The sequence below is a fragment of the Oncorhynchus keta genome, unplaced genomic scaffold (genome assembly GCF_023373465.1).
Source record: "Oncorhynchus keta strain PuntledgeMale-10-30-2019 unplaced genomic scaffold, Oket_V2 Un_contig_4171_pilon_pilon, whole genome shotgun sequence".
In the NCBI taxonomy this organism is placed as follows: Eukaryota; Metazoa; Chordata; class Actinopteri; order Salmoniformes; family Salmonidae; genus Oncorhynchus; species Oncorhynchus keta.
The window spans coordinates 283052-427230 of record NW_026287627.1 but is presented as its reverse complement, the minus strand read 5'-3'; the positions used below and the strand labels follow the sequence as shown (position 1 = coordinate 427230).

The window sequence follows — 144179 nt, the reverse complement described above, 5'->3', positions numbered from 1 at the left end:
GAACACGAAAGTGAAGAGTAAAATCTGTTGAATAGTGGTTCACAAATCTGAGGAACACGAAAGTGAAGAGTAGAATCTGTTGAATAGGGGTTCACAAAGCTGAGGAACACGAAAGTGAAGAGTAAAATCTGTTGAATAGGGGTTCACAAAGCTGAGGAACACGAAAGTGAAGAGTAAAATCTGTTGAATAGGGGTTCACAAAGCTGAGGAACACGAAAGTGAAGAGTAAAATCTGTTGAATAGGGGTTCACAAAGCTGAGGAACACGAAAGTGAAGAGTAGAATCTGTTGAATAGGGGTTCACAAAGCTGAGGAACACGAAAGTGAAGAGTAAAATCTGTGAATAGGGGTTCACAAAGCTGAGGAACACGAAAGTGAAGAGTAGAATCTGTTGAATAGGGGTTCACAAACTTTTGGGAGAAACTTGAAGCATCTGAGCTACGCAAAGATATTCCTCTGAACCATCAAATCAACAAAACACTGTTGCTTCAAAATCATTCTCTTTAACAGGAAACAAATGTTTTTCCTCAATTGCAATTGTAGTCTACAATACAGCAGTGTGTTACATCTACCGAGAGGGATTACAGCCTCATCTGGGGTGTCATCATTCATCCAAAACGTTTTGCAACGGAAAAGCATTTACTCTAAACGGGAAACATTTTGCAATGGAAAATTTACAAAATCAGGTAGATTCCTCCGTTTGGTTCTATTTGGTTCTGTTTGGTTCCTTGTGAAAACACCCCTGATGTTGCTTCTATGCTATGTTAAGCAATGTCATCGTCGTGCTGCTTATTAATAGACAAACACACAGTGAAAGGTACACAATTTGCCCACACACACTCACTCACGCATAAACACACCAGAGCTCTGCCCCTGACATGATAAGCAATTTGCCACACGTCTCTGTCCTCCCCCATGCCCACGGCTAATAGAGATTTATTCACAGCTCCTGGGGGCCAGCGGCACAGTACGCCATCTTGTCTTGTCAGGATCAATGCGCTAAGTGAGTGATGTAATGCTGCGCGACGTCGGCTGACTTTCATGGATCACTACATTGTTATTAAGGGTAACATTAACGTTTGCTCTCTCTCTCTCTCTCTCTCTCTCTCTCTCTCTCTCTCTCTCTCTCTCTCTCTCTCTCTCTCTCTCTCTCTCTCTCTCTCTCTCTCTCTCTCTCTCTCTCTCTCTCTCTCTCTCTCTCTATCTATCTATCTATCTATCATCTTCTGAACCTGTCAAGAGGCCACGGCTGGCGACACCCGACGGACCGACACATAAAAGCCCCTAAAGATCACACTACAATAGACTCTATGCTCAATGAGCCTATACAGTACGTTGACAGTGACATTCCTAGCTTCTAGCTCAGGTAGGTGTTGGTAAGGTAACGCATTGCGCGAGAGAACTACACTCCGCTACATAAGAATACAGATCTTCATTTGATCAACTTGTTGCAATGCAGGACATTTTAAACGTGTAGTGTATTTGAGGTTTAAAAAGGATTTTGACGTTTGTAGCCTAATATCCACTTTGAAATGTCAGACTTGATTTTCCCTTATGAAAAATGCATTAACCCCTATATTATAATCTACACAATCATTTACATTTCCTGTTGGATTATTTTCCTGCTCTATCAAACAGGCATCAACCTACAGCTGTATAACCTTGACCCAGAAAGCACATTGAGGGATTCTCATTCTCATTGAAATGGTTGATTCTCCCTGCCTTGTCATCACTTGGCACTGAACCATGGCATTGTTCAAGTTGTTTACTGGCAGAATGTGTGTGTGTGTGTGTGTGTGCATGTGTGTGTGTGTCTGTGTGTGTGTGTGTGTCTGTGTGTGTGTGTGTGTGTGTGTGTGTGTGTGTGTGTGTGTGTGTGTGTGTGTGTGTGTGTGTGTGTGTGTGTGTGTGTGTGTGTGTGTGTGTGTGTGTGTGTGTGTGTGTGTGTGTGTGTGTGTGTGTGTGTGTGTGTGTGTGTGTGTGTGTGTGTGTGTGTGTGTGTGTGTGTGTGTGTGTGTGTGTGTGTGTGTGTGTGTGTGTGTGTGTGTGTGTGTGTGTGTGTGTGTGTGTGTGTATTGCATGTGTGTGTGTGTCCGTGTGTGTGTGCGTGTGTGTCTGTGTGCGTGTGTGTGTGTGTGTGTGTGTGTGTGTGTGTGTGTGTGTGTGTGTGTGTGTGTGTGTGTGTGTGTGTGTGTGTGTGTGTGTGTGTGTGTGTGTGTGTGTGTGTGTGTGTGTGTGTGTGTGTGTGTGTGTGTGTGTGTGTGTGTGTGTGTGCGTGTGTGTGCATATCTGCTGTTCTGGCTCTGGATAGCAGACACTAAAATGGGTATCAGGACCATGGACAGCTCCCATTACTAGGAAACACCAGTAAACAGCTAAAGCTAAAGACATGTATAGGGGTCATTTCAACACACACACCCACTCAAGCACTTGCACTTAAATAAATATCTAGTTATGCAGACAGAGCCTTAGGTGCATCTCAAAACAGAGGACCATTGGACAGGTGATAGTGAACACTCAGTAGGAGACGTGATGAGGAAAGGAAGCTACTTGAGGCTATTGAGGAGAGATGCTTCCTATAGGTGACAGCCGCAACAGGGCAGGACAGAGAAGCCCACACAGTCAGACTGTTAAGTTAAGCCTGTTTGTATTCTGTTTACTGGAGTATCAATTCAAATCATAGTAACAATAGAAACCAACAGCCCCATTGAAGTGCCCGACTCAGTCAGAGGGAAACTAGCCACTAAAAGCCCAGATGGATGCACCACTAAGCAAGCCATCCTGTATTTCATCGCTATACTACCGTAGAAAAATACACTACTAAAGCCATTGAGAAGATCTAGATTCTACACCAGCAATACTCAATATCAGGATCAGGATCCAGAACGGGGTCAATACGGACCACGGGTCACGACTTTAAAAACAATCCATATATATATATATATATATATCATTTTTTAGGAACTTTTTGCTGTTAAGAGTTAAGAGCCTGATAGTAGAACAAACAAGGTGCAATTTGATTGGCAGTTTTCCTCTTGTTATCACATTCAATGACCTTAGAAAACTATTTAGAACCTTTCACATGTCCAGTTGATCAACTAGCCCATGTTAGCTAGCTAGGCTAACCAGCTATTTAAATATTGTAGTTATCATGGTCAGATTACGTGACCAGGGACCTCGGCCCCCAGGGAGCCCCCATTGATTTAGTTTAATCACTCAGGTATCATATGAACACACATAAGACACGGCACAATGTGTTGGAGCTTTAAAACGGCTAAATATTCTCTCTGTCTCAGGGCACAATGTGTTGGAGCTTTAAAACGGCTAAATATTCTCTCTGTCTCAGGGCACAATGTGTTGGAGCTTTAAAACGGCTAAATATTCTCTCTGTCTCAGGGCACAATGTGTTGGAGCTTTAAAACGGCTAAATATTCTCTCTGTCTCAGGGCACAATGTGTTGGAGCTTTAAAACGGCTAAATATTCTCTCTGTCTCAGGGCACAATGTGTTGGAGCTTTAAAACGGCTAAATATTCTCTCTGTCTCAGGGCACAATGTGTTGGAGCTTTAAAACGGCTAAATATTCTCTCTGTCTCAGGGCACAATGTGTTGGAGCTTTAAAACGGCTAAATATTCTCTCTGTCTCAGGGCACAATGTGTTGGAGCTTTAAAACGGATAAATATTCTCTCTGTCTCAGGGCACAATGTGTTGGAGCTTTAAAACGGATAAATATTCTCTCTGTCTCAGGGCACAATGTGTTGGAGCTTTAAAACAGATAAATATTCTCTCTGTCTCAGGGCACAATGTGTTGGAGCTTTAAAACGGCTAAATATTCTCTCTGTCTCAGGGCACAATGTGTTGGAGCTTTAAAACGGCTAAATATTCTCTCTGTCTCAGGGCACAATGTGTTGGAGCTTTAAAACGGATAAATATTCTCTCTGTCTCAGGGCACAATGTGTTGGAGCTTTAAAACGGCTAAATATTCTCTCTGTCTCAGGGCACAATGTGTTGGAGCTTTAAAACGGCTAAATATTCTCTCTGTCTCAGGGCACAATGTGTTGGAGCTTTAAAACGGCTAAATATTCTCTCTGTCTCAGGGCACAATGTGTTGGAGCTTTAAAACGGATAAATATTCGCGTCATACCCAAGTAGACTCGATGCTGTAATCGCTGCCAAAAGTGCTTTAACAAAGTACTGCGTAAAGGGTCTGAATACTTATGCAAATGTGATATTTCTAAAAAAAAAAAAGATATATATATATATATATAAATTTGAAAACAATTCTAAAGACCTGTTTTTGCGTTGTCGTTATGGTGAGGGGAAAAAAATATTTAATCCATTTTAGAATAAGGCTGTCACATAACAAAATGTGGAAAAAGTCAAGGGTTCTGAATACTTTACGAAGACACTGTATTATCAACTGAAAACTGAAGCTACAAGGAAAAAAACTTTCAGATAATGAATCACTAGCTCATGAATGGCATATAAATTATGCCATTGGGGATTGGGGATTGCATAGCTTGCTTGATGTTCATCAACACGAGTCAGCTCACATGTGCTGGTTTGTCATCTCAATTTAACCAGCTGAAAAGATTTCTGACTGATTGGAGCATTTTGATAATAATACAGGCCGAGCTACAGGTAACTTCCAACATAAAGGAAACACTTGACTAAATGAGGGGTATAAAATATATTGAAAGCAGCTGCTTCCACACAGGTGTTGTTCCTGAGTTAATTAAGCAATTAAAATAATGCTTAGGGTCATGTATAAAAATGCCCAGCTGTCCATTATTTTGGCCACCATGGCTAGAAGAAGAGATCTCAGTGACTTTGAAAGAGGGGACTCGTAGGAGCATAGGGGGTTGCTAGGTTTAAAGGTTAAGTGTGTGTGTGTGTGTGTGTGTGTGTGTGTGTGTGTGTGTGTGTGTGTGTGTGTGTGTGTGTGTGTGTGTGTGTGTGTGTGTGTGTGTGTGTGTGTGTGTGTGTGTGTGTGTGTGTGTGTGTGTGTGTGTGTGTGTGTGTGTGTGTGTGTGTGTGACAGTCACCAGGTCTCCCACCCGATTTAACACTTTTATGGGAGATTACGGAGCAGCGCCTGAGGCAATGTTTTCCTCCACCATCAACAAAACACCAAATGATGGAATTTATTGTGGAAGAATGGTGTCGCATCCCTCCAATAGAGTTCCAGACACTTGTAGAATTTATGCCAAGGCGCATTGAAGCTGTTTTGGCGGCTCTTGGAGGCCCAACGCCCCAGTAAGACACTTTATGTTGGTGTGGGGTCCGAAATTATTGACACCCTTGATAAAGATAAACAAAAATGACTACAATTTTTATTTTTTATTTTTTTACCTTTATTTAACCAGGCAAGTCAGTTAAGAACACATTCTTATTTTCAATGACAGCCTGGGAACAGTGGGTTAACTGTTCAGGGGCAGAATGACAGATTTGTACCTTGTCAGCTCGGGGGTTTGAACTTGCAACCTTCCGGTTACTAGTCCAACACTCTAACCACTAGAACTCTAACACTCTAACCACTGAACTCTATTGTAAGCTCCATAAAATGGCGAGATTATATTATTTTATACTACTACAATTGCTCAGAGAAAGAGATTTTGTGGAACTTTTTTTTTTTTCAAAAAGGAAGGGGTGAAAATGATTGGCACCCCTGTTTTCAATACCTTTCTAAAATGTTTTAAGAGTTGGAGAACATATTGGGAGGAATCTTATTCGTACAGGATCCTTCCAGATCCTTGACAGCCTTCATCTGTGATAATGGACTCTGTCCTCTTCAATTCAAACCACAGCTTTTCAATGGTAGTTCAACGCCAAAGAGTTACATTTTCATGTCATCTGACCAAAGCACCTGTTCCAATCCAAGTGCCAATACTGTTTAGCAAACTCCAGGGGCCTCATTTATCAACCGTGTGTACATTTCTCACACAATTCTGGCATACGTGGAGATTAAAGGATTTGCGTGCGCAACAAATGATTGCAATTTATCAAAGTGTTGCACACAACATATACACAACATTTTCATTGATAAATCAAAGCCATACTGTATTTGTGTTCTTGTGAACGAGCGTTACAACCTAGCCTGGAAAACGCCCTCCATTCATTTTCTACGGTGACAAAAACATCCATTTGCTGTAGCTTTTGACTTGGAGATGCTGGAACTGGGCCATGACAGGTTCTAAAAGACAGAGCAATGGCAAATTCCATCACATTTCTGTAGAAGTGTGAGCATAATGTTTTTATCTCTTTCAGTGACTTTTTCAAACTAAAAATGCATGCCACATATAGGGAGTGCCAAACACTGGCAGCACATTCTGCAACTGATTGTCAATTCAAACAATTTAAAGCACACTTCTATGGAAAATACAAATAGTTTAATATTTTGTTCATCAACAGATGATTGCTTCTATGTCCTGCCTTGGTATAGGCTCTGAATTGAAATAGGATATGACATCGCGTTCCTATCGCATAAAAATAATATAGTTTACCCATACCGACAAATTTAAACATGGTACTGGTCTATTTACTTTTGAGCATGTTTGGCTATTCAAATCAAATCAAATCAAATCGCATTGGTCACATACACATATTTAGCAGATGTTATTGCAGGTGTAGCAAAATGCTTGTGTTCCTAGCTGCAACAGTGCAGTGGTATCTAACAATTCAATACACACAATCCAAAAGTAAAAGAATGGAGTATAGAAATATGAATTGAGCGATGTATAAATGGAAGCCTAATATTGATTGTGTAGCAGGAATAAACCAGTTATGTCAGAAAAGGGCCATGTCCTACGATATGATTATGATTTAGGCCGAGACTATAAAAGTAACACATTAGTCTGCATGCTGCTATGCCATCTCCTTACCAAAGGAAAATGCATCTGTTTTATACGTTTTTATGTTCTTATTAACTTACCATTATTATCATTCCTGTGCATCAAACGCCTCCATTTCACTCAACAACAACAAAAAACATGTTCCTGCAACAATACAGGGCTGGGAGCTGCCAGGGACATCCAGATATATTACCAGGATACTTAGGATTCTCATGATGATGTATTGTGATTCCATGTTCCAAACTTATTGCTGCTGTATCAAGAGAGGCGTGAGAAAACGAGTTTTGATCAGTCATGGAAATAAAAGTGCTGAAAACAAATGGTCTCCCAATTTAAAAAGGAAAAAGACTGGCATTTTGGTGCAGGTAGCCTACAGCAAACTAGTGAGGTATTGAAAACAGGGATGTGGGTAACTTTGACCAACTACCTTTTTGAGGAAAATAAATATTACTTGCTAAACAAAATGTTTTTTAATCTGAGCAAATGTATTCACTAATATAAAATAATGTAATTTCCCCATTTTTTTGGAGCATACGATATAGCTCATTATTTGACTTATGTATTTTATACAGACATTTTCGCTCATCTTTGTTAGGATCCCACTGTTTGTCAATATAACATATCATGCAATTTATCGGGAATTTAACGAGTAAAATAGTAACTTTACTGGGTCGTGTTATGTTTGTTGGGCTATGTTTGTAACGTGGGCCAGCTAGCCAAACACTCGAGAGACAGGTAGACTAGCTAAGAAATTCGCCTTAATGGAATTCTAGCTAGATGTGGGTAAAATATATCGGCAATAATGTTGCATAAGGCTACTCACTCTGCTTTCCTGGCAAGTCCAACGGAGCGGCACAGAGTCGTAGGTGTTTGCGGGACCAGGGACTTGCAGCACGCCGGGCTTTTCTTGTCCTCCTCCGCTGAGTCGGGGCTGCTCTGGCCCGCTTTTGGAGACGGCGGGGAGGTGGGCACCAGCTGCAGTTGCTGCGGATGGTGAACTGGAGGCGTCGGAGGGGGAGGATGCTGCGGAGGCTGTGCCGACAAAGAGGCGACCTGCTGCGGTTGCTGGCTAGGATGAACCCCGGCTTTGATGCCCCCTGGATGCTGGTGCAGGTGGACGGGTGGCTGGGGGCTTGTACTGCGGGGAGACGGGTGGTGGTGGTGGTGATAGGACTGATGGGGGTCCCGCAGATGGCGGTTTTCCCCAATGAGGTCCTCCACCTTCCGCTCGAGCTCGTCGATACGCTGGCGCTGCGTCTGGATCAGGCTCTGCTGGTTCTGCACGATGGTGGTGAGTTCCTTCAGATACAGCACGGCTTTCATTGGGTTATCTAGCAGGCTCTCCATACCTGGTTTAATATCTATCACGTTTGGATTTTCGTGATCAGCCTTTCCTGCTCAGATTCTCTCCTCGAGTGGTTTTGGCGAGGCGCTCGGTCGACCTACATGCAAAGCTGGGATGCTTTCTCTGCCGTCTGACGATTCTCTGTGTGGAATCTCCGTAATGGCTTCTCTTTCTCTCTCACTTCTCTCCCCCTCCTCTCTCTCTCTCTCTCTCTCTCTCTCTCTGTAGCTCCCTCTCTCCCACTCACCCTGCGTAGTGCCTACGCCGTGAGGATGCGAGAAATGATGCTGATGCAACGATCAACATCCTCCGATGAGCTCTCTGATTGGAGGAGGAGCTAGTGGGTGGATGATGTCAACACAGCAGCAACAACAGTGGAGTGTGTTTGCCTGAAAATGCCCTACAGTAATATTTATTCAAAGTATTTACACAGCACTCTATTTGAACCGAGAAACGTTTTAATTCTTCACACAAGGCTGACCTTCCTGTGGTGTGCATCACACCACAACTTCACTAATAGGCTATCATTTGAAAGAACCAATACATCAAATTAAATGTATAGGCCAATAAATGACATCAGCAAACCAGGCAGGCATAGACCCTAAGGACCAAGCAGAGGGTGACAGTGTAGGCGTGAACAACCCTTGAAAGGAACCAGACTAGAGTTGCTGTGCAGGAGTCAGGAACCCTCCACCTGACCAGATACTATCAACAGTATGAACAATATAAAGGATCAATAATAAATCATTATTCAAATAAATACTAATTAAACAGTATGAACATCCAGGACATTGATCCTTGAGGACTATTGAAACAGAAAAAGGACTTCCCATCAGTAACTATTTTAAAGGTGGATAAGTACCTGGTTTTAGACATGTTGTGTTATATCCTCTCTAACTCTCCTTCCCTTTCTGCCAACGGCTCCTGATATGCTGTTGGCTTAAGACTTCCATGAATGTGAGTACAAAACCAGAGCATGCCAGACACCCAGAGCAAATAAGTGCATTTCAATTGGGACTAGTGAATTGCATGCACTTGAATATACCTGCACCTATGTAATGTAATGTGCAACAACCTTATGGAGAGAATGAAGATACAGTTTGTTTACATTTCCCGTACATTTTAGTCGTTTAGCAGATGCTCTTATCCAGAGCAACTTACAGGAGCAATTAGGGTTAAGTGCCTTGCTCAAGGACACATAAAAAATATTTCAATTGTCACAAACATATTTTTGAGTTAATTTAAAGATAGTAAAACACAGTAAGAGATGAGACATTAAAATAGGAAATGATGATAGCCATGTAACCAGCCATCTCCTGAATTATCAACCTTTCAACACATTTTAATGCTAACCAAATAGCAGTCACTAAGCCGTTCTGGGGAGCAGTCCTCCCTCTACCCACAGCCCTACCCGATGCACTGTGCCAAGGCCTCGATCTGTGTCTCTGGCACAGCCAAGTGGTCTAGGATTAAGGCCTGGAGAAGGCCATTTGAGCCATGGTTCGGTGGGAGAAATGAATTCTTTCAGGTTTAGGTTCCAACATTTGAAGTGACTCTTAACCCCATCAAAGGTAAAGTGTAGTGCCATTAGAACATATCAGAAACATGTAGAATCAGGTAACACTCCCTCTTGATGGGGTTTGCCAACACACATACCAATCTACATTTTAAAGCTTTTTGGCTTTCAAAAACTAAGCAGGGCTGGTACTGGTCGGTCCCTGGATGTGAGTCCATATGGGGTGGCAGGTAGCCTAGTTGTTAGCGTATTGGGCCAGTAACTGAAAGGTTGCTATATTGAATCCCGAGCTAACAAGGTAAAAATCTGTCATTCTGCCCCTGAACAAGGCAGTTAACCCACTGTTCCTAGGCCGTCAGAAATACGAATGTGTTCTTAACTGACTTGCCTAGTTAAATAAAGGAAAATATATATATACAGTATGCTGGAAGTGGCAGTAGGGGGCATTCTACCCAGTGATTTCAGGAGACTCCAATATCCCAGGGCAGTGATGAGTACATTACCTGTCGTAGGGTGCTATCTTTTGAATGAGATATTAAGCAGATGGCTGCCGTGGCATCGTCCATCTAATTGGTGGTGGATGAGGTGAGTTTCCCCATTACGGTGTGTTTTGAGCACTGGGAACGTGCTATAGCCTATATATCTAGTCAATAAGACCTTATTTTAATGCAGATTTACGTTTATTGGGGTGAATAATGTCCTGGAGGCAGAGCTGAGCAGTTTCAGCTAGATGGGCCAGTCGCAAAAAATTATAGATTGTAAAAAATGTATGAAAATAAAAATGAGCTTTTTGGTTAGGTTAAGCATAAGGTTAGCAATGTGGTTAATGTTAGGGTTAAGGTTACGTTCAAAATCAGATTTTGTGACTTTGTTGCATGATCTGCCATGTGACAGTGGGGCCCTTTCAAAGTACTCTAGATGTTTCCTGCATCAGATAAACAATGAGGTTATGCAACTAATGTTCTCTTGGGAGATTTGAAGTGTGATTAGTGTTGCATTGTTGTCAGCGTTATCACGCCACAGTGTTTATGTTACTCTGATTAGTCATTTTGATGTTAGACTTGTAAAGCCTAAAGGGAAGTGGCTGGCAATGATGTAGGATCCAAATAGGATTGTATAAATCAGCTTCTCACTTAGGTTCCGCTCTCTTTAAACACGGCAGTTTGAAAATGACTGTCTGTATTATGCAGAGTCATTGGAATCGTCTCAAGCCAATGTTTTCAGTAGATGTGCAAAAAGTGCATCAGAACAAACAAAAAGCGCTGTACATCCCTTTGGATGCAGCAATGTGGCATTTCAGTGGAGGAGGCACAAAGGAGCGTTTTGCACCCCAGTCTCTTCATAAGTCAACCAGATGGATAGGGTGTTCTACGAAGTGAGGAGAGTAAAATGGGCTTTGTAGTGGTTACATGAACCCCCCATGACGTGAATCAATAGCATTCATTTAAAAGCCCAAAAATGGATGTGCCAATTGCAGAATTCCATTTAAATCTAAATTTTTTCACTTTTATGTCTCTGTCTAAAATACTGTTAGTTTGTGACATTCCAGGTGGGATGATGTTAGTTTGTAGATGCACAGTATATGAAGTGTATTACAGTGTGCAGAGGAGGAAGCAGAGGACCATACTCAGGGAATTTTAATAAAAATAAAAATTGTGAAACAATAAAATAAGTTTTTAGATTAAACTATACTAGGAGGCTCATGGTTCTCGCCCCTTTCCATAGATTTACACAGAAATGGTGTCAACTTCCTGAGGACGTCCTCCAACCTATCAGAGCTCTTATATCACACGTGCAGTGATGTCTGACAGGGGAAAAACACACTGTTTGTTGTTTGCAGTAACTTTTTTCTTGTTGTGACATCACAAATGGACATGGCAGTTTCACCAGTAATGATTCCAACTTCAACTAGGTATAACATTTGCTAATATGCCGATGAAATTAAGCTAAAGATGCGGTAGAGAACCCACTAGGTTAAAATATGTGTTTGTAAAGTTTCATAAAGCAACAAAGGGACGGGGGGGATTCATACATCTTGGCTGACCTTGAAACTCTGAGAGATGAGGCACACTATGGAGAGCCAACAAGAGTGCAGCCAGGGCCCCGTTCCATATGGCCGCCACACCAGCCTCGCAAAGTGAAAAATGGCTCTTGTGCCCGATCAGTGAAAGAGGAGCCAAAAACGGTTTTACGATGTGCTTGTGAAAATGGAAATGTGACCAGTGCAGTCTTCTTTTGGTGCTGGATGAGATATATTGCCGTGGTGACCTGAACTCCCTTATTACGTGCAGGTGGAGGGAGAGAGGTGAGTCCCACCGCTGACACCAATTACCTTCCTGAAGATTCAGGGAACTGCTAGGGTCAGACAGTGTGGGATGGACAGAAGTAGAGGGTAGACGGTGAGTTTCTTGAAGTTGAGTTATTACTTTTTACCACATAGACCAATTTTTTTTTTCAGTGTGTCACAAACAATAGCTACCAGTTACTATCTACGCCATATACTGTATATCCTATGACCTTTAATGACCTTTGGGAGCAATCAGCATTAGATTTGAGTGTTTTTGCTTATCAGTTTAATGAAAATGCGATGAAACTGTTAGCCTGTTGAGCTACACTCTAGGAACTATCTTGGGGAGTCAATACAAGTCTCAAAGTTCATATCAAAGGTGATTCAGTGATGAGTAATGTTACCTGAAGACTTGCGTTGGCTCCCCAAGCTAATCCAGTTTGTTTTGACAGTAGTTTGATTTCATACTTGCAGCAGCAATTTTGATCAAAGGATTTGTTTTGCTTCAAGCACTTTAGTTGAAAAAGTGATATTTCCTTCTGTTCTCTTTTACATAAACGAATGAAAACATTTGACAAATGCTGCTTTTTAGGCCACTGCATGAAAAATAGCATCAACATTGTATAGTCCTATTGGATATTATCTTTCTCCAGAAGCAAATGGAAATTGGATCTCATCTCACCAAATCGTTTCTGTCATACACAATGAAGATTCTACTGGCAGTTCCCAGGAGGACATCTGAGCTGTCATGGTTGTGTCTTTGGAATTGTATTTCTCTGATCAATGTGAACATGTCACTCACAGTAGAGGATGTTATTGAGAAAACCCTTGTGTGTTCTGGCACTTAGGATTTATTTATAGATTCTCTATGAACTACATGCAACGTTCCTTTATACACATTTATACAGAATGGATATTATCAAGGACAAAATGTTAAACTGTGTATTGGGCTCAAATTACAGTGTGAAACCAGTTTAAAATGTAACATTTGTCATTCAATTTCAGGAATTCTTCAAAATAATAAGTACCCAGCGCATGCTTCATGTGAGGCAAGCGCTGAAGAGTTAGTTGAAAGGAGAGTTCACCATATCTAATACTTGGGTTCTTTGGGGAGTAAATGAACACTACCAGTGCTATTGACGTTTGCTTGACGTGGATAACATTAGAACCAACTAGTTTTACTGGAATTTAGACCTTTTTATTCAGTAAGATCCCAGGATGACTCACTGGTTTGGAACTGGATTGCATCACTACATTTCCTCAGGCAGGAATGAGGTCAGAGGGTCCTTATGAGGAGAGAAAATCATGACTGTAGTGTTGTTTAGTGTGCATTTGCCCATTGCTCTGCAATGATGATGTGCTTGACTCACTCAACCTTAACTCAACGTAACCTTTGCCTGAGCAGAGGCTTCAAACATCGCAGCAAAATGATCAGTAGTTGAACAAATGATTAGCTTGTTCTTCATCCTTCAACATTTTGAACAATGTCTAGCATATAGATGGCGCGGGAAAGGTGGGCTTTGGAAGAGAATTGAGACTTTATGCTAATAAAGAGCAATAAAGATTGACTCCTACATAAAGCAATTTAAGACCAGTAAAGATGAATCACTCACAAAATGCTTCATTTAACAGCATAGTCAAGTGGTTCTACTCTAAATTGTCTAGGTGATTTATATCAAAGCATCAGGCAAGGACATTAGTCAATTGAAATGACCAGAGAGCGATCATAAAAAACATTTACAATGTAGACATGAAAGGGAGATCTGTTGTGAAACCCAACCCTGACACATGACTGTTGTCCCAATGTTCTAGTTGGGTTTTGTGGTGGTTCATTTCTTTACTATCAAATGAGGAGAGACAAAACTTATCACACAAGTCACTTATTAATAAGGGAGCAAGTCAATACAACGCACACATATAACGTGAATCGATTGAGTGCTCTACGATAAGGAGAGGTGGTCGATGAATCTCAGATGATTTGTTGAGAACCCCTGTCACGTCCTTTTTATGTCTCTATTTGGTTTGGTCAGGGTGTGATTTCGGGCGGGTATTCTATGTTCTATTATTTGTATTTCTATGTTTGGCCGGGTAGGGTTCTCAATCAGGGACAGCTGTCTATCGTTGTCTCTGATTAAGAACCATACTTAGGTAACCCTTTTTCCCACCTCTCTTTGTGGGAAGTTTTCTTAGTTTATGGCACATAGCCTTTAGCTTCACGGTTTGTTTTGTAGTGTTTATTGTTTTGTTCGGCGTCTTTTCTAATAAAAATAATATGTACGCTCACAACGCTGCACCTTGGTCCTCTTCATTCAATGGCCGTGACAGCCCCGAGACAAAAGTACAAAGGTATTTTATAGCCAAGGTACACCCCGTTCAACCTACATGAGCAGATGTATAGAATGTGTCACAAGGTTAAGATTTGTATGAAAGATACCTATAATTCACAGTAGACAGTATCTGCTGTGTCAACAGTTTTCATTGTGTAGAGACCAGTTGGCTCCCCAACTCCATACTGGAGCCATGTCTCCCTGGTACCTTATAGAAAAGAAACATTAACTCATGTTCTCTGGAATGCGGTCTCTTTAGGTTTTATCACTCAAAAGACTTTGTAAATCTCCTGTCAGTGTTAACTCCCAGAAGTCCATCCTCAGTAGAACACACACACAATAGTTATAAGAATACTCTATTCTGTTGCATAAAACAACCATTTGATGCAATAAAAGTATTATAACGTACTCTTGCAATTTTCCACCATCGTTTTCTGATCATTGCCGGTCCCATGCAACATTTATCGACGAGTGGGGAGATTGTGAACGTCTGAGGTTGCTGTATTATTCTATGGCTTAAAATCCAACTTGCTCATTGACAAAAATATGCAGACAGGTTGTTCATGCGATGGTCACGGGGAGACCCGGACAGAATTTGCTCTGTAGAGCAAATGTCTCCACAATAGCATGGCTTAGGTCTGATTCCCTGCAAGCACCTTTAGAACTACAAGGCACAACGTTTCACAAATAAAACCAACAGAACCAACTCCAATTACTCCAATAAAACCAATAGAATCAACTCCAATAAAACCAATAGAATCAACTCCATATACTCCAATAAAACCAACAGAATCAACTCCAAATACTCCAATAAAACCAACAGAATCAACTCCAATTAGTCCAATAAAACCAACAGAATCAACTCCAATTAGTCCAATAAAACCAACAGAATCAACTCCAATAAAACCAACAGAATCAACTCCAATAAAACCAATAGAATCAACTCCAATTACTCCAATAAAACCAATAGAATCAACTCCAAATACTCCAATAAAACCAATAGAATCAACTCCAAATACTCCAATAAAACCGATAGAATCAACTCCAATTAGTCCAATAAAACCAATAGAATCAACTCCATATACTCCAATAAAACCAACAGAATCAACTCCAATTAGTCCAATGAAACCAATAGAATCAACTCCAAATACTCCAATAAAACCGATAGAATCAACTCCAATTAGTCCAATAAAACCAACAGAACCAACTCCAAATACTCCAATAAAACCAACAGAATCAACTCCAAATAGTCCAATGAAACCAATAGAATCAACTCCAAATAGTCCAATAAAACCAATAGAATCAACTCCAAATACTCCAATAAAACCAACAGAATCAACTCCAAATACTCCAATAAAACCGATAGAATCAACTCCATATACTCCAATAAAACCAACAGAATCAACTCTAATAAAACCAATAGAATCAATTCCATATACTCCAATAAAACCAATAGAATCAACTCCAAATACTCCAATAAAACCAACAGAATCAACTCCAATAAAACCAATAGAATCAACTCCATATACTCCAATAAAACCAACAGAATCAACTCCAAATACTCCAATAAAACCAACAGAATCAACTCCAATTAGTCCAATAAAACCAACAGAATCAACTCCAATAAAACCAATAGAATCAACTCCATATACTCCAATAAAACCAACAGAATCAACTCCATATACTCCAATAAAACCAACAGAATCAACTCCAATTAGTCCAATAAAACCAATAGAATCAACTCCAAATACTCCAATAAAACCAACAGAATCAACTCCAAATACTCCAATAAAACCAACAGAATCAACTCCAAATACTCCAATAAAACCAATAGAATCAACTCCAAATACTCCAATAAAACCAATAGAATCAACTCCAATTAGTCCAATAAACCAATAGAATCAACTCCAATTACTCCAATAAAACCAATAGAATCAACTCCAAATACTCCAATAAAACCGATAGAATCAACTCCAAATACTCCAATAAAACCAACGGAATCAACTCCAAATACTCCAATAAAACCAATAGAATCAACTCCAAATACTCCAATAAAACCGATAGAATCAACTCCAAATACTCCAATAAAACCGATAGAATCAACTCCAAATACTCCAATAAAACCAACAGAATCAACTCCAAATACTCCAATAAAACCGATAGAATCAACTCCAAATACTCCAATAAAACCGATAGAATCAACTCCAAATACTCCAATAAAACCAACAGAATCAACTCCAAATACTCCAATAAAACCGATAGAATCAACTCCAAATACTCCAATAAAACCGATAGAATCAACTCCAAATACTCCAATAAAACCGATAGAATCAACTCCAAATACTCCAATAAAACCAATAGAATCAACTCCAAATACTCCAATAAAACCAATAGAATCAACTCCAAATACTCCAATAAAACCAACAGAATCAACTCCAAATACTCCAATAAAACCAACAGAATCAACTCCAAATACTCCAATAAAACCAACAGAATCAACTCCAAATACTCCAATAAAACCATAGAATCAACTCCAAATACTCCAATAAAACCGATAGAATCAACTCCAAATACTCCAATAAAACCGAAAACTCCAAATACCAATAAAAGCAACAGAATCAACTCCAATTAGTCCAATAAAACCAATAGAATCAACTCCAAATACTCCAATAAAACCAATAGAATCAACTCCATATACTCCAATAAAACCAACAGAATCAACTCCAATTAGTCCAATAAAAGCAACAGAATCAACTCCAATTAGTCCAATAAAACCAATAGAATCAACTCCAAATACTCCAATAAAAGCAACAGAATCAACTCCAAATACTCCAATAAAACCGATAGAATCAACTCCAAATACTCCAATAAAACCAATAGAATCAACTCCAATTAGTCCAATAAAACCAATAGAATCAACTCCAAATACTCCAATAAAACCAATAGAATCAACTCCAAATACTCCAATAAAACCGAAAATACTCCAATAAAACCAACGAATCAACTCCAAATACTCCAATAAAACCAATAGAATCAACTCCAAATACTCCAATAAAACCAATAGAATCAACTCCAAATACTCCAATAAAACCAATAGAATCAACTCCAAATACTCCAATAAAACCAACAGAATCAACTCCAAATACTCCAATAAAACCGATAGAATCAACTCCAAATACTCCAATAAAACCAATAGAATCAACTCCAAATACTCCAATAAAACCAACAGAATCAACTCCAAATACTCCAATAAAACCAATAGAATCAACTCAAATAAATAAAACCGATAGAATCAACTCCAAATACTCCAATAAAACCAATAGAATCAACTCCAAATACTCCAATAAAACCAACAGAATCAACTCCAAATACTCCAATAAAACCAACAGAATCAACTCCAAATACTCCAATAAAACCAACAGAATCAACTCCAATAAAACCAATAGAATCAACTCCATATACTCCAATAAAACCAACAGAATCAACTCCAAATACTCCAATAAAACCAATAGAACCAACTCCAATTAGTCCAATAAAACCAACAGAATCAACTCCAATAAAACCAATAGAATCAACTCCAAATACTCCAATAAAACCAATAGAATCAACTCCAAATACTCCAATAAAACCAATAGAATCAACTCCAAATACTCCAATAAAACCAACAGAATCAACTCCAATAAAACCAATAGAATCAACTCCATATACTCCAATAAAACCAACAGAATCAACTCCAAATACTCCAATAAAACCAACAGAATCAACTCCAAATACTCCAATAAAACCAACAGAATCAACTCCAAATACTCCAATAAAACCAACAGAATCAACTCCAAATACTCCAATAAAACCAACAGAATCAACTCCAAATACTCCAATAAAACCAATAGAATCAACTCCAAATACTCCAATAAAACCAATAGAATCAACTCCATATACTCCAATAAAACCAACAGAATCAACTCCAATTAGTCCAATAAAAGCAACAGAATCAACTCCAATTAGTCCAATAAAACCAATAGAATCAACTCCAAATACTCCAATAAAACCAATAGAATCAACTCCAAATACTCCAATAAAACCAACAGAATCAACTCCAAATACTCCAATAAAACCAATAGAATCAACTCCATATACTCCAATAAAACCAATAGAATCAACTCCAATTAGTCCAATAAAACCAATAGAATCAACTCCAAATACTCCAATAAAACCAATAGAATCAACTCCAAATACTCCAATAAAACCAACAGAATCAACTCCAAATAGAAGAATCAACTCCAAATAGTCCAATAAAACCGATAGAATCAACTCCAAATACTCCAATAAAACCAATAGAATCAACTCCAAATACTCCAATAAAAGCAACAGAATCAACTCCAAATACTCCAATAAAACCAATAGAATCAACTCCAAATACTCCAATAAAACCAATAGAATCAACTCCAAATACTCCAATAAAACCAACAGAATCAACTCCAAATACTCCAATAAAACCAACAGAATCAACTCCAAATACTCCAATAAAACCAATAGAATCAACTCCAAATACTCCAATAAAACCAACAGAATCAACTCCAAATACTCCAATAAAACCAATAGAATCAACTCCAAATACTCCAATAAAACCAATAGAATCAACTCCAATTAGTCCAATAAAACCAATAGAATCAACTCCAATTAGTCCAATAAAACCAATAGAATCAACTCCAAATACTCCAATAAAACCAATAGAATCAACTCCAATTAGTCCAATAAAACCAATAGAATCAACTCCAAATACTCCAATAAAACCAATAGAATCAACTCCAAATACTCCAATAAAACCAACAGAATCAACTCCAAATACTCCAATAAAACCAATAGAATCAACTCCAAATACTCCAATAAAACCAATAGAATCAACTCCATATACTCCAATAAAACCAACAGAATCAACTCCAATTAGTCCAATAAAAGCAATAGAATCAACTCCAAATACTCCAATAAAACCAACAGAATCAACTCCAAATACTCCAATAAAACCAATAGAATCAACTCCAAATACTCCAATAAAACCAATAGAATCAACTCCAAATAGAATAAAACCAATAGAATCAACTCCAAATACTCCAATAAAACCAATAGAATCAACTCCAAATACTCCAATAAAACCAATAGAATCAACTCCAAATAGTCCAATAAAACCAATAGAATCAACTCCAAATACTCCAATAAAACCAATAGAATCAACTCCAAATACTCCAATAAAACAATAGAATCAACTCCAAATACTCCAATAAAACCAACGGAATCAACTCCAAATACTCCAATCAACTCCAAATACTCCAATAAAACCAATAGAATCAACTCCAAATACTCCAATAAAACCAATAGAATCAACTCCATATACTCCAATAAAACCAACAGAATCAACTCCAATAAAACCAATAGAATCAACTCCAAATACTCCAATAAAACCAATAGAATCAACTCCATATACTCCAATAAAACCAACAGAATCAACTCCAAATACTCCAATAAAACCAATAGAACCAACTCCAATTACTCCAATAAAACCAATAGAATCAACTCCAAATACTCCAATAAAACCAATAGAATCAACTCCAAATACTCCAATAAAACCAATAGAATCAACTCCAAATACTCCAATAAAACCAATAGAATCAACTCCAAATACTCCAATAAAACCAACAGAATCAACTCCAATAAAACCAATAGAATCAACTCCATATACTCCAATAAAACCAACAGAATCAACTCCAATTAGTCCAATAAAAGCAACAGAATCAACTCCAATTAGTCCAATAAAACCAATAGAATCAACTCCAAATACTCCAATAAAACCAATAGAATCAACTCCATATACTCCAATAAAACCAACAGAATCAACTCCATATACTCCAATAAAACCAATAGAATCAACTCCAAATACTCCAATAAAACCAATAGAATCAACTCCAAATACTCCAATAAAACCAACAGAATCAACTCCAAATACTCCAATAAAACCAACAGAATCAACTCCAAATACTCCAATAAAACCAACAGAATCAACTCCAAATACTCCAATAAAACCAACAGAATCAACTCCAAATACTCCAATAAAACCAATAGAATCAACTCCAAATACTCCAATAAAACCAATAGAATCAACTCCAATTAGTCCAATAAAACCAATAGAATCAACTCCAAATACTCCAATAAAACCAATAGAATCAACTCCAAATACTCCAATAAAACCAATAGAATCAACTCCAAATACTCCAATAAAACCAACAGAATCAACTCCAAATACTCCAATAAAACCAATAGAATCAACTCCAAATACTCCAATAAAACCAACAGAATCAACTCCAAATACTCCAATAAAACCAATAGAATCAACTCCAAATACTCCAATAAAACCAACAGAATCAACTCCAAATACTCCAATAAAACCAATAGAATCAACTCCAAATACTCCAATAAAACCAATAGAATCAACTCCAAATACTCCAATAAAACCAACAGAATCAACTCCAAATACTCCAATAAAACCAATAGAATCAACTCCAAATACTCAATAAAACCATAGAATCAACTCCAAATACTCCAATAAAAGCAACAGAATCAACTCCAAATACTCCAATAAAACCGATAGAATCAACTCCAAATACTCCAATAAAACCAATAGAATCAACTCCAAATACTCCAATAAAACCAACAGAATCAACTCCAAATACTCCAATAAAACCAACAGAATCAACTCCAAATACTCCAATAAAACCAACAGAATCAACTCCAATAAAACCAATAGAATCAACTCCAAATACTCCAATAAAACCAACAGAATCAACTCCAAATACTCCAATAAAACCAATAGAACCAACTCCAATTAGTCCAATAAAACCAACAGAATCAACTCCAAATACTCCAATAAAACCAACAGAATCAACTCCAAATACTCCAATAAAACCAACAGAATCAACTCCAAATACTCCAATAAAACCAACAGAATCAACTCCAAATACTCCAATAAAACCAACAGAATCAACTCCAAATACTCCAATAAAACCAACAGAATCAACTCCAATTACTCCAATAAAACCAACAGAATCAACTCCAATAAAACCAACAGAATCAACTCCAATAAAACCAACAGAATCAACTCCAAATACTCCAATAAAACCAATAGAATCAACTCCAAATACTCCAATAAAACCAACAGAATCAACTCCAATTAGTCCAATAAAACCAATAGAATCAACTCCAAATACTCCAATAAAACCAATAGAATCAACTCCAAATACTCCAATAAAACCAACAGAATCAACTCCAAATACTCCAATAAAACCAATAGAATCAACTCCAAATACTCCAATAAAACCGATAGAATCAACTCCAATTAGTCCAATAAAACCAATAGAATCAACTCCAAATACTCCAATAAAACCAATAGAATCAACTCCAAATACTCCAATAAAACCAACAGAATCAACTCCAATTAGTCCAATAAAACCAATAGAATCAACTCCAAATACTCCAATAAAACCGATAGAATCAACTCCAATTAGTCCAATAAAACCAATAGAATCAACTCCAAATACTCCAATAAAACCAACAGAATCAACTCCAAATACTCCAATAAAACCAACAGAATCAACTCCAAATACTCCAATAAAACCAACAGAATCAACTCCAATACTCCAATAAAACCAACAGAATCAACTCCAAATACTCCAATAAAACCAACAGAATCAACTCCAAATACTCCAATAAAACCAACAGAATCAACTCCAAATACTCCAATAAAACCAACAGAATCAACTCCAAATACTCCAATAAAACCGATAGAATCAACTCCAAATACTCCAATAAAACCGATAGAATCAACTCCAAATAGTCCAATAAAACCAATAGAATCAACTCCAAATACTCCAATAAAACCGATAGAATCAACTCCAAATACTCCAATAAAACCGAAGAATCAACTCCAAATACTCCAATAAAACCAACAGAATCAACTCCAAATACTCCAATAAAACCAACAGAATCAACTCCAAATACTCCAATAAAACCAACAGAATCAACTCCAATACTCCAATAAAACCAACAGAATCAACTCCAAATACTCCAATAAAACCAACAGAATCAACTCCAAATACTCCAATAAAACCAATAGAATCAACTCCATATACTCCAATAAAACCAACAGAATCAACTCCAAATACTCCAATAAAACCAATAGAACCAACTCCAATTAGTCCAATAAAACCAACAGAATCAACTCCAATAAAACCAATAGAATCAACTCCAAATACTCCAATAAAACCAATAGAATCAACTCCAAATACTCCAATAAAACCAATAGAATCAACTCCAAATACTCCAATAAAACCAACAGAATCAACTCCAATAAAACCAATAGAATCAACTCCATATACTCCAATAAAACCAATAGAATCAACTCCAAATACTCCAATAAAACCAATAGAATCAACTCCAAATACTCCAATAAAAGCAACAGAATCAACTCCAAATACTCCAATAAAACCAATAGAATCAACTCCAAATACTCCAATAAAACCAATAGAATCAACTCCATATACTCCAATAAAAGCAACAGAATCAACTCCAAATACTCCAATAAAACCGATAGAATCAACTCCAAATACTCCAATAAAACCAACAGAATCAACTCCAAATACTCCAATAAAACCAATAGAATCAACTCCAAATACTCCAATAAAACCAATAGAATCAACTCCAAATACTCCAATAAAACCAACAGAATCAACTCCAAATACTCCAATAAAACCAACAGAATCAACTCCAAATACTCCAATAAAACCAACAGAATCAACTCCAAATACTCCAATAAAACCAACAGAATCAACTCCAAATACTCCAATAAAACCAACAGAATCAACTCCAAATACTCCAATAAAACCAATAGAATCAACTCCAAATACTCCAATAAAACCAACAGAACCAACTCCAAATACTCCAATAAAACCAATAGAATCAACTCCAAATACTCAATAAAACCAATAGAATCAACTCCATATACTCCAATAAAACCAACAGAATCAACTCCAATTAGTCCAATAAAACCAATAGAATCAACTCCAAATACTCCAATAAAAGCAACAGAATCAACTCCAAATACTCCAATAAAACCAACAGAATCAACTCCAAATACTCCAATAAAACCAACAGAATCAACTCCAAATACTCCAATAAAACCAACAGAATCAACTCCAATAAAACCAATAGAATCAACTCCAAATACTCCAATAAAACCAACAGAATCAACTCCAAATACTCCAATAAAACCAATAGAATCAACTCCAAATACTCCAATAAAACCAACAGAATCAACTCCAATTAGTCCAATAAAACCAACAGAACCAACTCCAAATACTCCAATAAAACCAATAGAATCAACTCCAAATACTCCAATAAAACCAATAGAATCAACTCCAATTAGTCCAATGAAACCAATAGAATCAACTCCAAATACTCCAATAAAACCAATAGAATCAACTCCATATACTCCAATAAAACCAACAGAATCAACTCCAATTAGTCCAATGAAACCAATAGAATCAACTCCAAATACTCCAATAAAACCGATAGAATCAACTCCAATTAGTCCAATAAAACCAATAGAATCAACTCCAATTAGTCCAATAAAACCAATAGAATCAACTCCAAATACTCCAATAAAACCAATAGAATCAACTCCAAATACTCCAATAAAACCAATAGAATCAACTCCAAATACTCCAATAAAACCAATAGAATCAACTCCAAATACTCCAATAAAACCAATAGAATCAACTCCAAATACAATAAAACCAATAGAATCAATAAAACCAACAAATAAAAAAAAACCAACAGAATCAACTCCAAATACTCCAATAAAACCAACAGAATCAACTCCAAATACAATAAAACCAATAGAATCAACTCCAAATACTCCAATAAAACCAATAGAATCAACTCCAAATACTCCAATAAAACCAATAGAATCAACTCCAAATACTCCAATAAAACCAATAGAATCAACTCCAAATACTCCAATAAAACCAATAGAATCAACTCCAAATACTCCAATAAAACCAATAGAATCAACTCCAAATACTCCAATAAAACCAATAGAATCAACTCCAAATACTCCAATAAAACCAACAGAATCAACTCCAAATACTCCAATAAAACCAACAGAATCAACTCCAAATACTCCAATAAAACCAATAGAATCAACTCCAAATACTCCAATAAAACCAATAGAATCAACTCCAAATACTCCAATAAAAGCAACAGAATCAACTCCAAATACTCCAATAAAACCGATAGAATCAACTCCAAATACTCCAATAAAACCAATAGAATCAACTCCAAATACTCCAATAAAACCAACAGAATCAACTCCATATACTCCAATAAAACCAACAGAATCAACTCCAATTAGTCCAATAAAACCAATAGAATCAACTCCAAATACTCCAATAAAAGCAACAGAATCAACTCCAAATACTCCAATAAAACCGATAGAATCAACTCCAAATACTCCAATAAAACCAATAGAATCAACTCCAAATACTCCAATAAAACCAACAGAATCAACTCCAAATACTCCAATAAAACCAATAGAATCAACTCCAAATACTCCAATAAAACCAACAGAATCAACTCCAAATACTCCAATAAAACCAATAGAATCAACTCCAAATACTCCAATAAAACCAACAGAATCAACTCCAATTAGTCCAATAAAACCAACAGAATCAACTCCAAATACTCCAATAAAACCAATAGAATCAACTCCAAATACTCCAATAAAACCAATAGAATCAACTCCATATACTCCAATAAAACCAACAGAATCAACTCCAATTAGTCCAATAAAACCAATAGAATCAACTCCAAATACTCCAATAAAACCAATAGAATCAACTCCATATACTCCAATAAAACCAACAGAATCAACTCCATATACTCCAATAAAACCAATAGAATCAACTCCAAATACTCCAATAAAACCAATAGAATCAACTCCATATACTCCAATAAAACCAACAGAATCAACTCCAATTAGTCCAATAAAAGCAACAGAATCAACTCCAATTAGTCCAATAAAACCAATAGAATCAACTCCAAATACTCCAATAAAACCAATAGAATCAACTCCAAATACTCCAATAAAACCAACAGAATCAACTCCAAATAGTCCAATAAAACCAATAGAATCAACTCCAAATAGTCCAATAAAACCAATAGAATCAACTCCAAATAGTCCAATAAAACCAATAGAATCAACTCCAAATAGTCCAATAAAACCAATAGAATCAACTCCAAATAGTCCAATAAAACCAATAGAATCAACTCCAAATAGTCCAATAAAACCAATAGAATCAACTCCAAATAGTCCAATAAAACCAATAGAATCAACTCCAAATAGTCCAATAAAACCAATAGAATCAACTCCAAATACTCCAATAAAACCAACAGAATCAACTCCAAATAGTCCAATAAAACCAACAGAATCAACTCCAATTAGTCCAATAAAACCAACAGAATCAACTCCAAATACTCCAATAAAACCAACAGAATCAACTCCAATAAAACCAATAGAATCAACTCCAAATAGTCCAATAAAACTAATAGAATCAACTCCAAATAGTCCAATAAAACCAATAGAATCAACTCCAAATACTCCAATAAAACCAATAGAATCAACTCCAAATAGTCCAATAAAACCAATAGAATCAACTCCAATTAGTCCAATAAAACCAATAGAATCAACTCCATATACTCCAATAAAACCGATAGAATCAACTCCAATTAGTCCAATAAAACCAATAGAATCAACTCCAATTAGTCCAATAAAACCAATAGAATCAACTCCAAATACTCCAATAAAACCAATAGAATCAACTCCAAATACTCCAATAAAACCAATAGAATCAACTCCAATTAGTCCAATAAAACCGAAGAATCAACTCCAAATACTCCAATAAAACCAATAGAATCAACTCCAAATACTCCAATAAAACCAACAGAATCAACTCCAAATACTCCAATAAAACCGATAGAATCAACTCCAAATACTCCAATAAAACCAATAGAATCAACTCCAAATACTCCAATAAAACCAATAGAATCAACTCCAAATACTCCAATAAAACCAACAGAATCAACTCCAAATACTCCAATAAAACCAATAGAATCAACTCCAAATACTCCAATAAAACCAACAGAATCAACTCCATATACTCCAATAAAACCAACAGAATCAACTCCAAATACTCCAATAAAACCAACAGAATCAACTCCAAATACTCCAATAAAACCAACAGAATCAACTCCAAATACTCCAATAAAACCAATAGAATCAACTCCAAATACTCCAATAAAACCAATAGAATCAACTCCAATAAAACCAACAGAATCAACTCCAATAAAACCAATAGAATCAACTCCAAATACTCCAATAAAACCAATAGAATCAACTCCAAATACTCCAATAAAACCAATAGAATCAACTCCAAATACTCCAATAAAACCAACAGAATCAACTCCAATAAAACCAATAGAATCAACTCCATATACTCCAATAAAACCAACAGAATCAACTCCAATTAGTCCAATAAAAGCAACAGAATCAACTCCAATTAGTCCAATAAAACCAATAGAATCAACTCCAAATACTCCAATAAAACCAATAGAATCAACTCCATATACTCCAATAAAACCAACAGAATCAACTCCATATACTCCAATAAAACCAATAGAATCAACTCCAAATACTCCAATAAAACCAATAGAATCAACTCCATATACTCCAATAAAACCAACAGAATCAACTCCAATTAGTCCAATAAAAGCAACAGAATCAACTCCAATTAGTCCAATAAAACCAATAGAATCAACTCCAAATAGTCCAATAAAACCAATAGAATCAACTCCAAATACTCCAATAAAACCAATAGAATCAACTCCAAATACTCCAATAAAACCAATAGAATCAACTCCAAATAGTCCAATAAAACCAATAGAATCAACTCCAAATAAATAAAACCAACAGAATCAGAATCAACTCCAATACTCCAATAAAACCAACAGAATCAACTCCAATTAGTCCAATAAAACCAATAGAATCAACTCCAAATAGTCCAATAAAACCAATAGAATCAACTCCAAATAGTCCAATAAAACTAATAGAATCAACTCCAATTAGTCCAATAAAACCAATAGAATCAACTCCAAATACTCCAATAAAACCAATAGAATCAACTCCAAATAGTCCAATAAAACCAAGAATCAACTCCAAATACTCCAATAAAACCAAGAATCAACTCCAAATACTCCAATAAAACCAATAGAATCAACTCCAAATACTCCAATAAAACCAATAGAATCAACTCCAAATACTCCAATAAAACCAATAGAATCAACTCCAAATACTCCAATAAAACCAATAGAATCAACTCCAAATACTCCAATAAAACCAATAGAATCAACTCCAATTAGTCCAATAAAACCAATAGAATCAACTCCAAATACTCCAATAAAACCAATAGAATCAACTCCAATTAGTCCAATGAAACCAATAGAATCAACTCCAAATACTCCAATAAAACCAATAGAATCAACTCCAATTAGTCCAATAAAACCAATAGAATCAACTCCAAATAGTCCAATAAAACCAATAGAATCAACTCCAATTAGTCAATAAAACCAATAGAATCAACTCCAAATAGTCCAGTAAAACTAATAGAATCAACTCCAAATACTCCAAACTATACCTTTGCCACCTCCAGAGATTACTGCTGTTTACTGGTTTCCTTCAATTGTTAATTTTACTACATTACTGTTTTATTCATATAAAATAGAGTGGATGGAAGCAGAGGACCATGTGCATCAACCTTCAATTGAGAGGCCATTATTCTAATGTCGTGCTCAAGGAGGAGTTGTATGGGAGGGTGCGACCACATTAATGCCGTGTGAAATCTTTATTGGGTGCATCTCATTGACCCCGGTGGCTCTCACGTCCAGCTCGATACCAATCACCTCTCCTCACCCCACCCTGTTCGCTCCTGTCTGATCGATAAGGAGGAGGGCCGGGGGCACTGCCAAGAGTGACACGGCCGAGATTAAATCTAGCTATCAGGAGAGCTGGGGGAGAAAAGTGTGGATTGTGCATTTCTTGGATGAAGACACAAATTGGACATCAAGTATTGGGTCTGTGGTTAGGGGTTAGGGATAAAGTCCAGTAATTGATTGATTGATCCCCCCCCAACAACCCCAGGTAGCCTCTGCCTGTTTCAAACCGCTTGGTGCCAAATAAACATTCCGCTTGTCTCCATCCAGACTGAGAATTAGGGATCCTTTGTGTCAAAACTTGTTTTTGCAAGTACGATTTTCTTTCTTGTTCCAAGAAATGTATTGAGAGAGAATTTGCATGGCTAAGATATTCTGACTCATTTCAGTCAATACATTTAAACACACGAAATATAAATACTTACTCAGCTAGTAAATGTAAAAGATTTGCTACTTTTATAGCCCTTGCTTGCCAATGGGTCTAGCAATCAGCTTTGATCCAAGTTAGAAGAATAAACTGATAAATACTGAACAGAGGGCTTTTGTACTTCCCCTATACTCATTATACAGGATCAGTCATTAATAAAGGGAGGTCAACACAAAATCATTAGACCCACTATCTAGTGTTTACCATCGTTAATAATGAATGCTCTCTCTTGCTTGCGTACTCAAATAGTACACACACACACACACACACACACACACACACACACACACACACACACACACACACACACACACACACACACACACACACACACACACACACACACACACACACACACACACACACACACACACACACACACACACACACACACACACACACACACACACACACACACACAGACAAATGGTCTTCACACACACATAGTCTATACATAAACACATAGTCTACACACACACACACAGTCTTGACACACGCAAATAGTCTACAAAAACAAATGTGTGCGTGCACACAGAAAGATAGACACAGAGCATTGATTCATATTGTTCGTTGTAAGCCCAGATCGGTCCCTCCTTCTTGCACCCTGCTCCCATCATGCTCTGAAATCACCACTGGTGTCCCTAAGGCTTCTTCTTCAGCATGGCTCCTTGCTCTGCTCTATGAGAATAGGGGGGGGACCAGGATAGACCAAAGTGGACTGGTGGTCCTCTGGGGCCTGGCCCTGTCTTATCCTGCCAGAGCAGTGGCTGATGAAACACCCCAGAAACAACCGCTTACTGAAAAGCCTTGTTATGTCAGTGTCATCTTCTCCCTCACAGATGAAGACTCCAAACAGAAAGCTGTGATCCCCCTCTCGTCCACCCCTGATTTCTCCGAATAGGGCCCGTTGCCCTTGCCTCTTCCCCTGTCGCTACGATTAATTTTACATCAAAGGAAAGCTGGCTGAGACACCGACCGGAGCCCCTAACAAGGAAGGCTCCAGACTATAGGCTGACACAGAAAATCTCTAATCGCCTCTACGGAAAATAAATTAACAAAATGATTAACTTTGTTTGGCAACACAAGACGGTAAATTACGTTGTTTATGCACCTTTCGATTTTGCGAATACCGTTTAAACCATATTGTGTAACATTTCTGTTTGTGTCAAATTAGCATTTGTAGCATTAGCACTCACCTTACACTACAGTTCAAAAGTTTGGGGACACTTAGAAATGTCCTTGTTTTTGAAAGAAAAGCATGTTTTTTGTCCATTAAAATAACAGAAATACAGTATAGACATTCTTAATGTTGTAAATTACTATTGCAGCTGGAAACAGCTGATTTGTAATGGAATATTTACATAGGCGTACAGAGGCCCATTATCAGCAACCATCACTCCTGTGTTAAGTGTGTGTGTGTGTGTGTGTGTGTGTGTGTGTGTGTGTGTGTGTGTGTGTGTGTGTGTGTGTGTGTGTGTGTGTGTGTGTGTGTGTGTGTGTGTGTGTGTGTGTGTGTGTGTGTGTGTGTGAATAACTAGTTTACTAAAATGTACAAATGGAGTAATGATTATAAATGGTGAGCAAACTGCATTATAAATGGTTTATTACAGACACTTAAAATAAAGTGTTGTCCCATCATGACTTGCATCATTTAATATCCCCGCCTTTTTGTGTCTTTTTTGTTGTTGCCCATTCCGCCCCCTCCTCTGGTTGGAGGACCTGGTGGAAAACATTACAATCCAATATACAGTACCAGTCAAAAGTTTAGACACATCTACTCATTCCAGGGTTTTCTTTATGTTAACTATTTTCTACATTGTAGAATAATAGTGAAGACATCAACACTATGAAAAACACATATGGAATCATGTAGTAACCAAAATATATTTTAGATTTCAGATTCTTCAAAGTAGCCGCCCTTTGCCTTGATGACAGCTTTGCACAATGTTGGCATTCTCTCAACTAACTTCATGAGACAGTCACTTGGAATGCATTTCAATGAACAGGTGTTGATTTGTGGAATTTCTTTCCTTCTTAATACATTTGAGCCAATCAGTTGTGTTGTGACAAGGTAGGAGTGGTATACATAAGATAGCTCTATTTGGTAAAAGAACAAGATCATATTATGGCAAGAACAGCTCAAATAAGACATGAAGTTCAATCAATCCAGAATATTTTTTTCTTCAAGTGGAGTCGCAAAAACCATCAAGCGCTATGTTGAAACTGGCTGTCATGAGGACCGCCACAGGAAAGGAAGACCCAGAATTATCTCTGCTGCAGAGGATTAGTTCATTAGAGTTACAGGCCTCAGAAATTGCAGTCCAAATAAATCCTTCACAGATTAAGTAACAGACACATCTCAATATTAACTGTTCAGAGACTGTGTGAATCAGGCCTTCATGGTTTAATTGCTGCAAAGAAATCCCTATTGAAGGAAACCAATAAGAAGAAGAGACTTGCTTGGGCCAAGAAACACAATCAATGGACATTAAACTGGAGGAAATCTGTCCTTTAGTCTGATGAGTCCAAATTTGAGATTTTTGGTTCGAACCGACGTGTCTTTGTGAGATACAGAGTAGGTGAATGGATGATCTCCTCATGTGTGGCTCCCACCGTGAAGCATGGAGGAGGAGGTGTGATGGTGTTTTGCTGGTGACACTGTCTGTGATTTATTCAGAATTCAAGGCACACTTAACCAGCATGGCAACCACATCATTCTGCAGCGATAGACCATTTGTGCACTTAGTGGGACTATCATTGGTTTTTCAACAGGACAATGACCCAACACATCTCCAGGCTGTGTAAGGGCTATTTGAGCAAGAAGGGGAGTGATGGAGTGCTGCATCAGATGACCTGGCCCCTACAATCACCCACCCTCAACCCAATTAAGATTGTTTGGGATGAATTGGACTGCAAAGTGAATGAAAAGCAGCCAACAATTGTTCCGCATATGTGGGAACTCCTTCAGGACTGTTGGAAAGTAATTCCAGGTAAAGCTGGTTGAGAGAATACCAAGAGTGTGCAAAGCTGTCATCAAGGCAAAGGGTGGCTACTTTAAATAATCTAAAATATATTTTTATTTGTTTAACACTTTTTTGGTTACTACATGATTCCATATGTGTTATTATATTATATTATGTGTTATGATGTCTTCAATAGTATTCTACAATGTAGAAAATAGTTTTTTTGAATGAGTAGGTTTGTCCAAACTTTTGACTGGTACTATATATATATATATATTTATATACATCTAAAGCCTCTTCAACAGAAAATCTCTAGTGTCCTCCCTTGGAATAAAATGATGTTACAGTAGACAAGAGATGTAGGACAGTGAAGGGGAAATCATGCTGTTTACTCACCTTTCTGTTTTGTGAACACAGTTTATACCATATTGTGTCAAATTTGCGTTCGTGTCAAATTAGCATTTGCATCAAATTAGTGTTTTTGTCAAATGAATGCCAGGATAGTGGGTTCGTTTCCCAGGACCACGTGTAAGTAAAATGTATGCATGACTAAGTGTCATTAGATAAAAGCAGCAGCTTAATGACATACTGTATGTTGTATTATAAACTGGCATTTGTAGCATTAGTGCATACCTTAGTTACCAAGCACTTGGCCAAACTCTCTGTCAATGCCCAGGGGCCAGTGAAAAATACATTTTAACACCAGCACAGTGATTCAGCTTGAGTCAGAACAGGAAGCAGTTAACCCCTCGAGTGTTAGGTCAAAAGGATTAGCAGCGGTGAATTCCAAACTCATTTAGGGAAGTGAGCTAAAGGTCCATCTCTTCCCCAGGAGCATGTTTCCAGACATCTCGGCGGAAACTAGTCACTAGAGGTGAAAGAGATTCGCAACCTCGTTGGGAATCCAATTAACACTCCAACATGGCTGCCTAATCCCGGTCCGTGGAGGTGTCCTACATGCATTTTTAACCTCTACCCACGCAACACTTTTGGGGAGTTTTACTAAAGTTGGGCATTTCTGTGTATAATTCTTGAAAATAGTACAGATTTACAGGACCAGCACGTGGGTAAATAGGATGTGACAATAAATTCAACCGCACTTGTGTTTTATCACAAAACCGGATAGCAACCTCTGTCCACAAAGCATATTGCATGTAGAGGTAACAGACAGTTACAAGATCTAAAAGCATAGTCAAGCAAGTTAATGTTTCTGACATTTTCGGACCACTAAACAACTACTGTCGCAATGAAAACAGGAGCTGCCTCCACTATTCCAGCACCATTTCAACATCATCAAATCACATCTGCTTAGTGTAATACAGTGACAACTAAAAGATACCAAAAACAAATTATTACAATCAACGTAAGCTAAATATGGTTTGACTGTCAATGGTTCTGATTTCTCTCTCTCTCTGTGTGTGTGTGTGTGTGTGTATGTGTGTAATGATTGGCTGTTATTTGATACTTTTTTATCAAGGGAGGCCAAATGCTCACTGGCTTCCCTTGCATTTAATGCTACAGGCGGGAACAATGTCATACTCTTTTTGACCAGACAGCATCAGATAGATGGGCTACACATACAGAGACAGAGGGGCGCTGTTTCGCTCACTTGGATGCTTTCTCCGGTGAGATACATTCAGCCTGTTGTGAATTGAAGGAAAATTACGAAACACAGATAGACAAAAGATGAATTATTATATATGTAGTTAGAGTATACTGTTAGATTTTTCTTTGATGCCCCCCTTTGACATTGAGCTTTTTAGATCTATGTTAAAAAAATATGACGCCATGTTAGTGTTTGAGACATGTACAGTAAAGAGAGGTGGAAAGGATTGGTCGATCTGTATAAATCTCATGACCATAAATGGAGCTCTTTAGATAGGAGGATGGGCTCATTGCAATGGCTGGAATGGAATAAATGGCACTGTATAAAACATATGGAAACCACACATTTGACTCCATTCCATTAATTCCATTCCAGCCATTACAATCAGCCCGTCCTCCTATAGCTCCTCCCACTAGCCTCTACTGGTGTGCATAGTGTTACATAGTACTCCTCCCTCCCCCCTGGCCTAGGACACTCTAATAAGGAACCAAAGATTGATTACATCACATACATACATACACACACACAGACGAACACACACACACACACACACACACACACACAGACAAACACACACAGGCACACAGACAAACACACACACACACATAGGCACACAGACAACACACACACACAGAAAGGCATACACACACACAAACACTCCAGTCTTCCCCAGTGTGATCGTTCATGGCAGAGTAAATCACTCATTCTTCCCCTCTTGGGTAATTCCATGGGTGAAATGAACTGAGGGGCCTTGGGAGATCAGCAAGTCATTGTTTATTGTCAGGCTCCACTTCTTCCCCTCACACTTTGGTGGAAATCCGGTTTCTCTCTCCGCTCCTTGTAGAGCGCACAGACAGACAGACAGACAGACAGACAGACAGACAGACAGACAGACAGACAGACACCGACATTCACAGACACACAAATACACACACAAACAGACACACACACACAACCACACATTCCGACACACACACACACACACACACACACACACACACACACACACACACACACACACACACACACACACACACACACACACACACACACACACACACACACACACACACACACACACACACACACACACACACACACACGTGAGAGCACACAGAAAAAAGAGATTTGTATCAGTGAAGTGTCATATGTCCGTCAAGAGGGTGTGTTTGTATGCCATGTTGTATGCTTTGTTGTCACACTGAATGAAGGATGTCTCCCCAGACTGCCGTGAATGAAGGATGTCTCCCCAGACTGCCGTGAATGAAGGATGTCTCCCCAGACTGCCGTGAATGAAGGATGTCTCCCCAGACTGCCGTGAATGTTTGGCCACGTTGCTTTTGCATTCCATAGGAGATGAGTATGGAATTAGGGAAGACTAGACCGTGTTTGCAGCTACAGTGAGTGTGAGATGTAGACCTTTTCAAGTCATATTTATGCTTTCCATGGTGACAGTTGAACAGATCAAATTTCCGTCCGTCGCTCATGACCATAGAGAAGGACGAAGGGGGCATTTTTTGGGCCCAAAATGACTGTTTTCTTTTAAACTAATTAGAAGCTAAATTGACAACAGAATATTTGCTTCATTTGCATATACCATTCTTTGATTTAATAACAGCGCCACAATTAATTTTGGCATTACAGTAGATTGCAACATTTGAATGATATTTACAGAGTTGTAAGGGGAACCTACCACATGAGTGTGCTGGAGTGACCTTAGATATTCCCCTTTTGTCACCGTCTGAACGAAAGGACAACGTGTCTACAATCCAATAGCCCTTGCCACCTCAAATTAATTCAACCCTCTACTTAATCAAGGAAAGAGAGAGAGAGAGAGAGAGAGAGAGAGAGAGAGAGAGAGAGAGAGAGAGAGTAGAAAGTCTGGCTGCCTGCCACAATATCTAGAGTGGATGCACACCTTAAGTTAGTCAATGATCTCATACTTGGCACAAGAAGGGTGAATAGATGGGATGTTCTGTGCTCTGCTTCTCTCAAGTCTTCCTCAGAGTGACTAGGAGAACAAGTCCCTTGACCCTCATAGGAATCAATAGGAAGGAGGGCAGCTGGGAGCAGGAAGAATACGTCAACTGTTTATGCTTTGTCAGACAGCAGACCGTTTCCGGCTGCGTTGTGGGTTGAGGGACGAGCGTCGTGTAGGAGTGACGCCAAATTGACGTAAGACAGTGCTGTTCATCATGTTTCAAATGTTTCCATAGTGACTGACAGGAAGTGGTGTTTTTTGAGGGGTGTTGAATCGATCAGTCATTGTCCAAAGTGACACCTACGCCATTATATCATCAATGTCAGCGTGGAGCTTATCAATTCATCGTTGCTCTCGCTTTCTGCCCACACACCACACACACACACACACACACACACACACACACACACACACACACACACACACACACACACACACACACACACACACACACACACACACACACACACACACACACACACACACACACACACACACACACACACACACACACACACACACACACACACACACACACACACACACACACACACACACACACACACACACACACACACACACACACACACACACACACACACACACACACACTTCTGTCTTTTGTAGTGCCTTGTCTCGGCCAGAAGTTGGCCTTGAGGCCTGTTTCACTGGCTTAATCTCCCACACAGACTAGCGGTGAGCATTCATCTGAGTGATCTCACATTGACTACTGCTCTCTCTTCTACCTGACTTGTGTTTGACAACATCAATGTATGACTATCACTGTGCAAGTAAATATCTGGCTAACTTGTCTGTTCTTTCTTCATTTGACAGTCAGTTGTTTTTAGCTTGGAATCCGGCTTGAGTAAAAGCACACACTGAGCCTACCAGCCTAAATGAATACAGTTGTCCCAGTTACTACTGTTGACTTGCTGCCATCTAGTGGACCCAGCAAAGGACTGCAGTTACTACTGTTGACTTGCTACCATCTAGTGGACCCAGCAATCGACTGCAGTTACTACTGTTGACTTGCTACCATCCAGTAGCCCTGGCAATGGACTGCAGTTACTACTGTTGACTTGCTACCATCCAGTTGCCCTGGCAATGGACTGCAGTTACTACTGTTGACTTGCTACCATCCAGTAGCCCTGGCAATGGACTGCAGTTACTACTGTTGACTTGCTACCATCCAGTTGCCCTGGCAATGGACTGCAGATACTACTGTTGACTTGCTACCATCCAGTAGCCCTGGCAATGGACTGCAGGTACTACTGTTGACTTGCTACCATCCAGTAGCCCTGGCAATGGACTGCAGGTACTACTGTTGACTTGCTACCATCCAGTAGCCCTGGCAATGGACTGCAGTTACTACTGTTGACTTGCTACCATCCAGTAGCCCTGGCAATGGACTGCAGTTACTACTGTTGACTTGCTACCATCCAGTAGCCCTGGCAATGGACTGCAGTTACTACTGTTGACTTGCTACCATCCAGTAGCCCTGGCAATGGACTGCAGTTACTACTGTTGACTTGCTACCATCCAGTAGCCCTGGCAATGGACTGCAGTTACTACTGTTGACTTGCTACCATCCAGTAGCCCTGGCAATGGACTGCAGTTACTACTGTTGACTTGCTACCATCCAGTAGCCCTGGCAATGGACTGTAGTCTCATGTGAATCTGTTACACCGTATGTAAGTGATTGGGACTTGTTTTTTTCCTTCGAATTTTGAATTTGATGTGGTGTGGTATGTCTCTGGTTCCAAAAACCTATGTTTGTGGCTTGTGCTTTTTATTACAAGCACGCTCGACTGCTGTAATGCTCTCCTGTCTTCTCTAACCAAGAAAGCCATTGGTCAACTACAAAACATACAGAATGCTGCAGCACGGGTACTGACCAAGACCAGACGGAGAGCCCACATTACACCGGTCTTAAGGTCTCTGCACTGGCTGCCTGTGAGTTTTACAATTCATTTGAAGATTCTTCTATTGGTTTTTAAATCAATCCACGATTGTGCACCCAAGTACATGTCAGACATGCTTTTAAGTTATGTACCCAGTAGGTCCCTCAGGTCCTCTGGCACTGGCCTTTTAACTATCCCAAAGCCTCGGACCAGGAGGCATGGAGAGGCAGAAATGAGTTACTATGCCCCCAGCCTCTGGAATAGCCTGCCAGAGAACCTGAGGCGGGCTGAAACTGGACATATTTAAAAGAGGTCTTAAAACACACCTTTTTAACTTTGCTTTTCCTTAGGGTGCTTTTTAGTTGTTCAGTTTTTATTGTTATTCCTTTGTTTTTGTCCTGTGAAGCACATTGCGTTGCAATCCATTTCTTTAAATGTGCTGTATAAATAAAGCTTGATATGATTTGTGGGTATTGTTCATTTAGGGCTGTGTTGGAAACTACTACTGTATCTTCTTCCCAAAGGTTAATGGAAGGACAGACAACTACTTTACTTAACATAGATAAGCATCTACACGAACACCAACCACCACACACACACACACAGGTGGGCACCGGTAGGTCCCCTGGGAGGCACACACACTGGTGAACCTTCATAGAGGTCTAATGTGTGCCTTTCTGAATAAACACTGAACAGGGGGACAAACACTCACACACACCTGACACCACATTGACTGACATGAACCTGTCAACACTTCCCTCTCACCAGCGGGCCTCTGGCTATTATTGGCCTGGGTGTCTCTCATACTCGGCATGACTGTGTCTGGGTGACAACAGCCAGGCGACCCACGCAGGCCAACAAAGTGAATGATGTGCTCCAGCTCCAGTGTTTGTTTCCAAGGTTGGATTAGACTCAGAGAACAACAGAGCTAAAAATACAAGGTGACTGAGGATTTGATGCAGGGGGGCAGGCTTTAAGATTCACCATCTGTTGACAACTGAACTCACAACACCCACCAATTGTTTCTGCTTCTTATTAGGCTGGTGTAGCTGTCTCGTGTGTCCAATAAGCTACCAGAAGTTATGCTGTGATTGTGAGTTGAGGGATAGAGTTTCTTGCATTTCATTCCTATTCCTTTAGAAGACTAAAGCGGTCCAACAGTGGGTGTACGACAGTGCTGATGAAGCCTTTGGCCAGGTCATCCAGAAGATCACTACTTTATCATATTAAAGTGGTTCCTGGGACATGAAACACTGTGCTGCTGGATCACAACCTTTTGACTGAAGGTCAATGTCAAAGTGTTTTTCCCTCGCCTGTAGGCAACTTCCATTTGAAGTTTACAAAGTAGCAGATGAATAACCCCTAGTATCGCCCAACCCCTTGTTTTTCAATGGCATTGTCAATCTATCGTTTGCCAAATCCATCAACACTGTCAACCCAAATTACAAAAAATGACATATCGGTTTCCAAACCAATATGATTGCTGTCATACCGTGTCTATAGACTTCTTACAGGGTAAGGAACAACATGTAATTTTGTAATTTGGGTGAACTATCCCTTTAAGCTGCTACCCATGGCCATTCATGCCTCTATTAGATCACTGAGTACCAGACAATAGAAAATAGACACTGATGTGAGTTCGCATTACAAACCAAGGACATCCTTTGGTGATTCATGTTTTATAATGCCATAAATAAAAGACACATACATCTAATCTTCCATAATAAATAGCAATAGTGAGATATGCACCACACACAGCTTTTCAAGAAGTGGTTAACTGTCCCAGCGTGATAGGCTAAGTCGTCAATGACAGGGTGGAGAGATCATGTGCGAGGATGTCAGCGAGGGGTTAAATCATGCTGCTTTACCATTGACATCAGCCCTGAGGGAGTCCGAGTCCGAGAGAGCAACATGTTGCTTCATTAGTTAGGAAATCATCATGATATTGACAACTGTAAACGTTCATCAGCCTCAAGCCTTTCCTATTTCTGTAAGACTATCAGCCTAAAGGTTTGACTCAGTGGAGGACTATGATGACTTCCCTATTCTACATTACTCCAATCATTCACTTAACTTTTATGGAACTTCATCGTGTTTAGGTAGTTCACATCTTCACGTGCTTTATAAACGCAGCAATTCCTAATCTCTCGTGGACAGATTATGGTATCGTAACGTCTGTCAAAAGTTGGTGGGATGTGATGACTAACGAGGAGCAGTAGTTTTGGTGCTTTTCCGTCACTGGTTATTTGGACGTATCAGGATTGGGTGAAGATGGTGCTTTAGCTGAGAGTTTCTGTTTAAGGGGTGGAGACTTCACTAGTCTTGTTAGTATCTCATCTCATACATCTCTCCCCATAACTTAATTGAGCGTTTGACGCAATTACGCAATATTTTTGTTTTGGGTTTCCAAGACTACCTCATACAGTCTCATCTGAGGGCTTTGTGGTATACTGTTTATATTGGGTTGGGTTCCAAAACGAGTTTATACTGGGTTGTAAAATATTTGGTAAGTAGTACCTGAAAGAAATCGCAGGCTCTGTAAAACTCTTATAGAAACCCTTCCACTCCAGCAGAGAACTACAACCTGTTTTACAAAACTACATATCTCTCTAATGGACTGCTCAGCACTGGACTCCTCACAATTTAACCCCATGCTGCCTTTGTACTGTGGTAGGGTGTGTGGCGGGGCACATTCAGGGACTACACAGCTCCTCCTCCTCCTCCTCTCTGGACCATGTCCTGTGCGTCGTTCCGTCCCAAGGCTGTAGCGTGGCTTACTGGCCGCCAGATGCGTCGAACATCTTCTTGCGGCCCTCCATGCCAGACATGGCCTCCACATTCTTACGCCAGTCGGTCACCTCAGACGTGAGCACCTGAGAGGGAAGAGGAATAAACACTGTGCTGTCAGACATCAACTAGCTTTAGCGCCCAGGCTTCCTTGTGTTCATGGAGACTTGTCTCAGGTGGCCACATTACAACCTATCCCCATACAATGTGTAGAGGGAAAACAAACAATGAGTAGTGCTATGCTAACTCATGTTTGATTAGCTAGCTAGCTACTATAATAAGCTAACGTTATGGTTGCAGTTACTCTCAGTTTAAGCATTAGATGCAAATGCTTGGAGGTCCATAGTAGCATGGTTTCCAGTACCACGCCATCTCCGCACAAGCCAGTGCTTACTGGTGCCAGAGAGGTTTCAAATTTCAAGGTGAGCTAACTTAAAGCTTCAGGAGAAAGGAAGGATGCAGTGGTAAAGTATTTGTACATGGCCCAAGTCCCAGTTACCTTGTCTTTGTCCTTGTTGGTGTCTTCCTTCTTGACAGACTTGAGGTTGGACCTGAGGTCCATAGAGCCTTTGTGTTTGGTTCCCAGTAAAGCTCTCATCATCTCGTCTGCAGAGACACGCACCTTCCTCAGGGCGGGCTTCTTAAACTTCCCTCCTAAGTCCTGCACCTTCAGCTTCAGCTCATGGATCTGTAGATTTCATCGAAATCTACTATTAAATATTATAGCAACTTAAGCCAACACCTAGCAACCTCTTCAAGAAGTGTTGGTTTGATACTTGCTGGACCTGGGTTCCAATCCTGGCCAGGGCCAACCCCAGGAAATGGCACTGACCATTGATTTGGCCCTGACCCAGCTGCAAAACTGAGACTAACACGCATTTGTTTCCACCACAAGAGGCAGGACCTGAGGATAACATCTCACCCAAAGGGCCAAAGACTTACATCTTTGTTGTGCTTGGTCACTTTGGCCTCACAGTCGTATCTCTCCTCATCTACCACATCTATCTTTCCATGGAGCTGCTTGCATAGGTCCTGAAGAAAATAGATAAACATACTAAGATTAAATATACACAAAAAAAGATGATATCTAGAACCTAAAAGGGTTCTTCGGCTGTCCTCATAGGAGAGAATCCTTTGAAGAACCCTTTTTGGTTCTATGTAAAACCTTTTCCACAGAGGGCCCTACATGGAACCCAAAAAGGGTTCTACTTGGAACCAAAAAGGGTTCTACCTGGAAACCACAAAGGTTTCTTCTATGGGGACAGCCAAATAACTCTTTTGGAACCCTTTTGTCTAAGAGTGAAGAATCAAATCTCATTGAGATGCAGTACCAGTCAAAAGTTTGGACACACCTACTCATTCAAGGGTTTTCTTTATTTTTACTATTTTCTTCATTGTAGAATAGTAGTGAAGACCTCAAAACTATGAAATAACACATATGGAATCATGTAGTAACCAAAATAGTGTTAAAACAATCTAATTATATTTTAAATTTGAGATTCTTCAGTATCAAATCAAATTTCAAATCAAATGTATTTATATAGCCCTTCTTACATCAGTAGCCACCTTTTGCCTTGATGACAGCTTTGCACGCTCTTGGCATTCTCTCAACCAGATTCATGAGGTAGTTTCTTGGAATGTATTTCAATAAACAGGTGTGCCTTGTTTAAATTTCTTAATGCATTTGAGCCAATCAGTTGTGGTGTTGTGAAAAGGTAGGGGTGGTAATACAGAAGATAGGACTATTTGGTAAAAGACCAAGTACATATTATGGTAAGAACAGCTCAAATAAGCAAAGAGAAATGACAGTCTATCACTACTGTAAGACATGAAGGTCAGTCAATTTGGAAAATTTCAAGAACTTTAAAAGTTTCTTCAAATGCAGTAGCAAAAACCATCAAGCGCTATGATGAAACTGGCTCTCATGAGGACCGCCACAGGAAAGAACGACCCAGAGTTACCTCTGCTGCAGAGAATAAGTTAAAGTTACCAGCCTCAGAAATTGCAGCCCAAATCAATGCTTCACAGAGTTCAAGTAACAGACACATCTCAACATCAACTGTTCAGAAGAGACTGCGTGAATCAGGCCTTCATGGTAGAAATGCTTCAAAGAAACCACTACTAAAGGACACCAATAATAAGAAGAGACTTGCTTGGTCCAATAAACACAAGCAATGAACATTAGACCGGGTGAAATATGTCCTTTGGTCTGATGAGTCCAAATGTTAGATTTTTGGTTCCAACCGCCGTGTTTTTGTGAGACGCAGAGTAGGTGTATGGATGATCTCTGCATTCGTAGTTCCCATCGTAAAGCATGGAGGAGGACGTGTGATAGTGCTTTGCTGGTGACACTGTCTGTGATTTATTTAGAATTCAAGGCACACTTAACCAGCATGGCAACTGTTTTTTCAACAGGACAATGACCCAAAACACCTCCAGGCTGTGTAAGGGCTATTTGACCAAGAAGGAGAGTGATGGAGTGCTGCATCAGATGACCTCAACCCAGTTGAGATGGTTTGGGATGAGTTGTACCGCAGAGTGAAGGAAAAGCATGCAACAAATGCTCAGCATCTGTGGGAACTCCTTCAAGACTGTTGGAAAAGCATTCCAGATTAAGCTGGTTGAGAGAATGACAAGAGTGTGCAAAGCTGTCATCAATGCAAGGGGTGCTTACTTTGAAGAATCTAAAATCTAAATTATATTTTGATTTGTTTAACACTTTTTTGGTTGCTAAATGATTCCATGTGTGTTATTTCATGGTTTTGAGGTATTCACTATGATTCTACAATGTAGAAATTAGTAAAAAATAAATAAAAACCCTTGAATAAGTAGGTGTCCAAACTTTTTACTGGTACTGTATATGTAAAAGAATAACCATGCTGGAATATTTACTTGAGTGTTGTTCAGTTACAGTCTTATTGTTTAGCTTTGTGATTGGACCAGTAGTTTGGCCCAGTCATATTGCTCCCTCAATTGGCTGACTTTCTTGTCTCTCACCTGTAGCTCAGCCAATGACAGTCCAGAGAACTGCAAGGGGGGCAGTCGCTCTCCCAGGTAGCTCAGTTTCTCTTCATCCCTGTCCTGCGTCTCCTGTTCCAGCTGCTCCATCGCCCTGGTGAGCAGCATGATCTGATTGGACGAGAGAAAGATCCGTCATTCCAGGGGTGGGCCAGAGGCGGAGGACCCAGTCTAATACCACCATGCAGTAGTTAGTCGTCCTCCATGCTTCACGGTGTCACTACAGCTGTATCCGTAATAAAGAATGACTTAGTTATAGTCAATGTTAATTGTTAACATAATGCATGGTAATTTACCTTCAGGGAGAGCTTACGCGAAGCCGTAATCTTCGACTTCGGCTGTTGGGAAAAGGACACAATGTTATTGCAAATGTGTGCCCAGTGCTGTATCCTTAAAAGTGAAAATCGATTTTGTCAAGATCGGTGACCTATTCATTTATTGGGACATTTTTGTGTTGGCCCAAAAAGGTTTAGGTGGTCACACAACTGCCACTCACAACAAATCTACTATGGACCTAAAGCATTGGCCTACAAATGGGCCTGTTCCTGGACACAACCAGTCTCAGAATGAAAAACTCTTTCCATAGAGATTCTCCATTGAGCAAACGTTTTACTCTCTTTATAGCATAAGTTTATCCATACAGGGAGCCAGTTACAGTTTAGTCGGAATGTGGTCACTCAAAAAACATTGCCCTTGATTGCTGACAATAACCGATAAGACTGAAGTGGCAACCTTGGGACAACGTGTTCCCTCTCTATATAGGGATTAACACTGTTGAACCAGGGCTGTCTCTGGTTCTGGCTCTAGCTCACCTTGTCAATTAACTTGGGATTCATTGGCCTGGGTTTGACTTGCTCCTACAGGGACAGAGGGAACATGTCAGAACATTGTTCAAAATGATCGAAGTATACACACTTCTATGAGAGGTAGCCTGAAAAACGTGTCTCTTGATTGATTGGACTTTGTTCAACATTGCATGGAAGATTCAACTAGACATCTCAGCCTCCAGTATTTATGCTGCAGTAGTTTGTGTCGGGGGGCTAGGGTCAGTTTGTTATATCTGGAGTACTTCTCCTGTCCTATTCGGTGTCCTGTGTGAATCTAAGTGTGCGTTCTCTAATTCTCTCCTTCTTTCTTTCTCTCTCTCGGAGGACCTGAGCCCTAGGACCATGCCCCAGGACTACCTGACATGATGAATCCTTGCTGTCCCCCAGTCCACCTGGCCATGCTGCTGCTCCAGTTTCAACTGACCTGAGCCCTAGGACCATGCCCCAGGACTACCTGACATGATGACTCATTGCTGTCCCCAGTCCACCTGGCCATGCTGCTGTTCCAGTTTCAACTGTTCTGCCTTACTATTATTCGACCATGCTGGTCATTTATGAACATTTGAACATCTTGGCCATGTTCTGTTATAATTTCCACCCGGCACAGCCAGAAGAGGACTGGCCACCTCACATAGCCTGGTTCCTCTCTGGTCAGGTTTCTTCCTAGGTTTTGGCCTTTCTAGGGAGTTTTTCCTAGCCACCGTGCTTCTACACCTGCATTGCTTGCTGTTTGGGGTTTTAGGCTGGGTTTCTGTACAGCACTTTGAGATATCAGCTGATGTACGAAGGGCTATATAAATACATTTGATTTGATTTGATTTGATTTAGACATTAAATAAATGCTTGGCATAACATACAACATACAAGTCTAAATATAATTTTGGTGTCCTAAATCTAATATGATGATGATGACGATGGGCATGATGATGATGATCGTGCTGACGGTGAATTTATAAACATTAAAAGACTTACCTCACTTAAATTTGACCAGGTTTATGGGCACAAAAAGACAAGGGAGACACATAAGTAAAAAATAGCATTAGTGAAAAGAAAAACATAATTTGTAACCTGCTGGAGGTACATTACATTGTAATAGGAGACAGACAGACAGACAGACAGACAGACAGACAGACAGACAGACAGACAGACAGACAGACAGACAGACAGACAGACAGACAGACAGACAGACAGACAGACAGACAGTTGCAGCCTTGTCCCCAAGCCCCATCATTTCCCCCATGGATTAGGAAAAGGACACTACAGGAAAAAAGCCATTCTGCCGCGTATAGCATTGTAGCATCCCCTCAGTTTTAGCTCTGTGTATGGCTAACTGGCAGCTTAACAGAGTCATTCTGTGTCATTTGCAAGAGAATGTATGTTGCAAGAGATCCACAATCAGGTAGAACGGACGTATTATACCCTCAGAAGCAGTTATTCTAGCATACAGACATTTTAACATTATAACTAGGGTCTACAACATGCTGCTACTGTAAGACTTAAATGGTTTATCATCTCAAGACAATAGGTAGAACACACGTATCATACTCCCAAAAGCAGTTATTATATACTTACATTACATACATTTTTACTTAGGCTACGACATGCTGCTGTAAGACTCAAATGGCTTGTCATCTCAAGACAATAGGTCCACTTCATTATAATAAGGCTTAGGCTACGTATATTTAGAACAGATACTATGATGTATTTTTAAACAGAAAACACACTGAGATTGAGCTATACATAATCATTAAAGCGGTATTATTAAAAAATGTACTTGAAGGGAGCTATATGCATAATTAATTAACAGTCAAGCCGACCTATTGTCCCAGATAACAATACTCACTCATCAGCCATTATGAAAACCTTGGTTGGAGAGAGAAAATTTGATTTTGAAATCCGATCCAGGCAATTCAATTAGGGCATCTTCCCTTTGTTGAATTACCTGATCAGCCTGAAACCCTCAGATCATTTCAGATCACTGACAACAGCAACAAAACGCCACCATTCACTTAAGTCATTATTAAGTAAACTAAATAAATTCTTAAGTCATTTACTTAATAAATACTTAAGTTTGATTCTGAATCACAGAATCCCCAACCCAAATGAGTATTACCTGGAATAGGGTGGACCACAGTCGGGTCGGGTACAGTACTCTCTCTCTGTCTCGCTCAAACAACAGAGGGATCTGAGACAATGGGGGTGATTTTCTCTTTTATGTGGGTCTGGGCAGGGCTGGGCAGCGGGTGGACAACAGATATAGACCAGCACCAGAGTCCTGCAGGAATGGGCTGGCTGGACACCAGGGATGAAATATAACCTCCTGTGACATTGTGACAATGCAGGTCAAAGTGTAATAATAAATCATGACCAATGCCTTAATGGCATTGTCTGAAAACTTCTGTGAATTCCTCTTGCTGCCTTTTGCAAGAAGCCCTTGTTCCTATGGTAAATCCACTGAAAATGAACAGGGTAATGTTGTTTGGGTTATTTTGTTGATTTGGATACATACTCTGTTTCACTTGTGTGGTTTATATTCTCATTAAAGCCTATGAAATTGATCATCTTGTCTTGAAATGAAAAGAATACATGTGTATATTGGTTGTTGTGATTTTGATTATCATGACTAAAACATAAGTAAATGCCGAAATAATGGAAACACCAACGTAAAGTGTCTTAATAGGTTGTTGGCCACCACAGGACAGAACAGCTTCAATGTACCTTGTCATAGATTCTACAGGTGTCTTAATAGGTTGTTGGCCACCACAAGCCAGAACAGCTTCAATGTACCTTGTCATAGATTCTACAGGTGTCTTAATAGGTTGTTGGCCACCACAGGACAGAACAGCTTCAATGTGCCTTGTCATAGATTCTACAGGTGTCTTAATAGGTTGTTGGCCACCACAAGCCAGAACAGCTTCAATGTGCCTTGTCATAGATTCTACAGGTGTCTTAATAGGTTGTTGGCCACCACAAGCCAGAACAGCTTCAATGTGCCTTGTCATAGATTCTACAGGTGTCTTAATAGGTTGTTGGCCACCACAGGACAGAACAGCTTCAATGTGCCTTGTCATAGATTCTACAGGTGTCTTAATAGGTTGTTGGCCACCACAAGCCAGAACAGCTTCAATGTGCCTTGTCATAGATTCTACAAGTGTCTTAATAGGTTGTTGGCCACCACAAGCCAGAACAGCTTCAATGTGCCTTGTCATAGATTATACAAGTGTCTTAATAGGTTGTTGGCCACCACAAGCCAGAACAGCTTCAATGTGCCTTGTCATAGATTCTACAGGTGTCTTAATAGGTTGTTGGCCACCACAAGCCAGAACAGCTTCAATGTGCCTTGTCATAGATTCTACAGGTGTCTTAATAGGTTGTTGGCCACCACAAGCCAGAACAGCTTCAATGTGCCTTGTCATAGATTCTACAAGTGTCTTAATAGGTTGTTGGCCACCACAAGCCAGAACAGCTTCAATGTACCTTGTCATAGATTCTACAAATGTCTGGAACAAGAAATTCCATCATTTGGTGTTTTGTTGATGGTGGAAACCTCTGGTTCAGGCGGCGCTCCAGAATCTCCCATAAGTGTTCCATTGGGTTGAGATCTGATGACTGAGACGGCCAGGGCATATGGTTTACATTGTTTTCATGCTCATTAAACCATTCAGTGACCACTCGTGCCCTGTGGATTAGGGAATTGTCATCCTGGGAAGACCACGCCCATCAGGATAGAAATGCCGCACCATAGGTTGAAGGTGATCACTCAGAATGGCTGTGTATTAATTGTATAAAATGATTTTCCATGCCAGGAAAATGCACTCCACATCATAACAGAGCCGCCAGAACCCTCATTTACTCAAGTGTTTATTTTATTTTGGCACTTACCTCTGTATCTTAATAGGCTGCTGTGACAATGTACAGTAGTTGAAGCATTTTTTATTTGATGTGACAGGTTTAATAGAGGTTAATCAGGGACAACAAATCAGAAGGCTTGTGAATGTTTTCCACGGCTATTTCAGGCCCTTGTCAGAGCCTGTTATTGTGATATATGCAGAAGTGAGATGTGATATTTAAGCAATAAGGCACAATGGGGTGTGATATATGGCCAATATACCACGGCTACGTGCTGTTCTTTTGCATGACGCAACGTGGAGTGCCTGGACACAGCCCTTAGCCATGGTATACTGGCCATATACTACAAACCCCCGAGGTGATATTATAAACTGGTTACCAACGTAATTAGAGCAGTAAAAACAAATGTTTTGTCATACCTGTGGTTTACGGTCTGATATATCACAGCTGTCAGCCAATCAGCATTCAGGGCTCGAACCACCCAGTTTATAATATGCAGCAAAACACTGACATTCATAGTTCCAGTAGGGTAGTAAAGTTGTCCTCAACTTTAATGATTGGTATATCTGAAGTATTGTTAGGCCCAATGTTCTGGTTCTGTATTCTATGTGGCTCGAGCTTCTTGTGATCTTGTCTCCCCCGGCCTCCCTCTCCAGATAATAAAACATGTAGTTATGACAACGGGGACAGGCATGTCCCTCCTGTCACCAGTAATATGCCACATAACTGTTCAACTTCTCCTCCAGACATTCCACATGCTTCCCCTGGCCTATACTGTACATGAGTTGTGTCCAAAATGGCAGCCTATTTATAGTGCACTACTTTTGACCAGGGCATTGGTCAAAAGTAGTGCGCTAGGCTACATCTACGCAATAAGGACCGAGAGGGTGTGGTGTATGGCCAATACCTCGCCTAAGGGCTGTTGTTAGGCGTAATGGGAAGCCATGGTATGTCAAGAACAGCGTAGCGATACTCCAGATACAACAGTAAAGAAGTATTTTTATGTCGTACCGGCTGGAATGCTGTTTTAGCCAATCAGACTACCCGTTTTATGAATAGGGAATGGGGTACAATATTAGATGTGCTCATGGTCTGTCTTTTTGGAGTTCAAATGCCAGTAAACACACTCTTATAGTATTTATAAGGAATTTATTATACATTTTATGAGACCATATTTATTATTAGATAGTCAATTGTTGGCATGTCATTAAGTTTCAAGGGATTGGAGGAAATATAGCAGTCAGACACATGAAAACATATCAGTCGCCACAATGCCACTCTGAATCAATCCCCACAATGTGTATAACGTAGCTGTATACTGTAGTGTTTATAGGCCTGTACTGTAGTGTTTGCCCAGGGCTCAGAGCATATACTGGATGGGAACTACAGGGTTCTCATTGGTCACCGAGAAAAGGGGTACGAGGGACAGGAACAGGGGTACAGGGGGGGCAACAATGTCCGAGGGGGGTGGAGGCAAATGGTCTGTCATCACTCCCTCAGTGATCCCCAGCAGGTGGGCTGGCTATTTCTGCAGCAACCCGACACACACACACACACACACACACACACACACACACACACACACACACACACACACACACACACACACACACACACACACACACACACACACACACACACACAACTATCTGAGACATTCTCAACGTGCACTTCTGCTGTCGTTATGATTTCTGATAGGTACTGACGACTCAATATGTTGCCCCGTACGTACCTCCGTAATGTGTTTACGCTTGTAAATCTGATCACCGCAGCCATAACCTGTTCTGTTCATGAGTCATAGGCTTATTGTCACCTGTGTTTTTGTCATTTGCCTCTTATAAGATGATGCTCTCCTAAGGGGTATACTACGAAGCAGAATCAATGAGCTAACTTACCAGTTGCCTTAGCATTCTGAAATCAATTTGGACAAGTTTGAAATGGCCATGGTCTAATTGATTCAACAACCAATTAGCTTGAATTCGAAAATCATTAGTTATTTCAGGTTGTTTATCAAAGTTAGCTGGCTAACTCATTGATCCTGCTTTGTAGTATACCCCCCTGGTTCATGTCCAGCCCCGCCCAGAATAAACGTTCTACAGATACTCTGAAACAGTTTGGCAAAAAATGTGCTCCAATGCTTTGGTGGCAGGTAGCCTAGAGGTTAGAGCGTTGGGTCAGTAACTGAAAAGTTTGAATATGTGAGCTGAGCAAGGCATTTAACCCTAATTTGCTCCCAGGGTGATGTACTACTGAACCTGTAAAACAACACATTTCACTGCACCTATCTGGTGTATGTGACAATGTTTTTTATTTTTTTATTTTTTACATATCGAGATTCCAAAAGGGCACCAAACTAATCTCTGGCATGGGAATCATCTAAGAACACAACAACCTTTATATAGGACGCGATGTGACCTGTTAAAGCCAAAGTCTGCCTTTTGACAGTAAGCAAACAACTGGCAACAACTGCTCTGTCTTTAGTGAACAGCTGACGTAGGTTGAGCCCAATATCATGCCAGGTTATTCTCTGTCCAGGAGGGTGGCTAACCTTGATACTATCCACTAGGGTTCCCTAGTGGGGGGTGACAGATATGGCACATACCCCTGTATGCCTCAGTACCCCCCCTCACTAAATATATCTCTCTGTCCATATCCCCGCAGCGAGCAGGCTAACCAGGCTGTCAAATCCCATAGTTCAGTTCAGTCAAATTCCCTCACGGAACTGGTGGTCTTCTACACAGATCTGGCTCTGTCAAGATGCTTAACATTGGAATTCCAGGCTATATTATTATTATTATTATTATTATATTATTATTATTATTATTATTATTATTATTATTATATTATTATTATTATTATTATTATTATTATTATTATTATTATATTATTATTATTATTATTATTATAATTCCAGGCTACAACAATGGGCTGATGATGGAATGCATAATTAAATAGACAGTAGTTTCTCTATGTGATGAAATTCATGCCTTCTCCATACTCGGCCTATGGTTGCTTCTCAATAAGCACTCCTTTCTCCCAAAGTGTGCACTTCTTGAATACCCTTCATGGATTTGACAGGAAATTACTTTTAGAAGAAACTCCCTCAAGGCCATTCCTACACCAATGCTCTTATATTTGTGAGGAGTAGTAACCTAATAACATAGCTGGCATAGAAAGATGCCTTTCTCTGAAAATGGAAGTTAGGTTGAAAATACTGTAAAAACAAAAAAACAAAAGCATCCACTTTCTGCGGAGGGTGGGGGAGTAGTGAATGAGTGCACACTTCAGAAGAAAGGAGAGATTATTGGGATGCAATCTATGAGGGCTAGAAGTTTTTCCTACCATGTGACTTGACCAGGAAAAACTCTGGGCCATAGTTTTAGGTTATAACTAGAGTTGTGCCTGGATGATTTTCTTATCAGCTCATGTGGTCCTACCTCTGAGATAAAGAGCTTATAATGCACTGGCATATCTTAATTAATAACTTCGTATGGCTGGGGGCAGTATTGAGTAGCTTGGATGAATAAGGTGCCCAGAGTAAACTGCCTGCTACTCAGGCCCAGTTGCTAATGTATGCATAGTATTAGTAGATTTGGATAGGAAACACTCAAAAGTTTCTAAAACTGTTTGAATGATGTCTGTGAGTATAACAGAACGCATATGGCAGGCAAAAACCTGAGAAAAAATCCACCAGGAAGTGGGAAATCTTAGATTTGTAGTTTTTCAAGTCATTGCCTATCGAATATACAGTGTCTATGGGGTCATATTGCACTTCCTACAGCTTCCACTAGATGTCAACAGTCTTTAGAACCTTGTTTGAGGCTTCTGCTGTGAAGGAGGGGGGAATGAGAGCTGATTGAGTCAGGTGTCTGGCAGAGTGCCATGAGATCATTCAGGCGGCTCCCATGAGAGGTAGTTGCGTTCCATCGCATTTCTAAAGACAAAGGAATTCTCCGGTTGAAACATTATTGAAGATTTATGTTAAAAACATCCTAAAGATTGATTCTACACATCGTTTGACATATTTCTACGAACTGTAATGGAATTTGTGGACTTTTCGTATGGCCTGCATGTCGTGAATTTGGATTTGTGAACTCAGGGCGCGAACAAAAAGGAGGTATTTGGACATAAATTATGGACTTTATCGAACAAATCAAACATTTATTGTGTAACTGGGTTTCCTGGGAGTGCATTCTGATGAAGATCATCAAAGGTAAGTGAATATTTATAATACTATTTCTGACTTCTGTTGACTCCACAACATGGCAGATATCTGTGTGGCTTGTTTTTGTGTCTGAGTGCCGTACTCAGATTATTGCATGGTGTGCTTTTTCGGTAAAGCTTTTTTGAAATCTGACACAGGGGTCGCATTAAGGAGAAGTTTGTCTAGAGTTCCACGAATAACACTTGTATTTTTGTCAACATTTATGATGAGTATTTCTGTAAATTGATGTGGCTCTCTGCAAAATCACCGGATGTTTTGGAAGCAAAACATTACTGAACGTAACACGTCAATGTAAACTGAGATTTTTGGATATAAATATGAACTTTATCGAACAAAACATACATGTATTGTGTAACATGAAGTCCTATGAGTGTCATCTGATGAAGATCATCAAAGGTTAGTGATTAATTTGATCTCTATTTCTGCTTTTTGTGACTCCTCTCTTTGGCTGGAAAAATGGCTGTGTTTTTCTGTGACTAGGTACTGACCTAACATAATAATTTGGTGTGCTTTCTTCGTAAAGCCTTTTTGAAATCGGACACTGTGGTGGGATTAACAACAACTTTATCTTTACAATGGTGTAAAATACTTGTATGTTTGAGGAATTTTAATTATGAGATTTATTTTGTTTTGAATTTAGCGCCCTGCACTCGATCCCGTTAGCGGGATCTAAGCCATAAGAAGTTTAAGGTGCTGAGCATGAAACTTTGACAGGCTTATAGCTGGGTGTGTTTTTACAATTTTGTTCAAGCATTAAACATCTGCAGTATTCTTGCCATCCTCATCAATTAAAGCATTTCACACTACCATACACACACACATACACACACACACACAGGAATTTCTCTCCTCCGAACACTCGTGAGTGGCTCAGCACTGTGGACACTGCAAAAACAACAACATTTTTCGGCTCAAATGTGTATTATATAGTTTGGTCACAAAGTGTCATTAGACTTCCATTATTATATAGAGTGATTAAAAGTTCATGTCTTTAAACATGGGATGCAATGCATGAGATCATGTTCAATGTATATTTACTCTACCTAATCATATTACTCCAGTCCAGACTATGAAATTGTCCTTTGTCTGAAAGAGAAAAAATGTCTAGCTTTTCTTTGGTTAAGAATTAGATTTCACCATATGTAGGCCTTAAAGGAACTGACCCTTTTTAAAATTTTCGCCGAAAATGACATACCCAAATCTACCTGCCTGTAGCTCAGGACCTGTAGCAAGGATATTCATATTCTTGATACCATTTGAAAGGAAACACTTTGAAGTTTGTGAAAATGTGAAATGAATGTAGGAGAATATAACACATTAGATCTGGTAAAAGATAATACAAACAAAAAACATGTGATTTCTATATTATAATTTTTTCATCATCTTTGAAATGCAAGAGAAAGGCCATTAAATCACATAGGAGTTTAGGTGCAATTTAGATTTTGGCCACCAGATTGCAGCAGTTTCAGACTGATCCAATGAAGCATTGCATTATTGCACAGCATTTTGTATCAAGTCTAGCCAAATGTGCCGAATTGGTCAATTGATACATTTTCAAGGACATAAGTATAGACAACTTACAAAAATTATATGGTAATACAAATTTTGAGTTTGCACACTCCCAGGAATGTCATAAATGATGGATAATTAGCTTCCCTACAGAAAAGACGCTAACCTGTGGGGCCAGACACAACAGGGGCTCAAACTGTAGGACCCAAATCCTACATTTGAATATAAAAAATGATTTTCTCAAGCAAAACTACGCTACATTTTATCTCTGGGACCCTCAAGATGACAAATCAGAGCAAGATTACTGAATGCGAGTACATTATTTACTGTGATAAAAGTTTTGTTGTTGTGCACTCTCCTCAAACAATAGGATGGTATTTTTTCACTGTAGTAACTACTGTAAATTTGACACTTCAGTTAGTTAGATTGTCCTGTCAATCAAATAAAACGGCCTTTGTTTGTACCAAGAGGGGTGTGGCAGAAGGCATCCCTCCTGTCTCAGCCTCCAGTATTTATGCTGCAGTAGTTTGTGTCAGGGGGCTAGGGTCAGTTTGTTATATCTGGAGTACTTCTCCTGTCCTATTCAGTGTCCTGTGTGAATCTAAGTGTGCGTTCTCTAATTCTCTCCTTCTTTCTTTCTCTCTCTCGGAGGACCTGAGCCCTAGGACCATGCCCCAGGACTACCTGACATGATGCCTTACTATTATTCGACCATGCTGGTCATTTATGAACATTTGAACATCTTGGCCATGTTCTGTTATAATTTCCACCTGGCACAGCCAGAAGAGGACTGGCCACCCCACATATGCTCTCTCTAATTCTCTCTTTCTTTCTCTCTCTCGGAGGACCTGAGCCCTAGGACCGTGCCCCAGGACTACCTGACATGATGACTCCTTGCTGTCCCCAGTCCACCTGACTGTGCTGCTGCTCCAGTTTCAACTGTTCTGCCTTATTATTATTCGACCATGCTGGTCATTTATGAACATTTGAACATCTTGGCCATGTTCTGTTATAATCTCCACCCGGCACAGCCAGAAGAGGACTGGCCACCCCACATAGCCTGGTTCCTCTCTAGGTTTCTTCCTAGGTTTTGGCCTTTCTAGGGAGTTTTTCCTAGCCACCGTGCTTCTACACCTGCATTGCTTGCTGTTTGGGGTTTTAGGCTGGGTTTCTGTACAGCACTTTGAGATATCAGCTGATGTACGAAGGGCTATATAAATACATTTGATTTGATTTGATTTGATCATCACCATTAGTATCCCAATCAATCAAAGAAAAAGATGAGGCAAGCCAACCTGCTGTCATTAAATAGAATATTCTGCAGGGGGCAGCACAAGACTGTGCTAATGGCACCCATTCACAGCAGGGAGCGAGGCGCATTCTCAGCAGCACAAGAAGCACTTTGTTCCAGAGATAGGGTGGGTTGCAAGGGGAGAGAGAAAGAGGAGGGACCAGCCTGGTCTCATAGACTAGACGTAACATAGTACATTTACATCCGGGACACTCAAATTAGTATGATATGCTATATTTGGTATGGTTACATAAGACAGAAGGTTCTTAAGGTACTTAAGGCAAAAACAAAAGTAGGGTGGTTGGTCGGGGTTGATGGGTTGGCATATAACGTGAACGTCTAGCAACTCAAATCATTAGCAACTTTGCAACTATTGCTACTTTTTAGGTAATTTGTACATGTAGGTAGGGGTGAAGTGACTATGCCTAGATAATAAACAGCGAGTAGCAGCACAGTACAAAACAAATGGGGGGGGGGGGGTCAATGTAAATAGTCCAGTGGCCATTTGATTCATTAATATATATGTTGCCCTAAGAGTTGTGAAAAGTTGGTAGAATCTTAATTAAAATAATTCACAGCTGTAATGGCTGTCAAAGATGCTTCCACAAGTATTAACTCAGGTGTTGGAGACTTATCCAATTAGCCACAACAAATTGGAAATTGGAATTTGTAACATATCATACATTTAGCAAAGCTGTAACATATTGTATGAATTGCAATTCATAACATATCATATTTGTTTTCACATTTTGTTGCCTTAAAATTACATTTAAAAAGGGATTAAATTAGACAACTGTCACGCCTTGGTCTTAGTATTTTGTGTTTTCGTTTATTATTTGGTCAGGCCAGGGTGTGACATGGGTTTATTTTGTTGTATTTCGTATTGGGGTTTTGTAGTTATTGGGATTGCGGCTGAGTAGGGGTGTTGCATAGGCTTGGCTGCCTGAGGCGGTTCTCAATCAGAGTCAGGTGATTCTCGTTGTCTCTGATTGGGAACCGTATTTAGGTAGCCTGGGTTTCACTTTGTATTTTGTGGGTGATTGTTCCTGTCTCTGTGTAGTTTCACCAGATAGGCTGTAATTAGGTTTCACGTTCCGTTTGTTGTTTTTGTATTTGTAAAAGTATTTTTTCATGTATCGCGATCTCTTCATTAAAGACATGAGTAACCACCACACTGCATTTCGGTCCGACTCTCTTTCAACAAACGAAGAACGCCGTTACAACAACCTTCTAGAACATTTCCAAATGAAGAAATTTCTGGTGTATATTTTGAATAAAAATGTGTGTAATTGTTAACCAAATAGCTACCCGGATTATTTGCATTGTCCCAACCCCACTCCCCCTGCTGCTCCTCTCTGTTTATTATCCATGCCTAGTCACTTTACCTTTACCTCTATTAACTCAATTACCTCGACTAACCAATGTCCCCGCGTATTGACTCTGTTTATTATCCATGCCTAGTCACTTTACCTTTACCTCTATTAACTCAATTACCTCGACTAACCAATGTCCCCGCATATTGACTCTGTTTATTATCCATGCCTAGTCACTTTACCTTTACCTCTATTAACTCAATTACCTCGACTAACCAATGTCCCCGCATATTGACTCTGTTTATTATCCATGCCTAGTCACTTTACCTTTACCTCTATTAACTCAATTACCTCGACTAACCAATGCCCCCGCATATTGACTCTGTTTATATAGACTCTGTTTATTATCCATTAGTCACTTTACCTTTACCTCTATTAACTCAATTACCTCGACTAACCAATGCCCCCGCATATTGACTCTGTTTATTATCCATGCCTAGTCACTTTACCTTTACCTCTATTAACTCAATTACCTCGACTAACCAATGCTCTGTTTATTATCCATGCCTAGTACCTTTACCTCTATTACCTCAATTACCTCGACTCTGTTTATTATCCATGCCTAGTCACTTTACCTTTACCTCTATTAACTCAATTACCTCGACTAACCAATGTCCCTGCATATTGACTCTGTTTATTATCCATGCCTAGTCACTTTACCTTTACCTCTATTAACTCAATTACCTCGACTAACCAATGTCCTCGCATATTGACTCTGTTTATTATCCATGCCTAGTCACTTTACCTTTACCTCTATTAACTCAATTACCTCGACTAACCAATGCCCCCGCATATAGACTCTGTTTATTATCCATGCCTAGTCACTTTACCTTTACCTCTATTACCTCAATTACCTCGACCAACCAACCGCATATTGACTCTGTTTTTATTTTATTGTTGCTCCTAATTATTTGTTATATTTCAATTTTTTTCTTAAATGTTGATGCCAAAGACACACCAGAATGGCTTCCCAAGAGGTGTTAAGTGGCCGCAGGTAGCCTAGTGGTTAGAGGGGTGGCAGGTAGCCTAGTGGTTAGAGGGGTGGCAGGTAGCCTAGTGGTTAGAGGGGTGGCAGGTAGCCGAGTGGTTAGAGGGGTGGCAGGTAGCCTAGTGGTTAGTGGTTAGGGGTGGCAGGTAGCCTAGTGGTTAGAGGGGTGGCAGGTAGCCTAGTGGTTAGAGGGGTGGCAGGTAGCCTAGTGGTTAGAGGGGTGGTGGTTAGAGGGGTGGCAGGTAGCCTAGTGGTTAGAGGGGTGGTTAGTGGTTAGGGGTGGCAGGTAGCCTAGTGGTTAGAGGGGTGGCAGGTAGCCTAGTGGTTAGAGGGGTGGCAGGTAGCCTAGTGGTTAGAGGGGTGGCAGGTAGCCTAGTGGTTAGAGGGGTGGCAGGTAGCCGAGTGGTTAGAGGGGTGGCAGGTAGCCTAGTGGTTAGAGGGGTGGCAGGTAGCCTAGTGGTTAGAGGGGTGGCAGGTAGCCGAGTGGTTAGAGGGGTGGCAGGTAGCCTAGTGGTTAGAGGGGTGGCAGGTAGCCTAGTGGTTAGAGGGTGGCAGGTAGCCTAGTGGTTAGAGGGGTGGCAGGTAGCCTAGTGGTTAGAGGGGTGGCAGGTAGCCGAGTGGTTAGAGGGGTGGCAGGTAGCCTAGTGGTTAGAGGGGTGGCAGGTAGCCTAGTGGTTAGAGGGGTGGCAGGTAGCCTAGTGGTTAGAGGGGTGGCAGGTAGCCTAGTGGTTAGAGGGGTGGCAGGTAGCCTAGTGGTTAGAGGGGTGGCAGGTAGCCTAGTGGTTAGAGGGGTGGCAGGTAGCCTAGTGGTTAGAGGGGTGGCAGGTAGCCTAGTGGTTAGAGGGGTGGCAGGTAGCCTAGTGGTTAGAGGGGTGGCAGGTAGCCTGGTGGTTAGAGGGGTGGCAGGTAGCCTAGTGGTTCGAGGGGTGGCAGGTAGCCTAGTGGTTAGAGAGGTGGCAGGTAGCCTAGTGGTTAGAGCGTTGGACCAATAACTGAAAGGTTGCTGGATCTAATCACTGAGCTAATAAGTTTTTAAAAAATGTGTTGTTCTGGCCCTGAAGAAGGCAGTTAACCCACCGTTCCCTGCTAGGCCATCATTGTAAAGAAGAATTATTTCTTAACTGACTTGCCTAGCTAAATTGAAAGAAATTCAGTGTTCCTGAGTGGTCTAGACTCAGTATTGACTTGAAACTCAGAGACAGGGTCTGAATATTGCTGTCAATCAAATATTCCCTTCCAAATTTAGCTTGAGCAATTTTTTTCAAAATATATGTTGCCCTAAGAGTTATGCAAGGTTGGTAGAATCTTATTCCAAATGATTCACAGCTGTATTGGCTGCCAAACGTGCTTCCTTCAACTATTACAGGTTTTCCTTGGATGCTTGAACACATCTGTCCCAACAGAATTCCCTTTTTTAAAACAATAACACACAGCCACAAATTGAAACACGTTGGCCAAAATGGCACATTTCATTTGCAAAATGCATTAAGACTCTCAAAACATTAAATATGACAAAATCAGCTACCTCCATCAAAACATACAACTTGTTAATTAAAAGTTATTTCAATCAATCATTACACGATGGCCCAATAAATACTAACTACAACTATCAATATACCTAAGATGGTCAACCCTCTTTTATATGTCTGTGCCATTTGTTGATACTAGAATTATAGTATGCACCATTAAAGGCAAGTAAACATATTAGCACAGCATGGGTTGTATTATTTTTTCCTAAAATAATTGTACCAAAGATGTCCCATACAGAAAGAATGTCAGTCAAGAGCATGAATATCCAGAAACAAAAGGCTTTATTTGACCTTTCTCCATTTTGACCTGAGAGCTGAACTATTTTCCTCTATGGGCCCCGCTACCCCTCCTTTGTCCTTGTCCTTGGTCCATTCTTGCAAACAGCAACTCAGAAGTGACCACTCTTATGCATGAATAAGAATTGATTGCTGAATGAAAAATAGTACAAAGACGTTTTGTGCAGAAGAGGTTCACAATCATGGGAGTCATTTGTATCAGCTGTGACCAAATGTTTTGATTTGGTTTGTTATGATTTACTCAATTGAGTTTTTATATTTTATGGAGAATAGTGTTTACTGTTTTGCCTGTTTTGCCTACTATTTGTGTTGTGTTTGAAAGCTATGAGAAATGACTTAGTTTTGTACAAAGTAATCTTTTTTTCTCATTAGGTTATGTTGGAGATCAAGTGGACCCGGTTTCATTAAAAGTGTGTTACTAATCGAAAACTGTTTTTTTCTTAACTGTAACTGTCACTGTTTTTTTCTTAATTTTATAAAATTAATAAAATGTGCTTTAACTTTCTTTCATTGTCGTAAAACAATCTGAATTAATCCCTTTAGATTGAACTTTAAGGTAGACATTTTTTGAAAAAAGTCAAGGGGGTGTAGACTTTCTATAGGCACCATAAGAAATGTAACCCACTGTATCCTGGAGTGTCCTGGATTTACGTTTACTATGTTACGTCTACCCCTGAGTCTAGGTTGGAGGGATGTAGAACTATGGTAGTTAAAGAGGGGGAGAGAAAGAAAGAGATTCAATGGATTTTGCCCAGTACACTTGCAAGGTTTACAAGAAGATCCAGCAGGACAAGGAGAGAGGAGATGAGGAAGGGGTAGCATGGTCCATTCGGGTTGGATGTACCAAAATAAGTGACCACAAAGGGCGATGTGGCTCAAGGGAACCGGGCAGGGATTTCACACAAGACCGCTGTTGTGTAGGGAGAGGGCGGCGGACATCTAGGTGATGCATGCGGGATCAGTGATGCACCAAGACGAGTGTGGTGGATTCCAGCAACCCGCCGCTGCAGAGAGCGAAGCCCGCTAGCTTACCGCCGGCCGAGATGGCGCATGGATAGCGAATCCCTTCATACTACAAAACATGACCAAGCGTTTATAACAAAACCGGCAGTTTGGGAGCTAAACTAAGGAATTCGATGCTTGCACTAGCAGGAAGAATACAAACCCGCATTTCCATTGAGACTCAGAGGCTTCTGGATGAGAAAGGATGCCATCTCCATAAAACCTATCATACATAGCTAACGGAGAGGGCCAGCTTGCGTTTTTTCCACCATACTAGATTGGTTTGAGTAGGCCGGTTGTGATTCGTGAACCACAAGCTGTAACGATGTTGGTGAGATGCCACCGGAGCAAGCTGTCGGTGTGGGCCGTTCTGTGTGTGCTCGTGTTATGCTGGCTCTACATTTTCCCAGTGTACAGACTCCGGAGCGACAAGGAGATAGTTGATGAAGTGCTGCGGCAGGGACAAGTATGGCAGAGGAACCAGACGGACATCGATCTGTTCAGGTGGGTTTTCACTCATCTCAAAACATTAGGCCTATGCGATTTGGCCCTCATAAATAATTCATAGCAATATTAACATTCTACAATATAGCAGAACATTATTACATGATTGTGTCCAAGAGCCTAACATCTCCTACAGTCTATTTATGCACATAACAAGACAATACATAGGCTAATTATAATAATAATGTTTATTAAATGGAAAAAGAGGAATGGAAATGATGAAAAGAAAATCTATCAGGATCCAGCTGAATCTCCAGGGCACAACAGTTGCGGTATGGTAGGCCCATTTGTTGTATCTAGTCGCATTCTGACGAGAATATGACGGGATTCGTAGGCTAATGCACTGAGGAAAGCAGATTAGGGAAATGCGCAGAACGTGGCACCTGCACGGAAAGGCACAGAGACGCGTTTTATGATGGTGCAAGAGGGAATTAGAATAATTGAATAGGATCTCTATGGTTCAGCACGTTTGGAGTTGAAAAGGTTGCCTCGCACCCGAAGCTGTGTGTGTGTCCATGGAAACGACAGAAATGCAACTGTACTGGTGGTGCTGAATCTAGGACAAAGTAACCATCAACAACCAGCCTTTTTCCATTTGCCATTTCCACACTTCCACGCTTCAAATTCGCCAGTTGACGCCCACAGTTGGACTGAAGATGACATGTTTTATCATATCTGCGAAGACTCCTAATGGGTTCCAAATGCATTTCCACTACTCAGGCTTCCCCACAGTAGGCCTACTGTCGATGCAGACAGGATTTATGAAGCATGTATGAATGTGTCATTGTATTAAAATAGCATGCATGACACTTGGACACTGTATCAATTGAGACAGTTGTCTCATGATCTGAATTATAGTTGACAGTGCCCACTCTGCAATGCGTGTTTATTTAATCAATAGAGAATGCTCAAATTACATGTGGCCCAGAGTCCCGGACTGGTAACTATAATTCAGATCAAGAGACCGTCTCAATTTATACACTGTCTTAGTGTCACTCAATGACAAATTCTCTTCTCATTTTGACTGTCTATTTATAGCTCAAGGTTAAAGGTTTCCCATATTTACCACAGATCTTGGTTCAGCTTACCCTCCCCAAATCCCAAACTCACACATAAGTGATGACACCCTAAATTGACATTAGATCAGTGTTGAGATACAACATCATCCTACTTCCTCTCTCATTACAGGAAGCTGCTTTCAGAGTGCTGTGACCCTAGGAGAATGTTTGCGGTGACCAAGCAGAATTCACCAATGGGGAAGGTCCTGTGGTACGATGGAGAGTTTTACCACTCACACACAGTCAACAATGAGACCTACTCTCTCTTTGTGCAGGTAGGCCTCTACTCTGGTCTTGGAGGCCAGCAGTGTACAGGCTTTTGTTCCAGCCCAAATCTAACACACCTAAAAACACAATAATATATTTGTGTGTGTTTGTATGTGTTTGTGTCTGTGATCACACTTGCATGGTCACTGATGGTAGTGTAGAGAATTTGTGGGTTGTCCATGTGTGGAATTGAACTCCAAACCCCCTGACCCCAATAAAAACACACCAACCATAGTCTGTGTTAATGGTCAACACTCTTTTAAGATTTTTAACAAGGGCAGGTTCTCTACAGTAACTTGCTTCACAATGATGGCCATACATATATGGGGCGGCAGCGTAGCCTAGTGTTGGACTAGTGTTGGACTAGTAACCGGAAGGTTGCAAGTTCAAACCCCCGAGCTGACAAGGTACAAATCTGTCGTTCTGCCCCTGAACAGGCAGTTAACCCACTGTTCCTAGGCTGTCATTGAAAATAAGAATTTGTTCTTAACTGACTTGCCTAGTTAAATAAAGGTAAAATAAATGTAACAACTTAATGAGTTTTTCACCACCTTCCCTTTCACCCAAGCTCAACGGTGAAATCCCCACGCTATCACCCTTTTCACAGGTCTCCAAGATAACATCATTGCAATCTCACTAAAACAATAAGTGTATATACACTGAGAAGTGAGTCTAACCTTTGCAACATACACTGTAAAACCATAAAACATGTGACACGTCCAGACACTGTCAGTGTTTAAAACCAATAGGCATTTAGATTTGCCAATAAATGTTCTCATCTTAAACACAGGCGTTTAGAATGCAACATTAAACATGACAGTCAGCTGTTTCCAGTTAGTGTCCAACCAGGAGAACACTAACGATTGTCGTTGGTGAAGAAGGTGAGGACCAAGGTGGTACGTGTTTTGAATTTTATTAAATATAACTGAACACTAGGTAACAAACGTCACAACCGAAACAGCTCCGTCAGGTGCAACACACACTAAACAGAAAATAACTACCCACAACCCATAGTGGGAAGACAGGCTGCCTAAGTATGGTTCTCAATCAGAGACAACAACAGACAGCTGTCCCTGATTGAGAACCATACCCGGCCAAAAACAAAGAAATACAAAAACATAGAAAAAAGAACATAGAACGCCCACCCTAGTCACACCCTGGCCTAACCAAAATAGAGAATAAAAAGCCTCTCTGTGGCAAGGGCGTGACAAACACCTATATCTGCTAAGTGTTCAGATTTGAACCACTAGAATTTACTTTCCCATCGTCCTGTTTGGAGTGCTTCTAGTACTTAGAAATTGATGTGACTTTCAATGCCTTTTATTCAGATCAGTGTTAGTAATGTCTGTCACCTTACCTACATTTCAGCACAACTGAAAAGGGCCCGGTTTCCTGATAGCGATGGCTAACGAGTGTTTTAACGATGCATCTTTCCTGCAACGGCCGAAGATGTAACATGCGTTTCCTAAAACACCACTCAGAGAGAACGGTCGCTAAGGGCGTCGTTGGAGCATGTGTCGATCGATACTGATAAGATCAAAATAAAGGGAGCGCTGCTCTCGGATCAGTTTCTCCATTCAAATCTTTCCTTAACATTATAATTTTTTCACAATACTGATGACAGATCAGCTCCTACAGAGATATATTCTAATGCTTACCCAATAACCCAACTAGGCCATAACTGAAGCCTGAGGAGAACTAGGCCATAACTGAAGGCTGAGGAGAACTAGGCCATAACTGAAGGCTGAGGAGAACTAGGCCATAACTGAAGACTGAGGAGAACTAGACCATAACTGAAGGCTGAGGAGAACTAGGCCATAACTGAAGACTGAGGAGAACTAGACCATAACTGAAGGCTGAGGAGAACTAGACCATAACTGAAGACTGAGGAGAACTAGGCCATAACTGAAGGCTGAGGAGAACTAGACCATAACTGAAGGCTGAGGAGAACTAGGCCATAACTGAAGGCTGAGGAGAACTAGTCCATAACTGAAGGCTGAGGAGAACTAGGCCATAACTGAAGGCTGAGGAGAACTAGGCCATAACTGAAGGCTGAGGAGAACTAGGCCATAACTGAAGACTGAGGAGAACTAGACCATAACTGAAGACTGAGGAGAACTAGGCCATAACTGAAGACTGAGGAGAACTAGGCCATAACTGAAGACTGAGGAGAACTAGACCATAACTGAAGGCTGAGGAGAACTAGGCCATAACTGAAGACTGAGGAGAACTAGGCCATAACTGAAGACTGAGGAGAACTACACCATAACTGAAGACTGAGGAGAACTAGGCCATAACTGAAGACTGAGGAGAACTAGACCATAACTGAAGACTGAGGAGAACTAGGCCATAACTGAAGGCTGAGGAGAACTAGGCCATAACTGAAGGCTGAGGAGAACTAGGCCATAACTGAAGACTGAGGAGAACTAGACCATAACTGAAGGCTGATGAGAACTACACCATAACTGAAGGCCTTATGACATGTATAGTATGTGGTCATAAAGGGTTTACTTTGAATTATTATTTATTTATATATTATATATTATTATTAGTTATTATATTTTATTTATTTATTTATTTACACTTTTTAATTGGGGATCCTAATGAATCAAATAAATCCTAATTAAAAGTAAACCCTTTATAACCACATACCATACATTTAATACATTTGGTATGAAAATCCTGGCTCATGGGCCGCATCAGACCTGCAAGTCACAATAAATACATTAAATAAATAACTCATCCTTGGGTCCAATCAAAACACAGCAAATAAAATGCATAATATAACATAATATACATAATACTACATAAAACTACATAACACTACATAATACTACATAATACTACATAACATTACATAATACTGCATCATCTCCTGCCTCTGCCTCACGCTTCAGAAACAGGAGATGGCTCCTGCCCTATAAGCCCTTCCTACATAATACAATACAAAATATATAAAAATGTCTGTGTCTCTTCACACTCCTCGTTGTTCCGTAAGGTGTTCTTTTAGATGTTTTTATGCTAGCTTGAGTTACCTGGGGTGGCAGAGAGTTCCATGTCGTCATGTCTATATTTAATACGGTGTTTCCCAGCCTCTGTACTGGACCTGGGGACTGGGAAAACCTCAGATTGCATGTATTGTGTTGTACCGATGAGTGTCCGAACTGTGTGACAACTGCTTGAACAGACAGTTTGCTACCGAGAAACACATCAACACCTCACACAAAGACCAATAGTGATGCAGTCAATCTCTCCTCAACTCTGAGCCAGGAGAGACTGACATGCATGTTGCTGACATTCACTCTCTGTGTACATCTAAGTGAGATACCTGCTGCTTTGTTCTGGACCAACTGCAATTGACTTATGTCCCTCTCCGCCGCACATGACCACATAACTGGGCAGTAGTCACAGCAGCAGGCCGTTTGCCTCTTGGTAGGCCGTCATTGTAAATAACAATTAGTTCTTACTTGACTTGACTAGTTCAATAAAGGTTCATTAAAAATAACTAACTAAATGAATCCAGATGTGACAGAACTAGGACCTGTCTGGTCCACTGAGATGTCCAGAAAGCACAACCACAGACTTCTTCTCATTTCAGCAACCATTGAGTCTATATGTTTTGACCATGACAGCTTGCTATCTAGGGTTACATCCAGCAGTTTAGTCTCCTCAACTTGCTCAATTGACACATTTTTTTCAAAAATGGATCTAGATGAGGTTTAGGGTTGAGTGAGTGATTTGTCCGAAAAGATACTGATCACCAGCCTATCGCTAGTTAACCCATTGTAAAACTGACTGGAGCTCTATGGGTGTCAATTATTTATTTTACTGTCATAGCCGACCTGTATACTGTTGAGTCATCAGTGTACATAGACACACAGGCCTTATTCAAGGTCATCAACCTAGTGTAACAGTAAACCAGTAAGGGGGAATGTCAATAGTCTGTGGTTTCCTCTCCTTGTCCCCTCTCCTTCAGTCTGCACTGGTCTGAAAAGAGTCCAGAGGTGAAAATGTGTTTAGTTGAAGGAGAGGAGACACGGTAGAGGAATCTATTTTAGATGATTGAGATACCCCCTAAATTACTCAGAAGGGTATAGGGAACTTAAAAATGCTTCATCCATCTAGAGACTAAAGAAGGGAACAGATTGTGCTGTTAGGAAATTATTTGTCATAGGTCACGAGCCCCGGGGAACATGGGAATATGACACCCTGAATGCAAGCTGTGGGATTCGAGATGGATGCCACTTCATCATGACAGAGAGGTCATAAAGGAGGATGTGAAAACCCTCATTGGAGATTGGATCAGATAACCGGAGATATTCAGTCCTCAAAATGTGGAGAAAACCACAGATGGGTTGTCAAATTGTGGCACTCATCAGATATATCCATTAGCCTGTATAGGCCTACATGTTTTCTGCCAGTGTGTGTGTGTGTGTGTGTGTGTGTGTGTGTGTGTGTGTGTGTGTGTGTGTGTGTGTGTGTGTGTGTGTGTGTGTGTGTGTGTGTGTGTGTGTGTGTGTGTGTGTGTGTGTGTGTGTGTGTGTGTGTGTGTGTGTGTGTGTGTGTGTGTTCTAAGCAGAACATTGAGAGTAATAATGAAATAAATGTTGGACTCTTCCTCTTTCATTTGTATCTGTCTCTGGTTACTAACAACAGACCATCCCTTGTTACTCAGAGCAGAACATGCAGTATGACCCCCCCCCCCCACCCCTGTTGCAGGTGTTAATGGTTTCAAGGAGAGATGGAAAAAGCTACTGTGAGTCCCAGCCCCCAGGACTGTTGATGCATGGCCTGCTCGCCCACTACTACCTAGCCCTGAGAAAACACTAGTGTGACAAGACAACTGTTGTTGTTATTCTAGGTAGGGACAATGTGTAGAGGGGGGTGTAGGTGTGTGTCTGTGTTAAGGCAAGTGTCTGGATGTGAGTGTGGTGTGTGTCTTGTGTGATTGTATGTGTGTGTGCTGTATTTTGAGTGGGAGAAGATGAGGAATAGAGAGAAAACAATTCCACTGCAGAGGGAGAGAGAAACGGCAGCATTTTAGTTACAAAACCAAAAAGACATTTCCAGAAAAACAACAATCTACAGCCTAGGATATTCATTCATTACACATATATGTACTGTACATTCATGTGACTCAATGCTACGCTCTTAGAGAAAAGGGTTCCAAAAGGGTTCTTCAGAAGTCCCCATAGGAGAACCCTTTTTGTTTCCAGGTAGAACCCTTTTGGGTTCCATGTTGAACCATCTGCGGAAAGGCTTCTACATGGATCCCAAAAAGAGTTCTACCTGGAACACAAAGGGTTCTACCCAAATGGAACCGAAAAGGGTTCTTCATAGGTTACTCCTATGGGGACAGACGAATAACCCTTTTAGGTTCTAGATATCACCTTTTTAAAAATAAAAGTGTAAAAGGGGCGTGTTTAGACAGTGTGTCAGAGATGGAGGAGGTGAAGTGTGTGTGTAATTTGTGCCATAAGGTCATGGTTAGTTATCTACACCAAGTCCACAGACAGAAGAGGAGAGGAAGTAGGGAATCAACTCAAACACAAAGTTCCTTAATACATATTGGGTTACAAATGTTACCATAGGCGACACTGAAGATATTTTGAATTCCTTCTACATTGTTTTCAGTTCCCGAAAAAAGGGATGAAGTCAGAGTTACTTGCGTTCTCTTTTGTTCCTCGCTCTATCCCTCTCTTGCTCCCACTCCTCTCATTTGCTCAGATATGCCATCTTTAAAAAAAAATCTCTCTCTTTGTCTCTCACACCCTAATGTTCTCCATCTCCCCTTCTCTTCCTCAACCCCCTCTCCCCCTCCTCTCTCTTTCTCTCTCTCTCTCTGTATCTCCCCCAACACACTCCTGATTGAGCTCTGCTGAACCTATTTGGGGTCATGGTGATCACTCATGTATCTTTTTCTCCATGGTTACCCACTGGACATGAACGTAATCTCAACGTTGTCACGTTCGTCGTATGAATCGGACCAAGGCACAGCGTCGTATGAATCGGACCAAGGCACAGCGTCGTATGAATCGGACCAAGGCACAGCGTCGTATGAATCGGACCAAGGCACAGCGTCGTATGAATCGGACCAAGGCACAGCGTCGTATGAATCGGACCAAGGCACAGCGTCGTATGAACCAAGGCACAGCGTCATATGAATCGACCAAGGCACAGCGTCGTATGAATCGGACCAAGGCACAGCGTCGTATGAATCGGACCAAGGCACAGCGTCGTATGAATCGGACCAAGGCACAGCGTCGTATGAATCGGACCAAGGCACAGCGTCGTATGAATCGGACCAAGGCACAGCGTCGTATGAATCGGACCAAGGCACAGCGTCGTATGAATCGGACCAAGGCACAGCGTCGTATGAATCGGACCAAGGCACAGCGTCGTATGAATCGGACCAAGGCACAGCGTCGTATGAATCAGACCAAGGCACAGCGTCGTATGAATCGGACCAAGGCACAGCGTCGTATGAATCGGACCAAGGCACAGCGTCGTATGCGTACATTCTTTATTATTAGAAGAATGAACACTGAACAAACTAACCAAAATAACAAAATGAAACGTGAAGCTATACAAATGAGTGCTGACAGGCAACTACACATAGACAAGAAAAACACCAAAGGGAAATGGCTACATAAATATGACCCCAATCAGAGACAATGATAAACAGCTGCCTCTGATTGGGAACCATATCAGGCCACCATAGACATACAAATCACCTAGACATACAAAAAAACCTAGACAATACAAAAAACCCTAGACAATACAAAAACTAGCGTACCCACCCTAGTCACACCCTGACCTAACCAAAATATAAAGAAAACAGAGATATCTCAGGTCAGGGCGTGACAAACGTCTAGTTTTGATATACATTTGGTTGAGATGTGAATTCAATGTGAAGTTAACAAACATGTCATTTGATTTAGGCTAAAAGTTGGTGGTACGGGGGGGTGGGGTCTCTGTTCGTTGTGGGTGATTGGGAGGAGTGTAAGGGGAGACTCAGGGGATGGGTGGGTGGGAGGGGGACTGGTAAGCAACCTCGGTTGCTCGGTGGGATGGAAAGGGGTGGGAGCCATGCTTTCTTCCGGTCGGGGAGAGGGGCTTTTATTGTGTGTGGGTGTGTGTCAGTCTCCCTACTAGTAAAGGTTGCCTTGACACCATCTAATGTACCTGTTTATGACTGAGGCATTGACGTTACAGCAATCCTCTTGACTTGACATGGAGAGAGAGGGATCCAGAGAGTGTGTGTGCGTGTCACTGTGCGCTGGCGTGTGTGTCCTGTGAGATCTGTGTGTTGTGTTTGCAGAGCATGTGAGTGAGTGTGTGTCAAGTGCGTGTTTGTGTACCCTATCCTCCCACGTCCTAACCACCAGTGGCTACTCACCCACACACACATTATACACAAGGACAGCTCTAGACAGCACTGTATAATCACTGCCTGACAAAAATAGAGCCTGAAGCAGGGAAGAGGAGGCACACACTCACATACTCACTCACACACACACACTCAAGTATTCATACACTATTTGCCTACTTTTTCCCTGTGCATGAATGTTATAAACACATAAACCCTCTCTGTTGAGCGATGTCTCTCTCTCTCTCTCTCTCTCTCTCTCTCTCTCTCTCTTTTGACATGGACACACACTTGGGTCGTCATGAGTAGGACTAACTTTTCTGTCTCAGGCGGAGCACTAATTGCAGGTCTGGGCATAGAGAGCGAGCCATGCCTGACCAGAACTGGCAGTGCCACCAAGCTCATGGACACAGCAAAACAGAGCCATTCTGACCACGCAGTGAAGCGTTGGCATCGCCGTCCATTGGAGGAATGTGTCATTTAGGAGTTGGCTGATTAATGGAGAAGCTTTGTTAGCTTTGATCACATAGAAAGGGCTTTTAGGCTTTTAGGCTATGATCACTTCTGCCCTGGTCAGTAGTGCTCATTATCTCTCATCCTCTCATTTCTTTGGTTAAAAATGTGTTGTTTTTTAAAGTATGGCCTGTTTTTGTTTTTTAAACGTCTTGGCCCGTGTGTTGGTCAGTGTTTTGGCCCGTGTGTTGGTCAGTGTTTTGGCCCGTGAGATGGGCCCGTGTGTTGGTCTGTGTTTTGGTCTGTGTTTTGGCCCGTGTGTTGGTCAGTGTTTTGGCCCGTGTGTTGGTCAGTGTTTTGGCCCGTGTGTTGGTCAGTGTGTTGGTCAGTGTTTTGGCCCGTGTGTTGGCCAGTGTGTTGGTCAGTGTGTTGGTCAGTGTGATGGCCCGTGTGTTGGTCAGTGTGTTGGTCAGTGTTTTGGCCCGTGTGTTGGTCAGTGTGTTGGTCAGTGTGTTGGCCCGTGTGTTGGCCCGTGTGTTGGCCAGTGTGTTGGTCTGTGTTTTGGTCAGTGTTTTGGTCAGTGTTTTGGCCCGTGTGTTGGCCAGTGTGTTGGTCTGTGTTTTGGCCCGTGTGTTGGCCCGTGTGTTGGTCAGTGTTTTGGCCCGTGTGTTGGTCAGTGTTTTGGCCCGTGTGTTGGTCAGTGTTTTGGCCCGTGTGTTGGCCAGTGTTTTGGCCCGTGTGTTGGTCAGTGTTTTGGTCAGTGTTTTGGCCCGTGTGTTGGTCAGTGTTTTGGCCCGTGTGTTGGTCAGTGTTTTGGCCCGTGTGTTGGTCAGTGTTTGGTCAGTGTTTTGGCCCGTGTGTTGGCCAGTGTTTTGGCCCGTGTGTTGGTCCGTGTTTTGGCCCGTGCGTTGGCCCGTGAGATGGCCCGTGTGTTGGTCTGTGTTTTGGCCAGTGTTTTGGCCCGTGCGTTGGCCCGTGAGATGGCCCGTGTGTTGGTCTGTGTTTTGGCCAGTGTTTTGGCCCGTGCGTTGGCCCGTGAGATGGCCCGTGTGGCCCGTGTGTTGGTCCGTGTTTTGGCCAGTGTTTTGGCCCGTGCGTTGGCCCGTGCGTTGGCCCATGAGATGGCCCGTGCGTTGGTCCGTGTTTTGGCCAGTGTTTTGGCCTTTGTTTTGGCCTGTGTTTTGGCTTGTGCTAGCTAGCCCTACTCTCATCTCATAATACTTCTCTCAGTGAGATATAATAAAAATATAACTAATGTTTGGATCACATGTGTTACAATGATATGGAGTGATATGTTCCCAGAACTGTGAGCTGGCCATTGTTCTCCTCTAGCTGGCTCAGCCCCTTTCATGGTTCACCAGACACCCTGGGGGGAACACGGAGGGGGGGGGTCTAGTCCTCCAAATAATGAGAGCATTTGTTTCTCTCAGGACTCTGTTCATCGCTGGCACCGGCTCAAGCAGGGCGCAGACTCACAGCAACAGGCCAAATGAATAGAAAGGATTTGCCTCAAGAGGCACCCATAGACACCCCATTCACTGGCCAGCACTGGCCATGCTTAGGCCCTTATGGTCGGCCTGTAATGGAGGTTGAGAAGAGAGTACCCAGCTATCCGTCTGGGAACCTTCCCAGGACTTTTAGTTCACATTCCTAGTACGGTCTAAATGTATAAAGTGCATTTGTTTATTTACTTTACATGCATCCAAATTTAACTCATCACAAGAACTGGTCAAAATATTATAGCAATGGAAAATAAGTGAATGTCCTCTGTCCACTCAATGTTTGCTGTCCGTCTGTAGCAAACCGTGAGCAGACATTTATTGCTTTATACTTTTTTAGGAAAGTAGTCAACATTTACAGTACATTCGGAATCTATTCAGACCCCTTGACTTTTTCATTCACAATAAATCCATGATTTATTTTAGACAGGTCTAAAGAAGCATTAAATGAAGAAAATGTAGACTATTTCAGATGAACAGAATAGCATATTCTGAGTTGTCCTCATGTTAGGTCCTGATCTGGATATGCCATATGGCTGTGGGCTACACTAGTTCATTTAGTTCATCAGACAAGATTTGCTTAAAATTCCATTATTTTATATTATTTTATAGTATGAAGAATACAATTGAACAAAGCTGAATAAAGTAGAAAGGATATTTTCTCCCAACGATTTGAGTGTTGCACATGCGGCTATTCTGTGTTGAGTGGTTAACATAGAAATAGGTCCTCCTATATGCTTCGTTTAGAGTTATTCATGGAACTTGTTCTACAAACGTTGGGCTATATGTTTTCATTTATTAATACATTGTAAGGCTGGATGCGACATGAAAGGCATGTTTTTTGCTCAGGCTGCACACACTTTATCAGTTTCTCTTTCACAATTTGACAAGCACTTGATAATGCCTCAAATTTCACAGCGGCATCCCCTTTGTGTGGTCACAAATGTGTCATAATGCACCCTAAAAAAAGTCCATGCCTTTTGTGGCCAGTGGCTGCTGTGCTCTTGGCACGGGGTGCTGCGTTGTGCCCTTCCCCCTTAGTGCTGCGTTGTGCCCCTTCCCCTGAGTGCTGCGTTGTGCCCCTTCCCCTGAGTGCTGCGTTGTGCCCCTTCCCCTGAGTGCTGCGTTGTGCCCCTTCCCCTGAGTGCTGCGTTGTGCCCTTCCCCTGAGTGCTGCGTTGTGCCCTTCCCCCTTAGTGCTGCGTTGTGCCCTTCCCCCTGAGTGCTGCGTTGTGCCCTTCCCCCTTAGTGCTGCGCTGTTGTGCCCTTCCCCCTTAGTGCTGCGTTGTGCCCTTCCCCCTGAGTGCTGCGTTGTGCCCTTCCCCCTGAGTGCTGCGTTGTGCCCTTCCCCCTGAGTGCTGCGTTGTGCCCTTCCCCCTGAGTGCTGCGTTGTGCCCTTCCCCCTGAGTGCTGCGTTGTGCCCCTTTCCCCCTGAGTGCTGCGTTGTGCCCTTCCCCCTGAGTGCTGCGTTGTGCCCTTCCCCCTGAGTGCTGCGTTGTGCCCTTCCCCCTTAGTGCTGCGTTGTGCCCTTCCCCCTGAGTGCTGCGTTGTGCCCTTCCCCCTGAGTGCTGCGTTGTGCCCTTCCCCCTGAGTGCTGCGTTGTGCCCTTCCCCCTGAGTGCTGCGTTGTGCCCTTCCCCCTGAGTGCTGCGTTGTGCCCTTCCCCCTGAGTGCTGCGTTGTGCCCTTCCCCCTGAGTGCTGCGTTGTGCCCTTCCCCCTGCGTTGTGCCCTTCCCACTGAGTGCTGCCCCTTCCCCCTGGTGCTGCGTTGTGCCCTTCCCCCTGAGTGCTGCGTTGTGCCCTTCCCCCTGAGTGCTGCGTTGTGCCCTTCCCCCTGAGTGCTGCGTTGTGCCCTTCCCCCTGAGTGCTGCGTTGTGCCCTTCCCCCTGAGTGCTGCGTTGTGCCCTTCCCCCTGAGTGCTGCGTTGTGCCCTTCCCCCTGAGTGCTGCGTTGTGCCCTTCCCCTGAGTGCTGCGTTGTGCCCCCCCTTCCCCCCCCCTGAGTGCTGCGTTGTGCCCTTCCCCCTGAGTGCTGCGTTGTGCCCTTCCCCCTGAGTGCTGCGTTGTGCCCTTCCCCCTGAGTGCTGCGTTGTGCCCTTCCCCCTGAGTGCTGCGTTGTGCCCTTCCCCCTGAGTGCTGCGTTGTGCCCTTCCCCCTGAGTGCTGCGTTGTGCCCTTCCCCCTGAGTGCTGTGCGCTCCAAAGCACCTCTCACGCACATTGCTCTCTATCACGTGATCGAGTGTTTCTCACAGGTTACAAGTGAAGACAGAAATATCTGGGACGCAATTGCCCGAGTCCTTATCCAATTCCGAGATCCATATTGAAGATATTGGAAGAACTGTTCACATTTACTTTCTGCCAACAAGATGAGTAGGCCTAACGAACAGAAAAATTATTAGCCTATGTCAATAGTTATATTATCCCTCATAGTACAAAAGTTGACCTATTCTGTGTGAGAAATAAATATTCCAAACATAGTCTGGGACAGTTGTGGGATGCGATACATCCCAAATTAATACAACCACTAGCATAAAAAAAACTTTTTCACGCAATGTGGTTGACACAACAGATCAGAACGTTTAGCTTTAAATGTTGATAAACTATTAGGCTATTTCTTCACATTATAAGCACAGCTTAATCGCACATGGTAGTAGGATATAAGCATAAAAGTTCCATTAGCTGAAAACACCATTATCAAACGTTCCCCTCAAATGTGATAAATGCATGTAATTCTTTTATTATAAAGGTGTCATTTTATGGTGAAGATTATCTTCCCCAAACTTCAAACTCACTCGCTGCTTATGTATGCCAGTTAGGCTCTACACCCCTTGCAAACAGGTTAATGTGCTTAATTTTAAGAAGTTATTTGGCCACTTTAGTTGTGATACTCACATATAGGCCCAAGAGCTAGGCTACATGAGGTGTGCAACTATGATCACTTTTTTTAACAAAAAGTAAAAAATGTTTCTTATGCTGAGCATCATTCACAAGTGATAATATATCATTCACAAGTGATAGGCTAATATTGTCACCCATCAGACTATTCTTGATTTAATCTTGTCTTTACATATACTAAATAATATGTGTGAAATGTATTTTGATTTAGAATGGACCATGCACCTGTCTCCAAACAGGGGCAGCGGGGAGAATACATATCATCTATACACTTAAAAACATCTTAGGGCTGCAATCCCATTAACGGGATGATATGCCAGCAGCCAGTGAAAGTGCAGGGCGCCAAATTCAAAACAACAGAAATCTCATAATTAAATTATCCAAACGCTAGTGCAGGTCGAGCATTACTTCGGACAAAATCTTCAAAAAGTTATATTACAGGTCGAAGACACACTTCAAACTAAGTATAGAATCAATCATTAGGATGTTTTTATCATAAATCTTCAATAAAGTTCCAACCGGAGAATTCCTTGTGTTTAGGAGAGCAACGGAATGCAGGTTGATGTCATGTGGAATGCGCATGACCAGGAAATGGCTCTCTGCCAATAACCTGACTCATTCAGCTCTTATTCAGTCCCACAACACAGTAGAAGCCTCATTAAAGTTTCTAAAGACGGTTGACATCTAGTGGAAGCCCTAGGAAGTACAACTTCATTCATGTCCCACTGTGAATTCAATAGGGCCTGGGCTGAAAATCGACCAACTTCAGATTTCTCACTTCCTGTTTGGATTTCTTCTCAGGTTTTTGCCTGCCATATGAGTTCTGTTATACTCACAGACATCATTCAAACAGTTTTAGAAACTTCAGAGTGTTTTCTATCCAATACTAATAATAATATGCATATATTGGCAACTGAGACTGAGGAGCAGGTCGTTTACTCTGGGCACCTCTGGTCACCTTTCATCCAAGCTACTCAATACTGCCCCTGCAGCCATAAGAAGTTAAATAATAAATGGAGTAACTTTTCCCATGGTTCATTTTCATGCCAGCAAGGTAGGCTATAGTCCTGCAGCCAGGTAGGCTATACACATTTTTTTGGTACATTTTAACCCCCTTTTTCGCAATGTCCCATCGCTGCAACTCCCATATGGACTTGGAAGAGGCGAAGGTCGAGAGCCATGCGTGCTCCGAAACATGACCCTGCCAAGCAGCACTGCTTCTTGACACACTGCTCACTTAAACCGAAAGCCAACTGTACAACTGGCGACCGAAGTCAACGTGCATGCGCCCTGCCCGCCACAAGGAGTTGCAAGAGTGCGATGGGACAATTACATCCCAGCCTGCCAAACTCTCCCCTAACGATGCTGGGCCAGCTGCGACACAGCCCGGGATTGAACACGGGTCTGTAGTGATGCCTCAAGCACTGTGATGCAGTGCCTTAGACCTCTGCGCCACTCGGGAGGCTTCCTGTTGTAGAGAGAAGCAATGTGCTTAATATTAGGAAAGTTGAGTAATAAATATAGTAGGCCTAGCCTACAGAAAGCTGATGGGATCCTCCTCTTTTTAATAGAGGCCATCACTCTGTTTTCTCACGCAATTGCATAGCCGAAAGAAATGTTGCGCAACATGAGCTCATGGACTTTTTATTTAACCTTTATTTAACTAGGCACGTCAGTTAAGAACAAATTCTTATTTACAATGACGGACTCTCATTAAGTGTTTGATTCGATTTTCGATTACATTTGATGTCAGAGTGATTAGAGGGACAATAGAGTGCTGAGTACCAGGCAGTTAGTAAGTTTGGTAGGCTAATAATGACCATCAGCAGCATCAAAGCTTGGCGAGGCCTAATTACCATGACTAAACGGTCACGTGGAATTTGACTGCCTTCATGACTCGTGACTGCCGGCGTGATGGTAATATGGTCGTTGCAACAGCCCTATCTATCCCTCTCACCTCATTTGACTTGTCGTTACCGTTGTCTTTGAATGTTCACAAACGTTTCAGGCCAGTCCACTTCAGGATGTGTGTGTGTACGTGTGTATGTTTACCCACTTCATGACACTCACTTCCCTCTTGTTTACCAGGAGACACCTCTTCAGCGTCCCCTCAAAAAGTGTTCGGTGGTGGGCAATGGAGGGGTCCTGAAGCACAGTGGCTGTGGGAAGGACATTGACCAGGCTGACTTTGTCATGCGGTAAGAGAGGGGATGTTCGCTCCAGTGCCCGTCCAAATATGATTTGGCCGTCCTGCGCTCGCCGGGGCCAGAAAGAGCAGCCAAAGAACATCAGCCATCAGAATTAATGAGAACAGGTGTCATATCTGAGAGAGAGAGAGAGAGAGAGAGAGAGAGAGAGAGTGTCATAAGAAGTGCCTGGGTTTTGAAGGGGGCAGATGAAGTCAAGTAGTGAATCATTTTGGCTCTGGAGCCTTGAGGACTAACAACAGAGGGTCTGATTTAGTTGATTAGACTAGTTCTACCTTGGATCACTGTTGACCCCCCCATCTCAGGCACGCCTGGCTGGCTTAAACCAGGCTTAAACCAGGCTTAAACCAGGCTTGAACATGGGAAAGGCAAGACTGAAATAATAACTTTGGAGCTCCAACTCCATCCAAAGCCTATAGGCTCACTGGCTGCCTGACTGGAAGTTTGCACTAGAGAAATGTTGTGTTCATTCAATGCAGATAAAAAAAGGCTAAACTATTTTCTAAGTTATCATTTTGTTATAACTTTAGTATCACAATGTGTTAACATTAAATGGCTAAGAAAAGGCGAGACAAAAAGCTAAAAGCTAGTTCCATTCTGAAAGCAAAACATGAATAACCACTATCTGCAATCCTGACCAAGTTGTCAAACAGTGAATGATTTATGACCACTGTAAAGTCACTATCAGTATATTAATGCACATGTGTACTTGTGTTTTTCGTATCTAGGTGCAACCTTCCACCACTGTCTAGGGAGTATGTTGAGGATGTGGGGACCAGAACCAACCTGGTGACAGCCAACCCCAGCATCATTGAGAAGAGGTACACTCCTTTCCTTTCAAAACTGCTGTTGACTGTGAAATGTATGGGTGTGTGGGACAGCATCCAAGTCTTCTCCTTTTCAGTCCTCTCTCTCTTTCTCTCCATCCTTTCTCTCTACTACTCTGTTTCCCATTCTCTCCCCGCCCTATCTCTCTCTCACTCTCTTATTCTCTCCTGCTATCTCTCCTCTCCAGTTCTCTCTCTCTCTCTTTCCCTCTCTTTCTCTCCTACTATCTCTCCTCTCCAGCTCTCTCTCTCTCTCCCTCTCTTATTCTCTCCTGCGATCTCTCCCTCTCTTATTCTCTCCTGCGGTCTCTCCCTCTCTTATTCTCTCCTGCGATCTCCCTCTCCAGTTCTCTCTCTCTCTTTCCCTCTCTCTTTCTCTCCTACTATCTCTCCTCTCCAGCTCTCTCTCTCCCTCTCTTATTCTCTCCTGCGATCTCTCCCTCTCCAGTTCTCTCTCTCTCTCTTTGCCTCTCTCTTTCTCTCCTACTATCTCTCCTCTCCAGCTCTCTCTCTCCCTCTCATATTCTCTCCTGCGATCTCTCCCTCTCTTCTCTTTCTCTACTGCTTTCTCTCCTACCAAGGCCTCTGTCTTCTCTCCCTCCCTATATTCTCTCCCTCTCCCTTTCTTTCTCCCTCTCATGATGTCTACTGTCAGTTCCAGATGTTAGGTCCTAAGAGCTTTGTCTGTTGTCTTGTCCTAGCAGCAGCTTCCCTCCTCCAGACTGGTGTTTTCGAGAGGATCCATGATCCAGAGCCAAAACGTGTGTGTGTGTGTGTGTGGTCTTGTTCTTCTATCGTTGTGGGGACCTGAAATCCCCAAATGGTCCCCACAAGGATAGTACAACAAGGAATATTCTCCCTTATGGGGACTATTTTAAGCTTAGGGGTTAAGTTTAGGGTTAGGGTAACAATTTGGGTTTTATTTTTTTATTTTTTATTTCACCTTTATTTAACCAGGTAGGCTAGTTGAGAACAAGTTCTCATTTGCAACTGCGACCTGGCCAAGATAAAGCATAGCAGTGTGAACAGACAACACAGAGTTACACATGGAGTAAACAATTAACAAGTCAATAACACAGTAAAAAAAAGGGGAGTCTATATACAATGTGTGCAAAAGGCATGAGGAGGTAGGCGAATAATTACAATTTTGCAGATTAACACTGGAGTGATAAATGATCAGATGGGCATGTGCAGGTAGAGATACTGGTGTGCAAAAGAGCAGATAAGTAAATAAATAAAAACTGTGGGGATGAGGTAGGTGAAAATGGGTGGGCTATTTACCAATAGACTATGTACAGCTGCAGCGATCGGTTAGCTGCTCAGATAGCTGATGTTTGAAGTTGGTGAGGGAGATAAAAGTCTCCAACTTCAGCGATTTTTGCAATTCGTTCCAGTCACAGGCAGCAGAGTACTGGAACGAAAGGCGGCGAATGAGGTGTTGGCTTTAGGGATGATCAGTGAGATACACCTGCTGGAGCGCGTGCTACGGATGGGTGTTGCCATCGTGACCAGTGAACTGAGATAAGGCGGAGCTTTACCTAGCATGGCCTTGTAGATGACCTGGAGCCAGTGGGTCTGGCGACGAATATGTAGCGAGGGCCAGCCGACTAGAGCATACAAGTCGCAGTGGTGGGTGGTATAAGGTGCTTTAGTGACAAAACGGATGGCACTGTGATAAACTGCATCCAGTTTGCTGAGTAGAGTGTTGGAAGCAATTTTGTAGATGACATCGCAGAAGTCGAGGATCGGTAGGATAGTCAGTTTTACTAGGGTAAGCTTGGCAGCGTGAGTGAAGAAGGCTTTGTTGCGGAATAGAAAGCGAACTCTTGATTTGATTTTCGATTGGAGATGTTTGATATGAGTCTGGAAGGAGAGTTTGCAGTCTATCCAGACACCTAGGTACTTATAGATGTCCACATATTCAAGGTCGGAACCATCCAGGGTGGTGATGCTAGTCGGGCATGCGGGTGCAGGCAGCGATCGGTTGAAAAGCATGCATTTGGTTTTACTAGCGTTTAAGAGCAGTTGGAGGCCACGGAAGGAGTGCTGTATGGCATTGAAGCTCGTTTGGAGGTTAGATAGCACAGTGTCCAATGACGGGCCGAAAGTATATAGAATGGTGTCGTCTGCGTGGAGGTGGATCAGGGAATCGCCCGCAGCAAGAGCAACATCATTGATATATACAGAGAAAAGAGTCGGCCCGAGAATTGAAACCTGTGGCACCCCCATAGAGACTGCCAGAGGACCGGACAGCATGCCCTCCGATTTGACACACTGAACTCTGTCTGCAAAGTAATTGGTGAACCAGGCAAGGCAGTCATCCGAAAAACCGAGGCTACTGAGTCTGCCGATAAGAATATGGTGATTGACAGAGTCGAAAGCCTTGGCAAGGTCGATGAAGACGGCTGCACAGTACTGTCTTTTATCGATGGCGGTTATGATATCGTTTATTACCTTGAGGGTAAGAATTGGGGTTATGGTTAAGGGTTAGCTTTAGGTTTTTTGAATGGACATACATTTTAGGTCCCCACAAGGAGAGAAGAACACGTTTGTGTGTGTGTGTGTGTGTGTGTGTGTGTGTGTGTGTGTGTGTGTGTGTGTGTGTGTGTGTGTGTGTGTGTGTGTGTGTGTGTGTGTGTGTGTGTGTGTGTGTGTGTGTGTGTGTGTGTGTGTGTGTGTGTGTGTGTGTGTGTTTGAACAGAGCCTCTTTGTGTGTGTTTAGAATGCTACTCTGTGCTGCTGAAATGTGTTCCCGTTTACAGCAATGCGTTTCCTCTCAGTGTGTTTCTGAACCACGTTGTTGCCAACACACCCCCTGCTGCTTCCCATCATCTCATCTCTGTGCATTTAAAGTCTCGTGACATTATCATTGGATGTTGGCACAACCTCACTCCTGTCCTCAAGACATTTTTTTTCTATTTTGAAGCTCAATCACGGTGAGGGCAGGTAGGCTGTACTGTATATTGTTTACATTTGGGTTGATTGGAAATGCAATGCAGTACAATTGAATCCCCGCCTCCACAAGTAACTACACCGACACCTATAAACCGGCTAGATTATGTACAACACATACGGTATGACATATCCAGAGAGCACATATCCATAATACCATAGTCCAGAAATACCCATGGAATGAGGACTCCAATTCTATCTGAACTCTATAGATACTTCCAGAACCCATTTCACATGACATCCACAGTAGATTTAGCCTGGAATGCATGACCAGATCAAATAGCTTTACCAAAACAATCACCCTCTGTGACCATAATGTGTGTGTGTGTGTGTGTGTGTGTGTGTGTGTGTGTGTGTGTGTGTGTGTGTGTGTGTGTGTGTGTGTGTGTGTGTGTGTGTGTGTGTGTGTGTGTGTGTGTGTGTGTGTGTGTGTGTGTGTGTGTGTGTGTGTGTGTGTGTGTGTGTGTGTGTGTGTGTGTGTGTGTGTGTGCATCCACGTGGCTCTACTGGCATAGAGTTTAGAATTCCAAAGGCAACATTAGCATGGATAAACAGCAAGTGGTAGTTACCGTAGAAATATAATGACTACAACAGGGAAAGCCCCCTCTGACCATAGCAATGCAAATGTCGCTCCACCATTTCCTGGTGGCAAAATGTTCTAATATGCAAATGTTCTAATAGTTTGCCTAATTTCAGTTTGTGACAAAACAAGTCATTGTGTAGAGAATCATTGTACCATCTAAACCACTGTGAAATAAATATAATTTTAATTACCAAAAATATTGTATTTTCAGCTGTTTGAAGCTGATGCACTAAACCAAAAGACCCAAAAACTAAACTTAAGAATGGAAAGTATAGAAATAGGGCACATAGAGCTGGTCTTCCGCTTCTTAGAATTGCTTTCAATGAGAATTACAGATCTATAACACATTTCTATGTGAATTTGATCAGGTCTACCAAAAACGTACATATTGTAGCTTTAGCTGTCCACTCATGGGTACACCAATGTGACCTCCGGTCCACTGTCATGGAACGTTGACTGGGGCTGTCCATTCTATAGGTTCTATTTCTATGGTACTCACACATTCTCATCTCTATCTCTCTCTCTCCCTACTCAGGTTCCAGAACCTTCTTTGGTCGCGGAAAAGCTTTGTGGAGAGCATGAAGGCCTACGGCTCCAGCTACATTTACATGCCAGCCTTCTCCATGAAGCCGGGCACCGACCCCTCCCTGCGGGCACACTACGCCCTTGCCGACACCTCGTCCAACCTCACCATGCTGTTTGCCAACCCCGAGTTTCTCAGGACCGTGGGAAAGTTCTGGAAGGGTCGCGGAGTGCATGCCAAGCGCCTGTCCACAGGCCTCTTCCTGGTCAGCCTGGCGCTGGGGCTGTGTGAGGAGGTGACGGCCTACGGCTTCTGGCCATTCAGCGTTGGGCTTGACGAGCAGCCCGTCAGCCACCACTACTACGATAACGTGCTGCCGTTCAGCGGGTTCCACGCCATGCCTGAGGAGTTTGTCCAGCTCTGGCAGTTGCACAAGAGCGGCACACTGCGTATGAGGGTGGGACACTGCCCACCTCGGGAAGGGGCTATATAAGACTCAAGGGACCCTCCCCTAATAAATCTTCCCTTCCTTTCGCTTATAACCCTCCAGCCCCCTGCGATTGTCCCAAGCAAACCACCTGCAAACCACCCCCTTTTCTCCACCATTAGCATGAGAATGTAACCCATGGTTACCCACCCAGCCGAGAAAGCCCACACACACCCTCTCTCTCTATCCTGCCCTCCATCCACTCTCACTATGTGTGTGTTTGTGTGCGTGTGTGTTTGTGTGTGTGTGTGTGCATGAGTGCAGAGAGGAGGTCTACTAACGGTCTCAGCTGGGGCTGGAGGATTCTTTGTGTTTTGACTACTCAATGTGACATAGGGAGCAGCTGGGCCCAATGCCCCCACTGAGTCTTTGTTCAACAGAGACAGAAGGAACAATCCTAACCAAGAGGTTTTCATAGAAGTCTTAAGAGAACAGACTGAAAGACTTGAAACACAGAAGGAAAAAGGAGAGGAGAAACCAAGATGTCCTGGTACCAAGGTGTCATGGTACTAGGCTATGAGTGGCCTGGTACCTAGATGTCCTGGTACTAGGCTATGAGTGGCCTGGTACCAAGGTGTCCTGGTACTAGGCTATGAGTGGCCTGGTACCAAGGTGTCCTGGTACTAGGCTATGAGTGGCCTGGTACCAAGGTGTCCTGGTACTAGGCTATGAGTGTCCTGGTACCAAGGTGTCCTGGTACTAGGCTATGAGTGGCCTGGTACCTAGATGTCCTGGTACTAGGCTATGAGTGTCCTGGTACCTAGATGTCCTGGTACTAGGCTATGAGTGTCCTGGTACCTAGATGTCCTGGTACTAGGCTATGAGTGGCCTGGTACCTAGATGTCCTGGTACTAGGCTATGAGTGTCCTGGTACCAAGGTGTCCTGGTACTAGGCTATGAGTGTCCTGGTACCAAGGTGTCCTGGTACTAGGCTATGAGTGGCCTGGTACCTAGATGTCCTGGTACTAGGCTATGAGTGTCCTGGTACCTAGATGTCCTGGTACTAGGCTATGAGTGTCCTGGTACCAAGGTGTCCTGGTACTAGGCTATGAGTGGCCTGGTACCTAGATGTCCTGGTACTAGGCTATGAGTGTCCTGGTACCAAGGTGTCCTGGTACTAGGCTATGAGTGTCCTGGTACCAAGGTGTCCTGGTACTAGGCTATGAGTGTCCTGGTACTAGGCTTGTATGAGAGCAGACTAAAAGGGAGAATGAAAGAGGTCTTGGTACCTTGCTCGTTCGAAGGAGTTTGTTATTTTTTGTCTTGAACAAAAACCCTTCGTGGACATCTTAAGCAACCAATCAGCATTGAGGTTCAAAGTAGGATCCAATAGAAAAGGAGAGTGAAGCACGATATCGAGCTCCTAGAATGTTCCATTTTACAGCCAAGCTGAACAGATCCCTGTTCACTAAAAGGGAAGCCAAGAACATTGCAGTGTTTGATATATCCGTATGTTAATTTATATTTGTTAATTATGACTTTAATTATACATGTTTTTCATTTTATATAGGTTGATGTTCTACGTTGATTTAGTAATGTTACGATTGAGAGCTGAGTATGTATTTAAATCTTTTCACAAAAATCCACTGCAGAGAAAAAGATGTGAGCTTTACAAATCATGACCTCATCTGTGTGTGTTCATCGAGAGGTTGTGGCCTGGAAGGTTCACCCCCCGTTCACGTTTCCAGTGCTTATTGGTATGGTCCACTTACAAACACACTCCATTGACAAGCTACCATGACAAGCTGTCATCTTGACTGAGTGATGACAACACTACAAGTTTCTGTTCAGGTGCCGGACACCTGCTCACATTGAACTTGAACATTCATACTCTTCTTCATCACCATCGTCATCGTCCTCGCCATCATCAGTGTGCGTCTGAATGTCAGGTCAGTGACCTGAACTTTGCTGTCCTGCATTTATTTCTAGGTGTTTTTTTTTCTGTCATTCATAACAGGGTTGGGATCAATTCCATTTAAACTCGGTCAATTCAGGAAGTAAACTGATATTCCAATTGAAATGGAATTGACTCCAACCCTGATCCGTATACACATACAAGGGAATGAACATAGGATGTGTAGTAGGTGCTAGTTCTTCTGTCCTGTCATCATCACCAAACAGTTGAGACCGTGGAAGAGGGCTGGCCCTTTAGGTTTTACATGGACTCCTGTCTTGAATGTTGGTATGATACGTTTAAACGTTGTTACTGTCATTGATACTTTGGTTGTGCAAATGTGACCAGTACCATATCATGTCATGGGCCAATCTAGGTCCGCATGGGTCATGCACGGAGTCTAGCACCAACACTGAAACAACATTTAAACAACGTTTGGACTAACCTACAGGTACAGAACAGATCATGTGAATTATGAGGTTTCTTCAAACCCATATCTACTGTATAATGAAAGGTTTTTGTGCCTTCAGAATTGACCAAGGCAAAGGGAAATGCTAGACATTACTGTATGCTATCTTTAGAATGACATGTTCCCTTGAAGCTGATTTCCACAATCACAATGTGACACTGCGATGTCATAGAATAATATAGTGCTACAGTAGAGAGGAGCATGTAGGGAGGTGGTAATACAGTAGGATGAATTATTTTAGCCATTTGAATGTTTGAAGTATTTCAAGTGTGCATCTGAAATGGCACCCTAATCCCTATGTAGTGTATTATTTGTGACCATAACCCATAGGGTGCACTACATCAGGAATAGGGTACCATTTCTGACGGTGCCAAGTCAAAATGACCCCCTTGACCTCTATATGTAAAACATTTGACTAAGAAAACAAGTCCAGAGTCTTAGATTGAGCTGGTTGTTGTTGGACCAAGTCAGTTAATGATAAACCAAACCTGTTTAAAGTATTTTCATTGCCAGTCTTGATGAAAACTTGTGCTCTCTTCCAACCAGGAATTGAACTGTTGATCATTTTTAAAAACGAATGTGATTAAATTGATGACACGTATTTGCACCTTCGGGCCCACTTTATTCAGATAGTCTGGATAGTCCATCTGTAGATGGTCTTACTTACTATCAACAAACTATCTGTGGAGAAGCAACTGATTGCTAAGGTTAGGGTAAAGGTTAGGGTAAGGCTTAGTAGATAGTTAGTTGACATGTTATCCAAATAAAGTGTTCTCACCGTCTGGTTCCTCTGCCCAGTATTGTGAATGAGAAATATTTTACTTGGTCATTTTCAGTAAGCATGACTGTGACTCTGTATGTGTTTTGCGGTTCTGACTTTCAAAGTCATTCTGTCCATTATTTTGTGAAGCGCCATATTGGGTTGATTATGCCCAAAAATAAACAGCGCAAATTGTACCTCAATATCGGTTTTGCTGGCAATCCCTTTTAGCCTTAGTATGGGTACCAGTCATTTGCCAAAGGACAGAAGTGGCAAGGAGTGGAATTTTAGCTAACAATACTGGTACACAGTCTACTCTGGGGTTGAATTGTGACGTAATGCAAACACAATGTGACGTTCTCAGCTACACAGTGTGTGAGTGAATCCTACTTACTGTGTCATGAATAAGATGACATCTAGTTAACGAGGGCTTCTGCACGGTGGTACTTTGAATCTTTCCTACGTATATTTAGATGTGTTTTTAGTGTATGCCATTACCAGGTTCATTTGGACAATAGATATAAATGTGTTTTCTTTGCTTTGCCTTGAATTTGTTTTGGAAAAAATACTTTGGAAAGGAAAAAAGCAGTGAGGTTTTTACATGATTAAACTGTTAATGTGTATTCAAACCTTGTGTCAATCACCTTACGTCAGCTCAATGCTGTTTTTGGCGAGAGTACCCTGCCTGAGCATGTTCCAATACAGGAAGTCAAAATGAAGGACTGAGATGTGTTTTTCGTGCCACCTGGACTATGCCAAGAAATGCATTGCATCCAAATAAGAGGTCAACACTGGTATCCAATAAAGAAAGTCATAATATCGAATCACTACCACTCTTGTGTTTTGTTTTCAATCTTCTTTGTTCTCAAATGATTCCATTGTCTTTTAATTCAATGGGGCTATAGTCCCCTTCACTTACAGATGGGCAACATCTGTTATTGTAGCTAATGGGCATTACATTTAATTGATTGATGAAACACAGATGGGACCCATTAACCCATTGTGGCTCAGAAAGCCTATTGTAGTATATAGCCTTGTACAAACCATCCTGATCTCGTGAGCTTACTACAAGGATAGAAAAACAGAATGGAAACTCGCAAGATCAAGATGGTTCGTACGAGGATAATTGTGATTGGGCCTGCTGTTCAACTCAAGGCAAGGGAGAAGGGCGTGTACAACTACTAACCTATTTTGCAAAGGATATTTTCATTTGCCTTGTCATTGCGGGATATGTGTAATTCTATGTAACTGAATTACCCTGAGACTCTGACGTTTCACTTTAGAATGTAGTATGCCAAACAAAAAACATGGATTTCAAAGTTTAACAAACCAACTCTGCACAATGATGACTTTGAACAATTCACACAGAACATTAAAAAAATATTATTCTGTTACCAAACATTTCTTCCAGTAGATGTGTTTTGTCAAATTCTCAGTGGAAATTGTAAAAACTAGTCCTTGTACATAGAGTTGTATGGTTTGTTAAACTTTGAAATCAATATGTTTTGTTTGTTATACATTTTAAAGTGAAAAATCTGAGTCTCAGCGTAATATGGAATTATTGCCCATTACTTGTCACCAGCTGGCTCTCTCTCTGTTTAACCTATGAAGTAGCAATTGAGCCTGGGGACGAAGTTATGTGATATGCCAGAGATGAACCACAAATCGATGTCCCTCAGGTGCTTTTGCCGGATGTCTAGCCCGGATTTTCTGTACTTGAAACACTTGTGCTTTGCTTTTCAACTCGCTAAAAGCTAGCTAGTTGGAGTCTGTGTTTACTTCTGTTTGTACCACCTCCCGGTAAAGCAACACACGAGTGTAAAATATTGAAGGCATGCAGTACACAGAATGCACCGCAGCTTAGTGCGGAACCCCCAAAGTAGGGTTGCGGATTTCTCCTTTACAAATGAACAACTTCCGCTGAAATGCAAAGAGTTTGATGTATCTGGTGGACATGAGTTGTCAGGAACTCAGAAAGCAGGTGTTGATGACATTACATTCACTTCCTGTTGTAATGATTGCATGTGTGTTTATAATGCATAAGGAGAAAACTCTGATGGTGGTCAAGTTGAGAAAATATATTTAATATGCAGAAATCGCTCCTCCATTTCCTGGTTGCTAAAAATCTAATAGTTCGCCCCATTTCAGTTTCAGTGTAGAGAATAATTTTATCATCTAAATCTCTGTGAAATACATTTAGCATTATCAAAAATATTGTATTTTCAGCTGGTGTACAAAACCGACAGTAAAAGGTGCTAAAAAATGAAACTTAAGAACAGGAAGCATAAAAGGAAACTTCAGAACTATGTGCCATTGGAACACAGGAGTGATGGTTGCTGATAATGGGCCTCTGTACGCCTATGTAGATATTACATTAAAAATCAGACGTTTCCAGCTACAATAGTCATTTACAACATTAACAATGTCTACACTCTATTTCTGATCAATTTGATGTTCTTTTAAAGGGGGAAAAATGCTTTTCTTTCAAAAACAATGAACTTCTTCCTAAGTGACCCCAACTTTTGAACGGTAGTGTATTTGTCCAGGTGTGTTAGGGGTTACAACAGGGTAATTGTGTTTTATAGTATGAATAATGGAGGTGCTGTAGAGTGGTGGCTCAGCCTCTGAAACTTCGATTAACACAGTCAAAGTGGCCTAGTTCCTTGGCCCATGCATTTTGGACCATGTGTCAGCAAAAACTCCCCAGCTGCTCTTCCGTCCCAGACGCAGACATTTCAGCATCACAGGGTTATTTTTATGATCAAGGCTGTCATTTGTAAGTCTGGAGAAAGAGAGAGAAGGAGAGAGAGAGAAAGAGAGAGAAAGAGAGAAAGAGAGAGAAGGAGAGAGAGAGAGACAGACAGGAGTGGAGAATAGGGGATATGGAGAAAGATATGTGTTATTACATGACAGGTGTTTATCCGTGCACAAACAGTCATTTTGTGTGTGTGTGTGTGTGTGTGTGTGTGTGTGTGTGTGTGTGTGTGTGTGTGTGTGTGTGTGTGTGTGTGTGTGTGTGTGTGTGTGTGTGTGTGTGTGTGTGTGTGTGTGTGTGTGTGTGTGTGTGTGTGTGTGTGTGTGTGTGTGTGTGTGTGTGTGTGTGTGTGTGTGTGTGTGTGTGCACAGTACTGGTGGGCATGAGGAAATGTTTATCTTTTATATGCACTGATTCCTAAACCAAGGGTCCGTAAACCACCTGACATTATCACTTATGGTTTACGGTTGCAGATAAGACCTGGATTTACAGTTACTGGAACAGCATTATCGTTTCATACTTTATCTGCAACTTGAATGTGTTTTACTGTTTGCCATCATTTCCTAGCGTGACCTTACTGCTGGATGGTAATCTGATGGAGATCTAACGTTTATGAAACATGATATTATCCCAGATAATGGGCACCAGAGGAAAGCTTTAAAAGCCACCAGGAAATGGATTTCAGCGCCTACACACTGACTAACACGCACAAAGACATGCACGAACACATACGCACACCCACCCACACTGCTTTCAGAGAGAGCATATCATTTGCAGGAGAGAAATCATTGCAATTTTCACACTGCTGTTTATTCTTGTTTTAGTTAACCAAACTCTCTGCAGCACACTGATCTGCCCTGAGGTGGGATTTATTCTACAATTCTTCATATGATTCTCCACTCTCTCTCCCTCTCATTCTCTCTCTCATCTGCTGCATTCGTCTCCCACTCACTCCTTAGTCGTGGACCTCTATTCATCTTTCCTGCTCTCCTGTAAACCCCTTTCTTCTTTTTTAGAGGGATGCTCGCCTCAGAGGATGAGCTGTAAATAAATTCAGCTCTAGAATGTTAATAGAAATAGGTTGAAAGAAGAGCCGCTACCTTGATCTGTATCCAAGCCTCTGGAGTAGACAGACGTATTGAGCAGAACAGAAACTCATGTCAATGTTTGCAGATGTTGTTTGTTGATGTCTGTACTGACGTGGGACTGTCCTACAGCTATCCATTTTGTCTGGTGTTTTACGCAGTATCCACTGTATAGACCAGTGTTTCCCAACCCTGGTCCTCCAGTACCCCTATAACAGCCCAACCCTGGTCCTCCAGTACCCCATAACAGCCCAACCCTGGTCCTCCAGTACCCCTATAACAGCCCAACCCTGGTCCTCCAGTACCCCTATAACAGCCCAACCCTGGTCCTCCAGTACCCCTATAACAGCCCAACCCTGGTCCTCCAGTACCCCTATAACAGCCCAACCCTGGTCCTCCAGTACCCCCAACAGCCCAACCCTGGTCCTCCAGAAACATAACAGCCCAACCCTGGTCCTCCAGTACCCCTATAACAGCCCAACCCTGGTCCTCCAGTACCCCTATAACAGCCCAACCCTGGTCCTCCAGTACCACCAACAGCCCAACCCTGGTCCTCCAGAAACACCAACAGCCCAACCCTGGTCCCCCATTACCCCTAACAGCCCAACCCTGGTCCTCCAGTACCACCAACAGCCCAACCCTGGTCCTCCATTACCCCTAACAGCCCAACCCTGGTCCTCCATTACCCCTAACAGCCCAACCCTGGTCCTCCAGTAACACCAACAGCCCAACCCTGGTCCTCCAGTAACACCAACAGCCCAACCCTGGTCCCCCATTACCCCTAACAGCCCAACCCTGGTCCTCCAGTACCACCAACAGCCCAACCCTGGTCCTCCATTACCCCCATTACCCCCCCCCGCCCTTGGGGGTACTGTCACACCCTGATCTGTTTCACCTGTCTTTGTGGTTGTCTCCACCCTCCTCCAGGTGTTGCCCATTTTCCCCATTATCCCCTGTGTGTTTATACCTGTGTTCTCTGTTTGTCTTGTGAGGGAAATTTTCTGTTAAACCCTACTCATGCTTGTGTACTAAACAATCCTTCTTTAAGCCTGGCATTGGGCTTGAGATAGTTTCCTTAACCAACTCATATAAGATAAGAAAAGTGTGTGTGCGCATTGAGAGAGGCCTGTTCTAACTGTTCTGTGTGTGTAGAGGGACCCATGATGCCTGGGCACTCAGCCAAGAATATGACAGAAACCGACTGGTTCCTCTTGATCCTAGACAGAGTAAAGGTTACATCCTGAACACCAGTAACAGAGACATTATTCTGTTTTGTAGCCTGTTTCTGGGGAAAGATTGTGGTGGAGAAATCTGAATTAGCTAAGTAACAAAGATAATTAAGATGTCTTATCTGCAGAATATGCTTATGATTGGACTTTTGAACTCTTGCCATTAGAATGTCTCCTTTTGTACTCTGGTGTTGGCAGCTGCACTTCCTGGGGAAGTGGGGAACCATTCACTTGTCTCCACAGTGTGCATCAGTCACCTCCTCCTAGGGGGAGATTTTTTACTCCCCTAGTTCAAGGTGGAAACTAAGTAACAACAAATGTCCTAAGTTCTTAGTACTGAACAAAGCAACAAGTTCTTTGTAATTGAGCCGAAGGTCTGGCACAGGATGTGTGGGCTTGGTGTTTGGAACCATTGTATGTCATCTCTGAGGTTGCACCTATACTGACCTACCCTGAGATAGTATATAACCCAGAAGCTAACTCCACTCAGTGGGCTCTCACTCCATCTCTCCTTTTGCCTCTCCTCGTTATTAGTTAAAGGTAGAATTTCCACCACAGTCTGCTGCCAGTTTGTCTTGTTTGTCAAGTCAACCAGCATTTTTCTCAGCTTCTGCTTTTTCCCAGTCTCTCTTTCTCTCCCCCCCTTTTGATCCTCTGCCTGACCAGACCGTGAGCCTGCCTGGCGTCCTGTACCTTTGTCGCCATACATTGGATTATCAACCCCTGCCTGCCTTGACCTGCCTTGACCTATAAGTAAAATTATTTAATAATAAATGGGTATATATTGTTAATTATGTTATTATGCCTCTCTTTAGGGATGGAGGGGTATTTTGAGGGATGGAGGGGTATTTTGAGGGATGGAGGGGTATTTGGAGTGGTATTTTGATGGACAGAGGGGTATTTTGAGGGTATTTTGAGGGGTATTTTGATGGGTGGAGTAATATTTTGATGGCTGGATGGATATTTTGAGGGGTGGAGGGGTATTTTGATGGATGGGGGATTTTGATGGATGGAGGGGTATTTGGATGGATGGAGGTGTATTTTGATGGACGGAGGAGTATTGTGATGGATGGAGGGGTGTTTGGATGGATGGAGGTGTATTTTGATGGACGGAGGAGTATTGTGATGGATGGAGGGGTATTTGGATGGATGGAGGTGTATTTTGATGGACGGAGGAGTATTGTGATGGATGGAGGGGTATTTGGATGGATGGAGGTGTATTTTGATGGACGGAGGAGTATTGTGATGGATGGAGGGGTAATTTGATGGATGAATGGGGTATTTTGAGGGGTGGAGTGATATTTTGATGGCTTGATAGATATTTTGAGGCATGGAGGGGTATTTTGATGGATGGTGGGGTGTTTAAAGGGATGGAGTAGTATTATGAGGGGTATTTTGAGGGGTTGTTTAAAAGTCTTACTCACATCGGCTGCGGAGAGCATGATCACACAGTCGTCCAGAACAGCTGCTGCTCTCATGCTTGTTTCAGTGTTACTTGCCTCGAAGCGAGCATTGGAGTTATTTAGATTGTCTGGTAGGCTCGAGTCGCTGAGCAGCTCTCGGCTGTGCTTCCCATTGTAGTCTGTAATAGTTTGCAAGCCCTGCCACATCCGACATAAAACAAGCTTATATTTGGAGTTCTGGTGGGCTGACTGTTGAACTAAACTCATTAAGAATTTATAAGTGATATCCTTTAATAACAAATGGATATATATCGTTAATTCTGTTATTATGCCTCTCTTTAAGGATGGAGGGGTATTTTTAGTGGTGGAGTGGTATTTTGATGGATGGAGGGGTATCTTGAGGGATGGAGGAGTATTGTGAGGGATGGACTGGTATTTTGATGGATGGAGGGGGTATTTTGAGGGGTGGAGTGGTATTTTGATGGCTGGATGGATATTCTGAGGGGTGGAGGGGTATTTTGATGGATGGAGGGGTGTTTAGAGGGATGGAGTAGTATTTTGAGGGGTATTTTGGGGTTGGAGGGGTATTTTGAGGCATTGTTTAAAAGTCTTACTCACTTCAGCTGGGGAGAGTGTGATCACACAGTCGTTCGGAAAAGCTGCTGCTCTCATGCATGTTTCAGTGTTACTTGCCTCAAAGCGAGCATTGAAGTTATTTAGCTTGTCTGGTAGGCTCGTGTCACTGGGCAGCTCTCAGCTGTGCTTCCCTTTGTAGTCTGTAATAGTTTGCAAGCCCTGCCACATCCGACATAAAACAAGCTTAAAGTTGAAGTTGAGTATATTGTGATAAACTGCAGGCCACACTACTTGCCTCGAGAGTTCTCAGCTATACTTTTCGTGGCTGTTTATTTACCACCACAGACAGATGCTGGCACTAAGACCGCACTCAGTCAGCTGTATAAGGAAATAAGCAAACAGGAAACCACTCACCCAGAGGCAGCGCTCCGAGTGGCCGGAGACTATAATGCAGGGAAACTTAAATCAGTTCTACCAAATCTCTATCAACATGTTAAATGTGCAACCAGAGGGAAAAAAATCTATATCACCTGTACTCCACACACAGAGACGCAACAAAGCTCCCCCTCGCCCTCCATTTGGTAAATCCGACCACAACTCTATCCTCCTGATTCCTGCTTACAAGCAAAATTAAAGCAGGAAGCACCAGTGACTCAGTCTATAAAAAAATGGTCAGATGAAGCAGATGCTAAACTACAGGACTGCTTTGCTATCACAGACTGGAACATGTTCCAGGATTCTTCCGATGACATTGAGGAATACACCACATCAGTCACTGGCTTTATCAATAAGTGCATTGAGGACGTCGTACCCACAGTGAATGTACGTACATACCCCAACCAGAAGCCATGGATTACAGGCAACATTCGCACTGAGCTAAAGGGTAGAGCTGCCGCTTTCAAGGTGTGGGACTCTAACCCGGAAGCTTACAAGAAATCCCGCTATGCCCTGCGACGAACCATCAAACAGGCAAAGCGTCAATACAGGGCTAAGATTCAATCATACTACACCGGCTACGACGCTCGTCGGATGTGGCAGGTCTTGCAAACTATTACAGACTACAAAGGGAATCAGAGCCGCGAGCTGCCCAGTGACACAAGCCTACTAGACGAGCTAAATCACTTCTATGTTTGTGTCTTTACTGATATTTTCAACATGTCCCTGATTGAGTCTGTAATACCAACATGCTTCAAGCAGACCACCATAGTCCCTGTGCCCAAGAACACAAAGGCAACCTGCCTAAATGACTACAGACCCATAGCACTCACGTCCGTAGCCATGAAGTGCTTTGAAAGGCTGGTAATGGCTCACATCAATACCATTATCCCAGAAACCCTAGACCCACTCCAATTTGCATACCACCCAAACAGATACACAGATGATGCAATCTCTATTGCACTCCACACTGCCCTTTCCCACCTGGACAAAAGGAACACCTATGTGAGAATGCTGTTCATTGACTACAGCTCAGCGTTCAACACCATAGTACCCTCAAAGCTCATCACCAAGCTAAGGATCCTGAGACTAAACACCTCACTCTGCAACTGGATCCTGGACTTCCTGACAGGCCGCCCCCAGGTGGTGAGGTAGGTAGCAACACATCTGCCACGCTGATCCTCAACACTGGAGCTCCCCAGGGGTGTGTGCTCAGTCCCCTCCTGTACTCCCTGTTCACCCACGACTGCATGGCCAGGCACGACTCCAACACCATCATTAAGTTTGCTGACGACACAACAGTGGTAGGCCTGATCACCGACAACGATGAGACAGCCTATAGGGACGAGGTCAGAGACCTGGCCGGGTGGTGCCAGAATAACAACCTATCCCTCAACGTAACCAAGACTAAGGAGATGATTGTGGACTACAGGAAAAGGAGCACAGAGCACGTCCCCATTCTCATCGACGGGGCTGTAGTGGAACAGGTTGAGAGCTTCAAATTCCTTGGTGTCCACATCAACAACAAACTAGATTGGTCCAAACACACCAAGACAGTCGTGAAGAGGGCACAACAAAGCCTATTCCCCCTCAGTAAACTCAAAAGATTTGGCATGGGTCCTGAGATCCTCAAAAGGTTCTACAGCTGCAACATAGAGAGCATGGCTGTTTGCATCACTGCCTGGTACGGCAATTGCTCGGTCTCCGACCGCAAGGCACTTCAGAGGATAATGCGTACGGCCCAGTACATCACTGGGGCTAAGCTGCCTGCCATCCAGGACCTCTACACCAGGCGGTGTCAGAGCAAGGCGTCTTTCTACTGTTGTTTTATTTCTTTACTTACACACACACACATACATTTGGCACCATTGGTTAGAGCCTGTAAGTAAGCATTTCACTGTAAGGTTTACACCTGTTGTATTCGGCGCACGTGACAAATAAACTTTGATTTGATTGGAGTTCTGGTGGGCTGACTGTTGAACTAAGGTCACGAAGCATTTGTAAGTGATATTCTTTAATAATAAATGGGTATATATCGTTCATTCTGTTATTAGGCCTCTCTTTAGGGATGGAGGGGTATTTTGAGGGATGGAGGGGTATTTTGAGGGAAAGAGGGGTATTTTGAGGGGTGGAGTGGTGTTTTGATGGATGGAGGGGTATTTGGATGGATGGAGGGGTATTTTGATGGATGGAGGAGTATTGTGATGGATGGAGGGGTGTTTTGAGGGATGGAGTAGTATTTTGAGGGGTATTTTGACGGGTGGAGAGGTATTTTGAGGGATGAGTGGTATTTTGTGTGGTATTTTGAGTGGACGTCCTTTAGGGACAACAGATTATTTTATGAAAACAGCTAACTTCCTGCATTTCAACACATTATGCCATGGGGCAGAGAGAAAAATGTGACGCTTTATAGCTCAACTCCTCAACTCACTCAACTTTATAGCCCTTCACATTTTGCCTTGAAGATGTGAGAACATTTTGCACTTTCAAAGCTACATTTTTGCTACTCTACACATTTTGCCATTCGTTTGAGAGAAAGTTACTGTCCAGGGTGAAAATCTCACTTTTCAAAGTTCTTATTCTGTTAACTCGTACACAAATAATGCTGTAAACTCATCCACAATTGTATGTGTGGCCAAAGCATAAATTGTACTTTAAACATCCTTTCTCAAATGTGTATCTCGAACAGACCATTTTGATATGCCCACACTATTTTAAAGCAGAAAATCTGCTTTTTAACATACTTCATTGCAATTTTGGGGAAGGAAAACTATTTAACTCATAGTGTAATGAATTATAGGTCATAGTTCATAGAAATCTGGAAACACTGGACAGTTACTTTAAATAACATATTTCAACTGTATAACTGATCAATGCCCCAACATACCAGGTCATGTAATGATTACATGTAAGATACACATTTGAGGTGGGGTTTTAGAATGATTTTTTTCTCAAATGTATGCTTTGGCATCAAACATGAGTATAGGAGTCAACAACATTGCTTGGGTATGAGTTAAAATAATATGAGATTTTAATTTGACAGTTACTTTAACCACATCCTTCTGGCAGTAACGCAATAGTTCAATGTTAGGAAATGGATTTGCAATGTGTAGGCCTCTTTCTTTCCCTTTTGTTTTCAGTCAGTGTGCATTTGAAGCAGCTGTGCTTGCCATATTTTGGTCATAAAACACCCTGTCTTAGAAACAAGATGTAGTAGCCCTGTGAATAGAAGGTGTTGTCTGTGTGAGCCAGGCTTTTTATTAAAAGCTATAGGCAGACCAATCAATAGTGGAATATCATCATGGAGCGGTCTCCCCATCCGATGATAGGCCTGTTTCCCGGGCTACCAGCTTGGTCTCACTCACTCACTCACTCACTCACTCACTCACTCACTCACTCACTCACTCACTCACTCACAACATTTTTTTCCCAGGAAGGATTCTTTGTATGCTCCATTGCTTACCTGGTATGAGAAAAACATCTGAGAAAGCATGGAAGAGGAGCTTACTGTTGAGCTAGAATGTATCCTGACATGATTATCAGTCACGGCAGACAGATTTTGATAGAAACAAGAGCGCAGAATAACAGGATGTTGGTGGTCTAAAAGCAAACCATGAGATGTGCTAGAAAACAAACACAAACCCTTGCCAAAGAGTCTGGATTAAACCTACAGATAAGACTTCCTTCCGGTCTGTTGCTTGTAAAATATCCACATCTCAGGAAATCGTTCGAGAGGCATTGATGTTTGACGGCCAGAATGTCTGATGAATATCGAAACTTAAGCCAATTTTACCACGTTTTTTCAACAAGCTTTTCGCTAAAGATGTTTTTCTTTGCTCTTCCACGCACCTGTCGGGTAAGGTTGAACTCCTCCTCTCCTAATCAGCCTCCCGAAAAAAGCTTCTCCCAAGTGGGTGGGACACCTACTCCTGTTGCCTGCTACACTGCTGCTTGGATCCCACCTGGCAATCTGTTCCCCATCTGCCCTGGCCTGTCTCACCATGTCTGGTACAGGTACCTCCATCACACTCACCCCTCTCTGTTCCCCATCTGCCCTGGCCAGTCTCAACATGTCTGGTACAGGTACCTCCATCACACTCACCCCTCTCTGTTCCCCATCTGCCCTGGCCTGTCTCACCATGTCTGGTACAGGTACCTCCATCACACTCACCCCTCTCTGTTCCCCATCTGCCCTGGCCTGTCTCACCATGTCTGGTACAGGTACCTCCATCACACTCACCCCTCTCTGTTCCCCATCTGCCCTGGCCTGTCTCACCATGTCTGGTACAGGTACCTCCATCACACTCACCCCTCTCTGTTCCCCATCTGCCCTGGCCTGTCTCACCATGTCTGGTACAGGTACCTCCATCACACTCACCCCTCTCTGTTCCCCATCTGCCCTGGCCTGTCTCACCATGTCTGGTACAGGTACCTCCATCACACTCACCCCTCTCTGTTCCCCATCTGCCCTGGCCTGTCTCACCATGTCTGGTACAGGTACCTCCATCACACTCACCCCTCTCTGTTCCCCATCTGCCCTGGCCTGTCTCACCATGTCTGGTACAGGTACCTCCATCACACTCACCCCTCTCTGTTCCCCATCTGCCCTGGCCTGTCTTACCATTTCTGGTACAGGTACCTCCATCACACTCACCCCTCTCTGTTCCCCATCTGCCCTGGCCTGTCTCACCATGTCTGGTACAGGTACCTCCATCACACTAACCACTCTCTGTTCCCCATCTGCCCTGGCCTGTCTCACCATGTCTGGTACAGGTACCTCCATCACACTCACCCCTCTCTGTTCCCCATCTGCCCTGGCCTGTCTCACCATGTCTGGTACAGGTACCTCCATCACACTCACCCCTCTCTGTTCCCCATCTGCCCTGGCCTGTCTCACCATGTCTGGTACAGGTACCTCCATCACACTCACCCCTCTCTGTTCCCCATCTGCCCTGGCCTGTCTCACCATGTCTGGTACAGGTACCTCCATCACACTCACCCCTCTCTGTTCCCCATCTGCCCTGGCCTGTCTCACCATGACAGGTACCTCCATCACACTCACCCCTCTCTGTTCCCCATCTGCCCTGGCCTGTCTCACCATGTCTGGTACAGGTACCTCCATCACACTCACCACTCTCTGTTCCCCATCTGCCCTGGCCTGTCTCACCATGTCTGTTATGCATGTTGATCCAGCCTTGTACTCTCCCATAGATTCTGTTTACGTTCTGTTTTTACATGTCTAGTGATGAACTCCATGTTGATCCAGCCTTGTACTCTCCCATAGATTCTGTTTACGTTCTGTTTTTACATGTCTAGTGATGAACTCCATGTTGATCCAGCCTTGTACTCTCCCATAGATTCTGTTTACGTTCTGTTTTTACATGTCTAGTGATGAACTCCATGTTGATCCAGCCTTGTACTCTCCCATAGATTCTGTTTACGTTCTGTTTTTACATGTCTAGTGATGAACTCCATGTTGATCCAGCCTTGTACTCTCCCATAGATTCTGCTTACGTTATGTTTTTACATGTCTAGTGAACTCCATGTTGATCCAGCCTTGTACTCTCCCATAGATTCTGTTTACGTTCTGTTTTTACATGTCTAGTGATGAACTCCATGTTGATCCAGCCTTGTACTCTCCCATAGATTCTGTTTACGTTCTGTTTTTACATGTCTAGTGATGAACTCCATGTTGATCCAGCCTTGTACTCTCCCATAGATTCTGTTTACGTTCTGTTTTTACATGTCTAGTGATGAACTCCATGTTGATCCAGCCTTGTACTCTCCCATAGATTCTGTTTACGTTCTGTTTTTACATGTCTAGTGATGAACTCCATGTTGATCCAGCCTTGTACTCTCCCATAGATTCTGTTTGCGTTTTGTTTTTACATGTCTATTGGTTAACTCTATGTTGATCCAGCTCTGTACATTCACCTGGGCTCAGCCTTTATTCTGCGTCTCCTATGTTGATTCTGCTCACGTCTTCTGGGAGAACAGTCTAGGTAGTGGAATATCCCCATAGTACTGGACATTCTCCAACAGGACATGCTTAAACCACCTGACCAAGTCCTAAAGCAATGAGACTCCCTAAATCTTTCTCAGATTATTACCAATCCCACAAGGTAGGACTCCAAAACACCCAGAAAAGGCTACTCTCCTTGATGTTATCCTCACAAATAATCCTGATAGGTATCAGTCTGGTGTTTTCTGTAAAGACCTTAGTAATCATTGTTTTACAGCCTGTGTTCAGTTAAATGACCTGTCCTGATTTGTCATAGACAATTGGTAAAAAACTTTAATGAGCAAGACTTCCTTCATGACCTGGCCTCATAAATTGGTATAAAATCAGCTTGATCCTGTTGTGGAAAATTACAAAATTAGACATTCTATGCTGTTTTTACTTAGAGAATAGTCCATTGTTATATGATAGTGTATTTTTTGCTGATGCAGGCTTGTCTTGTGTGACTTAGTCATCAGTCTGAGCCTACAGATAAGAGCCAGGTATGACCTCAGTATGTGACATCCCGTACTATCTGCAGGAACTCCTCTGTGTGGGAACTTGCAGGAAGGAATAGACAATGGTGGCAACATCAGCGATCTTCATCTGCACAAACAAGCTAAACACCTTTCATACACTATGTTCCCCACCCCTGTTTGCACACATATGCTAACTGCCACAGACAAAGAGGTTGGACTTTTCTATAAAAGGTGAGAACCAATTCTGTTCGTGAAGCTTTCAACTCTGACTATTGTTAGTGATGGCTGATTGCTTCATTTTTGCAAATCTTATATGAAAATAGTTGTTTGAAAGAATCTACAGAATTTCTCTGACAATCCCCTTTTCGATATTTTCAGTGGTATAAAGAAAATGAGAATTAAAAACAAGTTCAGCCCCTGGTTCGACAGTGATCTGGCAGTTACTCCACCTCAAGAATTCCATTTGGCGAAAGGCTCGGCACACGCACACTCAGGCTGACTGGCTCTCGTTCAGGCAAAATGAGAAATAAGTGCACTCAGGCCATCCGGAAGGACAAAGTTAGTTACTTTAAGGAGCACTTCTCTCTCTGTGGGTCTAACCCCAAGAAGTTCTGGAAAACATTTAAAGACCTGGAGAATAAATCCTCCTCCTCACAGCTGCCCATGTCCATTAATGTTGATGATGTAGTTGTTTCTGAAAAGGAGCCCATGGCTGAGCTCTTTAATCACCACTTCATTCAGTCAAGATTCCTATTTGACTCAGCCATGCCTCCTTGCCCGTCCAACATTTCCTCATTTCCAGCCCTTCTAGCCCCGATGCTCTTCCCTCTTTTCCCTCTGCCCCACTACAAAGTTTCTCCCTGCAAGCGGTCACTAAGTTTGAGGTGCAAAGGAGCTCCTTAAACTTGACCCCAAAAAAACATCTGGGTCAGATGGTTTAGATCCTTTCTTCTTTAAGGTTGCTGCCCCTATCATCGCCAAGCCTATCTCTGACCTTTTTAACCTGTGTCTCCTCTCTGGAGAGGTTCCCATTGCTTGGAAGGCAGCCAAGGTGCGTCCTTTATTTAAAGGGGGAGATCAAGCTGATTGTAACTGTTAGGCCCATTTCTATTTTGCACTGTTTATCAAAAGTATTGGACAAATGTATCAATAATCAACTGACTGGCTTTTTTGATATCTATAGCATTCTGTCTGGTATGCAATCTGGTTTTCGCTCAGGTTATAGATGTGTCACTGTAACCTTAAAGTTTCTAAATGATGTCGCCATTGCCCTTGAATCGAAGCAATGTTGTGCTGCTATTTTTAATGACTTGGTGAAAGCTTTTGATATGGTAGACCATTCTATTCTTGTGGTCCAGCTAAGGAGTATTGTGTTTCTGAGGGGTCTCAAAAATGCAGTGTTTAAAGTTAAAACATCTGCTCTCTCAGCTACTGCCTGTCACCAATGGAGTACCACAAGGCTCGATCCTAGGCCCCACGCTCTTCACAATTTACATCAATTTACATCAACAAGCTCAGGCAGTAGGAAGCTCTCTCATCCATTTATATGCAGATGATACAGTATTATACTCAGCTGGCCCTTCCCAGGATTCTGGGTTAGAGTTTTTCTCAGTCGCTTTGGTGCATTTCTTAGATCAAAAGTGCAATTCTTGATACTACTTGTACAAATTCCAAATCATCTAGTCACTTGTGCACATCATTAAAGCAAGTTCTTATTCCTTTGAACAAATTGTAATTGATAATGTACAAGTGTCAGCTTTTTTCCACATTATCAATTGCTCATGTCATGTTGATCAAAATATAGTAGATGGTTCTCTGTTGAATAGTCTTACCCCTCAAAACATCTAGGCATTAGTTCCTTGCATAAGCCATTACATGCAAAATTGTTGAACTATTTGTCATAAACGGTCAAGCATAGTTTTACACATTTCTATTAGATCTTTTGTACAAAAACGTGAATTGATGAATCGTGCAGGTGAAATTGACCCTCACTCATGAAGGAATGTAAAGTGTTAGTTCAACCAACAATCAACCAGTTGTCTAAATTGCTCAAAGGTGCATCTCATGAAGAATCAATTGGCAAGCATATATAGAGAGACCACAACACAGAGTTGCAATTTTCCAATAATGGATGGACCAGGAAACGAACAGGGTCAACAGCCAAGAGGAGGAAGAAGAGGAGCAAGGATGCGTGGTGGAAGGCAAAACAGAGGAAGAGGCAGAAGAGGACATAGCTGCATATCTGATGACATAAGGGCCACTATTGTAGACCATGTTGTCAATCATGGCCTTACAATGGCTGAGGCGGGTCGAAGGGTGCAGCCGAATATTGGGAGATCAACCGTGTCCTCAATAGTTCAAACATTTTGTAGAGAGAACAGGTCTGTCCACCAATGTACAGTGCACTGTTACTGTATATAAGCAGTATACTGTATACTTCCTACAATGCTTCATATTACAGTAGACCACTTGTATTTCACAGCATACAGAAATATACTCTATACAGATACAGTGGGGCAAAAAAGTATTTAGTCAGCCACCAATTGTGCAAGTTCTCCCACTTACAAAAATGAGAGAGGCCTGTAATTTTCATCATAGGTACACTTCAACTATGACAGACAAAATGAGAAAAAAAAATCCAGAAAATCACATTGTAGGATTTTTAATTAATTTATTTGCAAATTATTATTTAAATTACAGGTTGTAATGCAATAAAATAGGAAAAACGCCAAGGGGGATGAATACTTTTGCAAGACACTGTAGCAAAACCAGAACCAGAACTCTCTATGTGTCACGTTCTTTCAAAATCGAACCCAGAAGCAGACCAGAACAAGGAGAGTTCTCCGACCAGGCGGGAATGGGGTAAATGATCCGGGTGAGTAACTGAAGACAGAACAAACGGAGGTAAGTTTAAGGCAAGCAATATGTTTTAAAAAAATGTTTTTTAAATTATATCCAACTTGAGGCTGACACTATGGCACAACATACTGTTCATGGCTAACAATCCGGCAGGGAATGGATGTCAGGTCCGGGCTTATGAAGACGAGAGATGATGATCAGGACCAGGTGTGCAGATAGCTGATGGGATACAGGTGCGGGTAATCAGTACTCCCAACTGGCTACATTGCCCGGCAACCAGACAAAGTGTGTTCCAGAACGCCGGAAAAAACACTCCAGGACAGAACACAGGCAAAAAACAGACTCAGGAAACGGGATTTGTGACACTATGTACATAAATATAACCTACATTTAATCTAATTAGGAAGCTCTGGTGATGTTCATGCATAAAAAAACAGACAAAAGTCTCTAGACAAGGTTAATGGCTAATGTCACCCCGCCACAGGCTAACTTCCTGCCATTCATTACCTCTTCCTCTGTAAGAGTTGAGGGATAGGCCAATTTAGGGAGACCAAGGAAGTTGAGGCGAGACTGGAAATGGAGTTAGTTTGCTAACTCTAGCTTCGCCTGGCCCTCAAATTCAATTTAGTTGTTTAGTTGCAATCGAACCCAGTGGCCAATTCCGGAAACCCCTCCAGGTTTTTTTTGTGTTAAATTCATTTTGGGGAAAAACTCAAAGATGAGCGCCTCTGTGTCAGTATCAATAAAGCTTGAAACATTTTGTCTGAATAACTGCGACAAAGGGACAACCACAAGCAGATAACAATGCATATATTTTGCTTGGAGTTTGAATATACAAAACCTGGCCATGAAGAGAGAAGATGAATACTGTCTAATCGACATGTTAATCTAGTTTCTACTATCTCTTACTGACCAGAGGATGGGTAATAATGGTACAATTTGGCCTGTACTGGACTGTTTGTCCCTGAAATGTTTATCACCATCTGTCTCCATGTATACCTCTCCCTCTTCACCTCTCTCTCTCTCTCTCTTTTTTTCTTGTTTATCGTCCTGGCTCATTTTCTCTCTGTTGTATAACCTAACCCCTCCCCCTACCTCTCTCTCTCATGTGTACACTGAGTGTACAACGCATTAGGGATACCTTTCTTAGATTGAGTTGCACTCCCTTTTGGCCTCAGAACAGACTCAATTTGTCAGGGCATGGACTCCACAAGGGGTCGAAAGCGTTCCACAGGGATGCTGGCCCATGTTGACTCCAATGCTTCCCACAGTTGTGTCAAGTTGGCTGGATGTCCTTTGAGTGGTGGACCAATCTTGATACACATGGGAAACGATTGAGCGTGAAAAACCCAGCAGTTCTTGACTCACTCAAACCGGTGCGTCTGGCACCTTCTACCGTACCCCATACAAAGGCACTTACAGTATATCACAAAAGTGAGTACACCCCTCACATTTTTGTCAATATTTGAGTATATCTTTTCATGTGACAACACTGAAGAAATTACACTTTTCTACAATGTAAAATAGTGAGTGTACAGCTTGTATAACTGTAAATTTGCTGTCCCTTCAAAATAACTCAACACACAGCCATTAATGTCTAAACCACTGGCAACAGAAGTGAGTACACTCCTAAGTGAAAATGTCCAAATTGGGCCCAAAGTGTCAATATTTTGTGTGGTCACCATCATTTTCCAGCACTGCCTTAACCCTCTTGGGCATGGAGTTCACCAGAGCTTCACAGGTTGCCACTGGAGTCCTCTTCCACTCCTCCATGACGACATTACGGAGCTGGTGGATGTTAGAGACCTTGCACTCCTCCACCTTCCGTTTGAGGATGCCCCACAGATGCTCAATAGGGTTTAGGTCTGGATACATGCTTGGTCAGTCCATCACCTTGACCCTCAGCTTCTTTAGCAAGGCAGTGGTCGTCTTGGAGGTGTGTTTGGGGTCGTTATCATGTTGGAATAATGCCCTGCGGCCCAGTCTCCGAAGGGAGGGGATCATGCTCTGCTTCAGTATGTCACAGTACATGTTGGCATTCATGGTTCCCTCAGTGAACTGTAGCTCCCCAGTGCCGGCAGCACTCATGCAGCCCCAGACCATGACACTCCCACCACCATGCTTGACTGTAGGCAAGACACACTTGTCTTTGTACTCCTCACCTGGTTGCCGCTACACACGCTTGACACCATCTGAACCATATAAGTTTATCTTGGTCTCATCAGACCACAGGACATGGTTCCAGTAATCCATGTCCTTAGTCTGCTTGTCTTCAGCAAACTGTTTGCGGGCTTTCTTGTGCATCATCTTTAGAAGAGGCTTCCTTCAGGGACGACAGCCATGCAGACCAATTTGATGCAGTGTACGGCGTATGGTCTGAGCACTGACAGGCTGACACCCCACCCCTTCAACCTCTGCAGCAATGCTGGCAGCACTCATATGTCTATTTCCTAAAGACAACCTCTGGATATGACGCTGAGCATGTGCACTCAACTTCTTTAGTCGACCATGGTGAGCCCTGTTCTGAGTGGAACCTGTCCAGTTAAACCGCTGTATGGTCTTGGCCACCATGCTGCAGCTCAGTTTCAGGGTCTTGGCAATCTTCTTATAGCCCAGGCCATCTTTATGTAGAGCAACAATTCTTTTTTTCAGATCCTCAGAGAGTTCTTTGCCATGAGGTGCCATGTTGAACTTCCAGTGACCAGTCAGTATGAGGGAGTGTGAGAGCGATGACACCAAATTTAACACACCTGCTCCCCATTCACACCTGAGCCCTTGTAACACTAACGAGTCACATGACACCGGGGACGGAAAATGGCTAATTTGGGCCCAATTTGGACATTTTCACTTAGGGGTGTACTCACTTTCACCTGGATTCACCTTGTCAGTCTCTGTCATGGAAAGAGCATGTGTTCCTAATGTTTTGTACACTCAGTGCATGTCTTCCCCAGGTGCCAGACATGGGTGTTTCCTGGAAAGAGCCATGCAGGTCAAGTATTCTAGCGGCAGCCAGACTCCCCTCCCACTACCCCCCCCTCTTTAACATTCTCCCTCTCTCTCTCTCTCTCTCTCTCTCTCTCTCTCTCTCTCTCTCTCTCTCTCTCTGTCTCTCTGTCTCTCTGTCTCTCTGTCTCTGTGTCTCTCTCTGGCTCTCTCTCACTGTATCTTTCCCTGTCTCTCTCTTTCTCCCTCTCTCCCAGTGGGGTTTTAACAGCTATAAAGCAGACCTGACTGCCCTGAACAAGTCAAGTCAACATGGGTCTCAACACACTTTACAGCATGAGGCATCAACAAACCCAAAGAACAGTATATGAACAAGTCTTGGGTCTGCTGATGCTGGAGGATGTTTAGACGCACTGCCTCACCAAGCCAGCCATTGTGAGATAACTGGAGATAAAAATCTTCCAAGGAAATAAAAATCTTCCAAGGTTTTGTTTCAGTGTGTCTGAGAAGATACACCCGTTAATCTGATGTGAGAATGTGTCAATTAAAGTGCCAAGTTAGGGTAGGACTGTTTATCTGGTATTTGGGCAGGGTGGGACTGTTTATCTGGTATTTGGGAAGGGTGGGACTGTTTATCTGGTATTTGGGCAGGGTAGGACTGTTTATCTGGTATTTGGGCAGGGTGGGACTGTTTATCTGGTATTTGGGCAGGGTGGGACTGTTTATCTGGTATTTGGGAAGGGTAGGACTGTTTATCTGGTATTTGGGCAGGGAGGACTGTTTATCTGGTATTTGGGCAGGGAGGACTGTTTATCTGGTATTTGGGCAGGGTGGGACTGTTTATCTGGTATTTGGGCAGGGTAGGACTGTTTATCTGGTATTTGGGCAGGGTAGGACTGTTTATCTGGTATTTGGGCAGGGTAGGACTGTTTATCTGGTATTTGGGCAGGGTAGGACTGTTTATCTGGTATTTAGGCAGGGTAGGACTGTTTATCTGGTATTTGGGCAGGGTAGGACTGTTTATCTGGTATTTGGGCAGGGTGGGACTGTTTATCTGGTATTTGGGCAGGGAGGACTGTTTATCTGGTATTTGGGCAGGGAGGACTGTTTGTCTAGCATTTGGGTAGGGTAGGACTGTTTATCTGGTATTTCGGCAGGGTAGGACTGTTTATCTGGTATTTTGGGCAGGGTAGGACTGTTTATCTGGTATTTGGGCAGGGTAGGACTGTTTATCTGGTATTTGGGCAGGGTAGGACTGTTTATCTGGTATTTGGGCAGGGTAGGACTGTTTATCTGGTATTTGGGCAGGGTAGGACTGTTTATCTGGTATTTGGGCAGGGTAGGACTGTTTATCTGGTATTTGGGCAGGGTAGGACTGTTTATCTGGTATTTGGGCAGGGTAGGACTATGCTCACAAGCTGCTGCATAACATTTGTCAACACTTTTGACAGATTGTGGGGAAAGACTAAACTGTAGGTTTAGCATATCAGCATATCGGTTTTAGTATGCAGGCTGGGGAAGGAGATGCTGCATCGTTATTCAGAGAAGAGGGTCAGCAGGGTAATATTTTGACTCAGCTGGCTTTTTTACCGTTGGTTAGAGAGGTCGCTCAGAATGAACACTGTGACTGGAAACTGTTTTTTCGCCTACCAGCAATGACTTTGCTGATAACTTCTTTATTGAGGAAATATTTACTTACTATGGCTGAGATATGAAGGCACTAATTGGAAGCTGCTTTGGATAAAAGCATCTGCTAAATGACTAAAATGTGATGTAAATTAAACACACACCTGTACAGACAGACGGCACATTTTAGGCTCAAAGTGAAACCAAAATACCCCACTTCTTATTGATAATATATCTCCTTCATTATAACCATAAATACAGTCCATTTTACCACAAATCACATTGATGGATTGAGCTGTCCTATCTTATGATGGACTAGCAAGTCCTGTACAAGAGTAAAAAGAAAAGGCTGATTGTCTTCTAATGACTCTCCTCTGCTGCCTCTCCATTTTCCACCATCTATATTTAATCCACACTGTTGATGAGGACCACAGAGCAGAGATATCTTTCTGTCTCTGTCTTCCTCCCTCCCCCTCTCTGTCTGTCTTATTTTCTGTCTCTCTTCCCGTCTGTCCGTCCTCTCTCTTTACCTCTTTCTCTCTCCCCTTCCTTCTCTCTCTACTCATCCTGACCATGGTAATATAATTGAAAGTGAAAGTGCCAGTCAGTGGTGGAGAAGGAGGCGAACACTAACATGTTTCCCCACAGGCACCCAAAGTCAGCTCTGATTACCTCCAGCAGCAGCCCCCTGGGCCAATTAGCTGTTTTGCTTCGTGCTCTGTGATTGGCCAGCCTAAGCACCTCCCCTGTGTTGACATTCTAAGGCTAATGAGAAAGAGACTGGTGGGAGGTCAACACACAGGGAATGTTTCAATCAGTGTGAAACAGGGAGTGAGGTATGTGAATCAGTCTCACACTGCACTGTATTGACAATGGACAGGTCCTTGATGCTCTAGTAGTACAATAATGTACTTTTGCACCATGTTACGCAAACAATATTTTGACTTCCCAGACACTAGAAACCACATATACCTTGAGTTGGATTTGTATCAGCAGCAATGTTCTTCAACTCACCATTTTATTTTGTCATTTAGCAGATGCTGTTATCCAGTGACTTACAGTAGTGAGTGTGTAACAGTATAACTTTAATCCGTCCCCTCGCCGGGCGCGAACCAGGGACCCTCTGCACACAGACAACAGTCACCCACGAAGCATCGTTACCCATCGCTCCACAAAGCCGCGGCCCTTGCAGAGCAAGGGGAACCACTACTTCAAGGTCTCAGAGCAAGTGACGTCACCGATTGAAATGCTATTAGCGCGCACCCCCGCTGACTAGCTAGCCATTTCACATCAGTTACAAGTGCATACATTTTCATACTTTCTTCATACTGGCCGCCCGTGGGAATCAAATGCACAGCCCTGGCTTTACAAGCGCCATGCTCTACCAACTGAGCCACATGGGACCATGACTTGATACAGTATATGACTGTAATCAATTGATTAATTAAGTATTTTCATGCTGCTGACATGGTTGGCCACAGCTCCCAGGACGCATTATTTTCAGTCGTTAATGAAAGCTGGCTAACTAGCTTTAATCATTCCACTGCAGATGCTTTATCTCCCCTGACATCAGCTTGTGTGTGTGCGTGCCTGCATGCATGCGTGTGTGCAAGTGTACATGTTGAGGACAGAAGCTATTTGCACACTGAGGATCCTTAGCATTCCAGGTATCTCTCATTCTTCTTCTCCCTCTCTCTCTCGCCCTTTCTTTGTCACTCTCTCTCCCTCTCTCTCACTCTCTCTCTCTCTGTCTCTCTCTCTCTCTTTCTCTCTAGCTCTCTCTGTGTTTCTCGCTCCCTCTCTCTCTTTCTCTGTTTCTCTCTGCTGTTCAGTCAGGGGCTCCATTATTCATGTCTTCTTGGTCCTTGACCTCCTGGCGCCACACAGTGACGATGAGACACACCAATAACTGCAGGTGCCTCTGTGTCTCCAAAATATAGTAGGACGATTAGGATTTGGGCAAGAGTGTTGATCCTGTTCCTGTGGGCAATTTCTACCCTGAGTTTTGAATAAGATCAACTGGGCAAACAATTGGTTTGATTAGTCATACATTTCAGCAAAGCAGAAGGATGAAAATAGGAGTGGCGGTTGTTGGCTGAAGTTGCTTATTAGTGCTGCTGATGGTAACTGTGTGATTAAAAACGCAATAATGAACAACAAAATAATTCCACAAACATAGAAATGCAGTTATCAAGCCTAGTCCAATAAAGAGTAGTCAACACACTCCAATCAACCGTTTAGAATCAGGACAATATGTCACGTCTACTCTTGCTCCTCCCCTCCGGCGTGCGACGTTGCTGGAGTACTACCCACGGGTCCTGGGGTCATCATAACGCACACCTGACACTCATCAATATGATTCACACCTAGACCTCATCATTATGATTCACACCTGACACTCATCAATATGATTCACACCTAGACCTCATCATTATGATTCACACCTAGACCTCATCATTTTGATTCACACCTAGACCTCATCATTATGATTCACACCTGACACTCATCATTATGATTCACACCTAGACCTCATCATTATGATTCACACCTAGACCTCATCATTATGATTCACACCTAGACCTCATCATTATGATTCACACCTAGACCTCATCATTATGATTCACACCTGACACTCATCATTATGATTCACACCTAGACCTCATCATTATGATTCACACCTGACACTCATCACCTAGACCTCATCACCTCCCCTTCCTTTTGTCCATTCCTCAGTTGGTATTGTTCCTGTTTTCATGCAATCTTGCCAATGTTACGTTGTCTTGTTTCATGTTTGTTTTATTAAACACTTCACCTGCGCCTGCTTCTCGACTCACAGCGTCATCATTACACAAAAGTCGCTAAATCTAGAAAGTTGAGCCGTGCATGCTTCCTGTCTTACCAGCAGGAAATGAACACCATTAACTGTAAACAATGCACCTGCCACTACCTGGAGTGTGCTGCCAGAGATGTTGCTGTGACCTCATATTCACAAGAGCTGCCTGTGAGGCATTTGGCCTTACATTATTGTCTTCTCTCTCCAAGTGATTCAACATTTTTCTCCAACCATTCCTTTCTTCATGAATGAATGAATGACATGTGTTCTTTCCAAAGGTGAGTGAAGGATCATTTGGAGGAGGCTCATTTAAGCCATTTGTCCTGATTGAATCAGTCAGATATCAGATAGGGGTGAGCCAGGGACATTTGGAACGCTTCCCAAAAGAAACCCTGTTCTCTATATAGTGCACTAATTTCGACCAGGGCCCATAGGGCTATCCTGAGAGATGGGAAATGCATCAGTCGGCCAAAACAAGTTGAGCTTTCAGTGGAGTACTGAGTATACTGACCCCTACTCTGCACTGTGCTGGATGATGACCCGCTGCTGTAGGCTTTTATGTTATTGAAGGTTGAGAATAGACTGTACGAGCCTGTGTCATGGCTAGGAGGTTATATTTGTGCCAACTCTCGTTCTCTCCCTCGCTCTCGCCCTCTCTCTCTTTCTATTTCATTATTTCTTGGTCTGATCTCTCTCTCTCTCTCTCTCTCTCTCTCTCTGGATGTCACTCCACACATCCCCCTCCCTCTGTCCTCTGTAAATCTAGGCTGGCATCAGAGGTTATCAGTCCCTGTACAGTCTGTGCTTTTACTTTTACCTCAGAGGGACGGAGGGAGCCAGAAAGAGAGCTAAGGAGAGGGTGAGAGAAAAAAGTGAGAGGGAAGCCAGATTCCCCTCAGCCAATCAATCAGTACTGTCCATCCGGCTCAAAGACCAATGAGACTCCAGTGCACCTGGAGGTAAGCCAATCCGGAAGCTGGTTGGCGCACGGCCAAGAAGTGTTGAGAAGGGGAATAAGTGATTGAGTCCTGATCTTCCGAGGCCGGTGCTAGCAGAAATCAATCCACTTAAAAGCTTTGGTAAGTGCACGTGGCCCAAATAAATCAGCAGGTTCAATCTGTGCTCCTCTCCTAAATCAATGCATGGCACTCTTGGATTGCATCCCAAATGGCACCCTTTTTGAGTACACTACTTTTGTCCAGGGTCCCCAGTAGGGCACTATGCAGCCCCTCCGGTCCCCTGCTGCAACTCCACTCCTTTGGCGAGAGCTTCATCCGGGTAGACTGAGCTCTGCCAACACTGCTCACCCAGTTTCCACCCCAGCCACTGCATACAACGACTTGAGGGAGGTCTGTCGAATGCTCAGTCTTCTCTGCTCTCACGTGGTTGACTAGGGACCTTGGCAAAGTGTCAGCTCACGCAACAGATATCTGCAGATGACACTATGCCTGTTAGCTCTTAAGGTAATGAGCTGAATATCCCCTCTGACTTTAAATCTCCTAAGGGGCTTGGGCTAATGCACCTAAATTTACCAAGTGTGATTTAAAAAATGGACACAATTGACATTTTGGTGCAGCAATCATGTCCTGACATTCTGGTTCTCTCAAAAACATGGTTAAATGGTTCTGTCTCTAATAAAGACATTGAAGTTCATTCTTATAATGTATTTAAGGGGAGGAGTGGCCATATATGTCAAATCATGGCATCCCAATCTTTAATTCCCTTTTTTTTTATCCCCAATTTCGTGGTATCCAATTGTTAGTAATTACTATCTTGTCTCATCGCTACAACTCCCGTACAGACTCGGGAGAGACAAAGGTCGAAAGCCATGCATCCTCCGAAACACAACCCAACCAAGCCGCACTGCTTCTTTAACACAGCGCGCCTCCAACCCGGAAGCCAGCCGGCAGAAACAACGTGTACCTGGCTACCTTGGTTAGCGCGCACTGCGCCTGGAGTCGCTGGTGCGCGATGAGACAAGGTTATCCCTACCGGCCAAACCCTCCCTAACCCGGACGACGCTAGGCCAATTGTGCGTCGCCCCACGGACCTCCCGGTCACGGCCGGCTGCGACAGAGCCTGGGCGCAAACCCAGAGTCTCTGGTGTCACAGCTAGAGCTGCGATGCAGTGCCCTAGACCACTGCGCCACCCGGGAAGCGGCATCCCAATCTTTAACTAATTCTGTTCCCAAGAAATTTCAGCTGCTGGTTGTAGATGTGTCCATAAACCAGAATACATTGTAGGGGATTTGAATCTGGATTGGCTATCCCCGGCCTCAGATTAATTTAAGAGTATATGCATTGATTTTAATCTGACTCAATCGATCTCAAGACCCACACGGCTAAATGTCAAAAACCCTGTTAACTCCTCATTGATTGATTTTATTCTTACTAATAATCCCCATAAATTGTTGTCTAGTGGAGTATTTGCATATGATATCAGTGATCATTGTCCCATAGTATGTATTAGAGATACGAACCAGCAAAATACTAACCTGGTTTAATTAAGAACAGAAATGTTTAAAGGTTTTCTCCTCAAGGGTTTCCACATGACATGTTCTTCTCTGATTCAGCCACTGTTTCCTGTATTCCTGACTCTGAGTTGGCTTTAGAAAACGTATCCTTCATATTTATTTGTCTGGCAGATAAACACGCCCCTTTTAAACAATTCAGAGTCAAAGATAGATCTAACCCTTGATGTTCTTATGAACTATCTAAGCTCATTCAGATGAGAAATCAGGCCTGGGCCAAAGCAATGAAAACTGACTCTGTAGTGGACTGGAAATCTTTCAGACAACTGAGAAACCGATTAAATCAAGCTACTTTTAAAGCTCTATCTCTGACTCTGCTGGTGATCCTTCTACATGCACTGAAGCGTACAAATTCCTCTTCTTCCCTGCCTAACAAGTTCTGTCTGACTCTGGTATCACAACTGAGAAGAATAGGATTTTAATCATCATTGCTTTTAATCATCATTTTATCTCATCAGGCTTATAATTTGAGAGAAACTGAGGTTTAATTGACCCTGATCAGTCAATCGACTGCTCTTCCCTCTGCCAGCCTTGAGTTGACTCAATGGTTAACCCGTCAACTTCTAGTGAATCTTTGTTTTCATTTCAACAATTTACTACCTGTGATGTGCTAGATGCCTTGCTTAAGAATGATGTAAAAATAAAAACAAATCCACTGGGACTGATATGCTTGATCCATTTTTGCTGCAGCTCTCTGCCCCCCTGATTTCTGAATCATTAACCCATATGATTATATCTGGTACTATCCCCAAGGTTTAGAAATTGGCCCATGTACTCCCCCTTCACAAAGGTGGTGACCTTTGTGACCTAAATTATGGATTGCCCCATTTCTAAACTAGCTAAAATATTATAAACCTTGATTAATTCTCAGCTAAGATCTTTGTTATCTTTTAAATGTATTCAGTTGGGCTTTAGACCAGGTCATATCACTATCTCTGCTGCATCCCTAGTTATAAATTATGTGGTTAACTGTATGGATAAAAGGCTGTGCTGCCCTCTTCATTGACTTATCAAAGGCCTTGGATACTGTTGATCACTCACTGCTAATTCAGAGGCTTTCCTCAATTGGCCGAGACCAGTCTGCATGTAACTGGCTTAAAACGTTACTACATGAGAGATAGAAATCAATCGGAATCTACTGATGATGTTAAATCAGGTTTTCGGTACATACCGAAAGGTGTCCCGCAGGGGTCAATTCTGGGTCTTGTACTTTTTACTGTTTACATTAACAATATTGACTTGTCTGTAAAACAATTGCAACCTGCATTTGCATGCCGATGATACTGTTGTGTATGCTATTGCCCCCACGGTTGATCAGGCTCTATCTGAACTACAGTCTGCCTTCATCGTATTACAGAAAAAGAAGATTGAGTTAGTTAAGAAGCTGAGAATAAAAATGGTCTTCTGCTATTGAAACAAGTCCCGCCTCTCGCTAAATAGTAGAAAGCAGATTATTCAGTCGACGTTCCTATCAGTTCTAGACTATGGCGACATCATCTCTATGAACACATCTGCCACCTCATTAAAGTGTTAGATGCAGTTTATCATAGAGCACTGCTCTTTACTACAGGCAACAGTTTTAGTACTCATCACCGCATTCTCTACCAGAAAGTTGGTTGGCCCTCTGATGCCACGTAGGTTGATACATTGCTATGTTTTCATGTATAAAGCCCTTTTACAAAAACTCCCACTGTACCGCACATCATTACTGAACTTTAAACTTTAGTCACCACAACCAGGTCTCAGGGATGGCTAACTGAACATTCCTTTGGTCTCTGCTGAGTTAGGTAAAGCAGCTTTTCGTGCACCTTGTTTGTGGAACAATCTTCACAATATTCTTCAATTGGGTGTTTTGGTGCCTCAAGGGTAATTCAGAAAGTTGATTGAGGACCTTACTACTGTTTGAGAACTGTAATGCTCCGGGTGTCGTGGGTGTGAAGTCAAATGCAGGAGACAGAGTTCAATGCTGTGCGTCTTTTAATAGCACCAACGCACCACAGGGTGCTCACAAAAGTTACGTTCCCAAAACACAGGGAATCAAAAAATACAATGGAAAAATACACGACCAGGCACAAACACGTACCTTTACAACAGAGCCGAAGGTTACAATGAAATAATCCCGCACAACAACCAGGCGGGCCGGCTGTCTAATAAAGACAAACTAATTAAACATGAACAGGTGCTACCAATAAACATACAAGGAGGGGGAGGAAAAACAATCAGTGGCAGCTAATAGGCCGGTGATGACGACCGCCGAGCTCCACCCGCCGGGAAGGGGAAACGCCCTCGGTCGAACTCGTGACAAGAACCTTAATGTGTTTGTATTTGTGGGGGGTTTTCTGCTTGAATTTTGAATTTATATTTTGATGTGTGGTTTTTCTGTCATTTCTTTAATTCAGGCCTCATCTACAAAAAGAGGCCTTTCTTCTCAATATGATTCCCTGATATAATAAAGTTTAAATAAATAAAATAAAATCAGGGAATAGGATGCCATATGGGCCCAGGTCAAAAGTAGCACCCTATATAGGGAATAGGATGCTAAATGGGGCACAGACGGGGAGAGGGGGCACCACTGGACATTTTAGGCTGTTTTTAACCACAGGCACCTGGGAACCCAATGTAAATCAATGCGAGAGCTGAATGAATAATCTTACATCACTACACACTAATTAGCAATGTAAAAGCGGCCTATTCAGTTACCAGAAGACAAACTGTAAGGAGAAGTGGTCTATTCAGTTACCAGAAGACAGACTGTATCGAGAAGTGGCCTATTCAGTTACCAGAAGACAGACTGTATGGAGAAGTGGCCTATTCAGTTACCAGAAGACAGACTGCATGGACAAGTGGCCTATTCAGTTACCAGAAGACAGACTGTGTATGTAGAAGTGGCCTATTCAGTTACCAGAAGACAGACTGTGTATGGAGAAGTGGCCTATTCAGTTACCAGAAGACAGACTGTAAGGAGAAGTGGCCTATTCAGTTACCAGAAGACAGACAGACAGACTGTAAGGAGAAGTGGCCTATTCAGTTACCAGAAGACAGACTGTATGGAAAAGTGGCCTATTCAGTTACCAGAAGACAGACAATGTCATTGGAAGGACTTTGTTGGAGGGACCTTAAAGACACAGTGATACATCTGTTTTCAATTCAGACTTATTTTCCACTCAAATAAGCAAGGTTATCTTGCTATATTCGGTGACGTGGAAATGCTATATTTAGATTCATATACAACACTAGGACGGTTTAACTGACATGTTGGATGTTAGCCTGGTCCCAGATCTGGTTGTGCTGTCTTGCCAACTCCTATGGTCATTAGTTGGTGAGACGGCACAAACTGATCTGGGACCAGGCTAACATCCATCACCACAGTTCATCTACTCTAGTGCCACTAGTTGAATGTAGCATGCTTGTGGGGATTTCATGTAGGGGTGAATATGAATCGGGGCAGAGTGTGAGATGGAAGGAGGTGTGAAGTTCACAGAGAGGATGGAGTGATCTTCTGATGTGACATGTAGATGAGGATGATGATGGATGATGATGATGACATGTACTGACTGTGACAGAAACAAGAGCAGAATCATATTCTATCCTCCGCTGCCCTGTATGAGAGGCAGCAATCCTCTATAGTCCTTTCCAAGTTTCACCAATCCTCTATAGACCTTTCCAAGTTTCACCAATCCTCTATAGACCTTTCCAAGTTTCACCAATCCTCTATAGACCTTTCCAAGTTGACACCAATCCTCTATAGTCCTTTCCAAGTTTCACCAATCCTCTATAGTCCTTTCCAAGTTTCACCAATCCTCTATAGACCTTTCCAAGTTGACACCAATCCTCTATAGTCCTTTCCAAGTTGACACCAATCCTCTATAGACCTTTCCAAGTTGACACCAATCCTCTATAGTCCTTTCCAAGTTTCACCAATCCTCTATAGTCCTTTCCAAGTTGACACCAATCCTCTATAGTCCTTTCCAAGTCGATACCAATCCTCTATAGTCCTTTCCAAGTTTCACCAATCCTCTATAGACCTTTCCAAGTTGACACCAATCCTCTATAGTCCTTTCCAAGTTGACACCAATCCTCTATAGTCCTTTCCAAGTTAACACCAATCCTCTATAGTCCTTTCCAAGTTGACACCAATCCTCTATAGTCCTTTCCAAGTTAACACCAATCCTCTATAGTCCTTTCCAAGTTGACACCAATCCTCTATAGTCCTCTCCAAGTTGACACCAATCCTCTATAGTCCTTTCCAAGTTGACAGCAAGTGGTCTTACCAAGTAGAATAGACAAGAATTGAATAAAACAGTTTTTGTTTTTGTTACAAAACATTTGTCTTCTACTCCCAACTGCCATGCTCCATCCCACTGACTACCAACACTTAGATACAGGCTGTCACCAGACGGCTGTCTAAAACCCCTCCTCTCTATCTGGAACTGTCACCCCTCCAACATCAATGGGAATAATACATTAGCATCAGATATGATACAGTAGATACCAAAGTGTTTAAACTACTCTGCTGTATGTGTTAAAGCTTGTCTGCTGTCAGTGTGAGATGATGTTACAAAGACACTGCAGCTTGCTACTACAGTCAGTACACAGCTGATCATTTAGACGCTCCAAGAGTCTGTGACAGCCAACTGCAGAGACCAAATCCAATCCAATTAAAACAGGGAATGTCCCGGTGTGTGTGAACACTTTAAGCAGATTTCCTGTTGTTCAGTACAGATGCAATCTGAACTCTTTTATTCTATGTCTCTCTCTGTCACTCACTGTCTCTCCCTCTCTCTGTGTCTCTCTGTGTCTGTCTCCCTATTTATCTCTCTTTCTCTCTCTCTCTTTCTCTGTCTCTCTCTGTCTTTCTCTGTCTCTCTCTGTCTCTCTCTGTCTCTCTCTGTCTGTCTCTCTCACTCTCTGTCTCTCTCTCTCTCTCTCTCTCTCTCTTACTCTCTCTCTCTCTTTCTCTGTCTCTCTCTGTCTGTCTCTCTGTGTCTCTCACTCTCTCTATATCTCTCTCTCTCTCTTTCTCTCTGTCTCTCTCTGTCTGTCTCTCTCTGTCTGTCTCTCACTCTCTCTCTATATCCCTCTCTCTCTCTCTTTCTCTCTCTCTCTCTCTCTCTTTCTCTGTCTCTCTCTGTCTGTCTCTCTGTCTCTCTGTCTGTCTCTCTCTGTCTGTCTCTCACTCTCTCTATATCTCTCTCTCGCTCTCTGTCTCTCTATATCTCTCTGTCTCTCTATATATATCTCTGTCTCTATATATCTCTCTGTCTCTCTCTATATATCTCTGTCTCTATATATCTCTCTGTCTCTCTCTATATATCTCTCTGTCTCTCTATATATCTCTCTGTCTCTCTATATATCTCTGTCTCTCTCTATATATCTCCCTGTCATCTCTATATATCTCTCTGTCATCTCTATATATCTCTCTGTCTCTCTCTATATATCTCTCTGTCTCTCTATATATATCTCTCTGTCTCTCTCTATATATCTCTATGTCTCTCTCTCTATGTCTCTATGTCTGTATTTCTGTGTCTCTCTGTCTGTCTTTGTCTCTCTCTCTCTATGTCTCTTTGTGTCTGTCTGTCTCTCGCTCTGTGTCTCTGTCTCTCTCTGTCTCTCTCTGTCTCTGTCTTTCTCTCTGTGTCTCTCTCTCTGTCTCTCTCGCTCTCTGTCTCGCTCTCTATATCGCTCTGTCTCTGTCTCTATGTCTCTGTCTCTCTATGTGTCTGTCTCTGTCTGTCTTTGTCTCTATCGCTCTCTATGTCTCTATGTCTATCTGTGTGTCTGTCTGTCTCTCTCTGTGTGTCTTTGTCTCTCTATGTGTCTGTCTCTGTCTGTCTTTGTCTCTATCTTTCTCTGTCTCTATGTGTATCTGTCTCTGTCTGTCTTTGTCTCTATGTCTATCTGTGTGTCTGTCTCTCTCTCTCTATGTTTCTCTCTCTGTCTCTCTGTCTCTCTCTTATTTTTTCGTCCTTATTTTCTCCTCCCATCCATCCAAGTCTTTTAATCTTTTCACTCATATCCGGTCTCTCTCGCTCTCTCACTGCTCCTCTCCTCCGCTGTTAGAGAAGACATGGGATCCATGCCATGTTGTTCTTTCCCGTCTAAACTCTCTCCCTTACTCCCCTCCCTCTCTTGTTCCCTCTCCTCCCCAGCGGGATGTGCGTGTGATGGGGCCTGGTGTGAGCCAGGTCTGTTCCAACAGGATATTTATAGCTTTTCCTCATGTCCTGCTAGAGGCAAGGTCACAGCACGGAGAGAGAGAGAGAGACTCACTGTATACCATTCAGCTCAGACACCTATACATACCCAACAAAACATGCTGCCAGGGGTCTCTTTACAGTCCCCAAGACATGCCACCAGGGGTCTCCTCCCAGTCCCCAAGTCCCCAAAAAATTAATGGCAACGTACAGTATTATACAGAGACATGATGGTTACATACAGTATTATATAGAGACATGATGGTTACATACAGTATTATACAGAGACATGATGGTTACATACAGTATTATACAGAGACATGATGGTTACATACAGTATTATACAGAGACATGATGGCTACATACAGTATTATACAGAGACATTATGGTTACATACAGTATTATATAGAGACATGATGGTTACATACAGTATTATACAGAGACATGATGGTTACATACAGTATTATACAGAGACATGATGGTTACATACAGTATTATACAGAGACATGATGGTTACATACAGTATTATACAGAGACATGATGGTTACATACAGTATTATATAGAGACATGATGGTTACATACAGTATTATACAGAGACATGATGGTTACATACAGTATTATATAGAGACATGATGGTTACATACAGTATTATATAGAGACATGATGGTTACATACAGTATTATATAGAGACATGATGGTTACCTACATACAGTATTATATAGAGACATGATGGTTACGTACAGTATTATACAGAGACATGATGGTTACATACAGTATTATATAGAGACATGATGGTTACGTACAGTATTATACAGAGACATGATGGTTACCTACATACAGTATTATACAGAGACATGATGGTTACATACAGTATTATACAGAGACATGATGGTTACATACAGTATTATATAGAGACATGATGGTTACATACAGTATTATACAGAGACATGATGGTTACAATCAGTATTATACAGAGACATGATGGTTACATACAGTATTATACAGAGACATGATGGTTACATACAGTATTATATAGAGACATGATGGTTACATACAGTATTATACAGAGACATGATGGTAACATACAGTATTATACAGAGACATGATGGTTACGTACAGTATTATACAGAGACATGATGGTTACATACAGTATTATATAGAGACATGATGGTTACATACAGTATTATACAGAGACATGATGGTTACGTACAGTATTATACAGAGACATGATGGTTACATACAGTATTATAGAGAGACATGATGGTTACGTACAGTATTATAGAGAGACATGATGGTTACATACAGTATTATAGAGAGACATGATGGTTACGTACAGTATTATAGAGAGACATGATGGTTACATACAGTATTATACAGAGACATGATGGTTACATACAGTATTATATAGAGACATGATGGTTACATACAGTATTATATAGAGACATGATCACATAGAACTATCTTCCATCTCTATTTACTCAGCAAACAACAAAATAACCTTTAAACGTGGATTAAACAACATCTCATGGAACAGAGGGGACTGTGAGGACACACACACACACACACGTCGTATACACACACACACACACACACACACACACACAAAGTTGTGTTAGTTTGTAATGTTTAGTGTTTTTGTAGACCCCAGGAAGAATAGCTGCTGCTTCTGCTACAGATAATGAGGATCCTAATAAACACACTGTACAGACACTCAAGCACAAACACACACATATGAAGTCGCACACCCTCCAACTAAAGACACACATTTCCCACTCTAATTCACAGCACCTTCACACTCACTCAATCCCACACTGCCAAAGAGTGTAGACAAACACACACACACACATTGAGAGCAGCAGGTGTAGAGTGGGCGTTAGTAACGAGATGGATGTAATCTGTCAAGATGGCCGTCTCAGATGGAGTAAAACCAAACCATGGCGGACCGCTGGCCTCGTACAAAAAAGTGAACAATTCCAAGAGCTCCAAAACACTCAGTCTGGAGGGAAGAAAGAGCATTACTGTGTCCCAAAGAGCACCCTATTCCCTATGGGCCCTGGTCGAAAGTAGTGCACCAAATAGGGCATAAGGTGTCAATTGAGATGCGTCCCATGTTTCTTTAATGCAGCACACAAGAGAAAGTAATTCCATTCTCCTCTTCGTCTGTCCTTGGCAGCGACGGTAGCGACGCAGGTTTTCATCAAACTGACACTGTAGATGATTAGGTTCTGTGTTTTCAGAGGGGGGCTCGTAAAAACCTATCTATCCTCTCTGGTGATCAGGCTGTTGCCAAGGTAACAGTAGTAACGCTGGAAATGCTGTCCACACAGCACAGAGTAACGTACTAAATATTTTAGGTCTATTTACTATGAGGTGTCTACAGTAATAGAATTATTATATTATTCTTATTCCAAAATGTGAGGACAGCTCCAGTTGTTCGATGTGACGTGATATTGTCTGATTTCAGATCAGTAGATAAGTGTGGTCAGAGAGATGCTGTGACATGTAATGAGGGGAAAACTGACTCTGGATCAGAGTTGTCAGGAACAGTGTGTTGTATGTCTCAGGAAACAGCTCAGGGAGAGAAACTAATCTCTGCTCATTACCAGAGTCTGGCTTCCTGGGCCTAAGACAGGCAAGAGGATTCTGGTATTCAGACAGCACAGAGAAACCTACAGTGCCTTGCGAAAGTATTCGGCCCCCTTGAACTTTGCGACCTTTTGCCACATTTTAGGCTTAAAACATAAAGATATAAAACTGTATTTTTTTGTGAAGAATCAACAACAAGTGGGACACAATCATGAAGTGGAACGACATTTATTGGATATTTCAAACTTTTTTAACAAATCAAAAACTGAAAAATTGGAAATCAATCCATTGAAATAAATTCATTAGGCTCTAATTTATGGATTTCACATCAATCAATCAATCAAATGTATTTTTAAAGTTACAAGTGGTCTGCAGTTGTGAGGCCGGTTGGACGAACTGCCAAATTCTCTAAAATGACGTTGGAGGCGGCTTATGGTAGAGAAATTAACATTAAATTATCTGGCAACAGCTCTGTTGGACATTCCTGCAGTCAGCATGCCAATTACAAGCTTCCTCTAAACTTGAGACATCTGTGACATTGTGCTGTGTGACAAAACTGCTCATTTTAGAGTGACCTTTTATTGTCCCCAACACCTGTGTAATGATCATTCTCTTTAATCAGCTTCTTGACATGCCACACCTGTCAGGTGGATGAATATATTATTATATTATATTATTTAACATTTCTGGGATATTTTATTTCAGCTCATTGAAACTTGGCACCAACACTTTACATTTTTGTTCAATATATTAGGCTGCATTTCATTCTCAATCCTCTCAGACAGCTGGGGAGATTTGGTATGTGTCTAAATACTCCTTAGTGGCTTCCTCTACTCATGTCCTATACTCTTACACAGTACAGAGAAACCTATTAGGCTGCATCTCAATCCTCTTCTCCAGAGGGATGGCTGGGGAGACTTGGGTTGTACCTCAGTAGTCCTACGTGACTTCCTCTGCTCATTTCTACTCTTTGTTTGCAGGGATTCTGATAGATCTGGACAGGTGAATCTAACCAAGATGAGAGGGAAAGGAGATAGTAGAGAGAGAAAGGCCTTAGTAGAACCAGAGAACCGATACAGAAATGAATCCAAATCCGGAAGCCGTAATAACCGTGGGGGATAACATTAGCTTATTTATAGGTTTGTTGTTGGCAACACAAATAGATCTGGGACCAGGCTAGCACTTGAAAAACAATAGACTGCATTGGAGAGAGGAAATCAGCGATTAGGGTTTTGATGTTCTTCCCTAGTTTATTGCCATCCATCCATGTGACTGGCTGGGGTGGATGTGTAGCCGATGTGAAATGGCTAACTAGTTAGCGGTGGTGCGCTCTAGTGGCGTTTCAATAGGTGACGTCACTTGCTCTGAGACCTTGAAGTAGTGGTTCGAGGGTGACTGTTGACGTGTGCAGCGCGTCCCTGGTTTGCTCCCAGGTCGGGGCGAGGGGACGGATGTAAAAGTCTATACTGTTACTATACTGTTACAGATGCATAGAAATAGAATCACTAGAATGTGTGCAGCACCTCTGACCATGGCAACTTGACTGGTAAACTCATAGAAATATAAACCTATTGATGTGGATGAATGGTCCTGCATGCAGCCAAACAGAGGAAACCCTACTCAAACAGGAAGGGAGGGACTAAACAGACTTGTCTGATAAGAAACTCTCATTTCTGTTTTCCTTCACAATTAAAAACAAAATATTGTGGGTTGGATGCCCGTAAAATGAACACGGTCCTGTTCTTCATAAAACGAACACGGTCCTATTGTTCCTTGTCCACTGCCCCACATGAAATGCTCTTTCCACCCAAGTACTGCAGACACACAGGCTCGCTTCAACTACTGTTTACACTCACTCTGAGGGGTAAGTGGGTTATGTTAGATGAATCATGTGTCCCAAGAACCACAATGGTGGCTCAGCAGACATCCACCTGATTGGTAAAACCAATAAATGATGTAGCCTAGTAACTACAGTGCTCACAGTTTCCTTATCTGACCTTGAAGTTGCTGTGACCTTATGTGACCTTAGGTTATCTATGTTGCTAGGTTGTCAACAGAGTAGGGTTAAGTTGCCCATAGATCCTGATCTTGGGTCAGTTTTGCATTTTCCAAACTAATGGATGAAGTTAGGATTTGGGGATGGGAAGATGATCCTAGATCCTTTTCACTGACGGGTTATTACAGTTTTTTTTTTTTTTTTACAATCGCTAGGACCCATTTCGAATGACTTTGGTCACTTTTTCAAAACTCTTCACACAGTTCTCCTAACTAACTTTCAGCTTGGCACAGCAGTTAATTTCACGTTCAAAATGCCCTAAAACTACAAACACTTCATACAGGTCTCAAATCAACTCGTTCTTCCATAACACTAGCAAAGGTTGTCACCCAACAAGCACACGTTGTCACTCATAAAACAACGACCTAAACAACACTAACAGGTAGCATTACATTACAATGTTTTCTTTTCAAAACAAGAATGACACCTCTCTACTGTTTAGAATTCTCTGCTGTATATGTTACAGGAATGTATCAGACATGATGCAATATGCTCCAATATGTTTTATGCCTCTGTTGAGCGTTGCAGATCTGGCTGCACTCTCAGACCAGCCTCTCTCATTGATAGATCATGATTTATTACATGATCAGTTATAGTAGCCCTAATCTCATCTGAGACTACAGCTCTTGTTCTTCCTCTCAGTCTTCTTCCACCACGTATACCTACTCCTCTTCCTCTCCCAGCCACTCTTCTTCCTCTGTCAGCCACTTTATCTCTGGCTGGGTCCATGTTTACATTACAGTACAGCATTATTCCTAAGATGTCCCCTTTTGTATAGATGATAATGTAATTGAAAGACGTAACACCTAGGTAGGTGTTCATCTACAATGGGAATCAGCAGTGGTTCGTCTAATTGTTTTGATAGTATTTCATTTTTTAGATTTGGAATATATTTCAATACGGTATTACTGTAGAAATGTAGCAAATGTATGTCTTATTCAATTTTGTGTTATTTTAGGTTTTGAAAAGAGTATGTAAACATGTGTAAATTGTCCTGTAGGTACATAGAGTTTTGGTGGTGGTTGTGTCTGAGTGAGAAAAGAGTATCTAAACATGTGTAAATTGGCCTGTAGGTACATAGAGTTTTGGTGGTGGTTGTGTCTGAGTGAGAAAAGAGTATGTAAACATGTGTAAATTGTCCTGTAGGTACATAGAGTTTTGGTGGTGGTTGTGTCTGAGTGAGAAAAGAGTATGTAAACATGTGTAAATTGTCCTGTAGGTACATAGAGTTTTGGTGGTGGTTGTGTCTGAGGGAGAAAAGAGTATGTAAACATGTGTAAATTGTCCTGTAGGTACATAGAGTTTTGGTGGTGGTTGTGTCTGAGGGAGAAAAGAGTATGTAAACATGTGTAAATTGTCCTGTAGGTACATAGAGTTTTGGTGGTGGTTGTGTCTGAGTGAGAAAAGAGTATCTAAACATGTGTAAATTGTCCTGTAGGTACATAGAGTTTTGGTGGTGGTTGTGTCTGAGTGAGAAAAGAGTATCTAAACATGTGTAAATTGTCCTGTAGGTACATAGAGTTTTGGTGGTGGTTGTGTCTGAGGGAGAAAAGAGTATCTAAACATGTGTAAATTGGCCTGTAGGTACATAGAGTTTTGGTGGTGGTTGTGTCTGAGGGAGAAAAGAGTATGTAAACATGTGTAAATTGTCCTGTAGGTACATAGAGTTTTGGTGGTTGTGTCTGAGTGAGAAAAGAGTATGTAAACATGTGTAAATTGGCCTGTAGGTACATAGAGTTTTGGTGGTGGTTGTGTCTGAGGGAGAAAAGAGTATGTAAACATGTGTAAATTGGCCTGTAGGTACATAGAGTTTTGGTGGTGGTTGTGTCTGAGGGAGAAAAGAGTATGTAAACATGTGTAAATTGTCCTGTAGGTACATAGAGTTTTGGTGGTGGTTGTGTCTGAGTGAGAAAAGAGTATGTAAACATGTGTAAATTGGCCTGTAGGTACATAGAGTTTTGGTGGTGGTTGTGTCTGAGTGAGAAAAGAGTATGTAAACATGTGTAAATTGTCCTGTAGGTACATAGAGTTTTGGTGGTGGTTGTGTCTGAGGGAGAAAAGAGTATGTAAACATGTGTAAATTGTCCTGTAGGTACATAGAGTTTTGGTGGTGGTTGTGTCTGAGTGAGAAAAGAGTATGTAAACATGTGTAAATTGGCCTGTAGGTACATAGAGTTTTGGTGGTGGTTGTGTCTGAGGGAGAAAAGAGTATCTAAACATGTGTAAATTGGCCTGTAGGTACATAGAGTTTTGGTGGTGGTTGTGTCTGAGGGAGAAAAGAGTATCTAAACATGTGTAAATTGGCCTGTAGGTACAGAGTTTTGGTGGTTGTGTCTGAGTGAGAAAAGAGTATGTAAACATGTGTAAATTGGCCTGTAGGTACATAGAGTTTTGGTGGTGGTTGTGTCTGAGGGAGAAAAGAGTATCTAAACATGTGTAAATTGGCCTGTAGGTACATAGAGTTTTGGTGGTGGTTGTGTCTGAGGGAGAAAAGAGTATCTAAACATGTGTAAATTGGCCTGTAGGTACATAGAGTTTTGGTGGTGGTTGTGTCTGAGTGAGAAAAGAGTATGTAAACATGTGTAAATTGGCCTGTAGGTACATAGAGTTTTGGTGGTGGTTGTGTCTGAGTGAGAAAAGAGTATGTAAACATGTGTAAATTGGCCTGTAGGTACATAGAGTTTTGGTGGTGGTTGTGTCTGAGGGAGAAAAGAGTTCATGAAATTTGAAAGATGTAGTCATTGAATGCATGTTGTGCTCAGCAACGACAAATGATCCACAGTTTAGCCCACAAAGACTGCTGTTATGCTCACTGTGTAAAGAGTTTTGAAAAAGTGACCTAAGTATTGCGTAATGGGTCCTAGCGATTGTAAAAAACTGTAACTAACCTACACACAGTGACATTCGGGATAATATCTCTAATAATATAAATAATAATAATAATATATGCCATTTATCAGACGCTTTTATCCAAAGCGACTTACAGTCATGTGTGCATACATTGTACGTATGGGTGGTCCCGGGGATCGAACCCACTACCCTGGCGTTACAAGCGCCATGCTCTCCAACTGAGCTACAGAAGGACTACAGAAGGACCTCTACTTGAGACATGGATTGTGTGTGTGTGCCATTCAGAGGGTGAATTGGCAAGACAAAAGATTTAAGTGCCTTTGAACGGGGTATGGTAATAGGTGCCAGGAGCACCGGTTTGAGTGGTGTGTCAAGAACTGCAACTCTGCTGTTTTTTTCATGCTCAACAGTTTCCCGTGTGTATCAAGAATGGTCCACCACCCAAGGGACATTGGAGTCAACATGGACCAACATCCCGGTGGAACACTTTTGACACCTTGCCCTGACAAATTGAGGCGGTTCTGAGGGCAAAAGGGGATGCAACTCAATATTAGGAATGTGTTCTTAAAGTTTTGTCCACTCAGTATACATACAGAGACATACTGCAATATTATTGTAGGCATTTTAAATTGTGTTACAGTCACTACAGTAATATGCAACATAACCACACATTGGGACAATGAATGAAACAGCAACTAGAAGACTATGATTCTGTACAGAGGCACTAGTGTTTTCTTCCCCAATATGCCTCTGAAAGCTGATCTGAGGCCAGTTATATCTTACAGACACAGACACGTCATATGTGCTGACACAGCCTCCTCTGCATCAGTGACCATAAACTATCCTAGAGGAGGATGACAGTGTGTGGGTGTGTTTGTACATGTGTTTACATGTGTGTGTGTTCCTGGGAACAGGGCTCAGTTGAAGTTTCCTCTGGAGTGCAGTGGCTCTGCAGAGAAAGATTATGTTACTGCTGACTGGCTGAAAGTTACCTCCCCACCCATCCCGCCTCACAACACACACACACACACACACACACACACACACACACACACACACACACACACACACACACACACACACACACACACACACACACACACACACACACACACACACACACACACACACACACACACACATACAAACACACACACACACACAGTGATATATTATCTGATAGACTTGAGATGATCGTGTATCATTATGGTTTTGGCAACATCTTTGCCTCCCAGAAATGGGTGTAAAGTCACATGTGATCCAGGCTGTGTGTGTGTGTGTGTGTGTGTGTGTGTGTGTGTGTGTGTGTGTGTGTGTGTGTGTGTGTGTGTGTGTGTGTGTGTGTGTGCGTGCGTGCGTGCGTGCGTGCGTGCGTGCGTGCGTGCGTGCGTGCGTGCGTGCGTGCGTGCGTGCGTGTGTGTGTGTGTGCTATGTATGTAGGAACATTGGATGCATAACACCTTAGATGGAGTGTTTTCATCCACACTTACAGTATGTAATGATGTCTGGATCACTGTTAACACTAGTTGGAACCAGGAGCCCCTCAATTAAGGCACAGCATGTGTACATATACAACAAGATGAAATGGGGGAGAAAGAGGGTGAGATGGAGAGAGGGAGCAGAGAAAAGGACAGAGAGAGAAAGAAGGAGAGATGATGTGAGGGAGGGAGGTAGAGGGAGGGAAGGGGACAGAGAGAGAAAGAAGGAGAGATGACGTGAGGGAGGGAGGTAGAGGGAGGGAAGGGGACAGAGAGAGAAAGAAGGAGATGATGAGAGGGAGAGGGAGGGAGGGAGAGATAGAGAGAGAGAAAGAAGGAGAGATGATGAGAGGGAGGGAGGGAGGGAAGGGGACAGAGAGAGAAAGAAGGAGAGATGACAGAGAGAGAAAGAAGGAGAGATGAGGGGGAGGGAGGTAGAGGGAGGGAAGGGGACAGAGAGAGAAAGAAGGAGAGATGATGAGGGAGGGAGGTAGAGGGAGGGAGGGGACAGAGAGAGAAAGAAGGAGAGATTAGAGGGAGGGAAGGGGACAGAGAGAGAAAGAAGGAGAGATGATGTGAGGGGGAGGGAGGTAGAGGGAGGGAAGGGGACAGAGAGAGAAAGAAGGAGAGATGAGGGAGGTGAGGGAGGGAGGGGCAGAGAGAGAAAGAAGGAGAGATTAGAGGGAGGGAGGTAGAGGGGGGAAGGGGACAGAGAGAGAAAGAAGGAGAGACAGAGAGAGAAAGAAGGAGAGATGATGTAGAGGGAGGGAGGTAGAGGGAGGGAAGGGGACAGAGAGAGAAAGAAGGAGAGATGATGTGAGGGAGGGAGGTAGAGGGAGGGGGGCAAGGGGACAGAGAGAGAAAGAAGGAGAGATGATGTGAGGGAGGGAGGTAGAGGGAGGGAAGGGGAGAGAGAAAGAAGGAGAGATGATGTGAGAGAGAGAAGGGAAGGAAGGAGAGATGATGTGAGGGAGGGAGGTAGAGGGAGGGAAGGGGACAGAGAGAGAAAGAAGGAGAGATGAGGGAGGGAGGTAGAGGGAGGGAAGGGGACAGAGAGAGAGAAAGAAGGAGAGATGATGTGAGGGAGGGAGGTAGAGGGAGGGAAGGGGACAGAGAGAGAAAGAAGGAGAGATTAGGGAGGGAGGTAGAGGGAGGGAGGGGATGAGGGGGAGGGAGAGAGAGAAAGAAGGAGAGATGAGAGGGAGGGAGGTAGGGGAGGGAAGGGGACAGAGAGAGAAAGAAGGAGAGATGATGTGAGGGAGGGAGGTAGAGGGAGGGAAGGGGACAGAGAGAGAAAGAAGGAGAGATGACGTGAGGGAGGGAGGGAGGGAGGGAGGGAGGGAGGGAGGGAAGGGGACAGAGAGAGAAAGAAGGAGAGATGATGTGAGGGAGGGAGGTAGAGGGAGGGAAGGGGACAGAGAGAGAAAGAAGGAGAGATGATGTGAGGGAGGGAGGGAGGGAGGGAGGGAGGGAGGGAGTTAGGGAGGGAGAGAGGGAGTCAGGGGAGGAGGAGAGGGATGAAGAGAGGGAGGGAAGGTGAATCTGTATTCCTGTAATACTGAAATATATCTGTATATGAGGAATGATGAGTTATTCAATGAATGATTAACGTTGTGAGGTGGGTTATGGGGCGAGTGAACAATAACAAGGGGAAGAGATACCAACTACACTGCCTTTTTTAGAAGGAATCAAGGGTATTTTCTAGTACAAGTATTTTATTGTAGGCCTAGTATTTTATTGTAGACCTAGTATATTCTTGTAGGCCTAGTATATTCTTGTAGGCCTAGTAGACCTAGTATTTTCTTGTAGGCCTGGTAGGCCTAGTATTTTCTTGTAGGCCTGGTAGGCCTAGTATTTTCTTGTAGGCCTGGTAGACCTAGTATTTTCTTGTTAGACCTAGTATTTTCTTGTAGACCTAGTAGACCTAGTATTTTCTTGTAGACCTAGTATTTTCTTGTAGACCTAGTATTTTCTTGTAGACCTAGTAGACCTAGTATTTTCTTGTAGACCTAGTATTTTCTTGTAGACCTAGTAGACCTAGTATTTTCTTGTAGACCTAGTAGGCCTAGTATTTTCTTGTAGACCTAGTAGACCTAGTATTTTCTTGTAGACCTAGTATTTTCTTGTAGACCTAGTATTTTCTTGTAGACCTAGTATTTTCTTGTAGACCTAGTATTTTCTTGTAGACCTAGTAGACCTAGTATTTTCTTGTAGACCTAGTATTTTCTTGTAGACCTAGTAGGCCTAGTATTTTCTTGTAGACCTAGTAGACCTAGTATTTTCTTGTAGACCTAGTAGACCTAGTATTTTCTTGTAGACCTAGTATTTTCTTGTAGACCTAGTAGACCTAGTATTTTCTTGTAGACCTAGTATTTTCTTGTAGACCTAGTAGACCTAGTATTTTCTTGTAGACCTAGTATTTTCTTGTAGACCTAGTAGACCTAGTATTTTCTTGTAGGCCAAGTAGACCTAGTATTTTCTTGTAGACCTAGTATTTTCTTGTAGACCTAGTAGACCTAGTATTTTCTTGTAGGCCAAGTAGACCTAGTATTTTCTTGTAGGCCTAGTATTTTCTTGTAGACCTAGTAGACCTAGTATTTTCTTGTAGACCTAGTAGACCTAGTATTTTCTTGTAGACCTAGTAGACCTAGTATTTTCTTGTAGGCCTAGTATTTTCTTGTAGACCTAGTATTTTCTTGTAGGCCTAGTAGACCTAGTATTTTCTTGTAGGCCTAGTAGACCTAGTATTTTCTTGTAGGCCTAGTATTTTCTTGTAGACCTAGTATTTTCTTGTAGGCCTAGTATTTTCTTGTAGACCTAGTATTTTCTTGTAGACCTAGTATTTTCTTGTAGACCTAGTATTTTCTTGTAGACCTAGTAGACCTAGTATTTTCGTGTAGAGCTAGTATTTTCTTGTAGACCTAGTATTTTCTTGTAGACCTAGTATTTTCTTGTAGACCTAGTAGGCCTAGTATTTTCTTGTAGGCCTAGTATTTTCTTGTAGGCCTAGTATTTTCTTGTAGAGCTAGTATTTTCTTGTAGACCTAGTATTTTCTTGTAGGCCTAGTATTTTCTTGTAGACTTAGTAGGCCTAGTATTTTCTTGTATACCTAGTAGGCCTAGTATTTTCTTGTATACCTAGTAGGCCTAGTATTTTCTTGTATACCTAGTAGGCCTAGTATTTTCTTGTAGACCTAGTAGACCTAGTATTTTCTTGTAGACCTAGTAGGCCTAGTATTTTCTTGTAGACCTAGTATGCCTAGTATTTTCTTGTAGACCTAGTATTTTCTTGTAGACCTAGTAGACCTAGTATATTCTTGTAGGCCTAGTATTTTCTTGTAGTCCTAGTAGACCTAGTATATTCTTGTAGCCCTAGTATTTTCTTGTAGACCTAGTAGACCTAGTATTTTCTTGTAGACCTAGTATTTTCTTGTAGACCTAGTATTTTCTTGTAGACCTAGTAGACCTAGTATTTTCTTGTAGACCTAGTATTTTCTTGTAGACCTAGTAGACCTAGTATTTTCTTGTAGACCTAGTATTTTCTTGTAGACCTAGTAGACCTAGTATTTTCTTGTAGACCTAGTAGACCTAGTATTTTCTTGTAGACCTAGTATTTTCTTGTAGACCTAGTATTTTCTTGTAGACCTAGTAGACCTAGTATTTCCTTGTAGACCTAGTAGACCTAGTATTTTATTGTAGACCTAGTAGACCTAGTATTTTCTTGTAGACCTAGTATTTTCTTGTAGGCCTAGTAGACCTAGTATTTTCTTGTAGACCTAGTATTTTCTTGTAGGCCTAGTAGACCTAGTATTTTCTTGTAGACCTAGTATTTTCTTGTAGACCTAGTATTTTCTTGTAGGCCTAGTAGACCTAGTATTTTCTTGTAGACCTAGTATTTTCTTGTAGACCTAGTAGACCTAGTATTTCCTTGTAGACCTAGTAGACCTAGTATTTTCTTGTAGACCTAGTATTTTCTTGTAGACCTAGTATTTTCTTGTAGACCTAGTATTTTCTTGTAGGCCTAGTAGACCTAGTATTTTCTTGTAGACCTAGTATTTTCTTGTAGACCTAGTATTTTCTTGTAGACCTAGTATTTTCTTGTAGGCCTAGTAGACCTAGTATTTTCTTGTAGACCTAGTATTTTCTTGTAGACCTAGTATTTTCTTGTAGGCCTAGTAGACCTAGTATTTTCTTGTAGGTCTACAAAAGAGAGTTCTCTGGTAATGGAAATATCACAGGTTAGTAAAATAGGGAAACAAGAAGGCCAGATAACAGGTCAATAAATAAGGTTAAGAAGTTGGCCAGATAACAGGTTAGTAAATCATGGAAACAGGTAGGCCAGATAACAGGTTAGTAAATCATGGAAACAAGTTGGCCAGATAACAGGTTAGTAAATCATGGAAACAAGTTGGCCAGATAACAGGTCAATAAATAAGGTTAAGAAGTTGGCCAGATAACAGGTTAGTAAATCATGGAAACAGGTAGGCCAGATAACAGATTTGTTTTGGTCAGCAAAAGTACACCAGAAATATACAAAACATTTAGTGGTATGCTAAATATATGATATACTCTACAAATTAACTTTCAATGAATACAAGAATCAAGACATATTGTGATATCAGAACTGCATTGGACCCATAGAGTGAATGAATATAAAATCAGTGAAACACATTACAATAGTCAGCATAGTCGTCAATAGTCCTAGACTATTGAGCACAAGTAGAGATTTGAGCAGAGTAAATAGGCTGACATTCCATTATTCCATGGCATTACAGACAGCCCTATCTTTGAGGTGTGTGTGTGTGTGTGTGTGTGTGTGTGTGTGTGTGTGTGTGTGTGTGTGTGTGTGTGTGTGTGTGTGTGTGTGTGTGTGTGTGTGTGTGTGTGTGTGTGTGTGTGTGTGTGTGTGTGTGTGTGTGTGTGTGTGTGTGTGTGTGTGTGTGTGTGTGTGTGTGTGTGTGTGTGTGTGTGTGTGTGTGTGTGTGTGTGTGTGTGTGTGTGTGAAAGTGGGGCCTAATGTCTGTACTTGTCTTTTCACTGTTCGCACAACAGTTCGCACAACAAAAGGCTATGAACGAAATGAACACACTGACTGTAAAATAATAAATATCTGATCAATTGTAATCATAGCCTATAGTCTAAGCCCTTAATGAACTGAGTTTTGTTGCTGAGCTGCCCTCTTGTGGCACAATAATAGTACTGATAGTTAAATGTGCCACCTGGTGGAAGAATATGTATGCATGTACTGTATGTACTGTATGTCTGCTACTAATATAAATGTTGCTTATGCTCTCTTGTGTTGTCTATTTTAGGGTGGACCTCTCAAGAGACAACCTGCATACAACTGAACTTTTTTCCAAAATAACCAGATTTTTCCCCCCATCCAGGCTGGAATGGCTCGACTTTACTAAAAACAAATGGATGGCGCTCTCTTCAGTAAATATTTTACCTAACCGTCTCTGGACGCTAGAAAAAACAATAACAGTGAACCTCCCCTATACCCAAAATAATCATTAAAACAAAGTGGGTAGCAGAGAACATGTCTATACCGTTTACCATCACTTCTTGGACAGACCAGAGCCTTACATATACAGTTTTAGAAACTGTTCTTTGTCCTTTAAGCATTACATGGCAACATGGGATTTTTGATAGCTTTTTATAAACATTTCATGCAATTCTACGTAATTTTACATATTAGCCAAATATTTTATAATGCCATACAAATGACCGAAATTCAGTGGTGTAAAGTACTTAAGTAAAAATACTTTTAAGTACTACATAAGTTGTTTTTTGGGGTATTGGTACTTTACTATTTATATTTTTGATAACTTTTACTTCACTACGTTCGTAGATAAATAATTTACTTTTTGCTTTTTCCATAAAATATATTTTTTTTTAAAGGACAAACAAGAAAAATAAGGAAATTATTTGAAATTATTTATACTTTTACTTTGATACTTAAGTATATTTTTGCAATTACATTTACTTTTGATACTTAGTTAAGTATATTTAAAACAAAACACTATTAGTCTTTTACCCAAGTAGTATTTTACTGGGTAACTTTCACTTTTACTTGAGTCATTTCTATTAAGGTATCTTTACTTTTACTTAGGTATGACAATTGGGTACTTTTTGCACCAATTCCGAAATTACAGACAAAGAATGGGCAGAGAGAGTCCTATGTGTTAATTTTATCATAAACTCAGCAAAAAAAAGAAGCATCCTCTCACTGTCAACTGCGTTTATTTTCAGCAAACTTAACATGTGTAAATATTTGTATGAACATAACAAGATTTAACAACTGAGACATAAACTGAACAAGTTCCACAGACATGTGACTAACAGAAATGGAATAATGTGTCCCTGGACAAAGGGGGAGTCAAAATCAAAAGTAACAGTCAGTATCTGGTGTGGCCACCAGCTGCATTAAGTACTGCAGTGCATCTCCTCATGGACTGCACCATATTTGACAGTTCTTGCTGTGAGATGTTACCCCACTCTTCCACCAAAGCACCTGCAAGTTGGGGGGAATGGCCCTAGCCCTCACCCTCCGATCCAACAGGTCCCAGACGTGCTCAATGGGATTGAGATCCGGGCTATTCGCTGGCCATGGCAGAACACTGACATTCCTGTCTTGCAGGAAATCGCGCACAGAACGAGCAGTATTGCTGGTGGCATTGTCATGCTGGAGGGTCATGTCAGGATGAATTTGCAGGAAGGGTACCACATGAGGGAGGAGGATGTCTTCCCAGTAACGCATGGCATTGAGATTCCCTGCAATGACAACAAGCTCCTTCTAATGATGCTGTGACACACCGCCCAAGACCATGATGGACCCTCCACCTCCAAATTGATCCCGCTCCAGAGTACAGGCCTTTGTGTAAAGCTCATTCCTTCGACAATAAACGCAAATCCAACCATCACCCCAGTGAGACAAAAACCGTTAGTGACGAGCACTTTTTGCCAGTCCTGTCTGGTCCAGCGACGGTAGGTTTGTGCCCATAGGTGACGTTGTTGCCGAGGTCGTCTGGTGAGGACCTGCCTTACAACAGGCCTACAAGCCCTCAGCCTATTGCGGACAGCCTGAGCACTGATGGAGGGATTGTGCGTTCCTGGTGTACCTGTCCCGCAGGTGTGATGTTCGGATGTACCAATCCTGTGCAGGTGTTGTTACACATGGTCTGCCACTGCGAGGACGATCAGCTGTCCTTCCTGTCTCCCTGTAGCACTGTCTTAGGCATCTCACAGTACAGACATTTATTGCCCTCGCCACATCTGCAGTCCTCATGCCTAAGGCAAGTTCATGCAGATAAGCAGGGACCCTGGGCATCTTTCCTTTGGTGCACTGCTAAAGCTAACTCTCTCTCCTCTGCTCTCATCCTTCTAGACCTATCGGCTGCCTTCGATACTGTGAACCATCAGATCCTCCTCTCCACCCTCTCCGAGTTGGGCATCTCCGGCGCGGCCCACGCTTGGATTGCGTCCTACCTGACAGGTCGCTCCTACCAGGTGGCGTGGCGAGAATCTGTCTCCTCACCACGCGCTCTCACCACTGGTGTCCCCCAGGGCTCTGTTCTAGGCCCTCTCTTATTCTCGCTATACACCAAGTCACTTGGCTCTGTCATAACCTCACATGGTCTCTCCTATCATTGCTATGCAGACGACACACAATTAATCTTCTCCTTTCCCCCTTCTGATGACCAGGTGGCGAATCGCATCTCTGCATGTCTGGCAGACATATCAGTGTGGATGACGGATCACCACCTCAAGCTGAACCTCAGCAAGACGGAGCTCCTCTTCCTCCCGGGGAAGGACTGCCCGTTCCATGATCTCGCCATCACGGTTGACAACTCCATTGTGTCCTCCTCCCAGAGCGCTAAGAACCTTGGCGTGATCCTGGACAACACCCTGACGTTCTCAACTAACATCAAGGCGGTGTCCCGTTCCTGTAGGTTCATGCTCTACAACATCCGCAGAGTACGACCCTGCCTCACACAGGAAGCGGCGCAGGTCCTAATCCAGGCACTTGTCATCTCCCGTCTTGACTACTGCAACTCGCTGTTGGCTGGGCTCCCTGCCTGTGCCATTAAACCCCTACAACTCATCCAGAACGCCGCAGCCCGTCTGGTGTTCAACCTTCCCAAGTTCTCTCACGTCACCCCGCTCCTCCGCTCTCTCCACTGGCTTCCAGTTGAAGCTCGCATCCGCTACAAGACCATGGTGCTCGCCTACGGAGCTGTGAGGGGAACGGCACCTCAGTACCTCCAGGCCCTGATCAGGCCCTACACCCAAACAAGGGCACTGCGTTCATCCACCTCTGGCCTGCTCGCCTCCCTACCACTGAGGAAGTACAGTTCCCGCTCAGCCCAGTCAAAACTGTTCGCTGCTCTGGCCCCCAATGGTGGAACAAACTCCCTCACGACGCCAGGACAGCGGAGTCAATCACCACCTTCCGGAGACACCTGAAACCCCACCTCTTCAAGGAATACCTAGGATAGGGTAAGTAAGGGTAAGTAATCCTTCTCACCCCCCCCAACAAGATTTAGATGCAAGTGGCTGTTCCACTGGTTGTCATAGGTGTTTGCACCAATTTGTAAGTCGCTCTGGATAAGAGCGTCTGCTAAATGACTTAAATGTAAATGTAAATGTGTTTTTCAGAGTCAGTAGAGAGGCCTCTTTAGTGTCCTACATTTTCATAGCTGTGACCTTAATTGCCTACCGTCTATAAGCTGTTAGTGTCTTAAGGACCGTTCCACAACCATAATTGTATATGGTTCATTGAGCAAGCATGGGAAGCAGTGTTTAAACCCTTTACAATGAAGATCTGTGAAGTTATTTGGATTTTTACGAATTATATTTGAAAGACAGGGTCTTGAAATAGGGAGTTTATTTCTCCAATGCCAAATCGGTGTGTCTTATTTGCAGCGAAACTGTCCCTGTTTGCAAATAATGAAATCTGAGACGTCATTAGGAATCTGAGCATGCTACTTCATTTAAGGTTAGGTTTTAAATCACATTTTAAGAAGATAAATTGTAGAAATACACTAGGTGTATGACTTTGTGGCTGTGGTAACTAGTGACGACCCTGTGGCGCTAATAATTTTACATTACAGAGAAGTCGACTGTTTTTACTCCGAGCGGAAAGGGAGTCCCTAGAGAAAGCAAGAACAAGATGGTTGTCAGGAGTAGTGCAGTATTATCATAAGGAGACGTATTCTTGGAAAACGTAGGAGGAATGGAGGGGAAAAGAGAGGGAGAGGAGGTCTAAGAGAGAGAGGGAAGAAGAGGGTGAGCTTGAGTCAGATAAAAATGTTGGGAAAAAGTAGATGGTTTGTTAAATAGGAATGATAGAATGTGTAAGCAGAGGGAGCTGAAGACAGGAGGAGAAATGGAAGTGAATGAGGGTGAAGTATTGGATGTGGTAGGTGTGGTGAAGTTATCGGGGACCGAGTTATGCACCGAGGATCAGGAGAAAGATGAGTCTGTGACAGTAGGAGTGAAGTTTATGGAAAAAGTGGACTCTTGCCTTCTGGTTGATTCATTTGTGGTTTCACAGTGGGTGAAAAAAGAGTTGGGTAATGTGGAATCAGTGAGGGTAACCAGACGGGTTCTAGTGATAATTGTAATGTGGAATCAGTGAGGGTAACCAGACGGGGTCTAGTGATAATTGTAATGTGGAATCAGTGAGGGTAACCAGACGGGGTCTAGTGATAATTGTAATGTGGAATCAGTGAGGTTAACCAGACGGGGTCTAGTGATAATTGTAATGTGGAATCAGTGAGGGTAAGACGGGGTCTAGTGATAATTGTAATGTGGAATCAGTGAGGGTCTCTAGTGATAATTGTAATGTGGAATCAGTGAGGGTAACCAGACGGGGTCTAGTGATAATTGTAATGTGGAATCAGTGAGGGTAACCAGACGGGGTCTAGTGATAATTGTAATGTGGAATGTAATAATTGTAATGTGGAATCAGTGAGGGTAACCAGACGGGGTCTAGTGATAATTGTAATGTGGAATCAGTGAGGGTAACCAGACGGGGTCTAGTGATAATTGTAATGTGGAATCAGTGAGGGTAACAGACGGGGTCTAGTGATAATTGTAATGTGGAATCAGTGAGGGTAACCAGAAGGGGTCTAGTGATAATTGTAATGTGGAATCAGTGAGGGTAACCAGACGGGGTTGTAATGTGTGGAATCAGTGAGGGTAACCAGACGGGGTCTAGTGATAATTGTAATGTGGAATCAGTGAGGGTAACCAGACGGGGTCTAGTGATAATTGTAATGTGGAATCAGTGAGGTTAACCAGACGGGGTCTAGTGATAATTGTAATGTGGAATCAGTGAGGGTAACCAGACGGGGTCTAGTGATAATTGTAATGTGGAATCAGTGAGGGTAACCAGAAGGGGTCTAGTGATAATTGTAATGTGGAATCAGTGAGGGACGGGGTCTAGTGATAATTGTAATGTGGAATCAGTGAGGGTAACCAGGGGGGTCTAGTGATAATTGTAATGTGGAATCAGTGAGGGTAACCAGAAGGGGTCTAGTGATAATTGTAATGTGGAATCAGTGAGGGTAACCAGAAGGGGTCTAGTGATAATTGTAATGTGGAATCAGTGAGGGTAACCAGAAGGGGTCTAGTGATAATTGTAATGTGGAATCAGTGAGGGTAACCAGAAGGGGTCTAGTGATAATTGTAATGTGGAATCAGTGAGGGTAACCAGAAGGGGTCTAGTGATAATTGTAATGTGGAATCAGTGAGGGTAACCAGAAGGGGTCTAGTGATAATTGTAATGTGGAATCAGTGAGGGTAACCAGAAGGGGTCTAGTGATAATTGTAATGTGGAATCAGTGAGGGTAACCAGAAGTGATAATTGTAATGTGGAATCAGTGAGGGTAACCAGAAGGGGTCTAGTGATAATTGTAATGTGGAATCAGTGAGGGTAACCAGAAGGGGTCTAGTGATAATTGTAATGTGGAATCAGTGAGGGTAACCAGAAGGGGTCTAGTGATAATTGTAATGTGGAATCAGTGAGGGTAACCAGACGGGGTCTAGTGATAATTGTAATGTGGAATCAGTGAGGGTAACCAGAAGGGGTCTAGTGATAATTGTAATGTGGAATCAGTGAGGGTAACCAGACGGGGTCTAGTGATAATTGTTTGTGTTTCTGTTGGTCAGAGGGAGAAGGCGCTCAGAGTAAAACAAATGGGGGCAAAGAAGGTGAATTGTCTTCCTCTCTCTCAATACCAATGAAAGGAGTGATAAATGGGGTAGCAGTAAATATAAAAGTTGACCAGCTGAGGGGAAAGATTCCCGGTGTATGTGATGCTCGTCGTTTGACCTGACGCAGACAGGGTGGCGAGTGGGGAAACAGAAGAGTCATTGTCTGTTCGTTTTAGTTTTGAAGTTGAGTCTTTGCCCGACAAAGTGAAGTTAGGAGATATAAATGATCCTGTACAAGCCGAATACATTACGATGTCATAGGTGTCAAGCTTATGGACATGTGTAGGAGGGAGGGGCCAAGGTGTGCAGAAGGGCATGAGACAAAGGAATGTGTAGTATTGGGGAAAGTAGTGGAATGTGTTAATTATAGGGGTGCCCATGGAGCTGGGGATCAGACATGTCCCGTGCGAGAGAGGCAGGTTGAGGTTTCCAGGGTTAGAGTAGTGCAGAAGTTCTGAGGCAGTGAAGAAAGTAGTGGAATGTGTTAATTATAGGGGTGCCCTTGGTGCCCTTGCCCTTCTGGGGATCAGAAATGTCCTGTGCGAGAGAGGCAGGTTGAGGTCTCCAGGGTTAGAGTAGTGCAGAAGTTCTGAGGCAGTGAAGAAAGTAGAGGAAGATGGGTTAATGGGGAGGAGTGTTGAGACTAGTTGAGCTATACCAGTACAGAGGGATAAGCCAAACAGTGCTATACGTTTCAGTAAGATTGGATTTTTAGCATTTGTAGAAATTATTATCAACTGTTATCAACTGTACTGCAGGGATGGAATGGAAGTCCCAGAAAATGTAGGTTGTGGTGGCAGCTGCAGAGCTGTTACAGGGTGTGTTAAGTGGTGATGTCCCATCCTTTCAGGATGATGGCATGAGGTAGGAATAAATACATGTAATTATTGGAGTAGGGTGGTGTTAACTTGATTTTATATGACTTTGAAATTAGTGAGTGTAGTGTTCGAAGGTATGGTGTTTATTTAATACATTTGCCTTTTTCAAGCAATAAACACCCTACCTTCGAACATTACACTCACACACTCTAGTAGGTGGCGGTAATGCAGCAAATTGGATGCCAACCGCCGTTAAACCTCACAGAAGAAGATATTTTTTACTCCAAAGGATCATGGGAACTTCCTTTTCAGAAGATAGCGATGTGCTGTCAACGTTTTACGGCTCATTCCATTTTGTGATACTGCAGAGAGGTGGATCGTGGCTTTTTAATCTTTTGACTACATTTTTGGTCGTAAGACGCATCATTGTAACGTTTTATTTTGATTCAGTTGAATTTACCCAGCTGTATAGTTGTGAATTATATAGCTAATTTGGCTGGCTGAGTTGATTACAAACGGCTAACTCACAGACACGATTTATTTTTTAACATTTTGTGAAATGTGCTTGGACAGCATGGAAACTGAAGTGGAATTTGAAGTACTGAAACCATGCTGCTCCAGAAGATCTGGTAAACTTTCAAAGTGCAGACTGAGGAAACTTCTCCATTTGAGTTCCAAGGAAGGCCTGAAACGGTGGCGCACCAACCTTGTCAAAGCCACTCTCAAAAAATACATTCGTTACGAACAGAAGAGGGTACTCACTAAACTGGTCAACCAAGAACAACTTTTGACCGACAACGGCGAAGAGATGACGTATATGACGACCGAGAATATCGGCAGAATTACACGACCACTAGGCGCAATGGCGCCAAAGAACACAACACAGTATCTGATGGACATGGTATACGACGACATGCACATCGACACCAGTTCCAACCAGTTCAAGTCGCACCCAGTTTCATTTGTTTCTAGCGCCTCTCTTTCACCCAGGAGCGCGTGTGAAAGTTCTCTTGACTTTCAACAGAGGGACTTCGACGAAATGTATCTCCATTTTGAATCATGTTGATCAGGCTTGAACCAGTCTGTGGCAGAGCTGACCAATGCAATGACTCTAAACCTCGCAAACCAAGGTGTGCATAAGGTTATTGTAAATAAGATGTCTATTGTAAATAAGACCCTAGTTAATTACTGCCTGTTTGTTTTTATTTTGTGAACGTTTAATTTAACGTTAACAAATTTGAATTTCATTTGACTATGGTCTATTGCACAATCATGTTACATTTTGGGCTTTCCTTGTCCTCACAGCGACGCACCGGACGCTGCCTGTCAGTAGGGGGCGCTCGTTCGCAGCGTCGCTTCCGGTGAAGTTGAGTCCACCGCTAAGGTATCCCAGGTAAACCTGCGTCACCAACAGGTAAACGTGGCAGGTAGTGGAGTCGTCAAGGTTCTATGGTGCAATTTGACTTCATTTGGTTGCATTTCATTGACCTCACTACAGGTGTAGTCTCATAGATATGGAGTAATTAGCCTTTGGTCGACTTGGTTGTATACACAGTACCCAGATGTGTTCACGGCCATCTGCTGTATTTACTCTTGTGCGAGCCTTTTTCAGGTCACTCCTTGCCTCCTACCTGACTGCAATCAGCTCGGCTGTTGCCAGATCGATGGACACGTGCGGATGACTGAGGAAGGAAGTAAGGTTTCAAGTCCACTTCACATGTAGTGTTGCAGTTCTAATGTACACTTAATGGGTAATACTGACTTGATTAGCAATCATGTTACCAAATGCAAGTTTGGGTAATATTCACTCATTACAGATGTTACCCATAGCAAAGACATTCAATCCATTTTTGAATAATTAATGTAAACGTTTGTTTAAAAACATGTCGCCAATGACATCGGTGTAAATGTGTTGTATGTGTCTGGACATGTTGAGATCCTAACTTCCTAGTTATATGCTCTTGTGAATAAAAGTCTGACATATTGCCACTTTGTTAATAGTTTTCTGTACTTTGAAGCTCTTTAGTGTCACTCTGCTTTCACATGTTGGTATTTCAACTAATATGATGTGGCCAGAAATGTGTGTTTTTAAGAACTGCGGTAGAATGCACATGGTTCAATTTAAAATTTGGTTGTCAACAGTTCTTGTTGGTCACTCAAGGCAGATGGTTGGCTAGACATAATCCAAGAAGGTTATCTAGTGATTGACCTCGAATCCATATTAAGTTGTTTACAGCTGTTATTACTGGCAACATCACCACCCTGTCAATGTTTAGATTTGCATCAAAATAGCTGTAAACCTATTTCTCTGCCCAATGGCTAAATTAGTAGAATCGCAGACCTGTGAGTGACTGTGGCCCTCGAGTTCAGAATGTTTTTTGCCCATCCCTGCTTTATGGAGCTCTGGGGGAATTTGAATGGTGTAAGGTTTAGCTGTCAGTGCTCACCCATGATAAACATGACTGCATTAGGACAATGACAAGATGGTAACAACCTCGTATGAGACAACTCCCTGTATTTCCTTTCATAAAGGGAGTAAGAAACTATTCCCTCATCAATTTGTAGGCTGGCAATAGTTTTTGATCTCTCCCTCATACACAGGTGTACTTACATGCACTCTGTATTACTCTGTTTAGAGATTCTAGAAATAGACTCCACCACCATCATGGAAAGAGCTCAATAGCTCAGCCTCAAATCTATTAAAGGTCAGAGGGGTGGGACCTCTGGCTTTCTCATCCAATGGGTTTTGAGGAAGAGGGGTATGCAATTGAGATTGTCCACATGTCTTACAGCCTTTTATTATAGGCCTCCTTCAGTTAGGGTTGAGAGCAGACATGCTCTTCCCTTCATGGATGACTGAAAAGCCTTTTGGTGTTGTAGTAGGACAGATACTTTAAAACAGCCAGTGAGAGTAGGTTGTACTGGAATCCTTCTTTGTGAGTATGGAGTAAGGTTACATTGCATTAGTCAGCCTGGTCTCCTAGACTAGATGTAACAGTCAAGAAATTCCAGGACACTCGAATTAGGAGATGTTACGTTTGGTATGGTTACTTAAGGCTAAAACGAAAGGTGTGTGTATATCAAATGTCTAGCAACCTAAAGGTGAGTTTGAATATCACGGACAACTTCAGCATTTTAGTTCATTAGCAACTTTTCAACTACTATACATTGTTAGCTGCTTAGCATGTTAGCTAACCATAACCGTTTAACTTAATGCCTAAATTTAACCCCTTGCTAGAATTTGTAAGATATGAATTGTAATTTGTGACATGTCATACAAAGGGGTATGTACATCCACAAATTAATATGTACTGTACCTTACAAAAAGTTACATGTACTAAATGGAGTGTCTGGGATTTATGTACAGAATAATACAAAATGCTCTGTGACCAGGTTAGCCTAGTGCGTCAGATCAGTTTTCTCAGCAGACTCACCATCTACCATACTGTACCTCAAGCCATGAACTGACCTCCATCTTCAGAGGATACAGCTTTCAAAGCCTCTTGGTTCACCTTTAATGATATTATTGCTTGTATGTTTTCTTTGCTCTTGAAGTGTTTTGAGATTCTACGAAAAGTACTATACAAATGTATAACATTTTTAACATATTGGGCAAAGTCCTTGTACTGCCAACCCTTGTTGGTTACCACAAAGCTGCGGTGCATCCCAAGCTCTCCTTCCTCCTGTGTTCACTGAGCAGTGGTGCATCCCAAGCTCTCCTTCCTCCTGTGTTCACTGAGCAGTGGTGCATCCCAAGCTCTCCTTCCTCCTGTGTTCACTGAGCAGTGGTGCATCCCAAGCTCTCCTTCCTCCTGTGTTCACTGAGCAGTGGTGCATCCCATGCTCTCCTTTCCTGTGTTCACTGAGCAGTGGTGCATCCCAAGCTGTGTTCATCCCAAGCTCTCCTTCCTCCTGTGTTCACTGAGCAGTGGTGCATCCCAAGCTCTCCTTCCTCCTGTGTTCACTGAGCAGTGGCATCCCAAGCATCAGTGGTGCATCCCAAGCTCTCCTTCCTCCTGTGTTCACTGAGCAGTGGTGCATCCCAAGCTCTCCTTCCTCCTGTGTTCACTGAGCAGTGGTGCATCCCAAGCTCTCCTTCCTCCTGTGTTCACTGAGCAGTGGTGCATCCCAAGCTCTCCTTCCTCCTGTGTTCACTGAGCTGCGGTGCATCCCAAGCTCTCCTTCCTCCTGTGTTCACTGAGCAGTGGTGCATCCCAAGCTCTCCTTCCTCCTGTGTTCACTGAGCAGTGGTGCATCCCAAGCTCTCCTTCCTCCTGTGTTCACTGAGCAGTGGTTCATCCCAAGCTCTCCTTCCTCCTGTGTTCACTGAGCTGCGGTGCATCCCAAGCTCTCCTTCCTCCTGTGTTCACTGAGCTGTCCCAAGCTTCCTTCCTCCTGTGTTCACTGAGCTGTGGTGCATCCCAAGCTCTCCTTCCTCCTGTGTTCACTGAGCAGTGGTGCATCCCAAGCTCTCCTTCCTCCTGTGTTCACTGAGCTGCGGTGCATCCCAAGCTCTCCTTCCTCCTGTGTTCACTGAGCAGTGGTGCATCCCAAGCTCTCCTTCCTCCTGTGTTCACTGAGCAGTGGTGCATCCCAAGCTCTCCTTCCTCCTGTGTTCACTGAGCAGTGGTGCATCCCAAGCTCTCCTTCCTCCTGTGTTCACTGAGCAGTGGTGCATCCCAAGCTCTCCTTCCTCCTGTGTTCACTGAGCAGTGGTGCATCCCAAGCTCTCCTTCCTCCTCCTGTGTTCACTGAGCAGTGGTGCATCCCAAGCTCTCCTTCCTTCACTCCATCCCAAGCTGTTTCACTGAGCAGTGGTGCATCCCAAGCTCTCCTTCCTCCTGTGTTCACTGAGCAGTGGTGCATCCCAAGCTCTCCTTCCTCCTGTGTTCACTGAGCAGTGGTGCATCCCAAGCTCTCCTTCCTCCTGTGTTCACTGAGCAGTGGTGCATCCCAAGCTCTCCTTCCTCCTGTGTTCACTGAGCAGTGGTGCATCCCAAGCTCTCCTTCCTCCTGTGTTCACTGAGCAGTGGTGCATCCCAAGCTCTCCTTCCTCCTGTGTTCACTGAGCAGTGGTGCATCCCAAGCTCTCCTTCCTCCTGTGTTCACTGAGCAGTGGTGCATCCCAAGCTCTCCTTCCTCCTGTGTTCACTGAGCAGTGGTGCATCCCAAGCTCTCCTTCCTCCTGTGTTCACTGAGCAGTGGTGCATCCCAAGCTCTCCTTCCTCCTGTGTTCACTGAGCAGTGGTGCATCCCAAGCTCTCCTTCCTCCTGTGTTCACTGAGCAGTGGTGCATCCCAAGCTCTCCTTCCTCCTGTGTTCACTGAGCTGTGGTGCATCCCAAGCTCTCCTTCCTCCTGTGTTCACTGAGCTGTGGTGCATCCCAAGCTCTCCTTCCTCCTGTGTTCACTGAGCTGTGGTGCATCCCAAGCTCTCCTTCCTCCTGTGTTCACTGAGCTGTGGTGCATCCCAAGCTCTCCTTCCTCCTGTGT

At 42.3% G+C, this 144179-nt stretch overlaps 2 protein-coding genes and 6 long non-coding RNA genes across 60 annotated transcripts; 6 read left to right on the top strand and 2 right to left on the bottom strand.

Annotated features, from left to right (window-relative positions):
• Positions 1–30479: 30479 nt before the first annotated feature.
• LOC127924511 (uncharacterized) lies at positions 30480–39213 on the top strand. 3 transcript variants are annotated; one of them, XR_008118014.1, is made up of 2 exons: positions 30480–36657; positions 36758–39213. It is a non-coding gene; the product is annotated as an uncharacterized LOC127924511 (long non-coding RNA). The 3 variants fall into 3 exon arrangements; XR_008118013.1 differs by having other exon boundaries at positions 30480–36707; positions 36808–39213; XR_008118015.1 differs by having other exon boundaries at positions 30480–36707.
• LOC118372704 (troponin I, slow skeletal muscle-like) lies at positions 38957–43955 on the bottom strand. Its single transcript, XM_052509214.1, has 6 exons — positions 43911–43955; positions 43395–43436; positions 43078–43209; positions 41023–41112; positions 40580–40768; positions 38957–40166 (listed from the first exon to the last, which is right to left on the bottom strand). The coding sequence occupies exons 1-6, from the start codon at positions 43932–43934 to the stop codon at positions 40068–40070; spliced, it is 576 nt and encodes a 191-aa protein (XP_052365174.1). The 5' UTR covers positions 43935–43955; the 3' UTR covers positions 38957–40067.
• Positions 43956–57162: 13207 nt separating this feature from the next.
• LOC127924513 (uncharacterized) lies at positions 57163–58062 on the top strand. 2 transcript variants are annotated; one of them, XR_008118017.1, is made up of 4 exons: positions 57166–57247; positions 57307–57360; positions 57447–57554; positions 57797–58062. It is a non-coding gene; the product is annotated as an uncharacterized LOC127924513 (long non-coding RNA). The 2 variants fall into 2 exon arrangements; XR_008118018.1 differs by lacking the exon at positions 57307–57360 and having other exon boundaries at positions 57163–57247; positions 57797–58061.
• A 1616-nt stretch (positions 58063–59678) lies between these two features.
• On the top strand, positions 59679–85556 carry st8sia1 (ST8 alpha-N-acetyl-neuraminide alpha-2,8-sialyltransferase 1). Of its 50 annotated transcripts, none has more exons than XR_008118055.1 (7): positions 59679–60492; positions 61681–61825; positions 76119–76228; positions 76966–77058; positions 81135–82107; positions 82260–82297; positions 82412–85556. XR_008118055.1 is itself a non-coding variant. In XM_035758657.2 (5 exons), the coding sequence occupies exons 1-5, from the start codon at positions 60314–60316 to the stop codon at positions 81613–81615; spliced, it is 1008 nt and encodes a 335-aa protein (XP_035614550.1). In that variant the 5' UTR covers positions 59679–60313; the 3' UTR covers positions 81616–85556. The 50 variants fall into 50 exon arrangements, 1 of the variants encoding a protein (XP_035614550.1); XR_008118049.1 differs by having other exon boundaries at positions 82374–85556; XR_008118047.1 differs by having other exon boundaries at positions 82336–85556.
• Positions 85557–95684: 10128 nt separating this feature from the next.
• Positions 95685–100592, top strand: LOC127924515 (uncharacterized). The gene is made up of 3 exons (XR_008118068.1): positions 95685–96223; positions 98755–98923; positions 99071–100592. It is a non-coding gene; the product is annotated as an uncharacterized LOC127924515 (long non-coding RNA).
• Positions 96675–97236, bottom strand: LOC127924516 (uncharacterized). Its single transcript, XR_008118069.1, has 3 exons — positions 96993–97236; positions 96855–96923; positions 96675–96785 (listed from the first exon to the last, which is right to left on the bottom strand). It is a non-coding gene; the product is annotated as an uncharacterized LOC127924516 (long non-coding RNA).
• A 34802-nt stretch (positions 100593–135394) lies between the features above and the next one.
• Positions 135395–138206, top strand: LOC127924512 (uncharacterized). The gene is made up of 3 exons (XR_008118016.1): positions 135395–136384; positions 136852–136945; positions 137682–138206. It is a non-coding gene; the product is annotated as an uncharacterized LOC127924512 (long non-coding RNA).
• A 399-nt stretch (positions 138207–138605) lies between these two features.
• LOC118372701 (uncharacterized) lies at positions 138606–140673 on the top strand. The gene is made up of 2 exons (XR_004823261.2): positions 138606–139817; positions 139993–140673. It is a non-coding gene; the product is annotated as an uncharacterized LOC118372701 (long non-coding RNA).
• Positions 140674–144179: the final 3506 nt, after the last annotated feature.

Excerpts from the sequence above, each read along its gene's own strand:
- LOC118372704 (XM_052509214.1), bottom strand. The coding sequence starts at position 43,934 with ATGAATCCCAAGTTAATTGACAAG. Across the intron at positions 41,113-43,077 it reads TGTCATTGGCTGAGCTACAG|GACCTATGCAAGCAGCTCCA; the intron begins GTGAGAGACAAG and ends TATTTTCTTCAG. Across the intron at positions 40,167-40,579 it reads CCAACAAGGACAAAGACAAG|GTGCTCACGTCTGAGGTGAC; the intron begins GTAACTGGGACT and ends CTTCCCTCTCAG.
- st8sia1 (XM_035758657.2), top strand. The coding sequence starts at position 60,314 with ATGTTGGTGAGATGCCACCGGAGCAAGCTGTCGGTGTGGGCCGTTCTG. Across the intron at positions 60,493-61,680 it reads ACGGACATCGATCTGTTCAG|GAAGCTGCTTTCAGAGTGCT; the intron begins GTGGGTTTTCAC and ends CTCTCATTACAG. Across the intron at positions 76,229-76,965 it reads CAGGCTGACTTTGTCATGCG|GTGCAACCTTCCACCACTGT; the intron begins GTAAGAGAGGGG and ends TTTCGTATCTAG.